At 40.8% G+C, this 143,247-nt stretch overlaps 5 protein-coding genes and 1 long non-coding RNA gene across 10 annotated transcripts in view; 3 read left to right on the forward strand and 3 right to left on the reverse strand.

Moving 5' to 3' along the window:
* Positions 1-7,262: 7,262 nt before the first annotated feature.
* apool (apolipoprotein O-like) lies at positions 7,263-18,802 on the reverse strand. The gene is made up of 11 exons (XM_037262225.1): positions 18,711-18,802; positions 17,903-18,001; positions 17,692-17,811; positions 15,358-15,412; positions 14,395-14,493; positions 13,329-13,420; positions 13,130-13,234; positions 11,830-12,049; positions 11,438-11,695; positions 8,135-8,233; positions 7,263-7,778 (listed from the first exon to the last, which is right to left on the reverse strand). Exons 1-11 carry the CDS (start codon positions 18,720-18,722, stop codon positions 7,693-7,695), a joined length of 1,245 nt encoding a protein of 414 aa, XP_037118120.1. The 5' UTR covers positions 18,723-18,802; the 3' UTR covers positions 7,263-7,692.
* A 525-nt stretch (positions 18,803-19,327) lies between these two features.
* si:ch211-26b3.4 (connector enhancer of kinase suppressor of ras 2) lies at positions 19,328-73,763 on the reverse strand. Of its 3 annotated transcripts, none has more exons than XM_037261793.1 (24): positions 73,390-73,763; positions 61,335-61,498; positions 55,687-55,889; positions 53,452-53,539; positions 50,728-50,769; positions 44,415-44,534; positions 41,212-41,271; positions 41,035-41,103; positions 36,136-36,282; positions 33,668-33,786; positions 33,382-33,593; positions 31,647-31,733; positions 30,678-30,886; positions 29,717-29,754; positions 29,596-29,632; positions 28,670-28,718; positions 28,212-28,384; positions 27,749-27,822; positions 27,556-27,627; positions 25,949-26,019; positions 25,766-25,866; positions 24,304-25,057; positions 23,372-23,634; positions 19,328-22,107 (listed from the first exon to the last, which is right to left on the reverse strand). In XM_037261793.1, exons 1-24 carry the CDS (start codon positions 73,451-73,453, stop codon positions 21,898-21,900), a joined length of 3,426 nt encoding a protein of 1,141 aa, XP_037117688.1. In that variant the 5' UTR covers positions 73,454-73,763; the 3' UTR covers positions 19,328-21,897. The 3 variants fall into 3 exon arrangements, with proteins under 3 accessions (XP_037117688.1, XP_037117690.1, XP_037117689.1); XM_037261795.1 differs by having other exon boundaries at positions 24,304-24,901; positions 73,390-73,760; XM_037261794.1 differs by lacking the exon at positions 31,647-31,733 and having other exon boundaries at positions 73,390-73,762.
* Positions 73,764-75,396: 1,633 nt separating this feature from the next.
* hdx (highly divergent homeobox) lies at positions 75,397-85,791 on the forward strand. 3 transcript variants are annotated; one of them, XM_037262079.1, is made up of 11 exons: positions 75,397-75,538; positions 76,227-76,375; positions 77,294-77,440; positions 77,546-78,679; positions 78,757-78,807; positions 83,399-83,545; positions 83,700-83,901; positions 83,986-84,062; positions 84,635-84,733; positions 85,130-85,252; positions 85,340-85,791. In XM_037262079.1, the coding sequence occupies exons 2-11, from the start codon at positions 76,310-76,312 to the stop codon at positions 85,586-85,588; spliced, it is 2,295 nt and encodes a 764-aa protein (XP_037117974.1). In that variant the 5' UTR covers positions 75,397-75,538; positions 76,227-76,309; the 3' UTR covers positions 85,589-85,791. The 3 variants fall into 3 exon arrangements, 2 of the variants coding, with proteins under 2 accessions (XP_037117974.1, XP_037117975.1); XM_037262080.1 differs by having other exon boundaries at positions 83,986-84,059; XR_005099126.1 differs by lacking the exon at positions 85,340-85,791 and having other exon boundaries at positions 83,986-84,103; positions 84,366-84,733; positions 85,130-85,179.
* Positions 85,792-86,283: 492 nt separating this feature from the next.
* Positions 86,284-100,626, forward strand: rps6kal (ribosomal protein S6 kinase a, like). The gene is made up of 22 exons (XM_037261917.1): positions 86,284-86,590; positions 88,749-88,808; positions 88,882-88,998; positions 89,086-89,167; positions 89,262-89,342; positions 90,232-90,311; positions 90,864-90,970; positions 91,204-91,241; positions 91,509-91,651; positions 91,967-92,037; positions 93,279-93,367; positions 93,598-93,662; positions 94,512-94,614; positions 94,760-94,884; positions 96,027-96,146; positions 96,979-97,068; positions 97,164-97,322; positions 97,400-97,561; positions 97,697-97,773; positions 97,915-98,032; positions 98,253-98,393; positions 99,165-100,626. Exons 1-22 carry the CDS (start codon positions 86,357-86,359, stop codon positions 99,288-99,290), a joined length of 2,388 nt encoding a protein of 795 aa, XP_037117812.1. The 5' UTR covers positions 86,284-86,356; the 3' UTR covers positions 99,291-100,626.
* A 4,809-nt stretch (positions 100,627-105,435) lies between these two features.
* Positions 105,436-107,727, reverse strand: LOC119129185 (POU domain, class 3, transcription factor 4-like). The gene has a single exon (XM_037262268.1). It carries the CDS (start codon positions 107,627-107,629, stop codon positions 106,472-106,474), a length of 1,158 nt encoding a protein of 385 aa, XP_037118163.1. The 5' UTR covers positions 107,630-107,727; the 3' UTR covers positions 105,436-106,471.
* A 25,546-nt stretch (positions 107,728-133,273) lies between these two features.
* Positions 133,274-143,247, forward strand: part of LOC119129225 — a 25,329-nt gene continuing 15,355 nt past the window's right edge. The window contains exon 1 of the long non-coding RNA XR_005099149.1: positions 133,274-133,313. This is a non-coding gene — a long non-coding RNA (uncharacterized LOC119129225). The remainder of the gene's footprint in view (positions 133,314-143,247) is intronic.

Below are 143,247 nucleotides of genomic sequence, written 5' to 3' on the forward strand. Positions count from 1 at the left end.
TACGTGAAACAGTGTCGTATCGGCAATCATTGTTTTTTGCGGATGGTTATCATGATGCTGCTGGTTGGTAATTCTTACACGAAAAGTGTGTTTCATCTCATGTCCACGTTCCTTCTTTTCCCTTTCACTTGTTTTTCACTTAAAGTGCTACTTTGACCTTTTGTCAACATTTGCGGACTTTCTCCTATCTGCAGACAATCGATCTGTGCAAATCAGTGCACTGGCAGACGCTTAACTTTTATGGAATTTAAAGCATCCAAGCATGTGTTTACCCCAGCAAGCACATATTGTAATTGGGCCTTCGTTTCGCTTGGGCTCCAACGGTGAGGCTCAGTGATGAACAGTGTGGTGTGACTCTGTTGCTGTTTGCTCATCAGACATTCCAGTTGCAGATGCCGCCACTGTAACGAGCTGCAGATAAGAGGGCAACAGAGCAGAGAGCACCGAACTCAAACTTAAACCCTCAATGAACATTTATCAAACAGGCAATTATTTTTTCCCTCATACTATTATCATTTTTCAGCTTATCAGAGTTCTGTTTCCACTCTTTGCACTCGTTAAAATTTATTGAGGACTGTTGCTGCAATTCAACTGTAATGTTATTTGCAAACCTAATTTGCTTTTTGTTTGTTTGTATGAGTCTAATATAATCTATCAAGGATCAACAAAGAAATCATGCGCACGACTAAAGAGATATACGCGCATTATTTTTCCAAACACCCTTATTTTGCTAAAACTCGTATGTTTACACTGTATGTTTTGCTGATAAGTGTACTCCGTGTTTACTTTATGTTTGAGGTCCTTCCTTTCTGGTCAGACCCTGAGAAGACAGTGACCACAAACTGGACCCTTCAGGCTATCTCCCTGTGGAAAATGTGGCTCTCGGGGTGAGAGGTGGGAGGTCAGGATTGTAAAAACCACTTCCTCTGAGCGTAAGACAAATCCAAGAGCACAGCGGACAACATGAAAATGTCCAGTCGAACATGAAGTTCTCAGAACATTATTATAGCTACTGTTTGTGTGGTGGAGGAAAGCAGGGGGTGAGGGGATGGCGGGGTGCGTGTACAAGCAGAGAGGACCCTAGAGAGAGGCGAGAGATGGTTTCACTTAACTCATTCAGTGCCAGTCCAGTTACAATAGATGTTGGACATCTATAGGCATCAATGGCAGTGAAAGTGTAAACATGCCGACTTCCTTCAAACAACTAACCCCCATATTTACATTTTTAATGTCATTATAAATTTCAATAATGCAAATGGCATGACCACAAACAATGGGACCCTTATCTTAATATTTTGTTGCGCAACCTGGTAAAGATATCGCTGCGAGTGCTATCGATAACTCTTAATGTGACCTTTTGGCCCACTCCTCATAAGTGAACTTCTATGGCCAGTTCATGCTTGAAGGAACCATCTCATTCCACATTTAGATCAGAGCTCATGGAAGGGCAAGTCAGCATACTGGAATGTTTTTTTCTTAACCATTCTTGGGTGTCTGTAGCTGTGTGTTCGAGGTCTTTATCCTGAGATGCTCAGTCCCAGAACATAACTGAACTACCTCACCATGAATACAACATTTTTCTTTGTAGGCTTAATTTTTGGCTCTGTAAATCACGGTAATGGTGAACTCAGTCCAGCATAATTTAGACCTTCATTTTCAAAACATTACTATCATCATCCAAGACAAAACAAAGTAATGTCGATTGGATAGTGTGCTTTAAATTTCAAAGTGAACTCGACAACGCACACTCAAACATTAGCTAGGAGTATGAATTGATGTTACAGTACTGCAAAAGACAAAGATTTGATATATCTATAAATGAACTACTAATATGTTGCATGTGGTTTGACTGCGGCCATCGATGTAGTTGGCGCATATTGGATAAACATCCAGACTTGATTAAAAAAAAAGAAGCAAAACAGTCTCCTAATCGTCTCCTCAGTTCAAGCCAACAACTCAAAGTGAAACTAAGGTAAATGAAAAATGTTATTACATTGTCTTTAAAAAGGGAAAGAAAGACTACCGTTACATTCACAAAAAGACAAGATGCATTTTGTTAACCGATGGCTGCTCGGTTTTCCAGATGCTTGTTTATCCAAAGGGTGAGAACATAAGATCACAAGATGTCTCATCTGACATCTTTTGTACTCGATTTTTCACATGTGAGAAAGCACAGAGTAACTAAGGGTCACTACGCTGGTTAACCTCAAACTGATTTTAGGAGCTTCAATTCCCCTGAGGAGCCGTAAAGATGCTATTGAGATGTTAACTAATGGCATATGTGGCAACAACAATGTTTCCCAGAGCATAGATGGGCGACTCATGGTGCAGGTTTGTTTCTTGCACAATTTCCATGTTCCCTGGATTTAATCCATTTGTGATACACACATGTAGAAATAATGAAAAAACACAACAACTGTGTGACTCAGGATCCAACTCTGCATCCAGTTAAGTGATGAGCTGTGTTTGGGTCAGTTTCTTGACAACACAAGAGAAGGCAGTTTGTAGCCTTGGTTATAAATAGCAAACACACTCAGAACATTTTTCAACACACTACTCTATGAGCCAATGATTAAATACAATACCAGGAATAGTCCTGTAAAAAATGATTTCTTTTGTTATGTAAGCACTCCACCCACCATCCCACCATGCTACTGAATAATAAAACTAAAATGACTAACTAATAAATAGAAAATGGATGGATGGATGGATGGATGGATGGATGGATGGATGGATGGATGGATGGATGGATGGATGGATGGATGGATGGATGGATGGATGGAACAGGGTCACCAGGGCATTTTTATCTGCTGGGTGCAGAAACAGTTTTTCTTCCGATTTTGCTTGGCAAGGGAAGTCCATTAGTCATTCAAAACCACTGTCCAGTTTACCTACTTGTTCCATTCGTTTTGTCCGCAGTGTATTTTTGTATTCGTTTTGTCAGTGGGAAAGTCTCCTCCTAAATGCAGCTCTATTGCACAAGGTACTTTCATTTCAACAGTAGCAGATTTATTGTGCCGCATTCATAATGCCTGACACAGACTATAGTGTACAAGGCAAAATGCCTTGATGATAAATTATAAACTTACAGTCACACAGTCAGAAACATAGCAGAGAGCCAGATGTCAAAAAAATTAACAGTTTTCCAATCTTTGTGACGGCTCTGCATCAAGGTTAACGCTTCCTTCGTTGCTGATAAGTGACATTTAAGATTGATGTAACTGACAGCCGGGACAGGAGCGGCACGGAATCAGGCTAGTACCAACGCTCATCGTTCCAGTCACTGAGATGAAGATGCTGATTGATGGGGCTAATATTAGCTCTGTGTTTAAGCGTCCAACGGGAGATTATTTGCAGAGGAATTCTTCGAGTATGAGGGAAGAATTATTTTTGGCACTAATCCACGCGGACAGAAACAAAAATCCAAGAAACTGCATACAGTAAAATCTTAGAGGGTGGGGTGCCACTGATTATGTTGTATGTTTCAACTGTTACAACACTGATAAAAATAAAGAAGTGCATTGTGGATGCTATCCATTGTCGCTTTTACATAATACAAATAATCCCTAAAACTTCACAAACTGAAAATTGTTCTTGGTATTGAGGTATACGATCATTTAAAAACTGTGGACATTGCTCTAGTTTTGTAGTAACATCAGATTTAAGTTAGAATCTGAAAATAGTGAAGGGGAGAAACACAAAAGGTTGCATTCCACTGACTACTCTAAAACGTTTCTCTGGAGGTGTTATCAGCTCGGGAAAGGAGCAGGAGAGGAAGTTAACTACATTATGACATGACCATCTGTGCCTATAGGAGACAAGGGTTAATGACCCTAGAGGAGTGGGCCCCAACCTTTTTTTTTCTGCCACATCCCAGGTTGTGCAAGTCTTATACAAGTCCATACAAGGTATTCAACAGCGTTGGGTGGAGGGAGGGGGTTAATGGTACTTGGTAATAAATGCGAGTCCACTGGTTTCTTTTGTTTTGTCACCAATATTGAATAACTATTGAATGCAGTTAGCCACCAAGTATGATGCTTTCGAGGCACCTTTGTAGACAAATCAGGCATCGACTCATTGGAGAGCCGCTCGTCACCTACTGGGCTTCATGCATGGGAATCACCTGAAACCGTAAATCCATATTCAAGAGAGAAAAAAGACACGTTTTTTTGTTTTTGTGTGTAATGTGTAGTTAATAAGTTTGATGCCACTCCTTGTAAGAAGACAGGCACGCTCGGCGGCCACTCATGAAGGTTGCTGGAACAAACCTGATCCTTAAAGAAAATATACCACAGAATAAAGCCGACAACACATCTTGTGTCTTTGCGGTCAGTATAAGAGCTGTATTTCCTTAAAGCTGAAAGATGTCAGATAAACAATTGCAACCATTTAAGCAAACATATAGATGTTGTTAGATTGGGGCTCTTGATAATTAGATAGGTGACGGTTCTGTCGCTGAGACCTTTCCTGCTGGCTTGCCATCTTCTTATCTATAACACTCTTGGCACACTGACTTGTTGAGTTCAGTTAAGGCCATAGAGCCACACGCTATCACATGAGAGAGTCGCCCCCCTTCCGCAATTTCGCAGAAAAGGCTCCACAGCTGTGTCTTGATCTTTGTGGCATCCATTAAATAGTTCAACTGAAAATATGCAGTCTTCTGGTAGTTACGTATTATCAGCATGGAGAGCAGCAAAGATAAAAGAATTGGATGAAGGATTCCCCCAGAATTTAACAATTTATGTATACTAGATTGGAGCGACAAAGTATATACAGTGTCATTGCTTTCTGAACACTACAAGAACACACAAAATGACAATAGCTAGCTCAAGGGTAGGCAACGCTGGTCCGAGAGAGCAACTGTCCTTCTTGTTTTAGGAATGTTACTCTTCAACAAATGATCAGGATCCTTATCAGGAATTTTACACAGCTCGCTGATAAGCTGATCATTTGAATCAGGTATGTTGTAATAGGAGAACTTCGAAAACAGGCAATAGGAGAAGAGTTGCCTAGCTAAGGTGTGGGGGTGGGGTGGGGTGGGGGGTAAAGCAGTCACTGAAATAATTTTACAATTACATAAGTAATGATCAGATTTGACTGAAAATTAACTAATGAAGATCAGACAGCTTTTTTTGTTGCGCATCAACAAACAAATGGAGAAAAATGATGGCAATCAAACAGTTTTTGTAAAACTGTCACTTGTTTTGAGCAAAGCAGTCCAGTTGTCCCAAGTTGGTAGGTTTTACTCTCCAAAATCCAAACTGCATGTTTCAGCTCAGATTCAAGGGACACTGTGTGAGATGTAGCAGCCCTAGGACATAAGGGAGCCTCCTTCAGTGTTTCCTCCTTGCTTGCATCTGTGAACATAATAGTTTAGTAGTATATGCCTTGACAAAAGGCACCGTTTTGGTCTCATGTGTCCAAAGGACATTCTTCTAGAAAGTCTGCAGCCTGTCATCATGGGAGGTGGCACATTCCAGTTTCGCTTTTCCATGATTTGCTTTCAACAGTGATCTACCATGAAATGTCAATAGAAAAGAAAAAACACATTTAATTTAATGGAGCCCAGAGAGAGCTGACACAGAAAATGTCCCCTGACCTTTAAACTTTGCTGACTCAGCCATATTGGGTCAGACAATCTCTTAGGCCTTTGGGGCTGCTAATGCGACAAAGGAACATAATTTAACATGAACTTATGAAAATGGGTGTACCTGTCTTCAAAGAAGGAGAGCTCAATTTTCTATTTTACCATGTCTCTTCAAAGTCCTTGAAAATTTAGCCTATAGAAAAATGACCAAAGATGTTAGTTAAGGTTGACTCTCAGTGCCTGTCCTATTTCATTTTTTTTTTTATGACTTTGTTATAATATTTGAGTTGGTTCTTCTACCTATTATATTTCTAGGAGACACAAATACCACCAGTGTCACCTGGACCATGGAAGTTTATGTCAACACAGCTCTGGCTAGAACTCACCAGTAGGTGGTTACAGATGAACAAGCGCTCCCTTAATTACAAACAAATCTAACTACAGTCTAACTACACTCTTCTTAAGCAGGACACAAAGTTCCTAATTAGTAAATAAAATTAAAACCAAACAAGTCTCATGCACTAAATATCCATGGTATATTAGTTCATTAAAGATAAGGTAATAAATATTGAGCATGCATGCAAAAGCATGGTATAATCAGGAGTCTCTCACTTAGCTAATCAATCTATAAGCTTAATTCATCCATATTTGACGTACTGTAACGTAACATTGTCTGGGGTGCTTAATAAGTATTCATATTGCCTGAAACAGATACTTTAAATTTATTGATTCTTTTTAGAATCAATACATTTCAATCAATAACGCGATCATCATTCCTTGTACCCTTACTAATAAATTCTAAGTTTGACATATTTACCCTATTATATCAACTTGCTAGGAAAATGCCCGTTTATGTTTGAATACATTCTTCACAACCAGGCACTTTTCAAAACTTTTTGGTGTTATCATTTGATATTCACCCCAACTACCTAAGAATGAACTATCCATCACCTTGCTGCCGTACCTTCAGTCCTCGAAGCTCATCAATGTTTCATTGAATTCTGTGGTTCCCAAAGACTGAAAATCATTAGACATGTCTCTTATGCTCTTTCCACATACAAAATGTTCAGGTCTGGTTTGATGAGGGGTCTTCTGTCCTTATTTTTACAGTAAAATAGCTATTTTTTTTCAAACGTCTGGTTTTTAATGCAATATCTACATAGATGTACCCATTTCCAGAAACCATCCCTCCAGTGTTCTAATAGTCCATTGTGTTTGCTTATTGCGTTAGGCTAATGGATGATGAGAAAACCCTTGTGCAATTATGTTAGTTTTCATGGAAAACACAAAATTATCTGGGTGACCCCAAACGGAGCGGTACTGTATTTTGTGATTCTGTTATTAATTCATACATCTACAGCATTTTCTAGACTTAGATATTAAACATAAACTTTGTGTTTTTATTTTTAAGAGGAGTACCTTATGTAAGCCCATGGGCTTCTTTTGCTCAAGGGCACGATTGTTCTGTCCCTCTTGGTATTCTGTAACTATGTTTTATTGTGCAAATAAAAATAAAGATGCAATATCTGTCCATGATTGTGTTTGTTCAGGCACTCAAAGCCTTCCACACCCATTTTGTCTTATATAATTCAAAATGAAGAAATAATGGTTTCTCTTGGCAAACATTATGGTTAAGTAATTGTGATTGAAGCAGATAACACACTTGAACACAACGCCATTAAAAATATATCTTTATTTGGCTTCTTTAATCATAGAGGAAAATTTTGGCAACAACAAAATTGCACAACTTTACATCCATTTTTGTTTTCTATTATCATTATATGGCATACAGCGTCCCAACTGCTCAACATGGTTACCCACGGCATTGTGCATTCAGGACACTGGGGACTGCAACGTATCAGCAAATTGTTAACCATCACATAGTGTGACGATTAGTCAGTCGGTCATCTGTAGGACACATGCACACACAGTTCTTCTTTCACAAAAATACCTAAAAACCAATGTTTTTCTTTTTTTTACTCAAGTAAAATGTTGGGGCAGGAATTAGTCTGTTTTCAGATGGTAAAAGAAATGCATCTTATATTTTATGCTATGTGACAAAAGTGTGTGTCAATCCGGATGAGATGGTGTGATAGCCAGTTTTGTTAGCGAGTGCTGTACAAGTCTTCATCCTCAGGACTGGACTGCCCAAAGTCCAGGAGTGCAGGATCTAGTGGCAACCCAGCGCCTCCTAGTGGCCAGCAAACCAATGCAACGACAGAGAAAAAAAAATACATTCTGGATTCTTTTCATAAGATATTCTCTGGCAGTGGTTAAATTGGTGTTGACAACTCTAATTTTTTTCACACTGACTGCGTAAGAAAGAAAATATACATAAACTCAAGAAGACAAACCAGACAAAAATCTAATATGAAACCAAACAGATTTCACTCACTGACATTTTTTTGCTAGAAGGCTTAAGTGTCAGTTCCATAACTTGCCTTATGAATGAGCATGTCATCGTGTCTTCTTTAGATGTAGAAAGTTGGGATTGCTTCAAGCACTCTCACTCAAGTGAAGTTGTACCACATCTACCTAATGACCTACCTTTGCCATTTTCAGCAGGCTGTTCAGTGGGTATGGGCGCCTGTGATCCTTCCTCAACCAATCCAGTGGCTGCCGATCTTTTTGGCTCCACATCTGGTTCTGGTGGTGACAATACATACACAGGGTCAATACAATGGTCAGTTTGGTTTCCTGTATTGTGTTTGCCGAGTTGAACTACAACTAAAGTTGGTCAATTTATTTAAATAAACTTTTCAAAGTAACAAAACCAATTTGCTCATTCATAGTTACAAAATAGCCAACTCTCCAATATTTTTGTAGAACATAAAGTCTTTGCTGAAAATCACACCAACTCACACCTCTTCAGGTGTTCTTTTAGTCCCGATCCCCCGTGAGTGGCATACCCATCAGGGACGTGTGGTAACCATATAATTGAGACAAGTAAGGAAAAATAATAACAACAAAATGAATATTTACCGTAATTTTCGGACTATAAGTCGCAGTTTTTTTTCATAGTTTGGGTGGGGGGGCGACTTATACTCAGGAGCGATTTATATACATATATATGTTTTTTTTCACTTTTTTGGGCATTTTATGGCTGGTGCGACTTATACTCCGGTGCGACTTATAGTCCGAAAATTACGGTATATTTTTCCACCGAACTTTACATACGAGTAATTTTGCACATTTTTATGGTCGAAATTGCTGAAATTGCATATTTTGGTGAAACGTTTTGTTTTGCTGACAGGACATAAAACCGCAGTAAAAAGGCACAGATTGCAGCAGATAGTACGCTACCACACTGTGTGTGTGTGTGTGTGGGGGGGCGTGCTTGATGCTACAGAGGCGCCAAGTTCGAGTCAAGTGCACTGCTGCAAGCTGTTTATTTTTGCGTTTTACTCAGTTGGACTGCCAAAATGGAAGAGGATTATCTATCAAAGCTTATAAATTTCTCAAAACTGGACTTTCAGTCAAAAAGCGAAGTTATTAACAACGGAAGACCTACGCCAGAGCTAAAAGGTTTGCTTCAAACTATGGGACAGAAGATAACTCGCTCTTTCCAAACGGAATGGTATGTTCGAAAAGACTGGTTGTGTGGCTGTCCTTCGAAAAACCGCCTTTACCGCTTTCCCTGCCTTTTGTTCTCAACTTGTGACAATGTCTGGACAAACACAGGATATTGTGAGCTGAAAAAATGACCACGAAGCCTTGGCAAACATGAGAGATGGACTACTCACATTCAAAGCCAGATTGCTTTAAAAACTTTTGGGTTAGGGTTAGGCTGTTCGTTCAAAGCCAGAACAGCGGAGACTCAATATTAGCATCCACAACAGTAAGGTCCGAGACATTTTGAAAGACCTCATTAATGCAACCTGCTTCCTAGCTAAACAAGAATTGGCATTTTGTGGTAACAACGGGCGGGCAAACTAATTGCGGAAACTATGTAGAACTATTACATGTTTTTGCTGAGAAAGATGAAAGGTTAGCTAGAAATTTGGAGACATCCACTGTGTTTTATGGCTTGTCCAATAAATTACTGAAAAAATGATCTAATTGAAGCAGTTGGTGATTTGAATGATATTAAAAGGGAGCTTAATGCTGCCCCATTTGTTGCTGTAGAGGCTGACGAGACAACGTATGTCACAAACAAAGCACAAATCTCTGGTATTTTGCATTATGTAGCTAAAAGTGAATTGGACTGTAAAGTGAAGGAGGCTTTTTTGGGATTTGATGACGTGACTGATGATAGACGAGCCCCTGCTGTAGCTACGTATGTCTTGGGAGTGTTGCGGGACTAGTAATTTTTTAGCAAGTCCACTTACTGGATGATGTTGTGAACCGGTGCTCACCAAGAGCAACGCCCACAAGAAGGCGCTTACCAAGAGCAACACCCACAAGGAGTTCAAATTCTCGGCTCCAGACAACAAGTTGTCCAACTGATGGCCAACTGCTTCAATCTGATCTGCGTCCTGTATTCCGTATCATGATTGAAAATCTTGACAGTTGGAATAATGACACTCACACACACACAGATTGCAAATTGCAGATTGGCTGCCAAAGTATTGCTTTCATGGTGTGCTGAGTCAGCCGCTCAAAGTCTACATGGCTTATTAATTTCTGTGGGGTTTAATTTGTGTTTTTTACCGTCACCCAAAGTCCTTAAAAGCTTCACACCGTAAACTGGTCTACCTGACCGGGGACCGACTGATTTGCTTTGGCCATAGTTGACAGCCCTGACTGTAATGTATGCACTTTGCAATTGTCTGAGTGCCCGTTTCATTTCTTTTACAAAGTGCTGCTCACAGTTTGATGCTTGGACCTGTTTAACCGAATGTCCAAGTTGGTTGTAATGCGTATAACATTATTATCCAACAAAAAAGATGTAGCTAGTAAAAATACTGAGTTGCTAGTAACGTTGTGAAAACACAAGCCACAGGGGTACGTGAGTAAAAAAAAATCAATGTCAAGGCCTGGTCTAGAAAGAAATGTGAGTGAACTCCAGTGTAAAGCATGTAACTAAGTAGCAAAGGTTACCGTGGGTAGGCGCACAACCTGAATGTTGATTTTTCATCAGGGTTCATTCAAGGATGCAAACAGTCGCAAAGACCTTCACCAGACATTCACCAACAGTTTGTCTTGTCGCAAACAAATTTTGAAGAAGAAAAACAATTTGCAAATCTTTGCAGCCTTTTAGGAACCCGAATGAAATGCCAACACTACATACGTAAATACTCGCGGCACAGTGAGATACGAGCTTAAGACCAAGAATCAATATAGACTTACAGGCATTCAAGTATGAATTAAAAAGACTCAAGGATGACATTATTGATTTAAAGACAAACGCCTCAGACATGAAGTCTTATCTGAGATGTCCCAAAGTGAGCAATCATTTCCACAAAGTAAAGCATGAATGCTTCACTAGGCAGACTTCACAATTGCCTGGCCAGGGGCCGCAGCTGTTTTTCTGGACTGAATGTTTTGATGCGAAAAAAAAAAAAAGTATGCTTTCTATTAAATAACATATTTGAGTTTTTTGTCCCTCCGGATGTTTGTCATCTCTGTATGAATGTGATTTACAATGCAAATCTTGTCGAAGTAAAAGTCGTTCTGCAATAAATTCCATGGGAATTCTTTTTACTATTTTGAGGAAATTCCAACATTCTTGTCTCAATTGTACCAGAAGAAAGTGGCAGGGACTTGCATTGCTCTACCCGTTGGTAGTGGATGTTACGTACAATAATTATTTATGCAGGCAGCTAGCATTAATTGGCCTATTACATGTTCTAATCAATTTCTGTTTTTAGATGAAGGGTATACGCTATTCACACTGACATGAGGGAATACCTGCTGAGGTGTTTAGAGTAGGCAGGTCCTCTCTGGAAGCAGAAACCTCAGCTGGAGCCAATTCAACTTGAGCAGACTCTTTGGTCTCTGATTCTGAACTTAGTGTGGGCTCAGCAGCCAGGGCCTCAGCAGGGATGCCATCAGAATCCAGAGAGATGACCGCTGATGAGGTGATGGCATCTTCAGATACAGCAAGGGCGCCCTCTGGTGCTTCTTTTGAGGCTCTAGGGACCTCGCTTTGAACAGTGTCGAGTGATTCTTTACAAACCCGAGAGGACAGATCACAGAATTAGAACACAGGCGTGAATGACAGTAGATGCCTCATGTGACTGATGTGACATTGAGAAATAAAGACAGAGATACAAGAAGACAGAGATCAATATCTATTGTACCTGAGTCTATCTCTGCAGGCGCCTGCTCGGCTGAAATCTCTGTGCGTGTGACTGACGCCTCTGTGGCTGCGATAGCAATGATGAGTTTATCAGTGTCTTCAGCACACTCCGCTGATCCCACCTCAGAGTCTGAGATGGCAACACTCTGCGCTGAGCCTGGCTCTGAGGCGTGACGAGGCTCGTCAACCACTGCAGCCTCTGGAGGCGGCACAGGAGTTGTCTGTGATGAGCACGTCAAAGGAATGCAATCAAAATGGGAAGCTCATCTGTTCAACTAACCACTAGCCCCGATTCAAAATGGCAGCGATAACTTCATAAAAGCAACAGAATTAAGGTTTTGTTTGACAATGCCAACACAGCTCATTGAACACCACAACTGGTTGTCCTTAAGGATCGGAAACAAAATACTAAATAAAATCATGAAATGAATAAATAAATGCTGAAAATAAAGTTGTCACTAAAGCTTGACTGTCTTTTTGTCTGCTATTTTGTTTTCCCCCTATTGAATATTATAGTAACGTTTAAGTGGCTAAAACCATTGTAGCGTAAACTGCATTCATAAAATAAAGATACATATGAAGAGACCATCAAGCATCATGAAAAGCTTTGACATGGACTCTTCCAGTTCCAGTGAGCTCTCGTCTTTTCACTATTTTGTACAGGATGAGGAATTTCCAGTTGAATTCACCTATTTATACCCAGATTGGAATCAGCCCTTATTGGCTTATAAATGGGCACTGATGAAAATGCATTTTTTATAAATACATTTCTTAAGTATTGCAATGAAAAGTCTAGCAAAGCACATGACTTAATCAAGCATAACATCCTACTATGAAATCAAAATGTGCTGTTCATGAATGCATGTAAATAAATTTAACAACTTAACACTATGGTATAATGTGCATTATTATTGCTTCAGTTTTTAAATTCATGCTCACAATTATAACTATATTTTAACGTTGTATTGTATCGTATTGTTTTGTAAACACGTGTTTGGTCAAACAGCTTCTGCATACTGGTTTGTCCTCGGTCACAGACAAACGGCCATTTTGCAGACGAAGGACGAGGGACATGAAAGTTAAAAAATTTTTTAAAAAAAGGACGAACTGAGGACAGACGGAAGCAATGATCGAAACGCCTAGGAAATAACGAGGACAGACGGACGAATATATCATGAATATGGAGGGGAAAAGACAAAAAAGCCCCCTGGTATACTCTGACAACACTGCAAATTTACACCCATTAATAAGCATGACCATAATGACTCTGTTTGAATGTTTAAGGGGGATAAATAACCAACCTGTGGTTGTAGAGCAGCATCAAGCTCAGGGGCTTTCGATGTGAGCAGTGAAGACACAGCAGCGCGGCTCCATTGGCCTGCAGCATACATCTTCTTGCCTGTCACCTTGGTAACAAAAGAAAATCAGTGTATTATTGCCACATAAACAATACCATATGGGTGTGTTGTTAATGGTTGGTTACAAGGTTAGAATCTTTACCTTAAAGACAGCCACTGCCTGGGCTGGGTAGCACACTGATGCCCCAGCAGTCACAAGACCCAACGGGACTACAATCCTCTTCAAACGAGAGCCTAAAACATAATCATTCCAATGTTTGAAACTTCAACACAGCAGTAGGTTGTATGTTTCAATTCACCACTGCGAAGGTTTGTACAAGCACCAGGTGATACCGGCTTTATTTCAAGGTAGCCACTGACAGCATGTCACCGTTACCAGTCACTGGCGCCCTCTTGTGGCTGTTCTACCATTGGGACATAAATGACATGCATGGCTGATAGACTACGTTTATACTGATATGCTTAGGCGCATTTGAAGCTCATTGCCGTCGCCATTCACGCCTTGTGTGCCTGACAAGAGTGTTCTTCTCTTTTGAATTCCATCCATGTTCATCCTATTATAGGCCTATTAAGGTGTAATTTATATACAGTAAGTATACAGTGGAATACGTTTTTGCAGAAAAGCTGTTTCTAGTTGCGTACACGTTTCATTATGCCAATGGTCTCTGCATGGCAGAGCAGATGAAACAGCTCTGCGCTTCTCACGCTATTTAGTGTAAAACAAGCAAACAAGAAAAAAAAAAAAAAAACATCGCAGACAAAAAATTCAACAAGAAAGAAATTGCAAAGAAAAAAAGCAGCAAAGAAAAAGAAACCACAAAGACAAATGCAAGTAAGCAAGGAAAAAAGGATGGCAAACGAAAAAGCAAGCAAAAAAAGCAATAGGAATTGCAAACAAGAGACACTCAAGAACAAGAAAAAGCAATACAACAATAAAACTAACAAACGAAAAAAGGAAACACAAACAAAAAGGCAAGGAATCATGTGGAGCACTGTTTGTGTAACTGGTAAATGTGTGACTAGTACGGTAGATGCTTTCCATTCTTGGCAGAGCGCTTCCGGTGATCCCAAGTGCAGTGGTGTTCAAATGACAAAAAATAGTAGAAAACAATAGAATCAGCAGATAAGAATAAAGGATCTTGTGAATATCAGCAGATATCCAAAAGGCTCTCCTCATAGGCGTGTGTGCGAGTGTGCGATCATCTTACCTTTGCGTGCCAAGAACATGCCAAGTAGGCCAGCCATGGTGATGGTGCCACACCTGGGTAGGAAACCCGGGGGAGGATCTTTCAAGTAATAGTATACATCTAAGAAAAACAGACAGTGTAAATGAGCTGTCCCTCTTTTTTCCAACAGTAATTTTCACGACACTGACACTTTTGAGTGAGACTGTGACAGCGGTAGGTATTAATTAGACATCGTTTTAACCCATGTTGGTTGGTTTGGTTGATCTTTACTTAGCAATTAACAGAAATCATACACCCAACTTCCATGCTTAGCGGAAAGGTGGCTTATGTGCCAAGCTATAGCTCAACCCAGCTTGGTGCAAATTTGAATCAATCTCTTGTTACAGAAATTGTCTTTTTCCAATATCTGTTCGCAAGAAAACCTTGACACATATTTTGTGTGGGTTTTTAGGGGCTGCTTGTATGTTGCCAAGGCTGTTGCTCATTAATTTGGAACAATGTAATGACATTTTGAGAGGAGCTAAGGTGCTTAAGTCGTTTAAAGGGTGTAAATGACCGTATGACAATATTGTAGATGTCAATTTCAGAGCCAATCAGAATCAAGTATTCACCAAGATCGAGGCATATAATGTGTGCTCACAAAAAACATTGCAGTGACAAAAGACAACCTATATTGGTTTTAGAAATGTATCTTTTTGTTTGTTTTAGGAAATAGAGCTGGGACCATGAGTAGTTTTCCATACGATAGTTTCTATTTTCCATACTTTCCACACCTGGAAAGTTATAAAATCTAATTCCATACATTTTCATACTTAAGTAGGAACCCTGAGAGTCAGTCACGATATTTAGCAATGACAGTGGATTTGGACTAAAAGCAATTTGCGTGTGTTTTGGAATAAAAGAAAAACCTGCGATAAATGTTAATGATGTCACATTGATGTAAGTACAGCTTGTGCAAATTATATGTACCTACAGTGAACTCACCCTCTCCAGCGTGGTATAGATTTACACTTCCTGTTTTTACAGAGACACAGGCTCCCTGTGGGTAAAATGGAAGACAACCATCAAGAAAAGCAACTTCACTGAACAACGTACAAATGCAAGTGTGGCTCTAGAACAGGGGTGGGCAAACTACGGCCCGCGGGCCACATCCGGCCCACGGGACCGTTTAATCCGGCCCGCCAACCCTGAATTAATTGTATTATTAAACTTTTTTTTTTGTCATTTTGCCTGCAATGACTGCGTTTCCCCAGTAGATGGGGAACCGCTCGCCTGCGCATTTACTACCGGAAGCCGTGTCAGAAAGCTCGGTGCACACTCACAAGTGCGTGTACGTACGTACTCAGTAGTACGGACATGGCGCACTCGCGCTCTATTTGTATCAGTCCCGAATTTACAGCGTGGGCTGTGACGACAGCATTCTTGTAATTCGCTCGCTGAGCTTTCAGATACAGTTTTACGCTAAAGCCACCCACAAACCTTCCCCTGGAATCCTTCCATTAAAATGAGTGGCCCGAAGAAAAAAAGTGAGTGCCGAATGTTAAAAGATTGGCCAATTTGGCTCGACGTACGCGACGTGACGTTCAGCCACATCAACCCGTCACAGATCGAGGTAAACGGATCTCTCCTAAGAATTGCCACAACAAATTTTACTCCAGACTATGATGCACTAGCAAAAAAGGGAGACCAACAACACTGTTCCCACTGAAAATGAAGGGGAGGCTCTCAAGTTTGTTGTAAAAAAATGCATTTTGAATATGATTTGTACACATAGCAGGGATTGAAACTAGCGACCATTCTCATTTTCAAACAATGCAGGATGCTCAAGGACATTGATGCACCACCTGTTTGCGACTAATCTTAACCTGTAAAGTTCTTAAGGCTTACTTTAAGGAAGTGTTTCCCGTTTCCTCACCTCTGTTACCAGGTGTTTGTGAGTTAAAACTCTGCTCTGATGTTCAGATACCCCTCACCGTGTTGCCGTTTTGATTACTTTATTTGGATGTATGCTTTCACCGATTCTTCAAGATGATATATTTGGTCAGAATGTTTGCTGTTTGATGTGATCTCATAAGATAAAATTTTTCATTAATCTGACCTGCAGGCACTGAAGTGATGGAGACTGTTATTCATAATAATAGTGTCGTATTTTATGAGAATCACTGATAGCAGTTTTTTAGTGATTTCTTTTTTTTTAATGCTGTTAATAAATGCATTTGTTTTCAAAAAACTTGTTTGGAATATCCATGCTTTACTACCTACTAAAGGCCAAAATCTTTTATGCAATGACCTTTACAGGTCGCTTATATTACTTCACACAAACACTACGTCCATCTGCTCCTGGTTCGGCCCTCCGGTCCAAATTTAGAACCCAGTTCGGCCCGCGAGTCAAAAAGTTTGCCCACCCCTGCTCTAGAAGGTGTTTTTTTTCTCTCCATCTTATACCCTTAGTGTATTATGTCATGTCAATAACACTATTTCTTTTGTGAATTGTGAAGTCTTGTTCTAGCAAAGTCATTTGCAGAATGTGGGATTGTGCTCTGCAACCGTAAACAAGAGCAGCATAAATCAGGGTTTTAAATGTAGCCTAGCCTGATGGCATACCGGCATACATGATGACCATATGTACAATACTTTTTTTTTTCTTCAATGTTTTACCAGGCAAGTCAATTGAGAACATTTTTACTCATTTACAATGGCGACCTGGAGGCAAGGTGTGCGAAGTGTCTTGCCCAAGGACACGATACGTGACTGTGACAGAGCTAGGGTCGAACCGCCAACCCGGTTACTAATCGACCTGCTCTACTGCCTGAGCCACGGCCGCCACACGGTATGTACAATACATAAGGTAAGAGTTTTAAAAACGTGTGTGTGTGTGTTGACTAGCAAAGTAATACTAAATCATTTGTGGCAGCCTTAATTATGGGTTACATTTGGCAATCGGTAAAAAAAATTCGTAAACGTCATAGCTATAAAGGCTGTTAGAAAAAAAGTAATTACTTTTTATTAAAGAAGCATCAAAAATAGTTATAAAGCTATCTCGGATATTGAACTTTACGACTGACTATTGGTATTATTACTAGATATGTTTGGTACCACTTTTTCTCAAACCAATACCAGTATTGAGTAGTACTCAATTCTTTACTCACCGATATCGATACCAAGTATCGATACCACTGGTGCTTTTGATACATAGAATTCCCTTCCCAAAACAATGACAGATTATTACTACTATTGATTCATGAATCAGACAGCGTTGGCTCAAATTGAGCCAAAACATAATAGTTAACTTCATAATTCCAGAAAAGATCTAAGTACCTTCACCACATGGACAAAGGGGAGGAAGCGTTCTCTTGCTCTAGCTAGGCCACTCTCGATCAGCCCTGGCTGATCAGGCTGGACCTGAGCAGACTTTGTTACTGGGGTGTAGATGTTAATCTGGGGATAAGAGGGTATCATGTTATTATGTTTCAACTGTCACATACAAGATAGAGAATGGATTGGCTTCCTTCAACACGGATGGAGGTACCTTGTCTCGAGTAATGAGGCCTTCAGTGGGCATTTCACTAATGGTGTACACTCTAATGGAGGCTATCCCCAGCACCGCCGGGACGGCCACCATAGCCACCTAGGGAAATAAACAATGCAATGCTGAGTCTGACTTTCTATATGGTAAATGTCGTTTGAAGGCCCATTTTTATTCTTTGGCATCCAACTGACTTGGAACTGTTGCTGTTCTACTACTGTATATCAATTTGTGTTTCAATTTACTGTTTTCTCTTTCTTTGTGGTTGCCGCATTGTTATTTACATTACTGCTGCAGCTAAATGCACTACATAAAGCTGTACTGTATTTTATTTGTCTTGTGTGCAGTCAGTTAGTTTGAGCTCAGAAATACACAGCCGTGAACCTCCTGCATTATGTCGTATGCAAAACTCCTAGCTGTTATTCATGCCTTTTTTACTTTAATGCCTTATGTTACTGATGCAAGAAATGCATACAGTGCACGCATGGCACTCACGTTGGCTCAAAGCTGAGTGAATGCAAAACTTTTAAAACAATAAGACATATAACTGTTTGTGTGTTTAAGCAGACAGTATAGCTTTTGATCGTGTCTTAGAGGTGCCAATCCAGTTGAACTTGAAAATTAAGCCACTCTGCCGGTGCAAAGGGCTACAACGATGAATCGTTAGCCTTGCTTTCATTCTGCTAGGCATTCCCAGATACTGAAAACCTGGGTTTAAGTTATATCGGACAACCAACAACACTGTAATGTCAGACATAAGCGCACCGTGTACACATTCAGGTGGAAAACATTATGTTCGCTACATATTCACCTTGGCCGCCATGGCACCTCTCCTCTTTCTTCTTCTTCCGGGACTGCAGCTTTGAGTTTTCCAGCTCACGACTAGCTACTGCCATCTATCAGTAAGAAATATTACTGCATCTCATTGGAATTTCTCGCATGGAGTATGTCTGTCTGTCTGTCTTTAAAATATATCTATATGTACATATATGAGTTTTCTAATGATCCACTAGCCTTCTAAAACAACAACAAAAACAGAGAGAGAGAGAGAGAGAGAGAGAGAGAGAGAGAGAGAGAGAGAGAGAGAGAGAGAGAGAGAGAGAGAGAGAGAGAGAGAGAGAGAGAGAGAGGGAAACAGTTGTAAAATTCTTCTACCATGTGAAAAAAACACTGGGAAAATGGCACGAGTTTTTGGTTTGTTTATTTATTTTTGTTTTACTTTATTAGAGAAATAGATAGATAGATAGATAGATAGATAGATAGATAGATAGATAGATAGATAGATAGATAGATAGATAGATAGATAGATAGATAGATAGATAGATAGATAGATAGATAGATAGATAGATAGATAGATAGATAGATAGATATTTTTATATACATGTTTTTTCCTGAATTTGCATAAGATCGAGGCATAAAGCAAGCTTGTAGTGCAGAGGATTCAGTTTATTGGAGTCAAAGTTTAACAACTTACAATCTGTATTTTTGTAATATATATATATTCATATACGTATATGAAACCAAAAAAGGCTACTTTAGGAAGAATAAATGTACTTGTCTTTCTTTTTTTTTTTAAATATCATCTTTAGTCCGTTTATTGTACAGAATTACAGTAAGCGAATATCATCCTTGAAAAAGAGCAATATGTTCCTTTTTTATGTCGCAGTGCAACTTACATCTTACACACCTGTGCAATGTACCATGAGGTGTACACCCCTGAAAGGACACACAGTGAATCTCCCTTTTCGACCTGGTTCTGTAGGTCTAGTGGTCTACACAAAGATGGGGAGATGATTACACAGTCTGTGGCCGCAAATCGAACTTGTCCTCTGCATGTTTACAGTCAAGTTGCTATTTCACTGAGCAACTGATGGGGAAAAAAGGAGAACCAAAAAACGATGAGTAACGTGTAGACCTCTGCAGACCAAGACTGCATTCCCAATCATCTACAGCTATGTGTATTTAGGAAGTCCAGTTTAGTAAGTCTGACGTTGCCAAGGAGAGAGTCGGGACGGGGAGGCACAGGGAAGTGCTTGCATCATTTAGTTTCTGTGTGATACTCTCAAATGAACCTTTCAAAAAACAGAACTGCATTTCTGTGTCTTCTTTGTTATTTCACAAGCGTGTAACACGATGATACAAACTAAGGCTAGCCTAAAAGAATAACAGTAGAAAGTGAAGCACACCAAAATATAGTGCTTGATGCAACAGGTACTATAAGTCTGAGGGCAGAGTTGACTGGTATTCAAAAACAGAATATGAAATGAGATTTTCTTTGTAACTTGTAACTCACTCTGTGGTGGATAATCTACATTTTTCTCACATTCTTTAGGATATGGACAGAGGCAAATCATACAATGCTGTCCACCCTCACTTTCCAGTTGTTGTATAGCACATGTCTTAACACACATAGAAGAAGAATTTTTCAAATCTCTAAATGAAAAAGTCAAAACTCATTCTTCAATGGTACTCTGTTGTGATCAATCCTGCAATCATGAAGATTCAGGACTATAAAAGAATTGACAGAAATTATTTTCAATATTTTACCCTGTCCAATTAAATCAGTCCTAGGCCTTTTCTCATGCAACGCATAACCCGGAGAATGTCTATGGGTCAGCTTTAATGTTTTGGCATACCCCCCCCCAAAAAAAACGGTAAAAATCGCACAGACTGGTGACAGGGTTTGCTCTGAGTTAACCTGCATCGACAGAAACAGTGTGAAGAGGGGTACAATGCAAAACCTTGGCATAGAATACATCATACTTTACATTATATTCATGACACAAAACATAAATATAGTTACATATTTGTCTTTGTTTAAATATATTAGTCGACTGTACATAAATCTTCAGAAAATGAGATGCCTTTACCTGATATTTTGAACAGCAATGAGAGGCCAATGAGACGGATCCTGTAATGTTGCTGATGAGATGAAAATACATAGAAAGTGCATTCTTTGTAGTGACTGACTCCTTTGTAAATGACTCTTGCTATCACAGTTTAACAAAAAAAGCACACATTCAAATACATCTCAGTGCTCTCTCTAAAAGCAAATCACAGTGGTAGTGGAACGCAAACATTTACATTTGTATACACAGTAGTATACACATATACACAATCATAGAAAGAGAAGAAAAAGACAAATTAAAATGGAAGGAGAATATAACAGAACAGAGATTGGAGTGGTTTTTATATGATATTATAAATTAAAACTGTAAATTTGCTCACAAACAGAGGAGTCTAATCTCCTTGTGCAGATAAACATTTTCACAGTTTCAAATTGTGGATACAGAAAATGGTTCTTGTTTGACTGTCGTGGTTGTTTTCATTGGTTCATTGGCAAAGAGAGATTAACCAGCATTAATGGCAACCTTTCACAGTCTTTAAATAAAGTCACTGAGTTTACTTTTCTTGCACGGCCCTGTCGGATCAACTTGGAATAACAAAGCTATCAGCATGATATGCAGGGAGGAAATAAAAGAGAAACGGTGAAGGGGGAAGATTGGTGGCTCTGGGTGCAAGTTCATTAGTACAAAAGTACAGTGCTGTGGTGAAAAGAATTCTGCTGTATTGCTGCTACATTGATGCCCCTCCACCCTCAAAATAATGAGAATTAGAGCAAAAACAAAATAGAGTAGACAAAGGACATGTACAGTAACATGTCCAAACATATCCATTGTCTTCCATTTTCTTCTTGACAAGCATGTGGACTTTATGCTGAGTTCCACAGACAAAAGAAGATTAATGGTTTCGGTTCAGGCATGCAACGGGCACCCTGTGGGGTCCTTGGAGTTATCAAAAGTACACTCATACACATCTCAGACTGTTCCCTCTATATTTACACGTAACAAAGTGTGTTGCTTTGTGTGTGTGCGCGTGCATGATTGTGTGCGTGAATGTGTGTGAGTGTATGTGTGTGTGTGTGTGTTTGCGTGTGTGTGTGAGACAGAGTGTGAGAGAGCGATAGATAGGTCGAGAGTTCAGTCTTGTCCTCTATGTCACACATGGGTCTCAATAAAGGAGTGTGTGTGGGTCATGATGGGAGCACTCAGCGGGGAGAGATCGTCCTGACCATTGGTGCCGGGGCTGACCTGACAGATGTCGGAATAGAGCTCACTATGCCACTGTTTCCATTCTCTGAAGGTCTGGGAGCACAGGCCTGGGTCTTCCAATAGGGCGCAGATTACCGCCAGCTCAGACTCTTTGGCCTGGAGGAGAAATCACCACAGTTAGGTGGGCAAGGATTTTATGTTTTACTATTAGGATTATACAAACACTTTCAATAATTTTCCACTAAACATTGTGGGGGAGTCAGCTATAGGCCTCGAAAGAACCGATTAAAGTATCAAATGGATCTGCAAAAATGTGTGTCGATTTTTACAATTAATAAGACGGTTTTGTTGGTGGCACGTCAACGCCAGAACAACCTCCAAATTTGAATGTGCCTAACCTGGCACCCTATTTTATTATAGGATGGCTTACCGCCATCATCGCACAATGTCAAGTGACGATAAACACTGCAAATTGACCTGAATATTTTTTTTTTTTTTTAAAAACCTAAATGTTCAGTACAACAAAATACATCTATATAATAAAAGAGGAAAAATGGAAAAGCAATAATCCTTCCTGCAGCCTATATCATAAATACCAAGTTACCAAGTTTTACTATAAACTATGCTTAATTTGCAAAGGTTTTAATAAAGATTTGATGTATAAAGAATAATACCTTTATCTGCAAAAATAGCTGATTATAAACAAAAGGGAGGTCAACCTGTAAGCCAGAATCGACAACTTGGGAGGCGTCATGGTCCTTTATTATGGTGCATACAGTAATTTGGATTGTTTGGCCTTAGCGAGGTCTGCAATCTAATGATAGCCATTGTAGTTTGACAGGTTGCAGTATTACGCAAAAAGGACTTGGAACATCAACCGAGGAAGAAACCATTTAATTTTGGTTTTTATCCAGACAAACATCCATCCAATTTCTAAATCGCCTCTCCTCACGAAGGTTGCGAGAGCGCTGGAGCCTATCCCAGCCTGCTTCGTGGAGTAGGCGAGGGACACCCTGAACTGGTTGTCAGCCAATTGCAGGACACGTATAGACCAACAACTAATCACAATCACACCTAAGGACAATTTGGAGTGCTCAATCAGTCTACCATGCATGTCTTTGGAATGTGGGAGGAAACTGCCGTACCCGGAGGAAACCCACGCAGGCAAGGGGAGAACATGCAAATTCCACACAGAAAGGCCGGAGCCGGAATCGAAGCTACAACCGCTGCACTGTGAGACGACGTGCTAAACAGTGCCAGCTCCAGACAAACATGAGTAGTTTTTTTTCTTTTCTTCCAACACATCTGTTGTAAGATGATTAAATTTTGGTGCAGTTGCAAATTAGGATTTCTCCTCTTTGGTGAGCGTTTACGCGCAACTGATTCTACTTTTTCTGGAAAAAAATTCTCTGCTTGCTACCTTCAAGGTGCTACGTAGTGCTCTGATGCGGTGAAGTCTGTCGTTCAGAAGGGGGTCCCTGACTCTCTGAGTGAAACCTCGTCGAAGCTCCTGTCTGCTACAAGGTCTTGGATCACCTAGCGCTGTAACGTTGGCTTGTTCCAGGGTCCGGTACAGCTGCTCTAGCCCATCCAATGGCTCAGGCTCACGTCCGTCTGACACCCGTCGCTCCCTTCCCTCTGAGACCCTCCTCTCTCTGCTCTCAACTCTCAACTCTGGCAAGTCTGAGGTAGCCAGGGGGAAGCAGAGAACAGATAGCATGTTCAAATTTATTGCAATGTCATATAAGGTTGATACTTGATGCTGTCACTTTGTAAAGAAACATTACACTACGCTCCTGTACAGCTGCTTGGCCTCCCAAAGTTAGCAATACTTTAGAATACTTTTGGTATACACTTTAACATGTAAATAAAGACTTTGGAAAGTAATTTCACACTGGAGACACAGTACTCATGCAGTGAATGCACATAATTATAGCACAATCATGACAGTATTTTAAAACAGTCAAAAGTTTTATTCAATATGTATTTTTAGACTTAATCAGCTGATTAATCGGTAATCGGTTTTATTTTCTTTCAATATCGGCATTGGCCTCAAAAATTCAAATTCATCATCCTTTTATATATATATATATGTATATATGTATGTATGTATGTATGTATATAGATAGATAGATAGATAGATAGATAGATAGATAGATAGATAGATAGATAGATAGATAGATAGATAGATAGATAGATAGATAGATAGTATATATCAATCTTCTTTTTTTTTTTTTTACAAAGAATTTTATATCATTCAGTCAAATTAATATACCGGTACACCTATTCTTGTGGATATACTGTATCATTCGTTGTTGTTGATTTTTTAAAGACAAGGTATACCTTTCTTACCCTCCTCACCCTCGAGAAGATCTGCAGCCTGCCTCTCTGCCTCCTCATCTTCACTTCTCTCCTCCATGTGAGGTGATGAATGTATCATCTTTCCTCCAAATGGGTCCCTATTCCTGGGTAGACTCTGACTGCGCTGCTTATGGGAGCGTCTGTGTGTGTAGCTGTGTGTGTATGGACCCCGCTCCAGAGGGAAAGGCCCATCCCGATCCCTGTCCCTCTCTGCGGCATGATGTCTTCGTACCGGAAGCGTAGCCTGCCTGCGTCTGTCCGGGGACATGCCCTGTCTGCCAAATCCTCCATACTGTCCCATCTCACCGGCCATGCTCCCCATTAGGCCACCATAATCGTTTTCTCCTGGTGCTGTCTGCAGGAAATGCAGCCCTGCGCTGGTTAAAGGGGTCTCAATGAGGTCCTGCCAGGAGCGACGCTCACGATGTGAAGACCGGCAACCTGAGGAGTGGGTACTGGTGCTGCCTGTTCCAGTGCCCATGGCCAATCCCTCTCCACGCTGGTCTTCAGCAGATGAGTGGGAGTGCGTGGACTCGCTGGAAAAATGTCGCCCATGCTTTGGCTCTGGAAAGGGGCTAGAAGAATTGACCTGCAGAGGAAGAGGGGAAGTGGAAGAAACCATCTGTGGAGGGATGGGGGAGGTGGAGGCACTCATCGGTAGTGGATGGGGAGACGGGGTGGAGCGCATGAGGCTCATGGAGCTGACAGAACGGGGTAATTGGTCATAAGTGTGGAGGAGGTTAGACTTTGAGGGCAGTAGGATGTGTGGGACAGGTGGGTGAGGAACGTCAGGAAAAGTGTTTTTTAGACAAGACGTATATAAAGGTGGGCAGTGAGAGGAGGGAACAGAAAAAAAGCAGAGCGTAATGAGACCAAAAAATGAGAGCAAAAAAGCAATGAGATGTCGTTAGATGAGTACCTCCAAAAATGCTGGACATGGCTGTTATGTGGCTTAACTGAGAATGGCAACGATACAATGGGGCGATATTCTGTACTCATGTTCCTTTCTTTTCAATGTGGTTATTTATTATAAGAAGTGACATGTTTAATGTTCTTCCCATTCCATTTTCAATGTTATACATAAGTAATGGTTCGGTAATGATTGAACACATTAACAAGTTCCAGTATCACCGCTGTTAGTACCCCAGCTATAGTGTGTGAAAAGGTTTCTTTGCCCTCTCAGTCCTGACAAAACAAACTTCACACTGTAATGCCTGATAGAAATTTGATTTAAGGTGGAACAATGTCACAGTTGAATGTGGTCTACTTGCTGCATTCTATTGGTGAGACTGTGACTTGGCAACAAAACACACGTCATGGGCTGAGCTGCTTCCCGAACCTGATAATCTTGTATTTTATTAATGTGGAGAGCACTTAAAACTGGGGGGGTGTTTTGAATAAAATATTTAACCAGAATGGGACACAGCAAAGACGTTGTTAAGTTTGTACTCACTGATGGTGTGCGGTGGTAAGTATCGCAGAGAGAGGATGGTCCCTCTTGTTTGAGTGTCATGGAGCCATCAACCTCATCTTGATCACTCTCACTCCAGTAGTCTAAAAGTGAGAAAAGTAGGAATACAAATTTTAATTTTAGAAGAAACAGAATGCAATTTACATCCAAGCCTGTTTGCCTCACCTTCATCTGGACGTGGCATTTTGTCATCCGGTGTGTAGCCAATAGCAGCCAACCCAAGCCGGTTCATCCACCTTTAAGATATTAAAACGTCAAATTATCATTTCAAATAAGAAACTAGCAAAGATTCAAAACAAGAAACTGTGAAATAAAAAAAGGAAAGCGGGGAAATGTAGGGTTATACTGGGTAACTGGAAGGTGATGAATAAAAAAAGATTCCGTTTAAATAATTAAAATCATGTCTTTTAACCGGTCAGATTTTTACAACTGACTTCATCTCCGTGATGACGAGACGAAAGCAGAGAGTAAATTGGAGCGATGGATGCAGAAAGAGAATGCTCAGTCTTTGAAACGATGATTCTCAGATGGCTTTTTATCTACAGCCACATATCCATCCTGTCCTCATCCAGATTCCCTGTCTGTCTCTCAGTTCTGCCTGCCTGTCTGTCTGCCTCCACGGCAGATTCAAGCTTGTAATGTGTCCCTGCAGACTCTGAATAATCAGGCCGCGACTAAGAATGGAAACCTCAACTGAATAACAGGACCAGGAAACTCATCATTTTCCAAGTGCGGTTTTGATGTCAACAAATTCAGTGACCAAAAAAAACCTAAAAACGTTGGCAAGTATATGCAGGGATGTCACTCTTGAGGGGTTGGGAGGTTTTGGGTCTAATGTGAAGCCCCGAGCATGTTGGTGGCGCCTTTGTGTTTATTTTCAATTTCATTTTTCCTTTCTCAGCTCTGTGCTTTATTCTCATTTTAAATCCAATATTGCTTTCAGAGTAAAAAATGCTGAGTAAGTGTATGTTCAAATACATTGGCCACACATGAAAGGAGGCCTCACAAGCGGAGATAGCGCATAGCAACCATCATCACTTATCGGTCTCTATTATGTTTTCAGGCAGTTGTAATATTCATTCTGATTTTCTATGGTCAGGCTACTGTATTTAATATATTTGTTTTCGGTGCATAAAAGCGTGGACAAAGCGTGAGGTGAAGCAGAAAAGATTCTGACTTATTGGGCCGCCTCCGCTGGCTGGTCCAAGTGTACCACATCATTCACTCTTTTGCTCATCAATCAATCGGCTAGGACTGTCTTTTAAAAGTAGATAGATACACATTCAACATCACAGATACTCAAGTGTAGAATGTTAAGGTTGCAACCCCAAGTGGACAAATATAATACCTTCACCTCACATGCATGCAGGATATTATAAAATACATATACATAATATAATTAAGTCACATATTTTGTCCATTGCGGTGACTGTCTGGAACATATCCACTGTGATAAACGAATGATTACTACATATGGAAGATGCATTTTTTTAGATGTAAGCATAGCTGGCTAGAAACTGTACACCATATTGGTAGAAATCAATCCTTCCATTTTCCAAATGCTGCAAGTATTTATAACTAAGTAACTCACACTTGCGCCGGATAACTGCTGATGCAAAGAAAGACACTTTAAGAACCCAGCTGGATTTTATGGGCTCTCCTTGTGTAAAGTTGGTTGACTCAGTTAAAACTTTAGTGAAACACAGGTGTGCACACACACGCACATGCACCACGCATACGCCCCCCCCCCCCCCACACACGCACACACTCACCTATTCATTTCCTCAAGACAATCTGTGGCGAAGAAGAAGCTCTTGATTTTGGGATGGCAGGCTTTGAAGGCACTGCAGTTAGCCAGATAGAAGAATGCTGATTAGTGCTTCTGTGCGTGCGGAGTAGTTTTTGTGTGAACCCGTGTTGTTCAGGCGAGAGCAAATGTGCTTGATTAATAATTTCAGCACTCACAATTTCCGTCTGCACTCTATGGCCCGGTCTATTCTGAACTCAGGGAGGCTGATGAAGCCCTCAGCTTTCTCATCCTGCAGGCGGAGACAGATGGAGAGTTGGTGCATTATTATCATCACCATCAGGGAACATACTGTTACACAAACCCATACACCAATTTCACTCTTGAATTGTTCTTTAAACTAAATGTGTTGTTTGCATTGGCTGGGTCAAGCTTTTTATTGTTCACTTTCCATTAGAAGAAAAGCACTCAGCGTCACCTGCAAAATCAATGGGAGAACCGCTACAACCTTAGGCTTGTTACAAACTTACTATGCTAATGCATTAGTCACATATAGTTACTTTGTTTTCATTTTAAAATTTTCTTTTGCATTTTTTTTTAGACTGTCTTCCTTTCTTTTTGTCAATACATGGGACAAATTAGCGACACGGGTTTGGGGTTCACATTTTGAGATCAACTTACATTCTGATTGGTGTACCAATAGAGGCAAGATTCTTTCAGGATAAACCAATACTTTCGCCATTTTTGTGTAAAGTATCCTTTAGCGTCCTTCTTCTTCCACAGCCAGCCTTCACAGTCACCATGGCCGAGATCCTTACAGGAAATTCTCCTTCGACTGGCACTAGTGAGGGAACCTGAGGTGGTGAGGAGGAACAATTTTACAGTGCTTTTGGAACCCAGTTAGGCCAGTAGAGCCAAATGGCTCAGTCCACATATAACCCTTCCTAATTCCAAAAATGGGGAACTATCACCCTGGTTCACTTCCATCATCAACCTAGCTGTGCACTCAAATACAAAATGTACGAACCAGTTACGTATCAACACAATGGTAAGAATACCAATGTACAAAACATATTACACAAGTAGCATCCTTGTCTTACATAAAAGTCTAAAAAAAAAAAGAAGATATGGATGCCTACCTTTACTTCTCTTTTTGGTTTTCGTTCTCAGTGAGGTGTAATGGAAAGACTGCAAGACAGTGAGAGATGAACATAATTAGAATTCCTAATAGAGGAAACAATGCCAGAAAAAAAATTAATCATTCATATTATTTCTCATAACGCAAAACACAGAGTACAATACTATGAATGTCTTTAAGGAAAATGAGCAGCAACGTTAATATGTACAGTTGATTTAAAAAGTATAAATGTAATACTTCTACCGCCACATTTTCACTGGACTGATTAGGAGCATTGTACTCCATCATATCATTTATTATGAGTATTAACTAAAACAAAAAATTGTAGTAAAAGGGGTCCTATGAAATGTAGTGTCGCTCTAAATGGAATTAATCATAAACCATTCATTCTTAATTATATGTAGATCAGGGGGTCACCAACTCCGGTCCTCCAGAACATTGTGGAAAGGAGCCCTTGAGGACCAGTGTTGGTGACCCATGATGTAGAAATTTAATAAATACATTTAAGGTCTCCTAAAAATTATAATAGAATGTTATGGAGTAACTAATAATGTCAAACTTTTATAGAACAAGCTGGCTGTTTTTTAATGAAAATAAATGAATTAACATAGATTTATAAAGAACTAGGCTGAGTAACTGTATGCTAGAACAAACAGTGACCCTCTGGTGGAAGGCCACTTTATTTTAATTAATTTAGAATCCAATTGTTAGCGTAGTGAATGGTTCAAATCACTCCTATTCTCACGTATGTGGAATTGCAACGTGCTAAGCTTGCTACCATAGCGGATGGGGTTGTTGACCTATCGCTGAAGCCTCTATGGCTTGTTTGAGAACAAGAGTCATTGAATATTGTTTAAAACCAGACTAAAATAATTATAAGAGATAGTATTCATAAAACACAAAAGTAAAGTGATAAAGTCTTATTACTTTCTTCATGGAGGCTGCTCCGGAGCTTCCAGAGTACCTGTAAAAAAAAAAATGATTGAGATTGATAAATACTGTCTTTAATTATATACATGTATCTTATATACAAAAACTAAAAGCTTACCTGTCTGTTGTGTCTGCTCGTAGTGTGTCCGCACCTCGCTAAAAGATAGAGAAGGAGACTTCTTAATGATCTGTTAAAAGCCTCTATGATCGCCCCCCCTCACACAGAGTTATTTTCAGTGACCAATTGTTTTGTGACCTTTCATGTGCTGTAGAAAGCAAATATCTTACAAGCAGCAAAAAATTAGCTTTTCTAAATAAACTGGCTTTTCGTATGATACCACATTGCACTTTCTTCCTTGTAGGAATGGTGAGCAGTGGAGCCCTGCAGGTCCTCTGAAAGATTTTTTTTCTTTTTTTTCCCCAAAACCTGTCACAATAAGGGAGTGTTAAAATACACACCAACTGATGAAGACAGTTTTGTCTCAGGCAGTGCAGAGGAAAGATTTTTTCTCAAAGCCCTTTCGGTGACTTGACATGAGAAATATGTAACGTAGTCTTTAGTCAATCAACTACAAAATAGTAACATATCAAAAGAATATACTACGCACACACACACACACAACACATACATGCTAATTTTGGAGAGCGGAAAGAATCGTGATGTTTATCAGTGTAGTATTTCTAATTGTACATGTGCCTTGCTTGGATTTGAGTTACCAAAACAAGTACACCGCTAAGAATGTTAGAGAGAGAGGACAGTGTGTACTAATATGCTGGAGTCTGGTGTAGCATATTCATAATTGGTCTAGCTGATGCTGAGTCATACATCTCCACAACTAGAACGATGTGCTTGTGTGCGTGTACTAAAATGTGTGTGTTTGCCCAGAATAAATTCCTATTTAGAATCCGATGTGTCTAAGGTGATGGGGATGTTAGGATGAATCACCAGATAGTCCCTGCATACAAATTCATTTGTGTGAGCTTGAATGTGTAGATGCACACCTGCTATGTGAATGCTACGTGCAGACGCACACACACACACACATACACACAAACACGTAAATTAAATGTGTACATACAGGCAAAGGATCTGGCGGCTGGTCTAAGCGGAGAGTAGAGGACAGCATAGATGGGCTGAGGGGAAAGCTAGGGCTGCTGGGATTGCGGCTCTTGCGCCGAGAGCGTCTAGTGGAGTCCCTTCGGCTCTCTCTACCCGGACCCTCGGGCTCCTCCTCAATGACCAGGATTTTGTCATCGCTGAGGTAACGTAGTAGAGAGTTGTCTGAATCTGTACGTGTAGAGGAGGGATGGCAGAAGTTAGATTATTAGACAGGCTCAACAGAATGAATGGGAGAGGGAGAAAAATGAAAGAGGCCTGCAGATAGGATAGAGCTGAGAGAGAACTGCATGTTGGAAAAGGACATGGGACCATTGGCATTTAGAGAGAGTCTTAGATAAAACCAACAACAACAGAAACTGATAAAAGTTTGGCAAAGCTGCATTATCTGGTAGACTGTGCATGACTCCACGGCTGGGGACATCCTGCTTATCTGATACAATAATTATGCAGATTTAGAAGAAACCACCGCTAAAATGTCGACTGTCACAGAAAGTTTGAATCTGATCATTTGTTCATTGTTCATATATTTAAACGTGAAAAGCTAAATCTGACAAAACAATGAGAAATTGAAGAAAGAATTGCACCCGAACCAGTCCATATTATAGTATTTTAATGTTATTCATAGAATTTCTGGCAGTAGAGTCGAGGTGAATACAGATCAATTGTCATGCAAACTGTTAGTCACATTGAAATACCTTCATTTCTTCAGCAGTGGCATGAATGCAATGCCCTTCCATTCATGCTTGTTTGTCACTATGTTGGATACATCATTTTCGGATATGTATCCGTACAAAACCACACACAATGACCAACTTGAGGATGGAATGTTTTGAGCCAAGTAGAAAGCAAAGCAAGCACTAGTCCCAACCTTTTATCACAGTGTGAGGGGCTGCGTTTGCATGTAGTATATGTGTTAGTATGCGTGTACCTCGGCTCCCTCTCTTTCCCGTGCTGGGTTCCTTGGCCTCGGCCATCCAGTTATATTCAGGAGGCATGGACACAGGTCTGAGGTCACCTGGAACAATCCAACCAGCGATGAGAGAGTCGGATAAAGGGGGAACGTGGGTATTCGGGGTGTTGGCAAGCAACAATTGAGCTAGTGTGTGGACAAGGGAGAGGTGGACAAGGTGTGCGCAGGTGAGGGACTTGAATGTCATGCAAGACAAGGGCCACAGGAGCCACATTTTAGATTATCTTTCTGTGTAGATATTCCATGTTCCCCTGTTCTTATGGGGGCTCTCTCCAAGTACTCGTCCCCATAGCGTAAAACCACATATGGTAGGTTAATTGAAGACTTGACTCTCATTTAGCAGTGACTGTGATGACTGAATTTCATGTCTTTTCATAAAAACGTAAATTGTCTTGTGTTAATAAGCTGCCATTGTGCAGCCCTGGTATGTTACTACAAAATAAACAAAGACAAATGTAAAGTACTTTTCAGAATGTAATATTGATACCAATTCCCACTAGCTTACGTATTTTGCTTATGTAAGGTCTTATTACATTTTCCTCACTTGCATTCAGAAGAATTGTGAATTGGATGACAGAGGCACTGACCACTGTACAATTCAACAGTTAAGTCATCATCACAACTGCTGCCTTGATTTGAAACGTCCTTCTTTTTTATACAGCGCATTTAGACTTGGTTGCTGTTGCCAAGAAAACCAATGAGCTCAGCACTTTGGCGATTTGGAGGGCTCAGCATCATTCCAACGATAAGATTCAGCAGTCTGGTACCACTGCAAAAGTCCAGCACAGCAATGGGTACGAAAGCTAATCTGATCATTTAAAATGAAAAGTGTGTGATTGTGATTTTCTGGCATGAGAAACAGAATGAGATATGTATAGTATAGTATTCTGACTAAACAGGTTATTGTAATGCCAGGATATTCACAAACCTCAAAATCATTCAATCAAATTATTATTAATTTTATTTTATATATTTGTAGTGACACTTGTTGCTGTTTCTTTCATTCCCATTTATCAGTTTCCGTATTATTATTTTTTAATTGACTGTTGTATCAATCTCTGTATAGCAGAATCCGAAACAGGTCCCTGCTTTCATTGATAGTCCGGACAGAGTCCAGACACACAACTCCTGTGAATGCATATCAATGCAGCTGTTTGTCGTGTGACCCCGGCCTTTCACATCATGACGGCCTCTTGAGATTGTCTCATGAAGGAAGAGGATGTCTTGAAGGCTGTCTGGGACAGTGGGAGTGGGCCCTAGGTGGCAAGGGGGAGATAACTGTGCTTATGAATTTCTGTTTGATTTTAGGGCATGACAGCTCGGTGTCGGGATGCTTCTCAATTGAGAGCATAAGAAAGTATTGTATCCCCAGTGTGAGAAAGAAGGCAGGAAGGGAACATTATCCTTATGCTTTAGGATAAAATGTTTGTTATTAGGTCCATGCAACACCCTTCCAACCAGTTCATTGACGCAGGCATTTTGTGCAATGCTGCATCATGCTGACGGGCAAAGAGCATCAGAAGTCTTGTTGGCAGAGGTGATAAACAGCCATTAGCGCAAATGATGAACACATAATGACAAAATGTTGATAACAAAAAGGTGAGAACATTTGTGGTAGAGAACATGCTGTTCGACTGAAGAAACACAGGTTTGGAACCAGACAATTAACACAAACATCAAATCTCTTTCTTACCGTGTGTGGGGGTCTTGTCGCGCCTCCGCACGCCCGTATTACGGCTTCTGTCATATTCTGAACCTGGTGGTCCGTCTCCCTCCAAAAGTGAGAAGTACTGACCACTGTCCTGGTCCAGGTAGTAGCTGACAGCTTCTGACCCTTTAGAACCAGACTGGGAGGTCAGACTGTACCGGGTGATGTCGTCACATGAAATCAAACCCAACTCCTCCCTAAAAGCACAACACAATTTTAGTCCTAGCCAGGAGGTGGAGGTCAGCGCAGAGATCTGTTCCCAGACCCTCACCTGGGGCTATAGAGTCCAGAGACAGGGGAAAGGATGTAGACATCCTGAGCATCCATTTTGGACATGCCTAAAGTTCCACCTGGGGTCGGCGAGGTGCTGGTTGGGCTGGTGGGGACCGGCTGAATAGAAATAAATTGTGTTGTAATTTAGTCTCTTCAAGTACAAGTTGTAAAAAGAAAGTGTTAGATATTTTCCAACTTTATAGTGTACAAAAGAGCATTGATTGATACAAAAAACAGAACATAGGAGGGTCATTACAAAGAAGGAACATATTTCCACACACACACAGAAGCTGCCATGTTGCATAGGCTCTGACTGTGCATTCACTATTCTGTCGTTTTGTTACAAGCCTCTTTACTCACCGGGTTCTCCGTGTCTGTTTCTATGACAACCGCTGCTCTCACTGAGGGCAGCGGAAAGCTAGCATGACCGAGTACCTCGGCATGGCTCAAGGACACGTCATTTGTCATTGGGCCCTGCCATGTGAGCAAGGATGCCTTGCTGATGTCATGGTAGCTCACATGTGAATTTTAAAATATACATGACAAGGGTTACATACATGTGACTATAGTGCTCTTTCAGAGCGTCTATTATCATTTGAAAACCTTCCATTCCGTCATCTGCAGGCATTGTTTCTGTACTTTCATTTTGAGTCTTCCTCTGTTTATAGTCAAACAGCTTTTAAAAAAAAAAAAAGAGAACTGGTTGGAATAAAAAAAAAACACGGGATGCGATGAAGCAGAAACAAGGAAATAGGTCAAAAAGAGGGGGTGGTGATGAAGAGGAGAGAGAGCTGTGCTGTGAGAGTGCAAATAGTAATTTAGTGATTACAGTCCAGCATTAGGAAAAGAAAAGTGGTGCCGGAGGTGCACAATGAGCAGGATGGAACTTCACTTTAATATCATCATGCATTTTATTCAAGCTGTAACTGAGGCATTAAAAGCATCTATTGCATCCATGTACAGACTGTGGAGTATAAAACACTGCAGCGTCGAGAGCAAAATAGGCACAGCAAAAGGGTACGCTAACATTACAATTGAGTTGCATAAAGGAGCGTGCAAACACATTTATCAACATAAATGTGAACTTTTCATTTTATTCCATTCTATTATTCCGCCAAAACCGGGTTATGAATCATTAGACATTGACATAGACTTAACTTTATTCATCCCTTGGGATTGCTCCTTCAGGAAAATCTAGGTCCAGCAGCATTCATACCGCAGAGTGGGTATATAAAAGACACACAGATAAAGCTGTCGAGGGTTGAAGTGTGTATCTGTCATTTTGCCCAGTGGCACGGAAAAAAGAAAAAAAACTTTGACGACGATGTCAAAGAAGCCATATGTTTTTACCTATTCAGCCTTCTTATTAACAATACATAACTCACAAATCTATGTGTCCCAAAATAGCAGGCATTTACAAACAGTAATTATTTATACACCTACACATATTACAGATTTATGAAAAAGCTCCGACAATGAGTGGCACACGAGACCAATATGACAAATGTGCTCAGTGTTGGCAAAAAAACATTGCCGAGTGGATGTTAACACTGCTCTTCCTCTAGCTCTTCATACACAACACAGGCAAAGGCAAAAGCACAAAAAGAGGGAGACAGACGCAGAAATGGAAAAGACAGCCACAGAGGGATTTGGGCCTTGAATCACATGATCATGCTGGGACAAATTGTTTCTTTTTTGTATTTAGTCATAATCCATCGGAATATTTGACACATTTGGGATGAACTACTATAAAGCTGCACAATCCTTCCTATAAAACAAGGCTTATGTGTTTGATATGAAGCATATACTTTTTGTACAGTGTCTACCCAAACACTTTAAAATGTAAAATGAGAGCAAAAGGTGTCATTACAGAAAACATTGCTCTGCACGGACAACCAAAATGTGTGAAGACGCGGTAAGATTTTCTGGAGTCAGTGAATTATCTCCAGAAACTGCTGAGTAGGAGATCTTGTTTCAGATCCTGTCGTTCATCATGAATAAATTAAGAGCTTAAGTCTTTGTAATGGTGGACAAATCTTAGCAATATCTGTGGGGAAAAGAAAGCAGTGTCTGGATGTGCCATCCATCCATCCATCCATCCATCCATCCATCCATCCATCCATCCATCCATCCATCCATCCATCCATCCATCCATCCATCCATCCATCCATTTTGATTTTGATCATGTTCAGGGTCACAGATAAGATGGAGCATTTCCCAGCTGTTTGAAGACGGAGAACCTGTATTGGTCGCCGTCAATCACGGGAAACGGATTCACACAGCAATTGACACCTACAGTCACTGAGCAAGAATTAATTCCTTGCTGGCTACATCAAAGTCAGCAGTGTGAACCGCTACACAACCAGCAAACCGGTCATAAATCATTTGAAAGGTTAACATGAAGTGTAAAAATAAGGAAGCAGAATGAATTCAACCATGTGCGATAACAGTGCTGGTGGTGTGTACCTGCAAGCCTAGTGGTTTCCATCGCACGTTCCTCAGCAGTGCTGGAGTGGAACTCAAGGTATTCTGTGGCCTCTTCTTCAGTGTTAGGATAACTCCACATGGGTCTTCTCTTAAAGCATTGACCAGGTTCTTCAACTGCCAGCCCACCTGGGGGAGCACAAAACACAAGGATAGGAGTAAGTCATTCAAATGTGCGCAAGTTGCAAGGTTGCCTCATTTCGTCACCTTCAAGTCTCAAGCAAGTCCCAAATTGCTACAGAAAAAAGTCAAGTCGAGTGACTAGAAAAGTTTTAAGCAAGTGGAGTCAAGTCATTCCTTGGTTCAAGCAAGTCGTAAGTCAGGTGATATGCCCAGTCACAACTTATATTAGCGTGATAAAAAAAATTCACTGATCATAACAGAAAAAAGTGCTTCATCTGTTAAAATTAAATCAATTTACATGACTAAAAATTAAATGAAGAACCACCTGAGTAGAACAGGAATTAATCTAATTAAATTGTTCTGAATATAATTAAATTATTTCTTTTTAGTTCTAGTGGACAAAAAGTGTTTGACGAGGTTGAGGTCAAAGTTGTCAAGATCGTCCACCCCAAATATTGTCCTTCAGTAAATTTATTGATCTATGGGGACTCAGTAAAATATTCAAAAGATTGGAAGCATAGAATTGCCTAAAATGAAGGGGTCTTGTCCACACTAAGACTGATTGCTGGATTGATTAAGATTTGTACCTTAAGAATTCATCACAAATTGATTACAGGCTTGTTGCTAGCCTGACCACAGATCTGGTTTATGAGTCGCTAAAATCGTGAAGCAATTTATAAATATGATGAAAAACACAAGCTTTATCCTTGGACTTGGAGATTGTGTATTTTTGGTACAGTATAATGTGATCATTAAATGGCTGACTCCTTTGTGCCTGTAGTGGCATTTCTGCTTACTTCATTGGAATACTTTTCCCAAACTTTGCATGTACAAAATGTGTGTTGTAATGCGATTCAGCAAAACACAAATCAAACAAGAACTGTATTTAAAAATATACATTCTACCAAACATAACTATGATCACCTTTGATCGACAGTATCAGAGACTCTATTAACATAAAGTATATATCAAAGCATTGTCATTTGTTGTGATGCATAAACAAACTGTGCTGTAGAGAGCTGTTCCAGAACGGCTATTCATGTAGCTAAATGAGGAGCTAATGAAGATTTTGACAAAAAGTTCATCCAGCATTGATCACAAGCACATTTTGATTCATTTAACTGCCCGGCAACTGCCCAGCGACGGCATCACACACCTGGCTCACCAACTGCCTACCTGATCTAACATATCCTTATCACATTATGCCAACGTGATCACATTTCATATTAAGTGGTGAAAAATATCGCCACCAGCTGACCTTTGCGAGGAGCTTTTCCGCATCAAACATATTTTGCTTGTGGCTTGGAGTTCGGCACGATGGTGAGTTGGATATGAATTCTTTTTTATATGTTAAAATACATTTCCCAGTCTATTGCATAACAAAGGGTGGGCAACGATTATCTATAAAAAAGTATGGATGGACCTCCACACATGCAGGGTATGCATTCAGTCATAAGCACAGAATTTTAATTAAATTTGTTGAATTTATTTCATACAGACTCTTTCCAAGTGTAGTGTATTAGATGGAGTATTGGGCAGGTCCCACTGGCAATGACATGTATATCAACTACGTTAAGATATGCTCATGCATGCTCTGTTTATCAAACAGAGTTCTGTGACAAGTCCAAGGAAAACTCCATGCTCCGTGATTTAGAGCAGCCTCCAACGTCAATGAGTCACCCCTCTGGTGGCTTGCACACAAATTCCCAGGTTAAAAGTTGGGTGTGTTAGAAAGGTGCGCAGAAAAAAAAATACTTATGTGCGAACGGGAGCATATGACCAAGAAAGCGCATCAGGATCACAGAAATATCCAGTCCATGTTTTGCCTGCGACCGTTTGCTTCAGCAGTTTATGGTGCGTATGCTTGATGCAGTGGAAACTGCTCTGAGACTGAAAGAGAAGTTCAGTTTTAGCTAACAAAAAATAAAAGGAGTGAAATATGTACTGCTATCTGTACATTTTATTGACTAAATATACGCTAGAATACATGAATCTTTTGTTCAGAATGACTGGTGCTTTCACACAGTCGGCTTGCTGCTTTGTAGAGTGGGTTTGTTCCACTGCGCAAAACTGGACGATCATTAGATAAATGCTGCGGTTTATCCTACACTGCATCGGACGCTCAGTGTCTCTGGGGGTCTATGGGCCAGTGGGCTGACCCGGGATGCTTGATTTCTTCATGATGATTGGATGATCTGTCTGAGGTGGAGCTGAGCTTCCACTCATTTGAATGACCAGTGGCTTTAGTATATGTACCAATGCCATTGCACAGACACTGACAACAAAATAGCATGAAAGATTACAATCCCCAACTAATAGTAAAAATGGACACTTTGCTTGCTCGTTGGTCTGAAATGCTTTAACAATTTTAACAATTGTTAAAGTCACGAGTGTTAACATAAAGAAAAAGGGTCCTATTTTTTTTCCAAGCGCAAGTCTAGGGCAAAGCGGAGTTTAATCCATGCATGAGTGAAGTTTTATTCCTTTTTGGTATTTTGCTAGATGTAGCACTGTAAGAATTGGACGTAACTGTGCCTTTGTGCGCCCTTGTGGGATGGAAATAGTGTTTTTCCGTTCAATCCTCCCGGGATCACTCATTTGCATCAAAATGAGGATGGTTGGTGGCGCAGTATGGATGGGTACACCGTGCTTGAAATTGCAGAAACAAAAATTAGACTCGCTGGGGACCATCCGTGACATTGGGAGGTAAACTGCAACATCTCCCCTTTTGGAGGACATAGGTGGCCGTGCATGTGACATTGTCCGTCGGTTATAATAATAATAATAATAATAATAATAATAATAATAATAATAGGGCGGCTCGTTGGTGGCGCACTGGTTAGCACGTCCGCCTCACAGTTAGGAGGGTGCCGGTTCGATTCCACTTCCGATCCTCCCTGTGTGGAGTTTGCATGTTCTCCCCGTGCCGGTGTGGGTTTTCTCCGAGCACTCTGGTTTCCTCCCACATCCCAAAAACATGCTTGGTAGGCCAATTGAGCACTCCAAATTACCCTTAGGTGTGTGGATGGTTGTTTGTCTCTGTGTGCCCTGCGATTGGCTGGCAACCAATTCAGGGTGTCCCCCGCCTACTGCACGATGACTGCTGGGATAGGCTCCAGCTTGCCTGCGACCCCCGTGGGGACAAGCAGTATAGAAAATGGATGGATGGATGGATGGATGGATGGATGGATGGATGGATGGATGGATGGATAATAATAATAATAATAATAATAACACATTTCCTGTTTGTAGTTGCTTACTGGATTAAAAAACAGAAGGAAATAACAAATGGTCGTCCTGAATTTTACACAGTATTGTATTTTTGTTCAATCTGTCTAAAACCTTTTGATAAGTAACTTCGCAAACATGATTAGTCCAAATTTCTGCTCATGTGCTTCATTCGCTCACATCTCCTGGGGGCTAAACCTCACCTGTCTATAAATCTTAGTGACACCCCTGCTGGTCAGCATGTATACACAGCAACCACATAGACACTCCAAAAATACACAAAGCATGTTAACCAGACAGTTAGAAAATGTTCACTTTGCAAATTTGCACAGAACAGATGGATAACAAGGAGAGACTCACCAGGATAACAGCATCACATAAATTGCTGCTGGGGTGTTTTTTCTAATCCCAGGAGTCTTCATTATTTTCCCAAATGCGATTACCAACACATAATTATGTTGCCTCTTCAAACAATCATTTTGGTTTTGGAGCAACTTCTAAACCTGACCTGATAAACAAAACCACCAGTCTTTTCTTGAAGCAGGTTTCACACAACAACGATCCTGAATGTATGGGCTATTCGACACAAAACAGCCCAATCATGAAATGGAATGTGTGCATCATTAAAACTCACCTTCGTACACATAAAGAACATTGTGTCAAAATAATCAGTGGTCGTGTTTTCTTAATTGCTCTCTGTTCCTCTCATAACTGTCCTGTCACTTTCCTCCCCCTCTTTGTCCTTTCCACCTTCTTTCTTCGAGTTCCTCTTTACCTCCTCCTCTCTATACGTCCGAGCTTCGCCTCACACCAGTATGCCCTGACTGCCTCATCACGTTCTTCCCCTGACCTGCTCCTCTTCCATGTGCTTATCTCCACCCCCCGGGGTGAGGGATCAGAGAGATGAGGGTCTCCCAGAGGGAGTAACGAGCGGTTGGAACTAAGCGCCCGGCAGGGAGCGGTCCGCACCATCACCTGGGGGAAAGTCAGGTGGAGTTGTAGTTTGTAGCTCCCTCACAAGAATTATGGAAAACACCAGAAGCTAAAGGAAAGCATCACAGAGGAGCGTGCCAGCAAGACGGCACAACACAGTGACTAGATTTTTTTTTAAAAAATCCATCCTCTCTAGAAATATCAACAAAATCATTAAACAGATCTATTGTAGAAGAGTTGACAACATATTACAATGAGTCACAGGCTTTCACAGAGTAACAACCATTTAAAATGGATGCAGATTTTGTACTTCTACGTTCAGTTGTGAAAGAGCAACATGAGTCCCCAATGGAAACACATTCCAAAGACGACTTAAAATCAGACTGGTGTGAATAAACGTCTTAAAGAATGTATCCAAAAGTCTCATGTTGTAAAACTAATTTAGCCTCCATTGCTAAAAAATGAGTGCACCAAGTGCCATGGTAACTTTGGAGAACAAAAACTTGTTGAGTATGAATTCACCGGGAGAAACATGAACAGTAGGTCATCTTCATTTTCTTGAGCGTTTCAAGGACGTGGATTAAATCTGACACTTACCACTGTCTGATGGTTTACTTGGATGACTTCATCACCAGCGTGAATCTTTTTGCACTGATCTGCTGGAGACTGCAAAAGAAGAAATTATAGGCAAGGGAATCTAATTTAGGTTGAACAGTCCTAATAGATCAAATGAGAATATACGTAATGATGTGTTTGAGTGTCTATCAAACTTGCATTCTCTGTTGTCCCAGTTATTACATGAAGTCCATCATATGTAGATTTGATGTACATCCCCTGAAAGACAAGATAGACCGAGGGTCATTGTCAATGCAAGACGCACTACAGTAATTTCTTGTCGATAGAACTTCATTTGCTTTTGTTTGTCTTTTTCCATAATGGTTTCACTCCCTCATGACAACACTGTTCTGTCTTTGGACTTTGTCCCAACTGGATTTGATTTGCATTTGTTTCACGCTTCCTGTCACCTATTTTGGGATCTCCTTTAAATTGTCATCCATTTATCTCGGACTTGCTTGAAAAGAAAAAAGAAACATTCAAATCTCAAAGTTTGACCCAGTCCCAATGCCAATAATATAAGTCCTTCTGACTCATTACCATTTTTCTTGAAGGACTGCTTCACTGCCTCGACTATAAATATCTGTCCAACAAGCCTTCAAAGTAATAAATTACATCCATTAAAAAGTATTTTTCCCTGAGCCATTAGTGAACAAACTGTCTTTGCTGTGTTGTCCTTCCAAAGGTTCTGTTCAGTATATCGGGTCTACAAAATTTTATTTCAACAAAGTTGAGACCTTATTGGAAAATGTAAATAAGAACAGAAATCATCGGTGTTGTGTTCTCCAGGCCAAAACACAAAGATAAAACAGCCGGACTATGATGGATCCGAAGCCAGCATCTGTGATGGGGTGGTGTGTTAGTGTCCAAGGCATGGGAGACTTGTACATCTGTAAAAGCACCATTGAAGCTTAAAGTCACACACAGGTTTTGGAGCAATATATGCTGCCATCCACGTAACGTTTTTTTAAGTGGTGACGATGCTAAACCATAATCTGCACGTGTTACAACAGGGTGGAATAATGGACTGGCATGCCAACAGTCCAGATATATTTCCCATTGAAAATGTGTGGCATATTATGAAACACAAAATATGAAAACTGAGACACAGAGCGGTCAGGTTACTCAATTTATACATCAAACAAGAATGGTAAGCTTTTCCACTGAAAATGTTTCACCAATTAGTCTCCTCAGAAAGAAAGAAAGAGAGAATAAATAAATAAATAAATAAATGGCACTCGTATACATCCATTCATCCATCTTCCATACCGCTTGTCCTCACGGGGGTCAGTACTGTGTATTTTATATTTTATGTTATGCAGTTTGCTTGCCAAAGCTGGTTTCGGAAGACATACTATGTTGTACATGTATTCTTCAACCGGAGGCACATTACATCATGGTGATAGGCCCGGGTGCAAAAAAAAAAAAAAAAATGTGCCCAGACCCGTGCTCTAAATTCAAGCACACGCCAATCAAGAGAACTCCTATTGTCACCACATATTTTTGCAGGGCCTCTAATTTCAATACTGTGATATTTTTATTGAATATCACCAAAATATATTCCGGTGGAAGCTGTAATCACACATTACAAACTCATCTCACGGGTTGTGTGCTCAGCAAAGTAATTTACGAGACTGTTTTCTTGTTTTTTGGCTCTGGGGAATGGCCTTCAGTACACCAACGTTTTGCATTGACTTCATAGAGTCCTCGCTGTCTGGACAGAATAGTCTTTAAAAAAAGGTCCACAGGTGGGCACAGTCGAATTGGTCAAATTCATCCTTTGAGACTGCAGTGGCGGGGAAGTCTTTTGACTGCCCGAAGAAGCAGAACGCGACAGTCGGCTCAATGCCGCTTCAGTGACGGAGTTGTTTAAGTTATCGCTCGACTCCAGCAGGACATCCTTTTCCCCTGACTTTGATTAGAAAACACAAGCCGACCTAAGCCATTTTAGTGTTAACCTCATCTTGCTTCTTTTTGCCCTTTCTTTTTTTGCGCACTACATGTTAGCTCATCGAGACACGTGATTGGACAATTTATCATTTCGTCTTCCCATACCAGCCACTCAGTGTGACTGATCTGTCCTGAGCTATTCAGTTAAAAAAAAAAAAAAAAAATCAAGTATGTGGGAATTATGAACAGTTGTTTTCCATCGGCCCCTAACACCATCTGGACCCCGGTGTGCTGCACCGGTTGCACCGTCAATATTTACACCACTGTCTTCAGCTCGCTACTCAGTAGTCGAGTAGTTTCATTTGCTTCCTTCAGTGCTAATCGGTGCTTCATTAGGACTACATGCTGCCATCTACAATCGTTTCGATTGAAATAAAAAGGGTATTCGACTCTTAGGGGCAGTGGAAGCAGCTAAGTTGTTGGAACTTTATCAGAGTCGACAAAATGCAACATTCTCTCTTTTTTACAATGCTGACATGACATACAAATAATACCTACAAAGATCGAGCTGTTTATCTGCCTTGTTTTCTGAGGCCTGACTACATATCCTTTGTCATTATCGACAGTGTTTCCCATCTACCATGTGGTCTTTATTGTCATTTCAAAAAGAGAGCCCGTGAGAGCATCATAAACCACAAATACATGGTTTCTGATTATCTAAGTTTATCCCACACCAGGCATATTCCTTTAAAGGAGAAGTTAAGCCCCAAATTTTGTTTGCAATATTTTGTGTGTGCCCCCACTAGTCTTCCGATTAATATTGCGTTTGTGGAGTACGAGTTAATCAGTGTAATCCAGTCATTTTCATCCATCTCAGGGGGAGCCATTTTGCCACTTGCTATCAACTGAAGATGATATTACAGTTGCTGGGTCACAACCAATCACGGCTCAGCATCTGAAAACTGGTTAGCCGCGATTGGTTGTGCCCTGAGACTTGGCAATTGTGACTTCATTTTTTCTTGACAGAAAGTGGCAAAATTCATATTCCACAACCAAAACATAAATCATAACACTGTGTTTCGACTAGTTGGGCTGCACAGAATATATTATTGATTATTAAGAAAATTTGGTGGTTGCTTTCCCTTTTAGTTACTGTTGTTCAACTCAACAATCACCTTTGAATAATAAATTCATCTCAAAACTGTTATCAGACTTTTGGAAGATGTTGACTGTTTAACAATTTTCATACCGTATTTATATCTGAAATGTACACCTTTTTACATGAGCCAATATACACGTACTGGATGCGAAAATAAATGAAAATATGGTTGGTATCCACTTAGCGGCTCCCCGTTTACAATTATCATGAAAGAACAAATGTGAGGTGAAATGTCAATGACGATGGATAGACGTGTCTTTGATGGGCTCGAAGCCATAATCATCCATGTGTGTGTGTGTGTGTTTTTCTTTACCAAGCCTTCACTGGGCATGATGCTTGTCAGGTGGACAGCCTCCAGATGGGCTGACTGAGAGACCAGAGAGTCCGATGACAGAGAGATGATGTGGTCGCATATCCCCGCTAAAGTCTTACACTGGAGGTCGTGGGAGAGAGGGAGGAGAGAATGACAGAGGGTTGAAGTTATTGAGATTGCTTTATATCGAAGATGGATACAATTGTGACCTTGCTGGAACACGTAAAAGCAAACTCAATTGTTAAGATTGTTGCACATCACCATCGCTTTCACCACTTTGACATAAAGTACTTCTTGTCTGTCCACAGGCATACCAGAATGATTCTTGTCACACGCTGAGTAACACATCAGTCGTACCAGCCAACCCAAGTTACACAATGACAATTTCTGATATGCAATCAAATTAATACTGATTATAATTATTGCCAGGCTGGTGGTTTACATAAAAAATCCACCCCAACAATACATTCTTAAACACAGTGACCACAGTGTATCCCTCAAAAAAATTTACACTCGCTTACTCACCTTTGACTAGCAATTGGTCAGCTATTTCACTTTAATTTAGGTGTTTATTGACACAGATACAAGTCTAATGAGTTACAAGTGAAAAAAATCACATAAAAGAAAACTACAAATTATAAAGAGGCAATCAAGGAGTAAATATTACCATTTTTGGAGTAGCCTGTAAATTCATATAATGAGCCCATTATGTGTATGAAAAAAAAAACGTGCGGCTTTACCTTGCCCGTGTTTCAAACAAACACTGACTTTTTTTCATTTATTAGTGTGTTAGGTCATGCATCGCTAGTGAAATTATCAGCAGCATTTCTGCCTTCTAATATTGGATCATTGACTGCAATGGCTTTACACATGCGGTTATCATTCCTTATAAGCTTAGTTACAAAATTGCACACATGCAAACACACATGCCAGGAACCAACAGAGAGAAAAAAAATCTCACAATATTACTGTTATTCACATCAAGTGGTGTGGCATGATGCCTTATGGTGCACACACTGATAAACCGTCCATAAAATAATCTGATCTCAATCTTAATGGGCAATTACAGGATTATAGGTCTGGAAAGGAAGAGAGACGGTTTTAAACACACGCACACACACAGATACACACATGCACAGGCGCTCAACCACTCATACACGTTTGATATCTGATAATCTGAATCGTTCAGTGTAACAGAAAAAAAAAGGTGGAGACAATTTATTGTCATGCTCTGGCTAACTTTGGCTATATCCGAGTGAGTCGCACCCTATTTTGCATGGGTCATATGTAAAATGTTCTGAAAGTTTTCTCTACACTATCTGAGGTAGGAATGTTCAGAGGGAACTTTAAATCTCGATTTGGGAATAAAGCAAAAAAGTGTAAGAACGCAAACTTATCATTATAGAGCCAAAAATAGCCTCCATCTCCAAGCTGCAATGAGGTCACGGCTCTACTTGTCCTCCTGTCTGATCATCGGACTAACAGTTCTGACCTGGGATTAACACGGAACAAGACACAAAAAGGCAAGTCACCAGAGTAGAGATGCTACTTCTCTTCTACTGACACACCCAGCCTTGATCTGACATGCCTCTGGACAATCAGAGCACAGATTAGGGAGAAATTCACTTATGTAGTTGGCTGGCGTGAGATTTAAGAGCAGTAAAACAGAAAGCCAGACATAGTACACTGCCAAATGGATTAGAATCTGGCTTCATGCTTCAAACCTCCTCCTCTCATTCTCTTCCCCCTTTCCTACTTGCATCAAGCATACAGCGCCACCAGTGTATACAGGACTAGTATTTGCTTTGCTGCAACAACTTATGAACAAAAAAAGGATTGGCAGAGCTAGAAGAGAGAAGCAGGGAGGACAATAGGTAAGAAGTGCAGGTCCAGTGCAGAAATGAAGGGGAGTTAGAGGGGGGAAACTCACAACTAGGACGGCGTTATGTAATAGTGCTCATCCTTATGCATGAACGCACATAAAAACACATACACTTATACACACTTCACGCTCCATCAGGCACACAGACCCGTGCACTACGCTCTCGCTCACACACAAAAACATAGACACACACATGCCCCCCCATGCACACACAATATCGCTGTCCATCTGATTGCTGCAGGCTGTAGTCTAGAGCAGAGCAAAGTAGCAGGGTGTTTTGCATTATTGAGCAGAAGCTGACAAACGTACAAGTCCCACGACACTAGAGCTGACCAGAGTGAACCACATGCCGGAAGCTCACTATCGCATACTGAATCACCTCCATTTGTAGCTCATACACTTTACATTGAAGATTTGATTGTTTTGACACTAAAAACTCAAAATATGGTTGATCAATTTGGAAATCAACAAATATTGTACAAATATGTTTTATAAAAATGGAAATTACATGACATTTTCAGACTCAAATTCAAAAGCTGGGAGACATCCAGCATATCCAGGTGAAGTGTTACTGAGTATGCAATGTTGACCACGAGTTGCCCGTCGCTACTCACAAGGGCAAGTGAACAAAAGGAGCAGCAAATAAAGATGGGTAGGCTGAAAGGACAATGAGGTCCGGGCACACAACACGCACACACACATACTGTGTGAGTTTTTGTAAAATATGGCAAAAATGCAGCAATCTTTGCTAAACATCCTCATTCATCAATACAGATGTGAGTTGAAAGATTGTGTACTTGTTAATTTATTCTTATTTCGTTTTAAGACCAGCGAGAATGCTAAAATGCATTGATAGTATGGTACATGTTACTGCTGTGATTCTACATGGTTAATTTCCCTGGTCAGTGACCCAATAGCCAGCCACAAGATAAAAAAATGGGCTGATTGTGTCAAAAAGACCAAGACAAATCACTTACTCTATTTTGACCCCCAATGGGACGACAAGCCAAAAGTCACACCAAGAACTGGGAATCTTAAATTGCTGCTAAGACATTGCCTGTAAATTAATTCTGAAGTTATACTGATAACAGTTTGACACTGAAATGGTTGAATTCAATATCCTTTAAGGGGAAAATGTTTTGAATTTGACCTTTATGTTCCACAGCACTTGCATATTTAACATTTAGGATTTGTAAGATATTTTGCTCAGCTTCTTCTATAAACCTTTACTGGAGAAGATATTCCAGAGAAAACATTATTTTTTATTGCTCAGCTGATTTGATTTTGAAGGAAATATTGCATTTGGTTGGTCTAAGTGAATGTGGTTTTATGTTGAAAAGTACATTATCAACAGAGTTGAGCTGTCTGTACTTTGGGAGTGAGTATTTGACCAAGAGCACCGGAAAGTTTTGTTTTGTTTTTTTGTTACTAGTTTTCATATAGTTAACACAAGATCAGGGATGCCTTCACAAATGCCTTGACTCTATTCAACAAGGTATTGGAAACATTTTTGAGAAATTGTGATATCAGATATAACGCATTGCGGATCACGGAAAGCTGCTCAGTTGGAATGCCATCTTGTGATTGAAGGCACTTTAAGAACAATTAGCTCATTGCCATGATTACAAAAACAGTTTGATAATTTGAATGTTGTGAAGTGGCCTATTATCTAGGGTTGCTAACTTTGTTGTTTTTGTTCTTTTACCGTGAGGTCACATGTGCCACTGTTAAAATGGTCAACACAGAACATTGTTCCAAAACTCTATTAGTATGCCGCTATTTTAAATACTGCCTGAATGGAAAGTTTTGAACGGACAATAGTGACACCAGGAGCTCTATATTTGTAATCGTAATCTTGATTGATTTCTATTCCTATTTACCGTAATTTTCGGACTATAAATCGCAGCTTTTTTCATAGTTTGGGTGGGGGGGCGACTTATAATAAGGAGCGACTTAGATGTGTGTTTTTTTCAAACATTTTCAAAAAAAAAAAAAAAAAGTGAAACCGCAATAAACGAACCGCGATGTCGCAAGGGATTACTGTAATTTGAATTTCAAGTGACATCAGCAGTGCGACGTGACGTGGCGTGGCGTGGCGCGGCGGTTGTTTACAAAAAGGACAAAGATTGATCACGGGATGACGAAGAGGACTAAGGGCCCCACGTACTACCGGCATCATTAGCGGCTTTGTTTCTATGACACGGAGGACGAAGAGTTTGAAGGATTTAAGGATTTGGAGTGACACAGAAGGTTTGAAAAACTATTATGGCTTTTACGCACGCCCGGTCCTACTCTACGGAGCTCTCTTTCACCTCCGTGGATAGAAGTCGGGGGCCGGCGCTCGGCCGGGTGGCTGTCCGGGGACGGTGGATGGGGCTCGGTCATGGCTTTTACGCACGCCCGGTCCTATTCTATGGATCTCTCTTCCACCTCCGTGGTTGGAAGTCCACGCCGCCACAGTTTGTTTTGTTAAATAAAGAGCTGTTTACCAAACCGACGTCTTTCCTTGTACTTTGTTAACGCTACAATATACGTAGTTACATATATACTAGATCTGTGGAATAACGACGAGGCTGACGTGAGGGCGCACGCGCGGCGTTGTTGACAAAGGACGAGGAATTTGATCGATGGATTTAATGATTTAGAGTGCACAGATGGTTTGATAATATTATTGCTTATATAATAGTTATTTGATATCTAATTTATATATCGTTATATGGGCCTGTGGAATATTTTGAAGTGCAAGCGCCGTCAGCGGCGCGCACCCATTGTTGACAAAGGACGATCGATGGATTTAATGAATTGGAGTGACACAGATGGTTTTATAAACGTGTTATTTATGTCATAGTTTTTTTTAATAACTCTGAATGTTACATCAGGCCCGTTCTCAGCTCTTCGTTTGTGTTTATGTCACGTTAGCGTACCTATCGTTTAGCCTGTTGTTGCTCCTTCATGTCTGTTCTTGGTGTTGGATTTTGTCGAATAAATTTCCCCCCAAAATGCGACTTATGCTCCGGAGCGACTTATATATGTTTTTTTTCACGTTATTGTACATTTTATGGCTAATGCGACCTATATTCCGGAGCGACTTTTAGTCCGAGAATTACGGTAGTATTTCTATCCCGTGTGTGTTTGTTTCCTTACAGGTTTATGTCATGTGACCAGCTTAGTGGAACGTGTCACTTCACCTCCACTTTATTTAATTACTAGTAATAAGTATCAGCAAGCAAGCAAACAGCGTCTAAAAACACCTAATATTTTCATGCTTGCTCCAAATTCACACATAAAACCTCCCACACACAACCGAGAGTCACATGTAGCCTTTAGTCTGACACAAGTGGATGTGTGTGCGTGTGCGTGCGTGTGTGTGTGTCTCTAACATCTCTGTTACAACTTTGTTACAAAAGAGTTACAATAAATTACATGGGTTCATAAGCAAAAATTATGCGAGGTAATACATTGAACCACATCAGAAACATCCACCCGATACAATTCTACCCATCCATTATCCATACCACTTGTCCCCACAGGGGTCGCAGGCGTGCAGGAGCCTATCCCAGCTGTCATCGGGCAGTAGGCGGGGGACACCTGAACCGGTTGCCAGCTGATCGCAGAGCACACAGAGATGAACAACCATCCGCACTCACACCTACGAGCAATTTGGAGTGCTCAATTGGCCCACCGCGCATGTTTTGGGAATGTGGGAAGAAACCGGAATTCCCAGAGAAAACGCATGCAGGCACAGGGGAGAACATGCAAGCTCCACACAGGGAAGGCCGGAGGTGGAATCGAATCCACAACTGTGATGCGGCGGTGCTAACCAGTGGGCCACCGTGCCGCACAATATAATTTAATAATCACATTTTTAAGTATAAGTCTATCCATAATTGACAGCCTTTTACTTGGTTTCCTCAACCTGACCTTGAATGATATTGTGTATGAAAGTGTCCAAATCCAACTGTCAGCCCACATCAGACAGTGCACAAGTTTGGTACACAACACACACGTGCCTACAGACAAACATACATTCATCAAACACAACAATAGGTACAGTGCATAACATTATCCAAGATAAGAGTTTACAAAAAAAGACCTGCCCTTAAAAAGAGAACAACTTTTGTATGCATAGAGCATTAGTCATGATTATTATTACAGTAGGTCAGTATACAGGAGTTTTGAACTGCAATGCATGCTCCTGTTTCTAATATTACGGCTGCCTTCTTTAAACTACCTGAAATAGGGACCTATGAAGAAGACCCCAAAGTTTGCAAGTACTGTATGAAGAATGTGTTTGCTGTTTCTATATTTGTATCATTAACAGGTTTATCATGCTATATTCAATGCAAGCATAGCTGATTTTATATTTATTTGCTTAGAGGGCTCACACTTCAAATGATCAGATTTCCATAGACAGATGGAGAAGAAACTTACCACATGAAGAATCTTATTCTCTGTCTCATACACAGTGCAGTCCTGTGAAAAGAGCAGAACAAATATTGCTGTCAACTTCTGCTCTGAGAGTCTCCTTTTGTAAAAAATACATTTGGGAGTAATGAGAGGGCCGATTGGTAGGACGATGCTATTTCACTAAAAGTCAGCATTTCTATTAAAAAGAAGCAATGATTATGCATATGAGTTAATAAGACAGGGAGCAGTTTACTGAGATTTTAGAAACCTATCAACACGTGAACCTGACAGATTGTTATTTAACGATTGTGACTTGGTAATCTATTTATTGGAAAGCAGCCAACTGAGCCCACCAGATGCACACAGTAATAGACAATACATCTGCTTGATCCATTAGTACAGGCTGTTTTACCCTCATTGTGTGTCTTGCTGCATTCTGGCAACCATGAGTCCATTTGGACCATTGTGGTGTATCCGTACTCTGGCCCTTGTTAGACCGTTTGGGTGTTATCTGTAAGGCTCCAGGACTAACTGTGGGCACTGACTCCAAACTGGATCTTAAAGTAAATACAGACCATGGAAAGGGTCCAATAGAGCAGTTACAGTCAATACGATTGCTCCAGTAGCAATCACTCACAGAAAAGGGGCAAAAGTATAAATGTAGGTAATCTACATGGAGGCACTACAGAGAGCAGAGGGAGGACAGGAAATGAAAGTATGAGAAACGAGTTGTTCATTGTCCATAAAGGCATTTAAGTGAAGCTGAGGATTGTGGTTGACAGTCAATCAATGAAACTGCTGGGAGCAGTTGAGATAGAGCACTCTTATCCCATCAGCTGCAAACAGCCCTTGGCAGATGTTCCACTCATAGTCAAATCTACAAAAACGGGATCTAGTGTAGACCTGAGCTAGGTCAATTGGTGTTTAGTTTTGTTGGGCCATTTTTGGAGGGAAGTGAATCCCAAGCTCTATTGAGCCAAGCAAGGCACATATTTTACGTTAAAGAAAGATCTCATAGCATACCACCATAGAAGAATGTCACAAAAAGTGGACACTCCTGTCAATTACCGTTTTTTTCCGTGTATAATACGCCCCCATGTATAATACGCACCCTAACAATGGCATGTTGATGCTGGAAAAAAGCCTGTACCCATGTATAATACGCACCCAATTTTTATTTTATTTTTTTATTATTTTTTTTTAATTTATTATTATTTTTTTTTTTTTAAAGTCCCAATGATCGTCACACACGCAGGGAGGCAATGGGTCCCATTTTTATAGTCTTTGGTATGGTCTTAACTAGGCTGGATGTATTTTTTTTGTTGGCGTTGATTTCTCCGACTGCCCGTAAAGGCACCACCGCGATCAGATGAAAAGAGAGGAAAGTGACGTGCGGACATGTGAAAAAGGCGGCTCTGTATGGGAGAGACGTTGAAGAGGAATAAAAACACCCTTGGAAACCAAAACTTGCCCCTCGTCGTGACTCGGAGCCGCAACAAATGTTTCGGATTTGTGTAGGGTACATTGTGACAGCAAACGAGCAGGTGATCGAGCAAGCGTCTGATACGAGAGCATTGCGTTCGTATGGAGCGTGTTTGAAGTGAACAGCAGAGACGAAAGGAACAAGGCAAAGTGTTGTGAAATAAAATATTACCTGTAATACGCATTTTGTTATTTGCTGATTGTATTAAACTATCACATTCATTGTCAGTCAAGAAGAGAAGAGGACTATTATCCCTTCTTTGACGAAATGACCAGAGCACAGTACAAACACACTATTGTTCTTTCGGTATTTATTCAACCCACATTCTTTCACAACATGACAAGAAGAGAACAATACATAAATCAATACTCGTACCAGTACCATGATTTTCTTAAAAAAAAAAAAAAAAATTAAATTAAAAAAAAAAAATTAAAAAAGAATTGTACCCATGTATAATGCGCACCCCAGATTTTAGGACAATAAATTAGTTAAATTTTGCGTATTATACACGGAAAAAAACGGTATACACTTTGTGCCATCCAATAGATCCGGTATTTGTTTGTTCTCTATACATGTCATTGGCATAGGTAGATAAAGAAAGATACATTTTCTGTTAGTTCAATATAAATTCAAGGGCCAATTCCGTTCAATTCTCACGATTGACACTGGTTGAGAAACACTGCTTTAGATGGCAAAAAAAAAAGATTTAGTTAGCTAAATTTGGGAAATTTATGCGTATACCTGTGCTGGCTGATCAGTACAATGTTGTCGCAACAGTGTTAGTAATCAAAACATTATCTTTGCGCTTAAATATAGAATTAAAAAAATACATAAATAGTGATTTGATTAACAAATATTGCACATAAGGTAAATACAAATTGTACACAAATATATTTAAAAACAATATTCAATACAACTGAATTGCTAATAAAAAATGTTCTGTAGTGGAGTGAAAAAAACGAATTCACTGTAACATCATGCACCTGAACACTGAATTCAGTAGGAGCCTACACTTTGAGAATTGCTGTTTCGGTATAAGAGCAAGACACTGATACCCCAAATTGTACACCGGGCATTTACTACGTAGTCCCCTCTCCAGTGTACGCCACTTGCAGTGTGTGTTTCAAGTAATTTTGTGTATAAATAAATACAAGATGTAAATAGATAAAGATTTTTCTCGTAGATCGCCCCCGCCAACAGTAATTTGTAGCAGTAATTTGACCCTGAGCGCGCATGTGTGAGGTGGTGGTGGGGGGGGGTGTTACCTGCTGTACAATGGTAGTTAATTCCAGGCAGAGCTGCACAATGTTGTTCTTCAGTAATGAATACTCTGTCACACTGGCAAACGGAGACCTGAAATGAAGGACAAGAACAGTGTGGTGTAACATTCTGAAGGAAGTAGACCCAGTAACACAAGTTAAACACATTTTTGTCATATTACGTATTCCCTCAATTTCTTAAGGTCTGCAGTAGTGCTGTGCAGATCAATCCAAGTATCGATAGAATCAATACAAATCATGCTGTGTGTGTGTGTGTGTGTGTGTGTGTGTGTGTGTGTGTGTGTGTGTGTGTGTGTGTGTGTGTGTGTGTGTGTGTGTGTGTGTGCGCGTGCGTGCGTGCGTGTGTGTGTGCGTGTGTGTGTACTGTACGTGTATATTGGACCCTTTTGACTCTGTTACTGCCAAACACCATTTCACTGTAATGCCTAATTATTTCTTATGCAGCTTCTCATTCAGCTCGTCTTTATATATAGATTGCGCAGGTGTTTTAGCTTATGCGTGTATGCTTATTTGAGTTACCGTATTTTCCGCCCTAAAAGGCGCACCGGGTTATAAGGCGCACCTTCAATGAACGGCCCATTTTAAAACTTTGTCCATATATAAGGCGCACCGGATTATAAGGCGCATAAAATAGAAGCTATACTGCATCAAACTGAGGTTGACTAGGGTTGCGGTATGCATCCACTAGCCAATAACCAACGAGCCCTCTGTAAACAATCGCGTTTCTCAAACGATCTCCTATAAAATGATCAGAACTGACTAAAGTTCGATCTAACGCATTGGTACTACTTACCTATGTTTCCCTTCCATATCGATCCGTAGATTTACTCGAAACATTAACAGAGCAGCCTATTTTCACATGAAATAGCCTGGTACGTATAGCAGCTATCGCAATAGCATTACCCATCCGCAAAGTCTCACGAGCCTCAGTTCGCAATCTCCCATGAGCCTCAGCAAAGTGTAAACAATCGCGTTTCTCAAACGATCTCCTATAAAATGATCGGAACTGACTAAAGTTCGATCTAACGCATTGGTACTACTTACCTATGTTTCCCTTCCATATCGATCCGTAGATTTACTCGAAACATTAACAGAGCAGCCTATTTTCACATGAAATAGCCTGGTACGTATAGCAGCTATCGCAATAGCATTACCCATCCGCAAAGTCTCACGAGCCTCAGTTCGCAATCTCCCATGAGCCTCAGCAAAGTGTAAACAATCGCGTTTCTCAAACGATCTCCTATAAAATGATCGGAACTGACTAAAGTTCGATCTAACGCATTGGTACTACTTACCTATGTTTCCCTTCCATATCGATCCGTAGATTTACTCGAAACATTAACAGAGCAGCCTATTTTGACATGAAATAGCCTGGTACGTATAGCAGCTATCGCAATAGCATTAGCCATCCGCAAAGTCTCACCAGCCTCAGCTCGCAATCTCCCATGAGCCTCAGCAAAGTGTAAACAATCGCGTTTCTCAAACGATCTCCTATAAAATGATCAGAACTGACTAAAGTTCGATCTAACGCATTGGTACTACTTACCTATGTTTCCCTTCCATATCGATCCGTAGATTTACTCGAAACATTAACAGAGCAGCCTATTTTGACATGAAATAGCCTGGTACGTATAGCAGCTATCGCAATAGCATTAGCCATCCGCAAAGTCTCACGAGCCTCAGTTCGCAATCTCCCATGAGCCTCAGCAAAGTGTAAACAATTGCGTTTCTCAAACGATCTCCTATAAAATGATCGGAACTGACTAAAGTTCGATCTAACGCATTGGTACTACTTACCTATGTTTCCCTTCCATATCGATCCGTAGATTTACTCGAAACATTAACAGAGCAGCCTATTTTGACATGAAATAGCCTCGCGGGTACAACAGCTATTCGGTGACGCCCCCTGACTACAGTTGCCGTAATGCTGGGAAGCGATGCGACCTTGTAATTTACTAGTCGTACTAAAACGTACTGAAACATTTTGGCAGAGCACTGTGTACAACCAGTATGGATCAACAAATTCATCAGTTGATCCATATATTAGGCGCACTGGCCTATAAGGCGCACTGTCGGCTTTTGAGAAAATTTTAGGTTTTTAGGTGCGCCTTTTAGGGCGGAAAATACGGTAATTTAACAAATGTCACTTTTTTCCTGGGCAAAAAAGATGAACATAAGATAAAATCACTGTCCAAATTAAATTGTGTATGTAGTTCCTACCTGTCAAGCCAGGCTAGCAGGTTTTTTGCCGCACCAATCAAATCCACCACTGAGGTGAGGAAATCATTGGGTAGCCTTCGGGAAGCTCTTCCATCATAGTGTCCTCCCCTTCGCCTTCCCAGGATGAAGTTCTGAAGGTTCTTGGCTGAAGCATTCAACTTATGTGACAGAGTCCGGAGGTTTTCTGTCTCTAGGCCGTAGTTCTGGAAGAAAAACAAGATTCCTTTTTTAACTGCCAGGTAGAGAAAACGGGGCATTTTCTTATGCCAGTGTGTAACTGACCCTAAAGCCCGCCACAACATGGTTAAACCGGACTGAATTATCGGCAACTAGTTTACATACGTGGCCAAATATCAGTCACTAATTTTGCTGGGACTTATTTTGCGGCACTGGGAATTTGAATCACAGATGAAAGGCACCATAACATTGTAGACGTGAAAATGCCATGTAAGCTTTAAAAACCAATATGCAATATTTCAGGTATGAGTGAGATTCAACCACAGCACATTGGCAACCTGTAAAGTTTGTTTTGCAACTGTATTTAACCATATTTATAATGAATTATAATGTACCTGTGGATGAATACATGAGTAAAGTCAATGAATGAAAGCAACAGCCTCAAAAGTATCAACACTCTTTATTTCTAATTTCTTTCGCAGTTTCTTTCTTTGCATTATTATAGCATACAGCCGCCGGGCCAATCCACGGTCAGGGCAAATTTGCTTCTCCCTTAACGATCATACTGAGGTTAAAAAAAATAACTGCAACCGTGAGGCAAACATTCAAACCAATAATTCACTGTGTTGCACTTTAACTACAATAATCTAATATATTGAGAAATATCTCTCTCTCGCAGTGCCAATGTAAATAGGAAAATTATGTCTATTTATCTATTGTGTATATTCAACCATTCTACCGTGTAGTGCATCTTTTATGAAAAAACTCTCTGGACTACAGCGTTACACAGATCATTACTGCTCAACCCTGTGACCCTTCAAAAGAAACACTCAGACCCACTGAGCTACATTGTGCATAGCCAACCACGGCACCTCTGGAAATATCTTGCCGGAAAGAGGCTTATTTCTGCTGACACGACGACTGCATGCGCACACGTACACAGATCTAGACTCTATTCCTCTCTGCCTCAAGTTCTATTTAGTACAGTCACGACAGCAGCGACTACAATGGCGAGAGGAGTGAGAGACCAAATTAGAGAAGCTAGAGAGACAAAAAAACAAGATGAACAGAGAGCAATGCATCTTGGCGAAACTGGGTCATGCATAAATTACAGTATGTTCTTTCTGATCTAATGTATGGGAATGTGAACCTGAAACTCGTATTTGCACATGCTACAATTAGGTTCCCCCAGTGATTCAGTATGGCACTTGTGCCTGCCTTCTGGGTACAAATGACAAGGGGAGGGAAATAATAATCTGATCACGGTTTATGGGGTACGAATTTGTGTGTTTGCATCTGTGTGTGTACTAAAAGGAATCATTTAAGCTTGCATATGAGGCTGTGTGTCAATCAATACAGTACAAGGACAATGCCATTAGAGCAGGCCTCCACTACCTTCATGTCGATCCGGTTGCCATAGCAGCGGTGTGAGGTAAAAGCTCTTCTATGCTGAAATTACAATCGTTCCCAGACACAAATAATCACAATCAAACTTCATTTATGATGTGAAAATCGGGCCTCGCAACTTTTTGTCTTTCTCCGAAACATCTAATGGTACGTTACGCAGCGTTCTCAAAAGTTATACATATTGATGCAGCATTTCCGTATTTCCAAAAAATTAACAATAGCCACTAAATGTTGGTCAAATCATCTAAATAGTAGTGAGCAAAATAAACGGTCGATAAATAAAAATAATTAAAATTAATAAATAAAAAGTTAAGATCACTAGCAAACCAAACAACCATTCACATGCACATTCATACTTGCAGGAAATTTTGTGTTTTCATGTAGGAGGAAACAGGAGTACACGAAACGAAAAAAAAAAACAGGCAAGCACAACGGAAACATACAAGAAGGACCTGAGTCGAAATGTGAACCCAAGATTCAAATGAAAGTCAGGCAATATGCGCCACAGTGCTACAGATAACTAAACTATTGTATGCAAATTCGTTAGGAAAAGGGAACTGTAGGAATTCATTATTGTCTATGAACAAAACCGGTCTTTGAGGACTGCTGAATCACAGTTTATGAAAATAAGGTGCCTTCAAGTAAAAAACAAAAAAAGCTACAGTGAAAGATAATGTGGACCGATAAACAGAAATGTTGCTAAAAGCAAAGACTTGAAGGACACCACAAAGGTAGAGAATGGAATCAGCTGGGAGAGTGTCATAACCAAGTGCATTCTAAAAGTAAATTCATGGCATTTTATAACATTTCCAAAAATAATGTTTATAATGGCATTGTGACAGTTTACAATTTTTGTCATGTATCTGATTAGGAGTTGTGTGGTTCTATGTGGCCCCTCAGTAGCACTAATATAAAATTGGGGTCCCTCCATCATTTAAGTTGCCCTACCCTGGCTGTTTGCTACCGAGACATGAGGCTGTACTGAGACATTAGACGTTTTGAGAATGAATTAGTTTGTCCTGTCCCAGGACATATGATGAATGTCACCATGTGCCACTTATTTCCGTGTTGTAAGATTTAAATGGCAAAAGGGGCTGCTTTACAGTCACAGGCATGTACACATGCGTGTGCACACACACGCGCATACGCACACAGGCAAACAACGTCGGCTAATCCAGCAGTGTGTGCTTGAGAGATAAGGTGCATCATGTGTATTTTTTTCCACATACTCTCTCTATTTCACTTCCCCTCTCACACCTCCTGTCTTTTCTTCCTCATTCTCTCTCTTGGAGGGTAGCACCTAATTCCCCCTAATTCTCTAATCCGGAGCAGGGCCACCACACAGGCTGGCTGTCAAGATATACAAAAACAGGCCTAAAATGAGTTAACCATTTCATAGCGAATACACAAACAAAAAAAAACAGGATGAGGAAAATAATCCCATCCCGTATGTGGGTGTTGGGATGGGAACTAATACCAATGCAATAACCTTAGTTGGGTTTGATTTTGAACTTGGCCCGCATGACGATATGACCTCTACCTGTTTTTTTAATATTTTGGCTTCCTATATCCGAGTTTTTATTGCCTTTACATAGTACATAGCTACTAACATCACCGCAACACCATCAGAAAATCAAATTGTTGTTTTTAGAACCGTGAGTTAAATGTGCCATAACTGTATGATATGGCACAAGTCTCTACCGTTTGATAGCCGCGAGCGACGAGTGCCCAGCTGCCAAGAGCAAGTACTCCAACTTCACTTTCTTTTTCTTCTTTTTCAATGTGGACATAGGCTAGTTCGTAATTCACGCTCCGGGTTTAAGGTTTAAATATCATAATTCTTTTTCCTATGCATTTGAACGGACATCAAGTTTTGGTGCTATTCTTACACAAATAGCGAGTGTCAGCTGTACAGTAAATAATCAAGTCCATCTTTTGGTCACATTGGTGGTCGGTGATCGGCTCCAAAATCTAAAAATTTAGCATCAACTGGATGTTGGTCATTTGTGCTGCTGTGTGCATATACACAACTGACTGGATTCACTGCAAATCAGAGCAGCTCCTCTCAATCCCAGTGCAATGTCAGTCTCGCATGGAGATACCTCTGTGTGGAAAAGAACACAGCAATTCTTGTGTGACCAACGTAAACAGGTACCCTCATTATATACAGAATGATCTGATGATAACCGCTGGCAACTTAGGTAGTGTATGACCTCATCTCTACCACCAATTGTTTGTGTGGCCCTACTCGCAGTTGTGTCAGCCAGTGGGATGACTTTAAAATTACAATAATCATATCATCCACCCATCCATTTTCCTAAGCGCTTTATCCTCACGCGGGTCATGGGTCCGCTGGAGCCAATCCCAGCAGTCTTTAGACGGTAGACGGGGTACACCCTGAACTGGTTGCGAGCCAATCGCAGGGCACACAGAGACAAACAACCATTCAGGCACACGCTCACACCGAAGTACAACTTAGATTGCTCAATTCACCTACCATGCATGTCTTTGGAAAAATTAGGAGGAAACCGGAGTACCCGGAAGAAACCCACACAGGCACGGGGAGAACATGCAAACTCCACACAGGAAGGCCAGCGCCTCTGAATTGTGAGGTGGACGTGCTAACCAGTCAACTATCGTACTGCTCATTTAAATACAAAAATAAAAACACAAAACTATTATTATTATCATTGCAGGTGCTGCTGTTGTCATAATTATGCATGAAATACAATGACATCCACCACACTACCTTCAGCCTGTGCCCTGATCAAATTTACCAAAATCACATTACATCATCTGTTTACCAACTGTGCCAGACCTAGATGTGGTCTGAGCAGGCGGAGAGTTCAGATGACTTTCTGCAACCATTATATGATGCGCTGGGCGCATGTCAAAGGACACACCCTTGTTACGCCAGAACATTCAGCTTGGCGCGGAACAACGCAACGAGGGTTGCACCTCTATTAGTTTTACTTTTGTGAATGACTTGGGAGACAAATACAAGCACTCAACACTCGCCTCTTCTGTTTGTGTCCAGTAGTGAGGGCTTTAGATTGTTTCCTACTTAAAGAGTCCACGACTTGGCCAAACTCAGTGTTGACCAGACACATCCAGGATGGATTTGCGTCATAAATATTGAACAGATTTAACCTGATATGTAATTGTTGGTCCAATCATTTTCAGAAAAATCACTCTACATACACCCAAGCATTCAGTTAAGAGGGGCCTTAAGCAACATCCCATATAGGCATTTGTGTACCCAGACTTCAGAAGGTGGTGAGGCTAAACAACTCTACAATAAGAAGTTAAGAAAAGTTAAAAATGTGCCCGGAAAAGTGAGTTGTATGCAACATAAATTGCAACCTCCCTCTGCAAGTACAGGACAGAAGCTTCTTTTCCATTACAGATTCCAGAACGGCCCAACACGACAACACAACGGCTTCACTTGGTCCGGCCTGGGCTTTGTTGCATTTCCATCAACTGGGGCAACATCATACTGTGAAAGCCTCCATTGTACAGGGCACACTTGTGGTGTGCGGAGTTCTGCCATAAAATTTCAGTAGTGGGGAGTTTGGGCCACTGGTTTTGCTGTAATTCAAAATACGAACATGGAAAAAAAAAAATTAAAGAAAATTCAATACCCGTTTAAGCTAGCGGGATACAAGCAGCCGGCCATGAAGTATAAAATACAGTACCGTAATTTTCGGACTATAAGTCGCACCGGAGTATAAGTCGCACCAGCCATAAAATGCCCAAAAAAGTGAAAAAAAAACCATATATGTATATAAGTCGCTCCTGAGTATAAGTCGCCCCCCCACCCAAACTATGAAAAAAACCGCGACTTATAGTCCGAAAATTACGGTATATACAGTACGCAAGACCTGCCAGCCAATCAAACGAGGTCATGGCCCCAGTCAGCCTGCATTTTAGAAACACCCTGGGGGAGGTTCAGAAAATCGCTTTCATCGTAACCGCATGAACCCCCAAAAACTGTCATGGAAAAGTGACAACTCAGGGCCTTTTCGATATGGAAAAGCAGTTTCAAGGTGAGGAGAGTAACTGACCAGGGCGCAGAGGAGATCAACTGCTTCTAGGATGAGCTCCTGATGTCCTATCCTCGTAACCCCCAACTCCTCCAGCTCCTGATGAGTTATGTGCAGAAGCTGTTCCCCGCCCATTTGCTCCCGCTCGAAACTCTTCACATACTGCTGGAGACAGTCATCCAGACCTAAGAGAAAATAGGACAATAAACACATGCATCAAAATTGCATCTCAGTTGACAAACTATTATGACATTTTTGAGTGACTGTAAAAAACAAAGAAATCAATAAAGACTCAGTGAGAACATCCAATGTTCCTTTTATTAATAACACCAACGGTTGAAATACATAATCTAACGTTTTGCTGGTATTGCTTGCTGGGATTGGACGTTCCTTTGATACCTATAATTTTTGTGCAATGGTTATTTTGTGATTTTGCAAGGCTGGCACATTTCCCAATTAAGATTGTGTCAAACACACAGTTCACCCCAAGAGACGCAAGCAACTGCCATGCAGCATATAGATGTGGCGGTCTGGGATATTATTGATCAGTTAAGAGCTTCAGGCTTTGGATAAAAAAAAAGGCAGCAAAAAGCTCTCCACAGACCTAATGAACAAGCCCATTAGAAAATGAGAACGCATGAAGCAAAATAGGCATGAGAGCACCCAACCCAGCACAACATTGCGCTAAAGTCTGCCTGTGAATGTTTGTTTCAAACACATCACACATACAGAACAAGGACGATTGCTGTTGATAAAGCTGAGTGAAGCCGTAAGGAAAACACTGAGGCCCGAGGGAAGCGAGGATAACAGAGAGACAGTGTGGTAGCACCTTAACACGGTCAACACACACACGCACACTAATCGCAACGAAAGAGTGAGCGAAATCTTGCACTCAGTATGTCATGGGACACAGAAGGGAGAACATCAGCCCAGTGTTATTCCGAGAGACTCACAATCTTGTTACATACGGCAAAGTGAGCAAGTTTAAGTCTAACACATTTCTATGGACTGTTACTCCCCAAGTGGAAAAAAATTATTGACAGTGGCTCGTTTTGTTTGCTTCAGATGTGACAATTACACTCTCGATATTATCTCATGCAAGATCATGAAAATTTATTTTGCACATAAAAGCAGCATAGCTCATTCAAAATGCAGAAACAGCATTTTACGACCTTCATCCGATTGTGATTGCAATATAACAAATGTCAATAAAAAAATGTAATAATGTCTGATGACATTGCTCATTCATCTTGCCAATATTATATGCATGTTATCCCAAAGATTCATCTTTCCAAGCTACAAACTGATTATATTTTTGATGACGGGGCATCCTTTGAAAAAAAAGAAGAGGCAGCAGATCTATGTATATGCTATAGGTTAGATATACAGGAACTGAAAACCAACGTGATTGTAGCTGTTTTATCATAATGAGGCAACATTTTGTTTGTTTGTTTGTTTGTTTGTTTGTTTGTTTGTTTGTTTGTTTGTTTGTTTGTTTGTTTGTTTGTTTTCCTCAAAATGTTCACATTTCCCAAACATTTTTGGTAATTTTATTCTCATAAATATTAGGGGGAAAACTTTAAAATTTCATGTGCACTCTGGTATGTTTTCATATAACAGTAACACAAAATAAAAACAGGAAGAACAATTTTCATCGACGTTTCAACATTTTGAACTGACAGTTAAAATCAATTGACCCTCTAAAATGCCAATACTCAAAAATGATACTAAAAATTAGAATACATAGAAATGCCAATCATACATCCGATGACTTACGTACATTGCTGCTAAAAATAAAATGTGCAAATCCGCATTCCTGCAGTTTAAAATTGCCTTCCCTTTAAGATATTTCCTAGTAGAATACATTCACATAAATCATGGCCAGTCTTGACAGAGATATCTGCAAGTTGAGTGCATGAGCAGATTTCTTCATGCAGCCGGCAGCAATAGGAGCAGATACAGCCACGCTGAAATGATGGAGGCAGAGCAAACCCTGCAGCAAGTAACGAGGAATATGAATTCATGACTCCAAACATTACCATATGAGAGAGACACATTTGCTCCTCTCATTTGTACCTTAGCTTCCGAGGCAAGGAGGCATTTATGAATTGTGGCCAATGTGCCATATTATGAAGTCCGTTCTGGGTAAATAGAGCTAGTATTTATTTGGGAAACCATCCTTTCATTGTATAGTTACAATTCAGGTTGTTCGTCACCGCTCTTTTGTATTTGTAAACATCTGTTTTCCATACACCAGTACCTAAACAACAATTTGAATTATAATCATTGAATGCTAATCAATCAATACACGATTTGCAAGGTTCGTTTCATTCATCATGCAGTAAGCGGTTCACTGCATTTTTAACTGCAGGACTAACAAATAGTGACCCCCCTTCCCTAAAGTTGGTCATGCAGTATAATACAAGTCAAACAAAAATTAGCCCCAGTACGGCTAAAATAAACGCAAAGTTATTTTTCATGACATAATGTCAGAAATGTCATTCTGTGCAATCTAGTTATCAACTTGTGGTGCTTTTCCCTTGAAGCTATTTGTCGGAAATAAAACGTTTTCTCTGCACACTGCAAGCATCCACACAGAAGACTGGAGTCATGAGGAGAGAAGAGTGTTTCTTTGTTCATCGTAATGCAAAGTGTGGTTGGTGTGGAATTTATTTAAATTTTTACTAGATGGTTATCCAAAAGAATTCGCTGCAGTCTTTTAACTTGATTCATATTGTCAATATCATATACAGTATGCAGCTTCTTCATTTACATTCCATGTAAGTCCCTCTAATATTTTCGAAGTTTATCGGCAAAAGATAAGGGTTGCCAAGCAACCAACAGCAAGAGAAACCTCATCAAATTGATTTCGTTGTTGAATATAGCTCGGGATGAAAAAGCTTCATCGCTGTGTCTTTCCCGCTTGTCCATTGACATTAACGTAAATCAGACAGTAAAATCTGTTTTTAGCATTTCCATCGAGACCATGCGTGGGTCAGAGGGGAACTCGTGCAAAGAGCACTGACATGCGATGCAGAATTCTGTCTTAATGCCTCGGCTCCTATCTTTGAGTTTCCAGTTGGAAAAAGTCCAAGTAAAAAAGAAGACTCAAAACTCACTAAAATATTCCTACTGTGAAATATTCATCACATCATGACAGAATAGTCTTAAGAAGGTGGCATTTTACCTCTCCTGTATGTAAGCTTTTAAGTGCACCCCAGCCTCCACTACGAAACACAGCTTGCTCAATGTGGAGGCAATCTGGACTGATGGCACTTCTACGGGAAATATTCATCTTTACACAAGCTTACATGCCAGGAGTGAATATTGCTGCTATTGAATACAATTTCTAACAGAGATTAGAGCTGTTTCAGCAAAAAGTAAGAGCAATGAACAAACAGTGCAACTCGTATGTATTTTAAACATTTGGTATAATGCTTTCAAAATAATTTACTGGCCTATCATTGGGGAAATAAACACGATATTATATTTGTTAAAGACGAGGTCAACCCTAAAATGTTCTTTTCAATAATATGTTGTATGTGCCGCCACTAGTCTAAACACGGCATTCTGATTAAGATTGCGTTTGTGGAATATGAGTTAAGCAGCAACATCCACCTGTTTTGATCCATCTCAGGGGGCAGCCATTTTGCCACCTGCTGAGATGGATAAAAATAGGTGCCTATTTAATTCATATTGCACAAATGAAACAGTAATCAAGTGTGTAATCATGTTTCGACGAGTTGAGCTGCACAGAACATATTATTGCAAAGACATTTTTGGGCTTGACTTCCCTTTTAAGTGAAACGTGATATTGTTCCACAGAAATTGCACATTTTGTCTGGAAAAAGATCTTTTTGCCATGATCAGTGTTAGGATATCATATTATCCGAACATTCACCGTGTCAAAATAACCTCGCGTAATGTTTATGACAACAATTTTCATCAAGATGTCAGAGTTGGCTCCAACAAAATGTTCATGCTGATAGTATTTTTATGACTTCACAAAATTTGAACACGCTCCAAATACAACAATAACCACAAACAAAACACATCAAGAGGCAGTGTTCTCTTTTTTTATTATTTGCGAGTGAATGGCAAATAAATACAAATTGGTCTACCAGGCTACAGTACAGAAGCAAATAGAGGGAAATAGGAAATGTCACAAGCAGATTATTTGCCTATACATGATTAGAAAAAAATATATGTTTGCCACTGGTTCAGCTGTTCTATTATTGCTGAGTTTCAGATTGCTGCAAGTAAGAAATATAAAACGTGGAGCCAACGATGTCTGACCTCAAAGCAATACAGTGAAAAGTAGGCAGAAAATGTTGCTGACGACATGCATTGTTTTACGTTAGATGCACATTAGTGCGGGTATGCGGAAAGCTAGTAGTTAAGGTACTATGTCTGTATAGGCTATATTTATCTACGATACTTTTTTTTGCATCTCCCATCAATTTCCATGCAAACTACATTCTTGGTATCTGGTCATTTAAGTTTAGTTCAACTTTTATTTGAAGGTTTTTATTTTATTTTTTTTCATTTATGACAATTGATAATGATTTCTGTCATCTCAATCTCTCGCTCGGTGAATTTGAGCTCTTTCATTTCCCAGTTGGAGTTGCTGGAAGTTGGATTCCTTTCTCACATACCTGAAACGGTCTAAGCAGCCCTCTCCTGTATTGCTTAGTTCACCTGAATTTGGTTACTGTGTTACTTAACACCTGACCAAACGAACCACAAAGGAGGAGAAAATGTCTTTTTTCCCCCTCGCTCTTTTGAGTTCACAACAAAAATGTAATCACCCTTATGAAACTGTTGCTGATGGAACAACAGGTGCAAAAAGACACACACGCATCCATGCATGCACACGGACACTCACACAGGATCCTTTGTCTGAGTGTCCGGCTAGAGCTAGTACTTTGATAAGATGCCCACTGCATCTCTCATTCTATGCACAGCTCAGCCATAAATGTGCGTTTCTCCATCATGGCCTCATTTCTTCCCCCCATCTGAGGGAAGCGTTTTGTCCGTTTTGCAGCACGCTTTCCTATTTCTAAATTTCCTGCTCCACTCTCGCCACTGTGAGTCATTACACATGAAGGACACTCGTGTGCATGTGTTTGTGCGTGCGTGCGTGCATATGTGTGTGTGTTAAAATTGCAGCATACATATGTGTCTCGCTCTGTGCACATACATGTGATCCAGGCATGTGTAGCGGGCATCTATGTGTAGCGGGCATCTGTGTGTGGGTTCTGCCTCCCCATCTTATGACATGTGTTGTGACTCCGACACATCAGATCTGGTTTCCATGGTTACCAATGCCCCACTTTAAGCTCCAGCTCCCAAGCATGTGTGTATTTGTATGTGCGTGTGCGTCCATAAATGTGTACATGGCGTTCACCTACAGTAAACAGACAAAACCTCATTTTGTTATTTAAACCAACAGAATATGTTTTGTAATTATTTTGGAGCTACAGTCTGGACTCCTTTAAAGTTTGTAAACAATGTGGCGTTATTTTGGGGCCGTGGCTTAGCTGGAGCCAAAAATATCTAGCGTGCTTGTATGAAAAAGCAGGTTTGCATATTTAGCTGGCGATGATCAATTTCAACATTTCATGACTGGCAGAGGTTGGGATGTGATGTAGTTTCAAGTTTTTGTTTTTTTATGGTTTTGGTAACCGAAACCATGAAAAAACATTTTTCTACATATAGGTAGCAGTGTTTAAGGCTGGCTTCCCTTCTTTTGCTTCCAGCTAACACTGTGACGTCACCATGATGTAGGCCATAAAGAGGTCTATAGCCAAACAGAATTTTGGGGGCGTAAACACTGCCTACTGAAAGTTGGCGACTACTGAGTTGAAGCCTCTTCACACAGTTACCAAGGCGATGTAAAGGAACGCTCCGCGTCCGACAAATATAAAACATCCATCCATCCATCCATCCATCCATCCATCCATCCATCCATCCATCCATCCATCCATCCAAAGTCAAAACATTTGTGTAGAGGAAGTAGCAAACCGCAGTTGGGAATGAAGAACAAATAAAGGTGTAGAGCGGCCGCAGGTCATTCTTTGTGGATATGGCCCACAGTGTTCAACTTGCAAGGATGAATGGGCATGACGGTAGTTTTGAGTAATTGACTTTTGGTAGTTACTTTTGGGAATAAATACGTTTTGAAATCAATGATTAATGTATTTTATTAATCACTATGAATCAAAATAGGGCGGCTCGGTGGTGCACTGGCTAGCTCGTCCGCCTCACAGTACGGAGGGTGCGGGTTCGATTCCACCTCCGGCCCTCCCTGTGTGGGGTTTGCATGTTCTCCCCGTGTCCGCGTGGGTTTTCTCCGGGCACTCCGGTTTCCTCCCACATCCCCAAAAACATGCTTGGTAGGCTGATTGAGCGCTCCAAATTGCCCCTAGGTGTGAGTGCGTGTGCGGATGGTTGTTCGTCTCTGTGTGCCCTGCGATTGGCTGGCAACCGGTTCAGGGTGTCCCCCGCCTACTGCCCGATGACAGCTGGGATAGGCTCCGGCAAGCCCGCGACCCCCGTGGGGATACAGCGGTACAGAAAATGGATGGATGGATGAATCAAAATAAGTGGGATTATTGTTTGCAATCACCCACCCCTACCAATATTGCACGAGGACCTGCGTATGTCACATTTTTAACAAGGCTATCACTGCTCATGTAAAACAAACACCTATATTTGTAAAAGTTTTCATAATAGTACAGTATTTCGTTTTTATTATTTAATTTCTGTCTCCTCATGGCAGCACCCTACAGATATTCAGACTTGTGTTTTTAATTATTGGGTTCGAGCCATTTCATATAGGAAGGATTTACACACGTCACAGACGTGCTTCTGCCTAATGTACAAATTGGGCGGCTGATATGCTGACACAGTGCTAGAGTTAAAGGCATTTAAATTGAGAATACACAGCCAGACAGAACCACAGCCAGGGAAAGTCTTGAGCGCCGAACATAAGAGGGCCTGGTTGTCTTTCACCCATTTGCTAGCAAATTCAAACAGAAAAAGAACATCTGGGAGATTCTTTCTGTACAAGAATCAGTCCATAATTCTACTTGGTCGGCAGTAGAAATAGATTCTCTGTCAAAAGGTTCATCGGCCCCAGATTGGTCTCATTCAAATTGACCCAACTTCCTTTTAACCCAAATTAGGTTGGTTTTAACCCAGCATTTTAAAGGTTTTGTATGCTTTCTTTGACTTTGAATTGGAAAACAACTGCACTGCACGGGCCATCATTGTAAATATATTTGTTGGCATACTTCCTTGAATAGATCAAATCTGATTAACCCGATACACTACTGCACTTCTTGCAGATGGTCTGCTCGTTCAATTATTATACTATCATACTGTTTTTGGAGCAAACATAATTAGAAGAAGAATGTGCTGTCTTTTGTCATGGACTAAATAAAATACTCTTATTATTTAGTTTAGCTAGTTTGTTTGTTTGTTTGTTTGTTTGTTTGTTTGTTTGTTTGTTTGCTTGCTTGCTTTCGTAGGAATAAAACATGACTGCATTTTAGACATCCAAGTACATCTGTACACCTGCGTATGTATATAGATATGCGGATTTGTTCAGTCTTCATGTGACAGTTTAAAACTGATCATTCATGGAGTATTCACAACTTTTTAAACAGGCATGTTTTTTTCTGCCTCAAGTGATGGGGACTGGACACTATATTCTGACTTGTTTGTGTATGACACACTTTGACTTTGCAGAATATAAAGCAATACTATAAAAAGGCTCTAAAGGGCTAAACTCCATCAGTGCATGCATTTTCTGAACCACTTTAATAATAAATAATAATAATAAAAATTTCAGTTGCCACAGAAGTATGACACTGGCCGGCCAAGCCATGGATTTTTGCAGTCTGGAGGACATGTGTGGTGGCTGTCATCATATTCCATTCATAAATATAAAAACAGCGTGCATAAAACCGTCTGAATCATTGTAGAAATCACTTCATTGATAGCATGGGATGGTCACACACAGACACGTGCAATCACACATCTGTCATTTCTTTGAGCAACTTTACATCATCCACCCATTTAAGTCTGCTTGTGGGTCCTTATAAATGTACTTATTGCGCTCCAACCTTCTGCATACACAGAGAAAAACAGTTTCTTCGCATTAATTGGTGGCAAAGCAAGCTGTGTGCACGTCCACAACGGCACAACACGCCTTTTTTTCAACTGTGCCAACTGAAGTTATCAAAACATTGTCTAGGCCACCTCCATACAGTTCGACAGCTTGGTGTGCTAGACTTGTACCTGGCACTAAAAAAAATAGAACCCTGAACCTTTATGAGACTGTCAATACCGTACTTTCCCAACAGCCTATTTTAGTGATTGTTTGTTTGTTTGGGGTCATTTTCCTCTTCTGCAATGCATGCTCGATAGGATTGATTTATTTTCAAAACCCTTTCACTTCTTTCTGCTGATGAATTCCTTTGAGATTTGGAGTCTTGCGTCATTATCTTGCTATATGACGAATGATCTCCCTATCCATTTGGTTGTATCTTTCTTTAAACTGACAAAACGAAAACAAAAGGTGCTATCTTGCCGACCTGTAATTAAGTGCTCAACTGTTCAAGTACTTTTCTAAACCATGTTTTCACAATTTTTTATTTTTTAAAATGATGTTCTGTATACTTAAGAAAATGTGCAATGCCAAATTCTTATTAAAAATAGCATTTTAGAATTTTAAAGAACAATCAGCAGTTTCAGTACATTGAGTGTTTTTGGAAGACAGTCTGCCACATTCCGTGTCTGTCAAATACAAATACGCACGTAGAGGAAACTCCTCCAGTGTGGGTGTTCAAAATAAATGCTGATGACTCATCTTTCTATGAGCCTTGTTGTTCTGCTTGAAGTCTTTCACCAGCACACAAAGTCTAGTCTCCTGCTCAAATAGATTAACCTTGCAGAATAAAAGATTCCTAAAAATGCACCTCGGGAATCTCCCAGGAATATGTATGTTGTTGTCTGATATTGATTTAAATCAACTAAGTAATGAATGTATCATTTATGGAAAAAAATAAAATAATAGACAACAATGCATTAAGAACATTTGGCTGTGGTTAAGGGTAAATTATTTTGTGATTTGGTCCATAAAGTCACTCATTTTGCCTTATTATGACTACAATATTGGCACTTGCAATTAACCATTTGTTAAAAATGCCATTAATAATGGAATGCTGAAAACAATACATCAATCCTGCCTAAGGAGAAGGACCTTTCCAAAATAAATCACAATTTACCTTTAAATGGATGCTGTACAGTGAAACCTCTACTTACTACAAACATTTCCCCCCCCCCATCACTCAAGTGCACACTGCTATAGCAAGTCGTCACATCTTTCACTTAAAAATTCATTTTACATTTTGCATTCACAATTATGGGAAAAATTACTTCTACTTACAAACTTTTCTACCTATGAACACGATCACAGAACTAATTAAGTTTGTAAGTAAAGGTTTCACTGTATTCCTATTCATTACGTAGGAATTGTGAATGTATGTGTAACCTGTAAATTATTTTGATAGTAAAGAGATAGTAAAGCGTTGTTAAACCGTTCTCTGACTTGAGAGTTTGAATTGAACAAGGTCAAATATTCCAAAAATATTGGTGATTAAAAAAGTCCTTCAGATTACCAGCCTCGAAAGAGAAAAGTGAAATTTCAGTCATCTAAGAATGAAAAGAAACAACTCATTACAAATTTAATTGCTTCACTGATTCAAAGAACAAAACATGCGTCTAAAGATTTGAGCTGTCACTGGATATGGCAGAGACCTTGCTTAAGCACTTATAAAATTGGCCTCAATGGCATACGCTTAAAAAATGCTGGGTTTAAAAACAACCCAATTTGGGTTAAAAATTGGACCGACCCAGGATATTGGGTCAATTGCATGTTGCTTTGCAAAAAAACAAAAAAAAAACAGATCCAATTTGTTGATTTGTTTTGTACAAAAAAAATGTTTTGTGCAATTTGACCCAACTTCCTCGGGTCAGCAATTTTTAACCAGAATTTTTAATCCAAATTGGGTTGTTTTTAACCCAGCATTTTTAAGTGGGTATGCAGTATAAGAGAGCTGATGGGCAATGAAACAAAAGGTCAACATAGGATTCTGAGCCTGAGAATTCACTTCATGGGACATGTTTTGGATGACAATCAATCTCTGAGACCATTCGCTTTAGGGAGGCGATATGGGGGGGCGGGGGGAGGTGAATCAGAACGGATAACATATCAAAGCAGTACTCGACAAAATGAAAACATTTGAGACACACTTGAAACTATGTCTAAGAAAAGGAAAGTTAGCTCTCTGTTCAATACTGAGATCCACTGTTCTTGAGCAAGGCACCATAAACTCATCTTCGTTGGGCACAAAGCCCTGCTGTAGCCATCCTTCATGGGCAACCCTTCTCATAGTAAAACATCCATCCATCTATGGATCCATCATAGTATAACATCCATCCATCCATTTTCTGAACCGGTTTTCCTCACGAGGGTCGCAGGCAGGCCAATCCCAGCTGACTTTGAGCAGTAGGCGTAGGACACCCTGAACTTGTTGTATAACATGAATTTCCAATTAATATCAATTCCTTGCCATAATCAGCCTTGTTCTTCATTCTTCCATTAAATCTTTTATCGTCTAAAATGATTTACACAATCAAATGTGATCAAATCATAATTGTACCCTCCAAGTCAATGATGCAAAGCAAAACAAACTGATAATTTTGATCTTATTAAACAGAAAGCTGAAACAGCTGAAACAGGACAACTATTCACACTTAGATAATTTATTCATTTTACCTAACATACATTTGAGAACATGGCAAGACGTCTTACAACCCAGAGAGGTCGCACACAATGACAGCGAGAACATCCACACAGAAAGACCCATCACAACATCGATTCAAACCTTCTTTCTGTGAGGTAACAGTGAAGCCTCTTTGCAAGCATTGAAGGTACTATTTCAAAATGTGAAAAATACAAATTAAAACAGTGTCTCAGTTCTCATTCCGGCTTTCCTCCCGACCATTCATCAATGTAGAGGATGAAGCCAGCTGATGAGGTCACTTACAAATTCAAGGATCTTAGGCATCCATGTTTCCTTGCTGCCTTGTCCTCTGGGGGTTCTTCGTAACTACCTTAGCATATAATCGTACAGAACTGTGATCGACCATTAAAAATACTGGTAATAATGTTATACTACTGCACAAATACAATAAATAAACCATTAAGCTGGTTGATCACACACACGATTGCGGACATTCCCATTTCCTCCCTTCTCTATCTCTACTGTCTGTCAATAGAGCTGCCACAGTTTGTGTCACACTGCTCCCTAGCTGATCAGTGTGTGAGTATCCATACACCCCCCACCCCCCTTTCCCACCAGCTTGAACATCGCTCATGCAGGCAGACATATTCATATCCAGTAATTAATGGCATCTTGAAGGGCTCACCCAATTAGGAAATATCATGTCTTTGTGAATCTTAACTGAACAGGCTGACATTCAGGTTTGCTTTGGTATGTGCGTGCCTGTGTGTGTGTGCACTTGTGTGATGGTGGTGATGCAGCTAACAGCATTAATTGCACGCACGAGTACATACAACACACACTCACATAGACGCAAACACACACACACTGAGTGATGATATGAGCTCTAAGTGTGTGTGAGTGAAAGGAGCAGATGACAGATCCACCACATTCATTGATGGGACCACTGCATGGTGCTTACTCCAACCGCATCATCAGCAGCAGCCTGTAGGTTTGACTTGCAAGGCTCACAGCTATGACACAAATAAATGCTGAGTGTCCTCACATTTTGTTTTAGGAAACCACTGCAGCAGATCCAACACATCTGGTTTTGCATTGAAACCATTCACTCATTCAGGAAGGAGAAGCTCCATGCATGCAGTGTGTGGCCGCTGCTGCTCACTTCACCACCACCACCACCACCACCCCATAATCCTCAGTCAGATCACATACAAGCCCGGACTTTGACGTGATGCAGGATGCAGAGAGGGATCCTAACTTACCTTTCATCCAGTCCAGCACTTGCTTTGGTGTCCATTTACTTATAGGTTCCATAACCAAAGCCATGATGTCACAGCCTCTGTGTGTTAAACAGCAAAGGAGTGAAAGCAGGCTTCATAAAACGACTTGTCTGTCACATCTGGAGTGACATGGTGCCGGATCACTCGGAGTGTAAAAAGACGGTTGTCGGTTTTATTCCCTCCATCAGAGCATGGCTGCCTGCAGAAACGGTGAACGGGATGCGGTGGTGCAATCTACGCGCACGCACAGACTCACGCGCGCACACGCGCTCCCTGCCGCTTTACCCTCCCCTCTCCCTCGCCTTCTCGTGCCTTCCCGCCAGCAGCTCGCGCGATGTGAGAAGGGGATTCGATGGGAGGGAGGGACCCCTCCCCTCTCCCCCAGCCTACCTCGCTGCAGCATCATAAGGGCCACCTCTCACAATACAGACCGGGGAATGGTGCAACGCACATCATACAGAGGAGGACCTCGTTCCGCGACCCCTCCTCCCTCCAGCCACACTTTTTAGAAACACAAAGTCAAAGAACGTTTAGGGGATGTTTTAAAATTATTCTAAATGGGGAATATTGAACATTACAATAAAAGGCATCAAGTGTGTGTTAACAGGGTGAGGGAACTGTTTGTGCTTTCTTGTTATGTCTGCTTCAACAAAAAAAAAGTGTTATGTGGATGACTCAGATCAAGATACTCTATCTATGCAAAGGGGAAATCCGCAACAGTCGTCTGCATCTGTACATCAAGACTAAGCGATCAACTGTGAGGGACAGCGCCCCCTATTGTGCACCTGAGACATGGGTGACGTAATGGAATAACGCGTCACCGTCCAACACAGACGCACACACGCACACGTTCAAAGGGGCCTAAAAGTCAGATTCATCATCAATCAAAATATGCAGAGATGTCTTCTTCACACATTCTTACACAATATTTTCCTATCAGTGGGGTACTTTTAGTTGTCTTTATGCGAGGAGTGGTTCCACATTTGCTCCAAATATATCTGACCTGCAATCACTCCCCTCTCAATACGTGGCTTGAGATCATTTTTTCCAGTAAAACGACGCTATATGAATACATTTGACTTGCTAAAGCAAAGACATAATGTAATAATATCTTAGTGAAATCAAATATGCAATGTTTTTAGATTGACAAGTTTTTACTTTTCTGCAGAAATGTCTAATACATTTAAGATGTAAAATAAAGCTTTCGACGCATGCATATCCATTCCCTGGACGTGGGTGTGTGGTTAGGGTTTATGAAAAGTAATAAATAAATGATCAATTTAAATGGTTGCATTTTGATGTTGCGATTCTCTTTGGAAGAGACAAGGATAGGACAGGGTCAGGAATGAACATATCAGAGGGACAGCTCAGGTGGGACGGTTTGGAGACAAACTCAGAGGGCGAGAATGAGATGGCTTGGACATGCAGAGGAGGAATCCGGGGTACATCGGGAGAAGGATGCTGAGGATGGAGCCACCAGGCAGAAGGAGAAGAGGGAGGCCAAAGAGCAAGTTTAAGGATGTGGTGAGGGATGACATGCAGGATGTTGGTGTGCCAGAGCAAGATACAGGGGACAGAGTGAGATGGAAACGATTGATCTGCTGTGGCGACCCCTAACGGGAACAGCCAAAAGAAGTGAAATAAATCTCCCCAAAAATGGCCACTCCTCTGGAAAAGGCTAAATATGTCTAATGTTTTATGAAAACAAACTCAGATATGTGATAAAAGTACAAGTTGTTAAAAGCATTGCCAAATACATGAGCCGTTACGACAAACAATAATGCATTAATGATTTGAACCTGCACCAAACTTGGACCTACACTGTCTTCAAAATAATATGTTAATATGGACATTGAAAGAAAAGATAAGCGCCTGTGTCGCTGATCCTCGTCCTCCTTCCAAGGCTCCTTTCTCCACAAAGTCAACGAGGGGCGGGGCATCGCTGCTCAGTTTTCAGCCCTCTCCGGATGTCAACGATGATCTCGCGTTCCCATTGGCCCCCTTACGTCGATACGTCACAATCATGATTAGAATTGATGATCGGACGGTCTGATTTCATTGTCTAGCAACGGGGTCCGTGGGAAAGAAATCTGCTTGAATTTAGGAGCTTCGTCTGAATTCGACACAGCAAGTATGCACATAATTTTACTTTTCGCTTAGTTGTCCCGCCAGGTTTTTGTTGCTATTTGCTCGAAGCCAGGGTCAGTCAAATGGCAGCGGTGAGGCACAGGAAATCTCGGCTTTGAAGGAAAAGTTGAGCTGCAGCTGTCCTTTTGGGAAAGCTTTGCTAATGCTAGCTCGCGTCTGCTGGTACAGACATGGCCGCTCGGGCCTTCAGGCTACGTTTAATGATCCCGTGCCTGCGTGCCGGTTACTGGATTTGTTTTCTATGTGCCCGTACGTGGCAAACTATAGATACACGCTCCCTGGGTGGGAGGTTTGTTTCTTAATCCTCGCGCAAGTGCCAAGTGGCGTTGCTAATTATCTCTGTTACGTTTCCCTATTCGCAGATCGCCTGGCAAAATAAAGCCGCTGGATGCTTATTGGTCGTGCAACAGTCCATGTGGCTTTTGGTGCGTGTGTTCGTTTAACCGCCTGAGATGGGTTTACTTAAGTTCTGTTGTTGTGCAGTACCTTTCTGCTGATACTCTGGAAAGCATCAGTCATAACCGCATGGGGACAACTACTTGATTTTGTTCTGTTGGGAGTAAGGGATGGACGGGGACTACTTTTTTTTTTAGGGGGGGGGGGGGTAATTTAGCGATGAAACTAGTAACTTTTCAAGTTCTCTGCTTTGGTCCCATCCCATTTCTCAACAGTGCGTCGGGTGCACTGAGAGGAGAAGATGTGGAGAGACGAGATGGTGACAACGTAAAGCCTCGGATGTTTTGCTGTGATCGGCATGGCAGCTCCTTTCCACTCCAACAGCAGCATGGATTCATGGCCACACAGACGTGGCCTCCAGGCTGTAAGTATTAATGCTTTTGCTGCTTTCATGCAATAATAATCACTAATAATAATGTTCTTAACACAAACCCCTTTTACAGAGGTTACTGGCACCTACCTATGAGAAACCAACGTTCACTTGGCTAAATTAGCATTTCATACTTTATTGTGGAAAAGGGGAGTTTTTTGCGTATCAGCCCAAAGTTTCTTTGCCAGGTTTCTGATTTTTTTGGCCTTGTATTTACCACAGGAAGGAACATAATAAATTACTCTGTTTACCGTTGATGACTGAGTAGTTTTATGTTATGAAATGAGTACCAGATCAGGCAAAAAAAATAAAGAGATCAAAGTGGAGTGCATTTACTATGCAGTATTTATTACGCAGTTTACCGTAAAAAAAAAAAAAAATCATTAACGGCATATACAATTTTGAACAAAGAAAAAAGTGAAAGAGCTGTCTGATGACCACACTGGCAGTCTCTCTCTTGACAAAGAGGAGCTGTGTCATGTCACATCCCCTGCAATGTAAACTGTTTACTTTAATGTAAAATCGGGAGATTAGCGGGTGAAACGACTGAGCGGGAGTTATGCGGGGGATAGGGTTGAAATTTGGGAGTCTTCCGCCTGTATTGGGGGTGTTGGCAAATATGGCCCATGTTAGAATGGCAGGTATAAAAATGTCTTGTTGGCTATAAAATGGAGTCCACAAAAAAGTGAAAGTGAATTACCCATTAAGTGTACCAGTGGACAGCATTGTGTTCGATTAGTTAGCATGTCCGCTTCACAGTGCAGAGGTTGTGGGTTCGAATCTAGGCTCCAGCCTTCCTGTGCGGAGCTTCAATGTTCTCCCTGTGCATGTGTGGGTTTTACTATGTACTCGGGTTTCCTAGATGGATGGACTGGTTGCTTTGCGACATCACTGTCTGTGATGGCTTCCTAGATGAACCTGCGGTCGGTATTCACAGTGGAACAGCAGATGATCCTGGAGCGTTACTATGATAATGGAATGACCAATCAAAGCAAGGCTTGCTTCCAGCTAATACTGCAATGTGCTCAGGAGGCCAAACTAGACTTCAGTGTTGTCCGGGTAAGGATATTGAGATGGCAACCAGTTTTCTTTGAGTGCCTTCATGTAACTTAGTTTCTGCAATGGTGTTTCATATGACTGATTGAATTGTACTTCTCCCTATAGACATGGGTCGGTAACAAAAGAAGGAAACTTGCCTCCAAGGGAGACCAAAATGGAGGCTTGTCTCATTCCTTACCGAGTCATGGACTTGCTGGGGGACTGTTGTCCAATCATCCGCTGGCTCATGGAGCTATGTCCAATCATGGTCTCTCTGCAGCAACATTGCTCCCAGCAGAACTTGCTGCCGTGCGGAATATACATAATCGCGCACACCTTCTCCCCACATCCTCCGCCTCTGCTTCTTCTCCCTCTTCTCTGAGCAGTGGGAACAACAATAATAATGACGTCCTTCACACAAGTCTCTACTCCCAGAACTCCAACCCTCGCTCTCGGCCAAAACCCACAGGCCCCATACAGTCAGAGACTGAGCTCTCAGCACTCCCTCCTTGCTCTTTAGTCAGCCAGGCTATGCAGAGCAGAACCAACAGCAACTCCTCATCTCTTCACTCCAAGCTTGTGTCACTCTCTCAGAATTTGCCTTCCCTCACGTCTTCTTCTGCATCTCTGGTCTATACTGCTGGAAGGGACATGAAATCAAGTGTGCCCGTCAGGGACATAGGATTGACTGCAGGGGTAGGAAGCCTACCTCCCAACCGGACCCAAACATTTGGTACTGCACAGACTCAGACATGGTCCTCTTCCCCTCAGCCCCAGGCTCTGCTTCAGCCCAGATCTGAGACTAATCCGCAACCACCACCACCACCCCTTGCTCCACACAAGACCCGTCTGGCCCTTCCTCTCCAAAACTCAAGTCCTACCTCAGAGCACACACCCTGCATCCAGCAGGTGTTCACTTATGCGGACAAGGGTGAGGGCAGCAGAATTAAGGCTGGACTAGGTTGTACTTTAAGTGCCCAGGAGATGCAGAGGCCAGTTTTACGCACTTTGGATACCAGTCATAACATCTCCATTGCCATGGAAACCGCAGATGAAGAAGATGAGTGGCAGAGGGAAGAAGAACTGGCCAATATGGCTGCTCAGAATAACATGCATCAGGAGCAGACGATGTCTTTGCTAAAAGGGAGCCCTGCTTTGACCATTGCCCACTCCCAAAATCTGCTGCTCAAGAGCAACTCAACTCATCAAGGCAGCTACTCCTTCACACAAACCTCGCTGTCTGGGGATGACAGCTCTCAGGTAGGAAAGGTTCTACGACGTCGTCAAGCTGTGTGACTTGAAAGCCTGACTCTGATTGGGTTTGTCTTTGTTTCTAGACTTCAGTCAGTGCCGCCACTTGGGTTGTCAGCAACTCCAGAAAAAGAACAGTGAGTTCTATTGTGCCAAATTCAGTGCAAAGAGTGCAACATGCACTCAATGGACACTTAATTAGGTATAGCATAGTTCCTCAAATAGTGACCACATATTGTGTGTATGTGTGCATGTATGTATATATACACGCACACACACACACATACACACAAACACAGTCGTGTTCAGAATAATAGAAATGTGATGTGACTCAAAAGATGAATCCATGTTTTTAGTATTTTTCTGTCTGAGTTTGTTTCCTGAATTTTTTATCTATATTATATTGAATACAATTTCTATTGTTATTGACCCGGTGTCTATTGCGATATACGTATATCGAAATTGAATTATTGTCTGGCCCTAGTTCCAAACCAGCAAAATTCACATTTTGGAGTGGCCTGCCGTTCCCTGGACCTAAATCCAATTGAAAACTTGAGGCAACATTAAAAAAACAAAAACAGTTTGTTAAGCAAAACCAAGAAATGTGATTGAATTGTGGAATGTCGTTAAAGAATCTTGGAGTAGAAGAACAGCCTAAAGGTGTCACAAGTTGGTTGACTTTCAGATGTGACGAAATCTTAATGCTGGCATATCATGGTTATAAATCCTTTTTTATTTTTACATTTTACTCATTCAGTCTATAAAGTGGAACAACGAAGCTTTTCTCTGAATTCCTAGTCACCATAGCATTATAGGCCCCTCTTTTACCCCTTTTCTGAGGAGCGGCTCAGAGCAAGTCATTTTGGTGCGGTCTTAAATGCAAATGAGATACTTAACACCTTGCTCCCTCCAGCCCGCAAATGTGCACCTCCCTTTCCGGTCAGACATATTTGTAATTTTCTTTTTAGCGGAAGTAGCATTTACTTGCACCACAAACCTTTTGATTGATTAAAAGATGTCAACAGCAGAAGACTTGTTTATACAACTATACATAACACGTAACAAAATAAATCCCCTCACAATATTTATGAACACGTCTTGTAAACAAGCACTGCAGTCAAGAAGTAAACTAATGTCAGCGCTAGCGTTAGCAAGAAGCTAACAAATGCATTTAACACATTATTGTGTTTCCCAAGAATAAAACAGCACCTTCGATGCAATTTATCTGATACAACTACTCAAAATACAGCCACAAGAAGTGAAAACAGAGCGCTTAGCACTAAAATCAGCAGAAAGACTGATGATAATGCTATGAAAACGAGGGCATAACAGACACTCAATAACCCATCCATCCATCCATTTTCTGAACCGCTTAATCCCCACGGGGGTCGCGGGTGTGCTGGAGCCTATCCCAGCCGTCATCGGGCAGTAGGCGGGGGACACCCTGAACCGGTTGCCAGCCAATCGCAGGGCACACAGAGACAAACAACCATTTGCACTCGCACTCACACCTAGGGACAATTTGGAGTCTCCAATCGGCCTACCAAGCATGTTTTTGGGATGTGGGAGGAAACCGGAGTGCCCGGAGAAAACCCACGCGGGCCCGGGGAGAACATGCAAACTCCACAGAGGGAGGGCCGGAGGTGGAAACCGAACCCGCACCCTCCTAACTGTGAGGCGGACGTGCTACCCAGTGCGCCAACCGAGCCGCCACACTCAATAATATGAAAGTGAAATATAGTTTATTTTTGTGTCATCTCAAGCGTACCGTATTACTGTATCCGTCGTTTCCATTGATTGAAGGAATAGAACTGTCAATGAAACAAAGTCAAAATCATTTTGTCCTCTATACTGACGAGATTTCTTAAACACTCATTCTTGAAGTGCTTTGTTCAGACAGGCAGGACTTTGCCCACAGATGTGGGAACTTCATCCTGAAAAATGAAACTTAACCAGGCACTTCTTTGAGGTTCTGATGCAAGGGGATGGTGTAATGAGTTGTGTGAATTAATGCATCCAATAATGAAACATTTTGATCTCTCTACTTGGGCCTCCTTGAGTTGTTTGGACTACAAAAGTCTCTCCCAGTAATAAAGATGGCGAATTTGCGAAAACCTTTGGCCACACCCATTACCTTGTTTGGTAGTGCCGCCCCAAAAACTGTGACGTAATGGATAAACGTAATAGAAAATCGATACAACTGAACGGAGTAAAACATATATCCCTAACATATTATGAAAGCATCTCTGCAGCACCTGGATTAGATTAAATATTTTACAATCCTGTAGACTCCAAGTGCACAATAAAATGTATTTAAAAACTAAAAAAGTGGATTTTCCATGATATGTCAATTGTCTATTATTCTGAACACGACTGCATATACTGTATACCATGAAGGGTGGGTTAGGGTTTTATGCTGAGGAGTCAGATACCAATTATCCATGAGTGAGATCACCCGATAGAGATATCAATCATGTGAATTATCTGTACATTTAAAAAAAAAATTAAAGCTGCTCACTAATGGTCATTTTTTAATATTGATTCATCTCTTTTTTTTTTGGTCATTGATGAATCAACCTGAAAAAAAAAACATTCTATTCAAATTTTTCATCCCTGTATTATACAAAAACAATACATTATCTCAAATTGACTTTGCAGAAAATGCACAAAAATATATTACCATTCAATTAGTGGTTTGGTCTTTAATGTGCAGAGTTAAGGAAAGGGGAGACAATGCAAGACTTTGCACTAGCTGGTCTCTAATTGACTGCAAGCTTTGAAACACATTAAACTGCGAGGTGCTCATTTTCTATAATCGGCAATGGCTCTTCGATCGGAGCACCACTAGACTATAATTGTGTGATATTACTCAGAAACTGGGTTGTAGAATTTAGGTCCAAACCTACAGTGTTCAATACATTTCTTAAACCATTGTACAATAGATCAGTGAGTCCCAACTCGGGTGTCATGGCAAGATTATCAGGGGTTTGGAGCAAAATGATCCAATTTCACGTTGTCTTTTTGACAGATTTAAAAGCACTCTCATTAAGGCTATCAAATAACGCCCACCCAATCCCTGCTGTAATTGATACCTTCCTTTATCTGCATTTGAGTAGCAACTTCGGTCACTATTTGTAGGAGTACAGTAATCTATGAGCTGTCTAATACAAAAAATGTCCTTAACAAAAACAATAATGCTCAAGTTTGATTGTCAGTTTAAGAGATACGTATGTATTGCCTGAAAAATGTGTTGTGGTTGCAATAAGGTTGAATTGTACCGAACTGTTAGTTTTAGTACTGTGGTTTAACAACTCACTTATGTAGTAAGAGGCTGAGACGGCATCTTAGGTTCGATTATCGCTTGACTTTGCTCACGACCTATTCCTCAACTACATTGCAGCAGCACCACCTAGTTGTCACAGTAGTAACAATACACCACAAGTATGTTAATAATAATTGGAAGATCTAAGCTGTTGCTGACAAGTCCTTCTACATTCTTAACCTCATTAACAATACCAAGCAAACTGAGCATTATTTTTTGTAAAGACAGATTTTTTTTACATGTACAACTCTGCTGTTCAGGTTTGATTCACATGACCAGTAATCTCTATCTATGTGAAAGGAAACAATACTGTTGAGAATAGTGTAATTGTTTTTCAACATTTTACATGAAGGGAGAAGTATTTACTGTACCTACTCTGATCAAGAAACAAGTGAATGAACAAGTATTCAGCACTGCTTCTCGGTAATACTTGTCAACAGTAACCACACTTTTTGCACAGAGATGCGGTAAATTCTTTTTTCTTTGTTTGCAATGGAGTTAAAACTTCACTGATCAACAGTGACTTTTAATCAGGGATGGCTTAATGTGTCCTAGAAAGCATTTTTCACACGGGTTTAAAAAACTTGCCCTGCGATTGGCTGGCAACCAGTTCAGGGTGTCCCCCGCCCACTGCCCAATGACTGCTGGGATAGGCTCCAGCACACCCACGACCCCTGTGGGGACAAGCAATATAGAAAATGGATGGATAGATGGATGGATGGGTTTAAAAAACGCTTACTTTTTTTTTTTCTTTTTTAGCACATCAGGATATTGAGATATTATTTGCATGGTTTTAAGTTTGATCTATAAAAGCTTGCACAATATGAATTTTACTATGCAGTAAATTTGTAGCTAATGACAGGGAAAATAATCCACATTTTACTCACAAATTAAATTTATCAGGGCTACACTTAATAAATATTACTAATAAATATATTACTATTTTACATAATATTATTGTTGGTACTATGAAAACCTGATGTGGTGGACAAAAAACGAAGGTATTTTCTGAAGTAGCACATGTTGAAAAGTTTTCTTGCATAACTGATTAAATGTTTGGAAAATATTTGTTGACCAGTGTTTAATTTTTGTCTATGTTTCAATTTCATCCTTGCTGAAACATGTTTCCCCTGTACATGTTGAGTTTCTCGCTTTCCTTTCACTGCTCATGTATGGAAAATGCTTTTTTTTTTTTTACATTGTTTGTGTCAGTTCTCATCAAGTTACAAAAGAAAACTTTTTGGTGTGCTTCAAAAAGATGTAGCATTATACTAACCTCCTCTTTTTTATTGAACTACCCTGATGTAAAGCATGGTGGTTCAATGGCTGATCTCCTCAGGATGTTTTCTGGGCTCTTGTCTAGTAACAGAATGTGCTCAGCATCTTTGTGCACATTGTGTGTTCAGTTGCAGGATCGCACCCAATTCAGTGATGGGGATATCATTCAACTGAAACGCTTCTGGGAAAGGGGCATGACCAGCCTGGGCTCAGTGTGCAAGGAAAAGATCACTGCCGCAGCAAACCAGCTCAATGTAGACACTGAAATCGTTAAGGTAAAAACAATTCTGGTTAAACCCAAATGTAAGGTGTCTTTCTTTTCCTGGTGTCTAGTACTTGAGACAATTGCAATTTGAGATAAATACATACGTACTGCAAATACATCTTTGTCACATACCACCGTATCTTTGCTTTGTCCCTGGCTGGCAGACATGGATCAGCAACAGACGAAGGAAATTCCGTCTCATGGGTATTGAAATACCACCGCCTAAAGGTGGGCCTGCTGTATTCACAAACACGAACTCCCCCAGAGGTGACTCTCCGGTGGCGTTTAGCCCTGAAGAAGATTGCCTCGGAACACCTGACCTCAGAGATGACTTGAATGATGGGGTATCTCTCTGCCTCTCTGAAGGTGGGGACTCGGATGCAACACTCGCATGGTTTATCTCTCTTTGAATTGTGGAACTCAGTCTTAATGCAAAGCTCTCACCTCCAGATAGCACCATTGACTCACACCAGAGAGATGAAAACGGAACAAATGTGACTGGTGCTGCGCTGCTGGCTAATAATGTGGTACTCCAATTCTTGCTCCATAGCGACTCTTTATCAATTCTGTAATTTTTACACTATCTTGGTTCGATCTTCATATGCAGACTTGGTGTGCTTCTTGAGTCAGTTTTATGTTTTATCGTAAGCACGCTGATGACAATATATTCACTTTTGAATAACTACATTCATTTTCATCTTGCCAGAGTACAAGTTAAGGCAAGAGAGATTGGTCTGTTAAAGTTATGCAATTTTCAGAAAGTATTAGGCCCGTTACTTGTTAGTTAATAAATACCGGCAGATACACACAAGGGCAAAATTGTTGGTCAGTTTCAAGTTATTTCACTGACCACTGTGGGGGTTTTCTTCCGTTAACAATTTTGTTTATATAGGGCCAAGGGTCATTTTATGTTTTATGTGGGAAGTTATTGTTGACTTATGTTTTGTGCTTTAATGTTCTTGTGTGGCATTTTTGTTGAAACGATGAAGAACTAAATTCCGTCATTATTCATAGGTGCGAAAACTTTTATAATATTGTTGATGCATAGTAAATCATTATAGCACAATGTGCTGATGACATACGTACATTTGTTTAATAGAAAGTTGAAGTGACTGATGGGGATGAAGAGGAAGACTGCGACGAGGGGGAAATGATGCCCTTAGATTTAGAGCAGATGCAAAGCCTACTTGAATTCAAGGTGAGGACACACATTGCATGCATGTGCCTTGTTATTCTCTGGCTCGCAGTTTAAGTATATTTGGCCCGTAAAGACAAATCGTGCATTGACTTTGTGTACTATACTAAAACTGCAAATTGTCTTCACTTGAAAATAAAGATGTTTCTCGCAATTTGTATTATCTTTTTAAAAATGTGAACAGTTCTTACTACTCTCTTTGAACAGTTCTTACTATTCAGTTTGTTGTGCTTATACTGTACATAACAGGAGACATTCATACATTGATTAGGGTTGACAGTCTTAATGGCCCTCCGAAGGAAACTGACGACAATGCGGCCCGCGACAAAAATGAAAGTGCCTCGTGTTGGTAACTGGTGTAACTTCAGCTGAAATAGTGTTGTTTTTTAAACTTTTCAGCATGAGGAAGTGCAGTTCTTGGAGAATGAGCTAGAGAACCAAAAACAAAAATACCTGGACCTTGCAAGCTTCACCAAGAGGCTGCTTTGTGCTGTGAGAAGTAAAGATGTGGAGAAACAGCAGGTACATTCAATAGTAGTAGGTTTAATTGCAATACCAACCTGAAAGTGTCAAGTGTTTTCTTTATGGTTTTACTGATTGTTTGTTCAGGAACTCATCGCCAGTCTACCTCAGCTTTCGGACCAGGTGTGGGACATGACCAAGGACAGAGGAACATTGCCTGATGTTGTGTCTGAAGAAAAGTCCTCCAACCATTGTATTACCATGACAAGTGGTGTTGAACACACGCAGGACCTGGCAAATAAAGGCTCCCCATTGAGGAACATTAAAGACAATAAAGTTACAGAGCCCTCTGCATCAGAGGAGAAAATGCAAGGAGTGCAAGAAAATGGGCAATGAGAACTTCTACACAAACAATTATTTGTAGATGCTACACGGAAATTTATTTTAAACTGGAGTTGCTAGCCATTCATCATTACAAACACATCCTCGGTGTCCAGTGCCTGTGGATTGAAGCTTGGCTCATTCAATTCATTTTTTATTGCACATCATTTCCCTTTCTCTGGCCAAGTCACAAAAAAAATAAAAGAACTTCCACCTGACGTGATTGTTTCTTACAAATATACAGTAGAGTTGTACTATATATCGTATTTTGTTCATGTCAGTGTAGCACAAAAGAGCGTTGACATCTCAATCGTGACATTCACTGGTGAAATTACAAGCATTGAGGGGGGAACATTTTTTTCAGGGATAAATTGTCTCTGTGGCCAAGAGCTTGCTGTGACCGGTCCGAAAGAGACGTATCCTTTTGCCTTGACTGTTATCTGGGAGAAAAACAGCTCGAGTGAAAGTGGATGAGCTTTAAGCTTCTTATTTTTTTCCACCAGGACATGAGATGGTCAGCATTTTCAACATTCAGCGTTAACTCCCAGGGATCAGAATCATCATGGATTGTTGTCAACAGAAAGCAGATGGGATACGTTTTGCGTCGATCATTAAGCCTTGCTTGCGAATCCTGTCATGTCGATCCGGTGCTTTGCGGTGGATTGGGGAAATCCTTAACTGAGTTGCGTCACAAGTACGTCAAGAAACTCATTCACTGACCAGTTACCACAGTAGCCGCCATATTCGCGGCTATGGCGGGGTAACGGTGTCGTTGCGGAGCGCATGGTCCCATCATTGACATCATCTACCCACGCAGTGACACCAAAGTCTCACCCTGATAGTGGTCCACGGTCAGCCACGCATCCCGCCCACCCCCGTGAACGACCGAGCTCAGTAGCCGGGATTTTACAGTGGGGGCAACATGTACTTTGGAGCGTGAGTCTAGGTGGACTACGATGCCTTAGATTTGGAGAGGAATCCTGGCACAACATGGAGATAAACAACGGAAGTAGTGAGGTGGGTTTATTTATTTTTACTTGCTCAAGATTGTTTCGGCTTTGTGGCCGAGTTGAGGTAGCTTGCCCTGGTTAAAGGTTACGTTCAATTCGTGTCACGATCTGCAGCGCATCGCGATGCATGCTAACACACTAGCTAATGCTAACAGCTGGGAATATGTTTATTTTTGTTGCACCGCCGTCTGGCGTTCTGTGTTGCAAAAATGTCCCGTCTGCCCCCCCCCCCCCCGTCCCCAAAAAACCAAGCATTTCGAGACAATGTCAGACTCGTAGTACAATGACGCGCAGTTTTCTTGTACCGTTTGTTGTCATACTTCTCAAGAGGAGTTTGCTGCTGTGCTAGCTTACCGCATGTAGCATTAGCATGTAGTTCGTGTGCGAAGTGACAGTTCCCTATCAGGTAACTTTCTCTTCTCTCTTATTGTATCCAATAAAAAAAAAAAATTGTGTTTTTACATATTTGCAAGTTAATATCTTTGAAGTTACCGCTCAGGGTTGCTCCCAGCACGAGTAAAAAGAGTGATGCTGTTGCATATAAACTTCCCGGTGTAAATTTACAAAATATTTTACACCATACTTTTACGCATGTTGTTGTTTTTTTCTTAACATTATTTACTAAGTATGCGTTATTAAAACCATATGTCGCGTTCTTTCAACCCGTTTCAAGCTGCGTTTCTAAACTGGGAACCAGTATAACATAAAAAAACGTGGGTGATTCTCAATTGTTGTCACCCTGGGACCCACAGCATCCTCCTGTTACAAAGACGCGACAGATTTGATAGGAGTTAGAGATTTAAATAATAAAAAAAAAGGCTCTGAAAACACATGTACAATATGTCAAACCTAAACGCATTTTCAGAACTCCACTGTTTTTGTTTACAGAATAGCTAGTCACTAGAGCACTGTCTTGATGCATATTGACAACAAAAAATGTGTGTAATCACTGCTTGTCAGTTGTGCATACCTTTTACAAACGGCACTGATGCAATGTATTGTAAATGAGGCACACTGACAGCTGACTAAAGCAATGAAGTAAACATGTAGATTAGCCACTTTAACTAATCCACTTTGCATCAGTTTTGGATGGTGGAAGACATTCAAACGTGTTCAAAAAGACTTGGTATTTTCAAAATGATCAATTCCATGTTTGAAAATGGCAGGAAAAAGGCCTGCCATGCTGCAAGTGTAGGCTGCATTCTTGTTACAAGCTGTGATGAGCCACATCAGATGTGGGAGTGAAGATGCATGTGTGAATGATGTCCTGGCTTTAGCTGTAGCCAGCATGTCACACTTCAGGCTCCACAGATGCACCGAGACTTGCATTTTAATATTGCAGCGTTATAGATTGCTTCAGAGTTCTTTCATCTCGTGTATTTTAAAGGTTAAAGCTAGTACAACATTCTGTAGTTCAATCCAATTGGAAAGTGATTTGTTGGCCTCCGTTCTGTGGATGTCAGTGAGTGTACGTCAGTGGCTCCACCCACTGAGTGGTCTTGCGTAGTGGTATGACTCATCCTCTCTCTTCAGAGGCTTGATGGAATTCAACACACACAAACACATTAGACTGAATACATCATGCAGTAAGCTTCATTTCATAAGTGAAACCTGCAAAATCTCTGCAGCACTTGTCTCTTGACAATAATTTCATTTACATGTACACGTTTATAAATTTGTGTACACATTTGATTGGCTTTTAAGTTATTTACATTGCATTATGTTTTACATATTTGTCTGAGAAAAACAAAGCGCAGTTCTCTGGTGTCAGTCATTAATAATAAATGCGTTGTTATTACCATGTATCAGAGCGACATCATTAGAAAGAGGCCACATAGGAAATGCCAGGCATCACAAGAGCCATGCTGTGTCCTCTCTGGTCAGGAATTATAGACTGGTAATTACAAGAGAGCTATGCTGCTGTATAGGATGTGCACTTTTCGAGCACGGATTCCATACTGTTTGTCAACAAACAGAACTTCATGTTGGTGAAAAAGCTCTGTTATTGCATGTGACTCATCGTTTTCATCTGTTGATTTGCTCATCATTCACGTGGGTGTGTTGGAGCCGCAGTTCTGTTCAGTTGAAAGCACGGATTCACAAGCTTTCCTCGAGTTTAGCTTTTTTTCGGACTCCTATGATCTAATTTGTTTTTGCGGCTGCAGGTCAATGGACATCAGATCATGGATGAGCCCATGGAGGAGGGAGAGTGTTACACGCACTGTGTAAGTAAGGTCTCAATGTATGTAGACTGGCATATGTGAAACTGGTTTCGCTCACTTGTTCCTGTGTGTGCAGGATGAAGGGACATACAAGGAGATTCCTATCACTCACCACGTAAAAGAGGGCTGTGAGAAAGCAGATCCATCACAGTTTGAGCTCCTCAAGGTCCTGGGTCAGGGCTCTTTTGGCAAGGTGAGAACACATCAAGTCAAATCTCTAGCTCACTCGCGCTCTCTCTATTGCTCTGTTCATCATCCTAAATTGTTCTTCCCAAACCAGGTATTTTTGGTGAGAAAAATTGTGGGTCCAGATGCTAGTCAATTATATGCAATGAAAGTTCTAAAAAAGGCATCATTGAAAGGTAATGTGACTTTTTACAAAGCCCATAGCACAAAAATGTGTGTTCTGTTGTTGTCAGTGTTAAGTTTAATCCGTGACTGCACTCCTGTGTACAGTCAGGGACAGAGTTCGCACCAAGATGGAGAGAGACATCTTAGTGGAGGTCAATCATCCCTTCATAGTGAAATTGCACTACGGTAAGAAAATGGAAAACCTGTTCATGGGCTAACATTTCAGTCTCAAGATGTGCAAATCTGACATTTTCTGATATTTTATTTTGTGTAGTTTCGTTTTCTTTCCAAAAGCTCTGGTAAATGTAATGGGCAGTTAAAATGAGGAATTTTGGAAGGTTGTGATATTCAAGTAAAAATAGAAACATTTTGTTTCGTTGAAGTATGTTATTGAACATTCAATACTTGCATTGAAGAACAATAACACGATGTTGTGTTAAATATTATTCATTCCTCTAACACTACCTATTCAAAAAAAAAAAGAAATGCATCCCCATCCGAAAAGACCAACCCAAGCCCCATTCAAAATTGTAAGTGAAAAGAGAACCTCTTCTTCTTCAAAATATAAAAAATTAAATAATCATATGTAATAAAAATTAAATAAAATCTATTTTCTAGGAATCATCTCTGCATGTAATGCAATGTACAGTGCATGTAGGGAGAGTGGTTTCAATAGCCCTGCAGTAAGCAGTGTACAATGTGCATTTGATTGAGGAATAGTTTTTGAATGAAATCTGTCAGTTTTTGTCAAGATTATGCTAAAATGTCTTGGTGTTGGATTATGTCAAATAAAGTTCCCCCAAAAATGCAATTTATATCCCTGTGCGACTTAAATGCTTTTTGGTTTTTTTTCCCTCTTTATTATGCATTTTATGGCTGGTGTGACTTATACTCCGAAGTGATTTATAGTCCGGAAAATACGCTACTTTTGGGACTTAGAAATTAGGTTTTAATTGTCTATAACCTTATCACCATGTTTACGTTGATGTAAGTGCACACGTGTTTGCTGTGCGTATGTGCAAAGTAATAGTTCAATAGTGTGCTTGTGATTTAGAGTGTTTCCTTGCCTCTGCAGCCTTTCAGACGGAAGGGAAACTGTATTTAATACTGGACTTTCTCAGGGGAGGAGATGTATTCACTCGCTTATCCAAAGAGGTAAGCACACGTATGTCCTGTTGCTCTACGTCTTATTTTACTTTAAGCTCTACTATCTGATGTTTTTATTTCTATTTGAAGAGCAACATAGAAAAATACAAATATTCTTCAAACTCTAAGGAATTGCTAAGATTGCTAGTGTGAAATGGGCGTACGTTTAATGTTCATCAACTGCCAAGTCATGTCTCCTTGGTTCGTCTTCACATTTAATCATTGTATGAGTGGCATTCCTGGTGAAACACGCAAATGCTTTCAGCTTTTCAAATATGAATTGCTTGTCAGCTCATGGCCCTGATCAACTCTTTTCAAGGGGTTTCACTATGGGAACTTAAGTGACGTACGGTTGTTCTCCTGACAGAGCTTTTGTAAAAGCATCACTCAGAAACAAAGCTAGAGCTGCCGGCAATGTAAAAGAATGCAGTTACCTTCTTCAAATGTTCAGTCTGTGACAATAATACTCCTCGCCTTGTTGGTACTCACTCATATGTATCTGTTTGCCACACAATTGTCCTCATCTGAGTTCTGAAAGTAAATCTGTCTAGTTCTTAACAGGTTATGTTTACAGAGGAAGATGTGAAATTCTACCTTGCAGAGCTGGCCCTGGCCCTTGACCACCTGCACAACTTGGGCATAGTTTACAGAGATCTCAAGCCAGAGAAGTACGAGACCTCACTGAACTTTCACACACTAGCACTTACCATAGCCTTTAATTTCATAAAGATTCACAGAGTGTTTTTGTTGCATTAGAACCTCATAACCTCAAGCCCCAAAATTCAAGAGTAAGATTTGCACAAAATCCTCAGCTGGGGATTTTCAGTCATGAACACTTTTCACTGTGTTAAAATAATGTTTTGTATCTTTCCATCATGGGAAAATGTGCTCTTTCCCCCAGTATCTTACTTGATGAAGCTGGACATGTAAAGTTAACAGGTATGTTTTTCACTGTGTAGCCGTGTAACAAAGCATCCTCTGCGAATTTAGGAAGTAGGATGTCGCAAAATAAGAATAGTTTGAAAACATTCTTGTTTACAGAAATGTTCAAAATGTCATTTAGTGCACTGTTTTTTCACTTTTACCTTACAAAATATTTTTTAATGCTCTTAAAAGGAAATAGTCACAACCTGTACACATTTATGTGGGGGCTGTCATGATTGAGTTTTTTTTCGATGAGACATAATCGAATGTCATTGTGTACAGACTTTGGCCTGAGCAAAGAGTCAGTGGATGCTGACAAGAAGGCGTATTCTTTCTGTGGTACGGTGGAGTATATGGCCCCTGAGGTGGTCAACAGGAGAGGACACACACAGAGTGCCGACTGGTGGTCACTGGGTGTACTAATGGTACGGGGGCTCCCTCAATACGCAAACATGAGCTCATGATCTTTAACTAGACTTGTCAATTCCTAACCAGGGCCCCAGAACATGTAGTCATTAATTGCCAAAGCATCAAATATTGAACATTAGTGTGAAAGCACACAACAGAAGATAATCTCAAATAGCAAATGACTCAAAATGCCCTTTTTCAAAACAAAAAAAAGAACAATAAAATCACAGTTCTGCCTTTAAAACAAAGATGTTTTGCAGAGTTAACTTGTTTTGACTCATTGAGTTATTGTACACTTATTTTATTGCTTTTGCTTTCTCTTATGTTTGCAGTTTGAGATGCTGACGGGGACGTTACCGTTTCAAGGGAAAGACCGCAATGAAACCATGAACATGATTCTCAAGTGAGTTACACACTAATGCAACTGCTCGAATAGAACTCTAACAATGAACAATGATAAGATGATGTCAGTTCTATTTAGTGTTCCCAACACAAGTGTTGCATAACTTTTCTACCAGATATTAATTCACAATAAATGGAAAAGAATTGATCCTGAACGTCAAGTGGCCACAAATTCTCATTTTCTGAACACCCCCAATTTTAATGCAGCGGTATCTTGACCAAGCTTTGATAGCATTACAGTTGCAGTCAACAGTAATCATTGCCTCACACATTGCAGGCATTTTTGTATTTTGCTCTGAATTAGCCCTCTGTATGGGTCCAAAAATACAGAAAACTGCTTCCGACAAATTGCGATGACTGACTTAGCATTTTCTAGTGCCGCTTTTGAAAGACAGGTGCTCACCGCCACGAGGAATTATGCCAATATTCTGCAAGCAAAAAATGAGAGGGAGCGGCAAGAACCTTTTCCACTCATTTAAAACAAAATCATCATGACATTGTTTATAAAGCAATGCAATTTTTGAGGTTCTAAATGGAATCATCTGATTTGAAGCCAGTCATGGAATCTTGCGATATCACTTAAGATAAAACTCCTATTAATTTAGGATTACTTTGTCTCTGGGTCATTCAGCGCACCAGCCTCTCCCAGGGCACTTGTTTGGGCGTGTTATCCCAAGTTTCAAATGCAGTGTTACCCAAGATGGGCATATTGCATGCATGAGTGACTAATTGATTCAAACAACAGCAGTTATTTGTTTACCCCAAATGATCAGAGAGATTTTATTTTTGTTATTTTCTAATTCCATCAATTTAAATTTCATTTGTGCTGCCCTTCCAGATTTTCAATGGTAAAAATCATCAGAACTGCCCTAAAGTGCAAAATCCTCTTTTACATATGGCGGTCTCCAACACCTTTATACCTGTTGACGACGTTACGAGCAGTCCATTATAGTGGATAGGCAATGTCGCTTCCATTATTTGAAATCTTTAGTAAAAGATTTGTCTTATTAAGTGGGCAATTAGTGGCCCTGGCCACAATCAGAGTGGCCCCTAGATCATTGTGCCAGTGCCGGACCAGTTTTAAGTTGTCATAATGCCGTTCACCACAAGAGGGGAGACATCACACATGGTAGCGCTTCACCCGACCCTAAGGGAAAATTAGGTGACAAAAGGTCAACCGTTTTCGTTGGACAGTGGTGTAGTGGTGGCATATTTACCTTTTTCTTTTTTCCCCCCCTTTAGAGCAAAGTTAGGAATGCCTCAGTTCCTTAGTATAGAAGCCCAGAGTTTGCTGAGGATGCTGTTTAAACGTAACCCAACAAACAGATTAGGTAAGTAATCTTGCAATTTAGTGGTCAACCTATAAAACTACCACACCTGACTATTTTTTGCGCTCAAGGAGAAAGTCTTCTTTTCAAACATGAACTTAACTGCTGGCATTTACTTCAGTTATGTGCAGAATATTGCACAAAGAACAACTTGTGAAAGTATTGATACTGTTTAAGGAGTACCGCTACATCGTGCCCGCTTTACTGAAGGCTTATATGATCTTTGTCTTAAGGGGCCGGACCTGACGGTGTGGAGGAGATCAAACGGCATGCTTTTTTCTCCACCATCGACTGGAATGTGGGCACACATGCACACACACACACACACACAATCATTTTTCATTTCCCACCTACTCGCACTAATACACATGTAACTGCAGCTTCTGTTGAAGATTCACACTTCACAAACATTCAGTTTTGTCATTCATTTTGGCCGTGCCAGCACTGTATGTGTGCATCTGGGCATTTGGCCAGTTCTGGCTGTGTGTGATCTAATAGCTCTGCATGAGTGTTCATTAGCCAGCAGGCTGCTGGTGGCTGGACACCATTGTAGAGGAATGGGAGCAAGTTCAATAACGAGGGATATTGGCCTTTCTTTCATGTGTCAGATGTGTCAGAAAGGTTCCAGGACTGGTGTAGCAAAATATATATTTTAAACCAAAATGGCAAGATTTCCCCTTTAATATGGACCAGACGATAAACCAGCACATCTACAAAACAGGATTGTATGATGCATAAAACCAGTATTTTTCAATAAGGGGCAGGGGTATGCAAAAAAAATTTAAACATCTAATAATTTATTTCCAGGATGATAATTTAATAAGCATGTCAATTAAAGGGTACACTTCCACACGTATGAACACGTAAGGGCGTTGATTTAAAACAACAGTATGTTTGGAAATTCACTCTGAAGCCCCTGCTCCGGCAGTATATTTTTGGTGCATTCCGAATAACCAAACCGCCGCTTTGAACAAGGCTCTGAATTTCTGAACCGGAGCACGTCCGGAACATATTTCCTAACACACCCTATTTCTTATGACACCTGTCTTGTAATTTTTCTAATTCACGTATGCCCACACATTACAAACAGTCTATGGGAAGGGTTTGATCCCTAATATCTAAAATGGACAAATGTGGCCCCCATCAGAAACTGTTCAGGAGAGAGCTACAGCCCCCGTTCAAGCCGGCGGCAGGTAAACCAGATGACACGTTCTGTTTCGACCCAGAGTTCACTGCAAAGACACCTAAAGGTAAATATACAAATACACTCTCACTCAGTCTAAGCTTGTTAGGTTGAAAACTATCCTGCTTTGTGTTTATACTTGTCACTACATAATTTATTGTGTTAGAATTCGTAGTCTTTTTTTTTTTTTTTATGCAACTTGTTTCTTTTAGACTCCCCAGGTATCCCTCCCAGTGCAAACGCCCACCAGCTCTTCAAAGGCTTCAGTTTTGTTGCTCCAACGCCGATGGATGAAAACAAGAGTTCCCCACTCCTTAGTATACTCCCGATAGTTCAGGTAAACTCAATCCCACTTGTATAGCTGCGTAAAAGGGTCTCGAGGTTTGAGAACACCACAAAGGCGTGGGACACCCTGAACTGGTTGCCAGCCAAATCACAGGGCACACAGACGAACAACCATTCGCACTCCCACTCACACCTATGGCCAATTTTGCAGTGCTCAATCGGCCTACCAAGCATGTTTTTGGAATGTGGGAGGAAACCAGAGTACCTTGAGAAAACCCACATAGGCACAGGGAGAACATGCAAGTTCCACACAGGGTGGTGGAATCGAACACGCAACCTCTGAACTGTGAGACGAACTTGCTAACCAGTGCTCCACCATGCCACTCCATAAAAAAACATAAGTAACAATAATTGAAATTAGATACAGGTCATGTATACATAATACAAAACCAAATAAGGTGTATTATAAAGCATGATAAATCCATTCAGCTTTGATGAATGAGTTTTGGATTTAAATACTCGACAGTGAATGTACACCAATACAATAAATTTAACATTTGATCAAACTGTGTTTCTTATCAAAATGAATAGCACTTGTACTGTTTGTAGTTACAAAATTAAAATATTGTGTTGCGGTAGACATGTTTTGCATTTTTTTCACAATTTCTAAGTTCCCAGATGTCGTAATAACAAGTTTGTGGCATGATTTCAATGATCGAGAATGATCTATTTTGGTTTTATTTTTTATTTGTGAAGTTTTTAAGAGGTGTACAATGCAACATTGCTCCATTTTTTTTTTTTTACACATGCTGCAAAGGAAGGTAAACCGATGTGAATGGATATACAAATGCGCGGGCACAATGCATTTCCAGTTTCGATTTGTTTTTCTTTAGTTATATATTCCTCAATGCCTCGCTGTCAGTTGTGTGCCTGGTGTTGACAAAGTTACTGTTGCAGTGAAAAGTACAGATTTTTGTTTACTTTTTCTTTTTTTCTTTTTTATGAAAACATATTTTGTGGTGAATAAAAAATACTTTTGGACCAGAGACAAGCCAAAGAAAGACACAAAACTTTGAGTGGGCAGGCACTCCAGACATGTTTAGATACAAGACACTAAAAAGTATTTTCCTTTGATCACAGTTAGATAACACATATACACCAACCAATGAGATGTAAATACCTCTTTTCTTTCAGATGCATGCGGGGTCCAAGTTTTTGGATCTATACGAGCTGCAGGAGGACATCGGAGTTGGCTCCTACTCCATTTGTAAACGCTGTGTACACCGAGTCTCTGCCATGGACTATGCTGTGAAGGTGACCATTCACTGACATTTGAACTACTGCCAAAATATATTTTGCAGCCAGACATCAACTTTAGTCATATAAGATGTTAAGATGCATATTTATCTTTTTCCATGTTTTGTGCTCCTACAGTAAGTAGTTGGGAGATTCACTGCCATGGCTAAACACAATTGAATGTGATATTTTCATGAATACTCATTTCATTAATGATTCATTAATACTTTCCCCATAAAATTGCAATTGTTCTTCAAAGTTCATGTGAACATCTCTACTTATGTCAACTTCAAACGCCCGCAGCAAATATTACAACAGTCGGTCGGCTTCAATATATTGAATTCTATTAGCAAAACATCTTCCTTGCCACTCTACAGCTTGACAAAACATACTAGTTACTGTCCATAAAATGCAAAATATTGCAGCGATCCTTTTAATAATTTCAAAACGCGATATTTACTAGTCCCACTCGCCTACAAACAATACCCAATGTTATTGTGGCATTCACCCAGCGAATCTTCTCCAGTGGTTCAATGCAGGCACAGAGCACAAAATTCAATGCGAGTGTTGCAACGCGCTTCGTGCATGAAATGAAAAGGAGCACATGTACAACGTGCCGCAAAAGGTACATTCGTTAGAACATTTTGCCATTTTCACCCTCAAGTATCCTCGGTTAAACCGGCCCTTAAAGTTCAGTTTTGGTTTATGCTGCCCTCTGTTGTTTTTGTAAATCTGATGAACAAGGCCAGCTTTCCAGCAGAGGGCAGCACAACTGTTCAAATTATCTCACCAGGCACCCGTGAAACAATAATAGAAATGCAAACTATTTGATTGTTTTTCTATGTCACAGATTATAGACAAAAGTAAGAGGGACCCCTCCGAGGAGATTGAAATCCTGATGAGATACGGCCAACACCCTAACATCATTACTCTCAAGGATGTCAGTACAATATTTGTTGTATTAGTATTTCATCATACACAAGTCATACTTAGCCATACATGGTGACAGGGACTTGCTACGTGTGATTGTGTCAGGTGTACGATGAGGGCAGGTATGTTTACCTGGTGACGGAGCTGATGAAGGGGGGAGAACTGCTTGACAAAATCCTCAGGCAGAAGTTTTTCTCTGAGCGAGAGGCCAGTGCCGTGCTTTACACCATCACTAAGACTGTTGACTACCTCCACTGTCAAGGGGTGAGGAAACACACACACACACATCAAGCTGTGACAAGCTCACCAATCATCTAATCTTTTCAACTCATCTTTGTCAGGTAGTGCACCGAGACCTGAAGCCCAGCAACATTCTGTATATGGACGACTCTGGGAATCCAGACTCAATCAGGATCTGTGACTTTGGTTTTGCAAAGCAGCTTCGAGGGGGCAACGGCCTACTCCTCACACCTTGCTATACCGCCAACTTTGTGGCTCCAGAGGTGAGCCAGATAGAGGAGAACTACCACTTGAGCTGTTCAGAATGTAGTCTAATGGGATGCAGTGGATGAGGAAGTCAGTAATTTACATCTGAAATACTTCAGTCTCTGATTGTCTTTACATGCGTTTGTGTTTAGGTACTAATGCGGCAAGGTTATGATGCAGCCTGTGATATATGGAGTCTTGGAGTTCTGTTATATACAATGTTGGCTGGGTAAGGCCGAAACAGGATACATAGTGTTCTCCATTTGAAGACACTCATACAGAACCCATCCTGGGGTTTATGAACACAATAGTCGTGATTCTAAATATAGCTTTTATTAAGTTCTTAATGCTTTATTAATCCTTTTGTCAGGTACACACCGTTTGCAAATGGGCCAAATGACACACCAGAGGAGATTCTGCTTCGAATAGGCTCTGGAAAGTTTTCTTTGACAGGCGGTAACTGGGATACTGTGTCAGACACCTCAAAGGTAACATGGTCTCTCTGACATCTACTACATTGGTAAATATGTCACTTTGTGTCATTTATGGGTCAAGTTAAAATAATAATCTGACTTGTAGTTTTAGTGTTTAAAGTACGACAAGTTACTACTGTAAGGGATTCAGTGTGTTTCTATTATTAGTATTATTTGTGCTAACATTTTCTAAAGGCTGATTGTTTAAGCAGCTGGGTGTGCTTACGTGTTGCAGGACCTCCTGTCTCACATGCTCCATGTGGATCCCCACCAGCGATACACAGCAGAGCAAGTTCTAAAGCATTCCTGGATTTCCTGCAGAGATGCACTTCCACACTTCCAGCTTACACGCCATGATGCACCACACCTCGTCAAGGTGAGGGCAACATCCTCTCACTGATCTAGGCCAAGCCTCCTCAGGGATGAGAATTTTCCACGGCTCCGCGGATTTCTGTGTTTTTTTCCGTCGAAAGTATTATTTTCGTGAATCGTGTAAATCCGTTGGACAATTATTTTTTTATATATGGGGGGAAACGGCCGGCCAGCTGGCCGGGCAACGTTAGGCTCGGCGACTCGCGAGCATTCCCCCGCCCGCCGCGACGGCATATATATGGCTTTGGCATTTTTCTACGCAACAGTAGCAGTGTTTGCTCCTGGCTACCGTCAGTTTCTTTTGCCTCCAGCTAACATTGTGACATCATTGTGAAGTAGGCTGTGAAGGTCTCTATAACCATGACATTAGAGATGTTGTGTGCCATAATGACCATTTATAACTCAGTAATTCGGCTCCTTAAATTAAACCCACATCTCTGCCAACCATTTTTGTGGAATGTTCATCTATTTGTTGGTAAGCAGTCTTCTCTCTCATTCATGATAATAAACTAACAGGGCAGGTACCGTTCTTATCAGGGGCTGAACAGTTTTATCAGTGCCATAGTGACTCAAGTGGTGAAAATAAAAATGATTTATCTGCAACTCTATACAGATCCTCACCTAAATGAACCCACTGCTCCTGCATATTTCTGTGGAAGTGTGTGTTTTTTATTCATAATCTATCCAGCTGCATTGAGCAGTTGGATACGTGTTTTCCAAAATATAGAGAAGTGTTTGTGAGTAGTAGCTAATGTCTAATGTCCTTTCCTTACAGGGAGCCATGGCTGCCACTTATTCAGCGCTGAGCCAGAAGACAAGCCAGCCCGTGCTAGAACCTGTGGCCGCATCCAGTTTAGCCCAGCGACGCAGCATGAAGAAACTCACCTCAACAGACATGTAGAACCACATCACATAAACATACAGGGAGCCTATGCTACCATTTTGACCTCACTCATACGGACTGAAGAAGTGGCCAGTTAAAGCTACCGTCTCCCTTTTTAACGTATTTATTTGACAAAACACACGCACGGCTCCGTGCATATGCCCACTTGATGAGGCTCCTATGCGAAGACATGGGCTCAAAAGCAAGACTAGAAACTTGTATCTGTTACTGCTGGGGAGACAGACTTGTATTTATTTCCACAGCTTTCATATGCACTTGCCCTCCTCGCCTTTCATTCTTTCTTCTCCAGGAAGAAACGCACCAGCTGATGTTTTCCTTCACTGTGATTGGCTGATACAATGCTGCTTCGCTAAACTGTGCCCCGACCCCCTCCCACTGCTCTTCATCTATGTTCTGCCATACTATCTGCCTCGGTTCTTTCTCCTTCCTTGATTGCATTTGCTCTCTTCTTTTCTCCACAATATGGAGTAAAAGGTCCATGCGCGAGAGTGCTGGCAAGATGATGTTGACTGAGAGATGACCACAAATTGTTTGCTGACTGGAAGCTTACCACAAGCAAAATGCTTCTTTTTGACATATTGCTAAATCGTACAGATCAAAATCATGTTCTAGGACTTTTGGCAGTATAAATGCATGTGTGGAAAGATGCTGTATTTTGTTAACCTTTAATTCATGTTTGTGATGCTTACAATGTATCTAAAGAGGTTACAAAATGGCTGCAGGTGGACAAAGTATCTTGAACTGAATGTGAAACAGTGTGGTGACAACAGAAGTTCTTAGTTGCACATATACATATTAACTTGCTAATTTATTTGGGTACACCTGGATTAAACTAATACAGTGGCCTCTGCTCATAAGGTTATGACTGCATCTGTTTCAGAGAGGTAATGTTTTCTTTAAATGCGCAATGATCTATATTTTTTTATAAATGGATAAAATATCAGCACCAAATTTCGGCAAGTAAACCTCTACCTTTGAAAATGAGACTGAAAAACGGATCAAAATAGTCCTTATAAATATTTATTGACATTTGTTTGATCTGTTTGTACCTAGTACATTTGCAATTGATTGCATCCATTGTATCTTAATATGTGCAGTGAAGATTCTGAAGATGAAGAGCACGTGTGGGAGCTGTATTGGGAATTCTCTGGGGGAATGGAATGCACCTGTTAAACCAGAGAGGCTGAATCAAAAAACATAAATTCCATAGATATCTCTTTTAAAGACATTGTGGAAATTGTATGATATTGTATTTATTTCATTTGATTTTTAAGATTCTATTTTTCTTTCAAGTTCTGTATATATTGACATTAAAGATCATTATTGACATTCATTCACTCTGACCATGCCTTTTTGTATTTTAGATGGAATTATGACAAACTTTTTAAAGACCAATCCGTAGTCATTTTGAAATCAGTTTATGCTTTTATTTCCTCGTAAAATTTATAAATTAAGGGTTAATTAAAGCAACAGCAATTCAAACTTAAAAACAAACAAAAATTATAATAGCTAATAAAAAATCGGATGTGCTTAAGAGTAAAAACATTTTTAAATCACAGTCAAATCTACATTCAGAGACAAAGTCGCTGCCTTTACGTAAAGAGGTTTAAATCTCTTTTTAGACCATCCTTGAACAAAGACTTTATGTTCTCCGAGTACTGGTGTCAGTTTTTTTTGTGGGTACTAATTTCGCCCAGGTCTGTAAAACATTACATTAGGCTCATTGGAGATTCAAAATTCATCCCACGAAAGTGCCCAACCTCTTTCCAAATCCAGGTGCGATTGACTCCTGAGGATGAGCAGTATAGAAAATGGACGAATAAAGTACAGCGAAACGTCTGCCTTTTGATGTTGTGTCCTCAACCGGTGCAAGGAGCTAAAGACGCCACTGGGTGGTAACACTGATCAGTGTATGACTTTTGTGGCACATTCTACTACGAGGTCCCAGGAGGGACATAATTCACAAGATTATTTTCTCACGCGCACTACTGAAATGCTCGCATACATTCTGAGTGTATATGCCATTCCCTCAGATTACTAATCCATAACTATATAACAATCTACTATAGTCTGTTACCCCAGTTTGTTAATCCATACCCTCAGTTTACTCAGTTCGTTCAAATTACTGAAAGAGCGTTTTAATGGTGTGTCCAAATATCCACCAGTTTAAAAAAAACGTACAAAAATATGTTGATTAGCGGGTACAAGGACTAAAAATGCCGAATGGCTACACAAAAACTGACTTTATTCTCAGAATTCTGACTTTAAAGTCGGAATTCTGACTTTATTCTCAGAATTCTGACTTTTTTCTCAGAATTCTGAGAATAAAGTCAGCATTCTGAGAATAAAGTCAGAATTCTGACTTTAAAGTCAGAATCCTGTCACCTCTCGTTTTTTTTTTTCTTCACTGGCCCTAATCCTCTTCCGTAGTGTTCTGTTGTAGATTTATGTTGCATTATTAGTTTAATGGATAAAGTGAGAAAGGGGTAGGACTCTAAAAAGCTATCCTTCCTCCTACTCCTTTTCGAGCATTCTTTATTGATTTTATTTTCAGTTTGTTGGTTTATTATTTGTTTGTTTGTTTGTTGTACGGACTTATATATGGCACTTTAAAGTGTTTTTTTTTTTTTTAATCTTTATGTTTTAAATATGTTCGAAATAAAGATATCAATCAATCAATCAGTCAATCAATCAATACATTTTCAGTAGTGTGGAAGTGTTACAGTTGTAATAGTAATTTAGCTGTTTTCTGCCTTGTGTATGTGTGAGCGTCTCTGTCGTGTGATAATCCTAAATTATGTCCCCGACAGCCGCTCACATTCTATTCTGGATCCAGTGTGTTATGTAAACTTTTTCCACTCTTTCCACTTTTTTTTCACTTTTTCTTGATCTTCTTTTGTCTGACAAAGCTTTTGTGTGTTTGTGTGACAGCAGAAGATTGGGAATCTTGGCTGAAAAGCAGATGGATATGAGGAAATGCTACCATCTTTACACACACACACACACACACACACACGCACTTGCCTATGGACCAGCTGTTGTCCTCTGTCTTTGTGGCTGTCTGAGTTGACTCCATGTCCCCCCTCTCTCTCCTGGATAATGCATCTGCAGCCTGGGAGCTGAGAGGTAAACACTGAGGCTAATTGCTTTGACATGCTGCTCTTTGTTTTGGCCTCCTGGTGCTAATCAAGCAGTCTGCTAATAAGTCTGCCTGGCAAGGAAACATAACTGTGTCCAGACTGGGAGGAAGTATAAAGGGACAGGGTGTGTGTGAGTTGGTCTCCATGATCTTGTGTTGCAGCCCACATTTGTATACGTCAGCTGCATTTCCCACGGTGCCGCCATGACTCGGTAGCGCCCCATTCAGGTGTGAATCTATTTATCCTCATTAACAAGAATCTCCCCCAAGTCAGCCAATTAGCACGCTGCTCCAAATGAAGCCATTAGCTGTCACATGAGGTAGAGGCAATACTTGTCATTGGTCCGCTGTGTGTGCGTGTGTGCGTCTGCATTCACTCTTGCTGCTAATAAAAGCAAGAGAATTAATGGAGCGGGCGTGTGTGATAATGAGTTAATGTGGAACAAGCAGGACAAGCAGTGATCAGTCTCAAATGAAGATATCACACACTGTGATTTACTCTCCCAGAGCTATAAACAGGCCATCCTACCCTTACTTATCTGTGTCTTGTGTGTATTCATTAGACATGCTGTTAGGGTAAGTGGGATGGCAAAAACACCCCTCTAAGTGCGGAGATACTGCTTGACTGTAGGTTTTGAAATAAGACCTCGTAATTGCCACTGCTGCGGTGTGACTGGAAAGCAACGTTAAAATTTGGAAGCTGACTAGATTCAAAACTAACAACAATAGAGACGTACCGTATTTTGAAAAAACATTGATCTATTTCAAATCAAGGTTACTGGGGACTCAATAATGTCATTGGAGCTTTTTAAATCAATTAACTAATCAATGAGGATGTTTGGATACATGTGGTGTGGAGGAACACTCCCTTACCTTAAATTTATATTTAAAATATCTTTTGATATTAACTTTTAGAGGGACTTCAATGTTGTTCTGAATGAAAAGACAAATTCACACATCCATAACTTTCTGCTATATTGTCAAGCACATTTTCAGCCATTTCTTACTGCTTTGTGTATTCACCTCTGTCCATTTGTCCCCCGCCCTTTATCATGTGGCTGCTGTTGCTTTGTACACAAAAGAGTGACCACATTGCCGACAAACAGCTCATTAGTTGAACAGCGTGGTTCAATAATTTGGATTACACACAGCCGAGGTATCATGTGCCCAAATTCAAGTGTCAAAGCATTTGTTCAGACTTCAAAGTGAAAGAACAAAAATACCAAAAAGGCTGGTTTAGCGCCACTGTTTTCTAAAATCATTGCAACGACGAGAGAGAATAAAAAGAGACTTCCTTGCGAAGAGCTGGCATTGATCCAAGAAGGTACAGAAGAGGAAATAATTAAAAGGGGGGAAAATACCTCTTCGTTTTATTTTACTAGCAGCAGAGCTTTCCCCTCAAATTGTCTAAATATATGAGGTGATTATGATTTTTAAAGAGATACGGGGACCAATTTGATGCCATTTAAAACTGATTTCTGATGCGTGTTGCACATTCTTGCACTCTTGCTTCTTCTTGGTGTTCTCTAATTAAGCATATAACAATGCTTGTCTGCCTCACAGACCACAAGAGAACACCCTGTAGGGATGATCTGTCTAAATGGGTCAATAATTCATGTGCAACAAGTGTGGGAACAACCCAAAGCATCACTTAAAATATTTCATTCCATAGAAACAGAAAAAACAGCATATACACACACGTGTGTGTGTGTGTGCGCATGCGTGTGTGTGTGTGTGTGTGTGTGTGTGCGTCTGTGATGAGCAGTGAGTCTTTCAATCTCATCATGAAGCCACCACATCTCTCTGACTCAGGATCTGATTCAGAGCCTCAGTAACCTTGCAAGAGTCATCAAATCTCAAACATTTTAGAGGACACAATTCCAATATACTGTATATATTTTGCTGACATTCACCTGTTTCTTTTTCACCCCTTGACGTGTTTCGAGAGTCAATCATTTCTGCACCAGTGAGTTATTCAAGTATTAGTTAATCTTTAAAAATGTGCTTCCTCTCAGACTCCACATGTTCTAGGGCCACTAAAGTAGTAAAGCGCTTCAATTTGTGTGCTAATCTGAACTCTACATTTTTGTTCATTTGCTAGCTCTCCTCCATCAGACGCATTCAACGCCCATCATTTGCAACTAAAACGGTTGGATGGCTATATATTTTGTTTTACTTCCTTCCATATTGTCGTAGGCGTCCCCTTTTACCTCCATCCTCACTCCTTCTTCATCCTCTCTTTCTGTCTCTCCCAACCCCCTCCCAGGGCCGCAGACTGAGGAGATGCATAAATTCAAGACACATTAGTATTCCAGTCAGGCTCTCTGTTTTCAAGGCAAGGCCCTAACACCCTCCCCCCACACCCCCTCCTTCACTCGCCCTCTCCAGCTCTATTTTTGAATCATTTAAACAGTGCTGCATTTAGTTATTTCAAAACCACCGCTCATTTATTTTCAAGCTTCACAATTTTTTTTTCAGGAATCAAGTTCTAGTTTGCTTTTGCATCGCCAATTATACGGAACTGTAGTCTTTGAAATGAGATTCATGCTTCTCTGTGTGTGCGTGCTTGTGCGTGTGTCAACGCGTGTGCACGCGCGGGCTGTCAGGCCCATTGGCCCAGGCGATACATCACGCATGTCTGATCAAGGAGGGCATAGGGCCCCGACAATAACATTTCAGAGGAACTGCATACAGCGTCTCGTTTTTTTTTCAGTGATCAGCCTACAGCCAAGACTATCGAGCCACTCGGTAGGATATTTACAGCTGTTGGGGACACCAAAACCTATGGGGGGGGGGGGGCATTTCGGACATGGCAATCAAAAGGAGACGCTGCTTTTGAAGGGGAGTATGTATCAAACACACATTACACTAGAATCATTTATTTAATTAGTTAGTCTAGATTGGGTTATAGTCTAATGTTTGAGGTGTTTAAATAGAACTTTAACGTAATAATATGTTAATAATAATAATAATATTGCTGAACTTTAATTATTACAGTGAACAATTGTAACAAGAAACTGTTTATTACAACATACATAGTTTATTTCAAAACATAATACAAGCTTTATACTGAAAATAAATAATTACTTGAGCTGTCATCGAAATTTGGAATAAACCCGCCGAAACAGTTCAATCTTATACTGAAAATATTTTTTTTTTACATTGGTAATTAAGTGCAGGAATAACTAAGAGCATTTGTTTAAATTAATGACTTCAAAATGGTAATATATAAAACTGTACAATATTCGAAAAAATACTTGTGAAATAAACCAAAAAACAGGAGTATTTAATATTATAAAATTTGGATAGTGAACGTACAATAGAATTATAGGCAGGTGAATAGCGTCAAACCCATTTTTTCTATTCACGGCTCCTCTTCAGAGTCTACACAGTTTAAATGGTCGAAGATGGATGAAATAAAACAAAATACGTTTATAAATAACTGCTCTTGTGAGTGGCCGTGTAAACTACAGGCCACAACGGAAGGATTAAAATATAAATTTTCAAGTGCTATTGTGTTGGTAGAACATACCACTGGAATGAGGGCCTATAGGCAAATATATTTATAAACAAATGTATTTGCTTATAAGCAAAAAAATAATAACAGCAATTACAGATGTTGTACGAGTGTGTTACAAAATAATAACACGGGAGGATTGAGTGAGCTGAGTGGACAATAAAATTACACGTGGTGCCCAAACACTGAAATATCAAATCAGCTCAGAAAACAAGAATCATTTGTGTTCCGAAAACCCCCCCAAAAGAGGGGGGAAATTATAACAGCAGTCCCATTTGTTGGATTATGGTGAGAAAAAACTAAAGGCGCTGGTAGATTATAGGCACATATTTGTATTTATATCCAAACATTTTGACCGGCTCCACAGAGTGCGGTGAAATGATGGAATAATGACCTCGTGGCGCTTCGAAAGAGGCGAAGGCTGAGCGCGTATCTCCGGCGCTGGATCTCGTGAGTCTGGAGCAGTCTGTACCGGTGGGACTCGTACCGCGAGAGTCCAGCCCTCCCGGAGCGGTGCGGCGGTCAGAGGTCGTGGCACGACGACGCGTCCCCCGCGCTCCCGCCGTGGGAATAAGGAGCTTCGTGGGGCGGCGGCGGCTCCCCGGGCGGCGTCATGCGCTTCTCTTTCTGCCTCCGGTTGCAGAACCACACGCGGACAACTTCCTTCTCCAGCTGCAGCGTGTCCGCCAGCGACGTGATTTCCTGCGCGGATGGTTTGGGACACTTGAGAAAGTGCGTCTCCAGGACCCCCTTAACGCTGACCTCAATGGACGTCCTCTTCTTCCTCTTCCTCCCCTGAGCTGCGATCTTGTCTATACTGCTGGAGCTGCCCGTGGACGAATCTGCCTCCTCCAACCACTTGTTTAGCAGCGGCTTGAGTTTGCACATGTTTTTAAAGCTCAGCTGTAGAGCCTCGAACCTGCAGATGGTCGTTTGGGAAAAGACGTTACCGTAGAGTGTGCCCAGCGCCAGTCCCACGTCGGCCTGCGTGAAGCCCAGCTTGATCCTCCGCTGCTTGAATTGCTTGGCAAAGTGTTCCAGCTCGTCCGACGTCGGCGTCTCCTCATCGGAGTGGTCGTGGCAGTGGTGGCCACCCAGGTCGCTGTGCTCGGGGCTGAGCGTATCCCTGAGGCCCGGGTGCATGGCTTGGCCCTGCGGGTTGGGCGGAGGGGTGAGCCCGCCGTGCTCCAGCATGCCGTTGACGGTGAAGCCCGTCTGGGAGTAGATATTGATCTGCTGCCCGCTGCTGATGGAGGAGTTGTGGGACACCGGAGTCCCCCACGCCGCCGGGTGGTTCCCATGATTGTTGTGGTGTGGGGAATGATGAGCGACGTGCGGCGAACGGTGATGAATGATGCCGAGCTGCAAGTCTTCTCTGCCCGGTTTGACGTCCTGCTGCTCCATCGAGGCCGACCACGGGCTGCTATCCGACAGATTGCTCGCCCACTGGTGCCCGAGGGGGTGCCCGTTGCTCTGGACGTTCTGCAGGTAGTCACTGTGCAGGAGTTTCTGGTGGCCTCTGAAGGGGCTAGCAGGCTGCATGGCCTGACTGTCCGGGTGGATCATGGGACTGGATCCGAGCAAGGTGTAGGGGCTGGAGGCAGCTGTGGCCATGCTGGCTGGCTGGCTGCTGAACCCCACTGGCGATACTAAAGTGAGCTTCAGCTCAGCCTCTGACATCTCCCTCTCTCTGGAGTGAGGCGTTGACTGACGGCAACAACCGCCACTCACCGGCCGAGAACGCCGCAGCCGCGACACCTCTCCACCAATGACAACGCCCCCCCCCCCCCCCCCCCCCACACACACACACACACGCGCGCGCACACGCACCATGACCACCTCCGGGCGCGGAACCGCAGAGAGGGTTAAGGGTGATCGAACCGGAAGTGAGTCCAAGTGCTGGTCCATTGAGTCTGTATGTGGAACAATGTGCGCGTGGAGCGCAGTTCCTCTTTATTAATCGAAGTTTCCAACTGCTTTACGCGCAGGTTTAATGACGCTCCTGTCACCCCTGAGCGCGTGCGAAGGAGGTTTAAGCTCCAGTGGCATTTGTCAGACGTGCCAACACTTAATTTAGAAGGATACAATCAAACCTGGTCCGCTTCTAGGAGATAATCATTAACTTTCTGTAAACACTTGCTCAGGACTGTTCCTGCACGTCAAGATCTTGCACTTTTGCGCGTGGAACACTCCACACAACACAACACAACACAACACAACACAACACACGCACACACACACGAATGTAACTAATAAAGCACATTAGTAAAAAATCTGTCAAAAATGCAAAAATTAGCCCTGAAAAACTCACTTCTGTTGCTACTATATGGAAGCCATCGATTTCTCACATTGCGCATGTTCTGATGCAAGTACATTTATTCTCGACTCGTAACATTCTCGTTACAATTCAGCAAGATATTTCTGCTCATATCTAACTACTGCTCACTATAATTTCCTGTTGAAGAATGTGTGCCAGCATCCTTATTGCTTTCCAATTCCATTAAATATATTGTGGGGCTCCCAGGTTAAGCTTGATTTAAATTTGCATACATTTTCATACATTTAGGAGAAATAAAAAGCAGGCTCGAGCCGGCAGAAAGTCATTAGGTAGCGTCGAGCCGTGGAGGAGCCAAGCAGGAGGCCGGAGCAGGTGATCGAACGGCGCGGCGCGGAGGATGTGTTGGCAGGACCGCTGGACATCAACCGACCTCGGTGACCGGAAACTGGCATGCACCAAAGACTGATGATGACCGAGTAAGATGCGTTAGAACTGAAGTGAAATAACATTAGGTTGCTACTACTAATTATTATTATTATAATGTTTAAGAATTGATTTTGCGTGTATGTGTGTGCATGCGTGCGCGCGCGCGCGCGTGTTTGCTCCGGTGGTATTGTTCGGTGGAAGATGTGAGAAATTTACTCCGTGTAAGTTTTTTTTTCTCCCGAAAATGCATGCAGTTGGAGTTTAGTTTAACTCGTGCTATTAAAAGAAAAGCTACGAATGTGAATTTAGAAAAAAAAAAAGCAATTATCCTGTTATATAATTGCATGCATTATTTTACCTATACAATAGCCTACTTCGGGATATATTGCAAAGCAAAAAGAAACGTTTTATTTCGACGGTTTTTAATAAATCGTATAGCACCTGCCTCCATGGTTTTAAAGCACGTATTTTGGTGCGCTTAAAGTGGACAAGAGTGCTGCTTTGAGAGAGGGGGCTGTATTGCTCTCGATAGTCTAAGTTTCTAAGTGTAACAGATGCTTCTCTAGAAACGCTCCGCGTGCTGATTCCTTTTATTCCCATCAACATTTTTCTGCCGTCGAGCTCGTTTCCATAGTGAGGCGAATAAAAGGCAAATCCCCGCTCCGCGCCTCCAATAAAGAGCCCATTCACAGATAACCCGACACAGCCCTGCTACACTGACTGCCTCTCTCCTACCGAGGTGCACATTACTGCTCAATAAGACAAGCTAATGACTCATAATTTCTCTCATTTGCTCTTTCGGAATTAATAGTTTGTTTAGAGTTTGCTGTTTGTTTGTTTTGTGGTTTTAAGCGACGTTTGTGGTAACTTTTACCGCTGCATGAATAAAACAAACAGGGACGTAACAACAATTCTCGAAATGAATGCCACATTAGATATTTGTGTTTTCAAAACAGAACTATGGGCTGCATTAGTAGGAGTGTTGTTGAAATCGGACTGGCCGTTTTCTGTGGAGTGAAATCACCATGGTGTTGATTTTTTTTTTTTTGCACGAAATCTTCCACAAAGGGTTTATGTATTTTCTCTGTCACAGCGTCATGACACCTACAAGAATACACTTCCAGCATAATTGGTGATATTAAAATCTTTTAAATGTTCTAAATTAATATGGTGCACCACAGGACGGAATTGTGTGTATTTATTTATGTATTGCGGTACAATTTTCTATTTACTTCTATCAGATTAAAAAGGTTCAGACTGCTATTGAGACAGCACTGGGCCTCAGGCTTCACCCTGTCACTGAGTGTCATGACCTCTGTAAACTTTCCCCACGCATGAGCACTGACCCCCTCGATTCTTTGAGTCAAACCCATATATGTGTTAATGTGTTGAACGAGAAATATCTCAATGCACTCAGTTTAGCCCAGCAGCTCTGGACAAGATGAAAAGATTGTATCTGCTAATTATGGGAATTATTAATTTTTATGTTAATGAACACTGGAAGGCAATAACAAAATATGTGTGCAAGTATGTGTTTTATTAAAGTGGCAGAGGCTAATATACATTAAATAATAATACTTTATACAGACAGATCACAAAAGACTAATAATCAAAACCCCCCATCAGCGCATGATGTCGAGAACAGTGAAATTTTGTTTAAAGAGTTCAGCCCTAAATACAAACTATTCTCATCTGCATGACGCTGCTGATACAGTGTTTGTTTTCATAACGAATTTAGAACATAAATGTTTATCATTTCTTTATTTTCTTCCCGACAAGAATAATTGAAGTGCATGTTTATAGTTTTTCTTGTGTTTGATCATGTCTGCATAAAATGTATAGCTTTTCAGCAGATTTTTGTTTTTGTTTCCCGAATTAAAATTTGAAATTGGGTTTATGTCGATCAATAGTACGTTTAATAATTTGAATCCTGACTTTTCTTTTTTAGATTAAGACTGTTTTAAAAAACGATTATTGCATAGCAATGAAATTGTTGTCAAAGGTGCACCACAAGCTGTATTTTTAACTCAGTGATTTAGTAACATTCTCACACCAAATGACTCAGCAAGTGTTAACTCCAACTGACTGGTTATTGGCTGTTCCATTCTGTTGTTACACATTTAAAAGGTTGAACATAAAAACAGAGGCAAGGTTAGGATTGTGGATCTTAGAGATATTTAAATTAACGTGAGGGATGCAGGTGTAAACAAAGTGACATTTTGTAGCATTGTTGTGACAGTAAACACAACCAATCATTAGATAATGTTGTTTTGAATAATTGAAGTTCTCACAAAATGTAATTATGTTTTTCCCAAACAATTGCAAAAAGAAGCTTCAAAGAGAGCGTCAAGGCCTTCAAACTGCATTTGTATTTTCCATTAGTATTCCAATATGATGCAAAGTCGAGCATAACATTATTTGACTTTGTGGTTAATTAGAAATTGAATTGAGTGAAAACAATAGACTGCCCTAGGTCAGGGACTCTTTTTTTTTTATTATTCTCACTGAAACTGTCTTTCCGTTGCTTAGAAAAGAGTATGTCACAATAATATTCTCCATCTATGAGAATTTTAATCATAAAATTATAAGATTATTCTGCATATGTTTGTGTGTGCGTGTGTGTGCGTGTGTGTTTGCTACATGTGCTGTTTGCAAAGTGGCTGTACGTTTATTGTTACTGTGTGAGTGAAGGAGCCTCTGTTGGTTAAAATCTACATAACATTACCATCTGTTAAAATCCAAATCACTTCACTCACACGTAGAGCAATGAAGAAAAATAGAGAGTCTATATAATCATATAACGTCTGCTCTTCAGCAGCTCTTCAACTCCTCTTCCATATAGCTACTCCTCTCTTTGCCTGCATTGAAAGCTGAAAAGAACACTGGTCTGGGCTGGGACCAATGAAGGTGTGTGCAAGTGTATTTGATGTGGACAAATTTTAATAAATTGCTTTCCAAATAAGAAATTTTTTTTTTGACAAAAACATATTTGGTCAACTTTATTCGGTAATAAAACACCAAACAAACCAGGTAGCTTGCTGCCATGGCTAAACAACTAACACCCATACCTACCTACCTACCCCCATCCCATCCCCAAACAAATCAACCCCCCTCCTCAAATGCACACATACACACACAGGTCCCTCTGAAGGAGCAGGCGGAGTCGACAGTTGCACATCTGCATTTCAAACACAGACTCTCTGGGATTCATTATTAATTAGCCCACTGAGCCCTGGAGGCCTGAACACACACATGCACGCACACACACACGCACGCACACACGCACACACACGAGCACGCGTAAGTGTGGCATTGCACCGTTCCATCATCTGATCTATTCTTGATTCCCGAGCTAGTGAATGATAAAGGGTGATGAATTAATGGACTGGATGGGTATCCTGCCCAAGTGCCAATGCATTGTATTGAAAGTTGTCTGTATATACAATGCATATGTGGTAAAAGACTGCATGTGAATGCAGCTCAACCCATGTGAGATGAAAAAAAGTATTGTTTCTCCATTTGACACCAATAAAGTCAACTACACACCTCCATGGCCTTTGTTTGCTTGAGTCACTGCAACCTTACTGTTGTGCTTTCTCTAACAATTGCTTAATCGTGTGTTTTTGTGGGTACCGGTGGTAGAGGCAGATCAGAAGGACATCCAGTGATTATGCATGAGCAACGTCTCCTGGGCCCACACGCACGCACACGCACGAGTCAAACACACAGCAGCAAAAACACTGTCCACAACACATCCTACTGCTGCACAAAGTTTGGGCCTCACACTTTACTAAAATAAACACAGCAATGTATCCTATTGTGCGGCTCTGCATTAGCATGCAAGGGGGCAGACGCAGAGCTCATCGAAGAGTATCAGATTGCACAGGATTCTCAGACATGATGGTGCGTTGACTGCTAATATTTAGAGTGCAGCATCTCAAGCCTGAAAGGAGCCTCTTTTGCTCTTGAAGTGAGTTAGGTCATTAATTTGTGATGTACTAAAACGTGTCATAAACTGATCCCAGGTAAAATTCCACCTATCCTTTACGGCTCAGATGATGTTACAACGGTGACTTGCAAGATGGCCTCTTTGCGCTCTCACTACAACATAACACTTCTCACATGGTTGGCTAGCTCCAGGCTATAATCTGGAATGTGATAGGGTGACAAAGTCTGTATTTAATTGCATAATTGAGCAGGAACGAAGCATCAGCACCTTTTCCTCCAGGCCTCCCGGAGGCGGAGTCTGCTGTTCAGATGTCCTCGTCCGTCTCTGGTCAAACTGCAGAGAAGCAACACATACCGGCTGCGACATCTCCTGCAAGCATCGGCGCCTCTTGAACCAATCAGATGTGATTCAGTGCCAGTGGTGGACCTCCGCTGAGCACATGCGCTTCCTGATGTTGCAGGGCATGCTGGGTAGCGGTGGGATTTGCACCGGGGGAACAGACCACTTCTCTCCAGCACAACGCGCTCTTTGTTAGATGAAGAGGCCGAGCGAAGAAGCCGCAGAAATGTTGTTACAAGTTTCGAAAGGGAATTCTCGTTCCCTGTCCGAGATGTTTCCTCAGTCCACTCTTTCGTTCAAAGGAAGGCACACATGATTTTTGGTTTCATAGCAATTCTACCTGGGGTCTCAAAAGGGAAGAACAACAAATATCGGAAACATTTAATACAGAAGAATATGTTTATTCAGATACGTGGTTTTCGGATGAATGGACCCCCTCTGATGTGCTGTGCTGCCAGTGTGTGCAGCTCTTTGCGATTGCGGTCATGCACGTTGTGATGTGTGGGTTTTCATGTTTGGGTTGGACGCATGAGACGGGTGAAGAGACCTTATACCCCCTGTAGGCAGGAACTCTGGGTGGAGAGGGAAAGACGTCCAACACTCTCATTTCTCATTACGTATCACATTTGTATTTATGTGCTAGCCCGGGTGTGTCTAGGTCTAGGACGTGACAAACTCAACAGCAGCAATTATAGTGGGCTGCTTGCAAAACATGATTCGAATGTTCTGTCTGCATTCAAGGAAACCATTTTTTTCTCCACAACTTGTGTTTGACTTGGTAATCTTTAATAACAATTTCTTAATTATAAGCCTGATCAGGCCCAGGGGCAGTCAAAGGCCCATCAGAATGGCAGAAAAAATATGTGTGCTGATTTGTTTTCAATGTTTAAAAATGAGTTGAGCGTCCCGGTTAGAGTTGGGGGGTGGGGGGTGGACGACTGTATATTTGATGCTTAGCCCCGACCGAGGCCTATGAGTAGGTAAAGGTGACCCTGGGTTTGGTCTCCAAAGAGTGATAGAGAAAAGTAAGTCTGACCAGGCATGGGTATAAGACCAAGTAATAGTAATAGATAGTTATAATTTATTTTTGTGGAGCCCCAAAATGAAAAAAAAGAGCACACTACACAGCAAATCTCTTCAAATATTTTAGAGGAAACATTTTCTTCATACCTCCCTACTACTAGGACTGAACCAACACGTTGATTATTCAGTGAGTCAACTTTACGACTCAACATTGACATTTGAAAATTGAAGTGGACCAATGACGAATCATATTTTTTTTATATTTTCAGATCATTTTCATATCAAATTCATCATATACTAATAAGATTTATTTATTTATTCATTTACTTTTTTGTCATTATTATTATTACTTTTACATTCTTTTTTTTAATAGGCCTACTTTAAAAGTTTGAGTTTCTTACATTTACTGTCTTATCACAATAAATGTTGTGGAAAAGCTGGTTGTAAAGGAAGAGCCCATTAGTTTTGGTGCAATTGAAAATACCGTGTTGCTAAAAATACGTATGAGAAGCTTACACTCATTTTTGCCGCTTGAGCTACGATGTGTTCCCCGTACCTCCAGAATGCAAATGATACAGTCCAGTCTTTCTTTTCACAAACTTTTGCATCATTGACCACATACTCCATTTGTCTGTTAAGGAAATTTGGACAAAAAAAATAAAGAAATATCCACATTTTTACCACATTGGGTGACTTTTTTTTTTTTTTTATTAAATCATGATTGGTTTCTCTCTACTTACCTATTTGTGGTTGAACCAGTTAAATGACTCGTCAACTTGATTACGTCACATGGTCTAATTGTTAAACATCAGTTTTTGGCATTTCATCTTAAAAAACACCAATTTACAGAGGACCTTTGTCTTCTGTGATTACCAGACTATAAGGGAGCAATGAAATGTCTGGCCAACAAGACAATATAGTCTTTTGACATCTGCACAGGTCTGAGAATATCAGAATAAAATGGAGCTTAGCTTCACTAACTTCAGCCATTTTTATCAATGCTACCATTAAAATACTCCAATAAAATACTCCTTTTTTTCTCATCGACCTAGGCTTGTTGTTTGTGTTAGTTGTGTTGTGTTTCAATGGCAGCAATTTCTGCACTAGAATTTCAGAAGTGATCCGAATGATTGTTGAATTTGTCACTTGCCACAACACTTCAGGCACAGGACAGGAGCTTCAAAGCTTCTATATGATCAGGGCCATAAATATTGGGGCATCAACACCATTTTCGAATGAAAAAGCAGGACTCACATTTTGCGTGACACAAGACAACGAGTGAAATTGCTGTACACGGCAATGTAAAGGTGCAAGGTTTACTTTTTTTTCCCACCGACGTTCAACAGTAACAGAACTTTCCACATCTAAACACACAAACTAATGGATGTTGTCACGCACTATAACGGCTTACCAAGTAAGGTCACCATTGTAGTTATTATTGGCATTAATGCTTACTATATTTGTTTAATGTTAGGAACTTTAAAATAAAGTATTTTTTTGGTTCAACTTTTAACTTATTGAAAGAGAATTTGAAAAATGAGCCAGTAACAAAAGTGAAACACTTGTTCATGTGTTTCCAGTTTATGTTAACATTTGCAATTCAGAGCGAGATAATTTTCTTACAGCCTGCTTAATAAAAAGAAAAAAAATTGAAAATTTTATATTCATAATTATTGTACATTAGAAATCTTACAAAAATCTTGTCTCATCTCGTAGACTCAATCTTGTAAGGCATTATGTTTCATGGGATTTGTGTTCCGTCCCATCTCTATTGATCAACCATTATTAGTTTGTCTCATTACTTTTGGTCCCTTGAAAATTGGGGCTCACATTTTCAGATTGTTGTAATTCCTGCATCTGATTTGTACAAATCCATTGTGCTGGGACGTGCGGTTAGGGCAGGCAGAGGAGCCAGAGCCTGTGTATATCCTGTTTGCATACATGGGCGAGAAGGGAACACAGGCATTCTATTTTCAGTGCCTCCAGCGACACATTAATTTAGTGGTGTCTAAACTACGGCCCGCGGGGCGTTAGTTTTTAAGTGGCCCGCAAGAAATTTTATAAATAGAATAGAATTTGGCCTGCACTTCAACTTTTGCCTGAGTGCATTGCACTTTTTAATCTGAGGCTGCTGTTCCGAGGAGGACCTACCAAACTTTTTTTTTTTTTTTTTTTTTTTTTAATGAATAAATCAATAAAGATTAATTTAAGGAAAGAGCTGTGTTGTCTTTAATTATATTCAACCATATAAAATATTTGACCACTTTCATTTGATTTTTCTAACTTGAATACACTAAAGTTCAGGCTGAATACCTAATATCTAGGAAGTGGCCCACTCCCTCCTATATGTTTATGTATGTGGCACTCATTGGAAAAACTTTTGCATTAACTGCTGACGATGGCAGTTGGCATGTGTCCTCACATCAGACACAGTGCTGTTTGTCTTTATAGTGTCAATATGAATAATTTAGCACATACATAAGTACTGTGCATGCTGACATTCCGAATCAGAATCAGCTTTATTGGCCAAGTTTGTGCATGCCAAACAAGGAATTTGACTCCGGTTGATGTCAGCCTCTGTACAACATTTAAGCGACTAACAACATTCAGGTGACTAACAACATTTAAGTAGCAAGAGCAGGATGTTATTGCCCAGTGATGTCTCTGAGACTCTATGAGTGGTGTGAGTTCATCAGAGCTACAGCCTGGGGGAAGAAGCTGTGTCTGCTGGTTTTGACGTACAGCGCTCTGTAACGGCGTCTGGAGGGGAGTAGTGCGAACAGACTGTGACCTGGGTGAGAAGGGTCTGTAGAAATGTTACTTTCATGTTTCCTGGTCCTGGACAGGTACAAGTCTTGGATAGATGGGAGGCTGGTCCCACTGTCTGATTAGTATATTTAATGGATGTTTGTGACATGTTTAGTCATTCTGATGGCTCCAAAAAACGACTGTAGCATTGGTGAGCTACCACATTGGTGCACTTTGTAGATGTGTGATGATCTATACATAAGAAATATTCTGAGAGAAAAAATGTAAAGAACATAAAAAACAGACTCTCACATATGCATTTGTAGTGGATATTTTGGTGTGAGATTAAAACACACACGCGCACACGCACACACTCGCACACGTCTCTTGCATTGCAATTAGTTTAGTATGCCAAATCCTGCTGTCTTCCTCTCACTCTTTCCCCCTGAAAGAAGGTCTTATTTTGGTGATGTCAGCTGTCTCAAGGGCAACCAGAACAAGGATTCTTTTCACTCTTTTGCATCCTCTCCCATCCTTCACCTCATCCTGACTGGTGTCTCATGCAAACGAGCCTACCTTGCCTACCTTAACTCACTGTTATGCTTTGACATTCTCTCACCTTAGGAGCATCTCGTCTCATTTATGGAGCTTGTAGATAGGGTGTGATGTAAATAACAGAGTTCTCAAACACTGACAAACAAGGACGTGTATGGACAAAGCAGATGCATGTGTGTCTGTATACCTGGCATAAGAGCAGAAGAGGGATGTATGGAGGCAGCAGCAGCTGGTGAAGACAAAGTGTCAAGAGATCTGAGAGAGAGAGAGACAGAGAGAGAGTGAGAGAGTGAGAGAGAGAGAGAGAGAGAGAGAGAGAGAGAGAGAGAGAGAGAGAGAGAGAGAGAGAGCGAGAGCGAGAGAGAGAGAGAGAGAGAGAGAAAGAGAGAAAGACAACAGAGGATGCCTCCTTGGCCCACTGTGTGGAAGGGGGACACTGGAGCATAACAAACAGGATCCACCTTTCTGCTTGGCTAATTTTCCCTATTAAAAGAGCCCAGCAGGAGCCTCAGCAGTCCACTAGCTGGAACAGAGGTTATTTTAGTGCCTGTCTGTCAGTGGTGTGTGTACGTGTGTGTGTGGGCGTGCGTGTGTGTGTGTGTGTGCGTGTGTGTGTGTGTGTGTGTGTGTGTGTATGCGTGCACATATGCATCTATTTGGGCATGTTAGCCTGAGGTTTGGGCAAGCATGAAGATCTTCCATAGGAGCGGATTCAATTCACTGATATTAATTTCCTCCTCTCAGTCATGCATTAAACAAAAAAAAATCTAGCATGGCTTTTTACTGTATGTGTTTTGTTTTTTTGGGTGCAGCTATAATGTGTTTGGTGCCGATATTGATGTATATATGCGCCCATATCTGCGCCGTCATCTCTTTATGAAGTGAAAGTCATCAGGCCTCTTCTCTGTCTCAGTCAGATCCTAAACTAATCCCCACCTCTGCCACTCTGACAAGAAAATCCCCTATTTTAATGCATGCACACACACTCTGTCCCCGACGTGCACACGAACCTTCCCTCGAACTCCCACCCATGGTCACACCCACATTATCTTTTCTTACATATTTGCTGTGTACCGGTGCACAGCATCTTCTTTCCTCTTGAACATCCGTTAGTATGTTTACATGCAGTCAATACTCGGGTTGGGGTAAAAATGACAGTTTCTGAAACATTTGCAATAACCCGTTTACCATCTCCAAGTTCCACCATGATTGTTTACATCTGTTTGTTTCATTTGCACATCAGGCGTACGGACGTGTACACACATAAATATACAGAAAATGACGTGAAAATGCGACAGAAAATAACTTAAAAACGCCACAGAGAAATGAATGTTTTTAAGTGTGGCTCAAGGAAATTGCACATACAAGTACTTTCTGTACTACATGTGCAGTTAGAAGGAAGTAACCCGATCGGCCGGGATATTCAGGTTAGGAGAGAGATAACCCAGGGGCGTTATTCAAAATGTTAAAAACCTGATTAAGGGTGTCTGCGCATGTTTAAATAAACTTTAAAAACCTGAATACTGCCAATATTTGTTTTTTTAAAGGATTATTGACTGCATGTAAATGTACTGTGCAGTGACAGTTCCAGGAAAGGATGGTGAATTTTTTCTTTTCTTTTTAAAACAGTAAATCATTCACTTACCACACATATTGGATTCACCGCTAGTCCCATTTAGCAGGGTAATGTGCCGACTAAACAGTGGCAAGTTCAAACCTTTTTGCAAAGGCTAATTAAAATGTGCACTCTGAGCTGCTGTGTTTCACCTCAGTTAGCTCTATTGTACAGTAGCTTCAGGGTCTTTATAGCTAATATTTACACTACATTCTCTGACACATTAACCAATCAAATTGGGCTCACCTGCCCAATTGAAAGACTAATATCTAGAAACAATAACAAATAGAAATAATAAATTAATTCAAATGAATCAATGTATGCTCATGAAAATAAAGTACAAATGATCATCTGCCACTGTGGGGACCACCCGCTTCCACCCCCCAAACACACGGCTGTGCTGCCCTTGAGCAAGGGACAGATACCAGACAGAACTGCGCCCCAAGTGCTTAAGTAACCCTCTGCTGTGTCCATTACTGAGATGGGTCGAATACAGAAGTGGGTTCAGTTCCCATTAAGCGACAGTGTGAATGGCTATCCTTCTCTATTTGTACCCTGTGACTGACTGGTGACCAATGGTTACCTCACCATTCATGTAGAATGTTACCTGTTTCTTTTTGTCTATCACCTTTGTGAGTAGTGCTCTATGCTTCTGGAGGTGGTAATTTACATTTATTTGCTTGTCATCAGCGGTGGTGAGGCTGGAGACGATGGTGTTGGTAGTGGACAAGTGTCACCGTTGTTGCTGTCACCTACTGTTGCTGGCATCGATATGGCTTTTGTCGTGCCCATTGTTCTTTCTTCCCTCCCTCCTTGTCTATTTCAACGGATACCTTGTGCCTCTACTTCAGGGGTGTCCAAACATTTTGCAAGGAGGGCCAGATTTGATAAAGTGAAGGGGCCCGAGGCCAATAGATTTTTCAGACATTTTTTAACTACAAAAATTTCATGCAAATACACACTGTTATGAAACAAATTTCATTGTCCCAATTGTCTTTATTTTTCAAATGACAAAATAACCAAATATAAGCCACTCAGGCAGATGTGATCAACTCGAAAAACAGAAATTCTGCCTTTCATCATATCTGAAGAGTCAGATAACACTGAACAAACTGTATGAAATACCTTAAATTTACATGAGTTTAAAATTATTTTTGCCTCATGAACATTTTAAACAGGAGTTATAAGTAATGCAAAGTTGTCTGTTATTATTAAAACTTAAAACAAGTGAATTTTGCTCTTGTCATTTACAATATCTTTCAGAAAGTAATAGTTTGTGTCACGTCTACAGATTCATAATATCAACAGTATTAACATGGCCACTTCTTAATATTTAATATTAAGTAATATTTACTTTTGATTTACTTTTGACTCACAGCCCCGCGTGAAGAATCACTGTGGTGATGCCAGTTCAGCTTGCAGCTGCTTCACTTTATCAGCGCGGTCACTCCCTGTTAGCTTGCCATATGTGTTAGCATGTTTAGTCTGATAGTGTCTCTTTAGGTTGAAATCCTTAAACAAGGCAATCTCTTTAGAAATTAGACAAACACAATTGCCTTGATTTTCAGTGAAGAAGTATTGTAATTCCCATTTCTCTTGAAAGCGACGGCCCTCAACGTCAACTTTCCTCGTTTTCTTTGCAGTCGCCATGGCAGAAATGAGCGGAGAGGGGTGGTGCAGCCAACTTTTGGTAATCGGAGGATTTACAGTTTCAAGTTTCATGATTTTTTTTTTATTCAGTTTGACAGTGTAGGCAGGCCATAGATAAAACATTATAAGACCGAAGCTACGGGCCGTCTGAAATCTGACCAGGGGCTGGATTTGGCCCGCGGGCCGGACTTTGGACATGCCTGCTCTACTTGATCACTTCATCCAAAAGCGATGATCGCCACACAGAGTTGGGGTTCTGTTTGAGATACCTTCCTGAGGCCCAGTGTGCACATGAAGCTAATCAAGCTGCTTTAGTTTAAAATGTTCCCTTCCTGACCAAGTGACAGGCTATCTTGCATTTTTATAACGGTCCCTGTTGGGGTCAGGTGCAATGCTTTTTTTTGGCCGTACTACAATAAAATATAGTTGTGTATTTGTACTTCTGATGTCATTTTATTTTCAAAAGTGAGTTCCCCAGACAGCAACAAGTATTATCCCCAAAAAGTATTTAACTTATTGTGGTAGAGGGGGTTTTGTGTCCCAATGATTTTAGGAACTTGGTTTTGGCAGGATCACTCGTGGCAAACAGATCCTAGGTGACTCGAACCTCGTATACCTCTAAATCTTTCCTTCGGAAATACTGTATGGAATGAGCTGCCGTGCATATGGTCCATTGCCCACCTCTGCTCAGTAGGAATACTATTAATACACCACTCAAATTACCCCCACAAAAAACTGCTCAAATGATGCTTGAAGGAAGAATTTTAAAAATGATTTACCTTGATTTGATCTCCATAGTGAATGACAAAGATGCATTTCAGGTATGCACATGCACAGCTTCTTTCTACCAGCCAGGAGAGAGAGAATGGCGCGGGTGACCTTGACATGTGTGTGCAAACACAAGTACACAAAAGCAACACACGCACACTCCCCGCAGGGAGAAACTGACAAATGGCAGTGCAGCAGCTCTGTTAGGTGGCAAATGTGTGTTTAAACAATGCACAGTGACGCTTACACACACATAACACTTAGGGACTGGGTGCTGATATGAGATTGATTTGCTTCAATCCCTACTCACTCTTCAAAACCCGTGTGCGCTCACACATAAGGACACACGCACACGCGCGCGCGCACACACGCACACTTAGTGGAATATGAGTGATGTGATTCAGGACACCTCTCGGCAGCCACTCTGCTTTCCATCCTAACGCCTGAGCAGAATACTAATCACTGGATAACATTATAGCCAGGGAGGGAGAGATGAGAGGGCAGGCGATGGTCACTGCTCTGCAATAAGAAGACACATCACAGAATATCTGATAATCTATTAAATAACAGAACAATTACAGTAGGGGTTCAAGGCAGTGTTTCTTTCGCCTTCTTATAAAAAGCCCAAATTCTGAGTGAAGAGTCGCTAAGATGATTAAAATTAAGACGCGACACAAGAGAAGGATTTGTACAAAACCTCGTGATGTAGTCAGAAACATATTTAGAAATCTTAATGAACTAAATCCACTTTCTCGCATGAAAATATAGTGTTTTCAGCCCAGCCCACAGTCTTCAAGTGTTTGGTGGGTTCGGTCATGCCCAAAATACAGTAGTTTTTTTACTGCAGATACGATACCCGATAACTTCCTGCTTCTACAAACAGATACAATATGATAACCGCTAACTACACACGTTCGCCCTAGTCCTCTGAAATTTCAACTTGAGGAGCAGTTCAGGTGAAAACCTGCTTTCTACTAACAAATCCCGCATCCTTCTAATGTTGTGAGGAGGATTATTACATACTAGAAGTAGCCAGTGACAACGTAAATCATGTTTACATTCTTTCTGAACTAGTCTGTCGCTTCAGACACCATGGCAATGACTGTATGCAGACAACTAAGCCCAGCTGGATAGTGTGTCAATGTTTTTTTTCTTTAGTTACTTCACTGCTCGCCTGTCACACTGTTACAGGTTATATAAAAGGCAACCAATAAAAGTAATATAAAATGGTAGTTGTGTTTTCAATATTATCCACCTGCAGAAACACATTCTCAATGTCCTCTGTGACTATGACCAACACAGGCAATGCAAATGTGTTGGGGTACAACCAAAACCCACACGACTGTAGTGTCTTTATACCTCAAAGGTGCTTGACTGTAAACATGAACCGAATGTGTTATGAAAGCCCTGATTATAATATCACCCGTGTGTTGTGTATTACAACTACATGCCTGGTGTAGTAACAAACAAATCAGTGTTGAAATTCCTTGACATGTGATTAATATATAGAAGAAACTCAAAATTACGTCAATATAAATAGATGCTAGAAATGCTGGTGAGATGGTGTGGGAGTCCCAGTTAACAATGGCGGCTTAGTCTGCATGTCCTCAACCAGCCAAGGCTTCTTCTCGTGGTTATTTATCTCTTTGTTGCCACCATTTACCTGCCGCTTCTGATAGATTAATGTTGTTGTGTTTTACGGTGGCCCTGAATGCATGCCTACTAGGAGAGGTAGCTAAGTACTAGAGCGGGAAATCAGACTCATACGTTTTTCAATTTCGCCCTTGTGTTTGTTATTTACTGTTGTGTTTTGCACTTTAGGTCCACAATACCAAATGGCTTGCACAGAAACAGTTACAAGACAGTCCAGTTCAAATGTCAATAATCTATAATGCATTTGGTTTCTTTTTCATCGACAATTCAGAAATACACTTGTGCTTTTTGGGCACTGGCCAAGGTGGCGTAATCCAATAATTAACCTGTCAGTGTAAACGAGCTTAATCTCAGCCAGCAACAGACATGAAAAAATACTTTTGTGAATAGTTTATACTGCGTATTAATCAAACACTTGTGCAAAAAACAAAAACAACAAAAAAGCAATCTTGGAAATCAGGAGCATTCACTTTTAAAATCCGAGGCAGTAAATAGCAGAACCAGGTCTTTTTTGAGAAGCCACATACTACAAATGCACAAGTCAGGGATATTTTTGGCTAACAGACAAATCACTGCTGGTGCAACATAAAAAGTTGTCAATGCTAAACTATAACATGCTTTTTCTTGACTTATGACACCCTCCTTTTGCAAGGGAACCTCCACATGCCAGAAAGCTTTTCTAGTTGCAATGTCTCTTCTTTGCAGCAGGACTGAAACCATGACCTTCTGTTTCCAATGTTACGGATGAGCCACTGCTACCCTAAACAATTAATAATGCCAAGTAATGCCCTCAATGTTAATTTCAGGGCATTACTTTTATTTATTAGTTTGTTCGTTTGGTCGTTCGTTCATTCGCTCATTTGTTAGCTCGTTCATTCACCTGTTCGCTAGTTTGTTGGCTCCTTCCTTCCTTCCTTCCTTTCTTTCTTTCTTTCTTTCTTTCTTTCTTTCTTTCTTTCTTTCTTTCTTTGTTCCTCCCTTCCTTCCTTCCTCCCTTCCTTCCTTCCTTCCTTCCTTCCTTCCTACCTTCCTTTCTTCCTTTCTTCCTTTCTTCCTCCCTTCCTTCCTCCCTTCTTTCCTTCCTTCCTTCCTTCCTTCCTTCCTTTGTATTCATTCACAAAGGCTTGTTAATGTTTAACGGCGGGTGTAGCAATATTTGATATGTTGCATTGAATTCACATTGTATGAACTATACAGTATGAAGGGTTATTATGGGAGGAACATGGAAAATTATTATTTATTTACATAGTCTAAAAAAAGGGCAGTGTTAGCATGTGACGTGAGCAATATATGAATTGTTGCTGCAATAAATACAAAAATAAAAATACCAATAGATGGATAGCCCCCCTGTACCAGAAGGTGTGTCTTTCACGGAAATATGAATGGAATAAATATACCTAAAATATTGAAAAATCCAATATATTAATAGAATTGTATTATTTATTCCTTTTGTTGCTTAGTTTCTAGACGGTCAAGTTCACCTCAGTTTCCCTAATTGTCAGCTGTGCACTGACAAGAAAATCCAAACTCAATCTCTCAGTGCTCCTTGCCCCCCCTCCCCCCACCTTCCTTCTCTTGCACCACGCTGAAGCAATTATGTCCAGTGAGTCTTCTACAGGCAGGGTGAGGGTGATTGATGATGCTGTCAGCACAGGGAACATGTTTTAACGTCAGAATAATCTTCCTGCTAATATATTACATCCACTGGATAGGGTTCAATCATTACTAATAGCGCTGCTAAGTTGGTGAGAGGGAAGACGGTGTTCCGAGCACGTGCCGAGTGTGTGTATATGTGTGTGTTTATGCACATTAATCAGAGCAGTGGTAGTTGCATCAGGAATCGAATAAGGCCAACCAATGTACGCAAATACCGGCACAAGGTGGAGGAGCAGCCAGTGACTGACTGTGAGTGTTTACTTCTTACATAATTACTTGAACATATGCCATATCGAGTGAATCAAGTGAGACGCTGTTATTGTGAACGTGAGAGTCTTACCACAACTCCATATCATAATGTTTTTATGAAATGAAAGAAGTGGAAAGAATGGAGCACAAAGACAAGCGACGCTTCAGAGAGGCAAGCTTGCGATGTCTAATCCGCACTGTCTAATCTCTCAAATTAGTGTGACGCCGATTGAGAGGATTGAGCTGGTGTGTGGAGAGAAATGGGCCCCAGCAGGCCCAGTGTCTGGATTTTGTTTTTGCTTTGCTTATTTGTATACATTACAGCTCCATCTGTGCCCTTCGCCTCCAAACAAATCCTTCTTCAAATTTGAGCTGTGTTCTTTACACTATTTTCAGTCCTACCTCTGCCCACACTGCAGCTGTCAATTCGACACTTGCTTTCTCTCTTATCTGCTTAGTGTGCTGCTGATCACGCAGACCATCCCCCACTTTGTGTCTCCAACGTGGTTGTATGCTGGATGCACATGCGCATATATAAATTGGATCACGAGCTAAATAAATCTCTCATGAGAGATAAAAAAAAAAAAAGAATGACAGGCAGCCTGCTTGGTGGGATTTTGTACAAAATATAAAATATACCACAAGTCATTTCTAATGAAAATACCGGATATTAACCTGCAAAATATCTTGTTTTTAATGACAAAATATGTCAGTCAACTCAACCTTTTCTTAACAAAGTTTATCCTTGTTGGGCCCACCTTGTGCTTTTGGACAAAATTGCCATGTTTAAAAGCAATACTCAATATAGTCTGATGTTTTAGAAAGTATGCCAAATTGTTTCAAGGAGGAAATTAACAGACATCATGGGAAACCTGACCTTACCAAGCTTTAGTTGGCATCTACGCCAAAGACGAATACATTCAAACTAATGGAAAAGAGTCAGTGGTATGAATGTTTTGACAATGATGAAAATGTTTTTCAGGAAATCTTGTCTGTGTTTGTGCATGCATGTGGAGTTTGACACTGGCACAGCAATATTAGAAACTAAGTCAATGATTCCAAACTTTTGTGTCGTGAGAGATGATCAGAGAAATTATCTAACTTCACTTCACTGATCAATTTTTTGCAATTTACTACAAATAATCTATCTTTGTTCAACTATCTGTGCCAGTGACGTATAGTGACAGGAAAACAAAGTGCTCAGTGTTCTTTCAATAGATTGGAGAAGGTACATAATTAACCTGTGAATCCACTTTAAATTGTTTTCCGATGCGAAATATGTCGTAGCTCGATAAAGATTGGGAAAGGATTGTTTGTCTACACGTGCCTTTCGATTGGCTAGCGACCAGTTCGGGTGTACCCGGCCAATCGCCCAAAGACTGCTGGGATAGGCTCCAGCACACCGGTGAACCTCTTGAGGATAAACAGTTCGGAAGATGGATAACATATATCAAAAACCTGACCCCATAAACCATATTATTTCTACAAAATTAGTCAAAACTATCCTGTTTTCAGAGTTGCATGTTTGTTGAGGTGGGAATACAGATAATGCACTGATTAAGCGATAAAAGCTATAAAATATTCATTGCTGTACAGTATATCCAGCAACTTGAGCCTTGCCCACTAAACCAGTCTTTCCCAATAAGAATGAGCTTTTATTAAGTAAAAATAAACAACTAGAAGTGATTACATTGATCCAAGCACACAGTTTTAACAAGTGCTTCTTTGATTCGTTTTTTTGTTGTAATAAATGCATGTCTGTTGTGTTTTTTATCATTTATTTATAGCCTATGTGTGTATGGCGGAAAAAACATAAATTTCAAGTTTGACTATTGACCTGACAAATAAGTGGCTAAGCAGCCCAAAACAATTCCATTGAAATATTATGGTTTATATCAATTTTTTTTTTTTGTTTTCAGTGTGACATGGAGCTTAGACGGACAGGTAGAGTGATAATGAAAAGTGCTACATTTAAAGCCACTGCTATAACCATTTGAGATGTTGGGAAAATGTTGGCAAAGTATGTAAACGTATTCCTAGAAATAAATCAAAAGAAAGGAAGAAGAAAAATGAAATAGAATTGGAATGAGTCTAGAGATATTTGCAATATTCTGCTGGTGTCAGCTGGCTCTGGGCCAGTGTGTGTGTGTTTGTGTGTGCGTGCGTACGCGCTGCGTTTACGCATGTGTGCACATATGTGCATGGCGCAAACAAAAGCGCCCTCACAAACACCCATAAACAGATTAGCTCGTCAGCTGAAAAACAAAGGGTTAAGAGTGAATGCAGATTTCACAGAGAAGTGGAAGGAGCTGTGGTTATGTGTCTCCATTTGTGTGTGTGTGCGTGTGTGTGCGTGCGTGTGAGAGAGAGAGAGAGAGAGAGAGAGAGAGAGAGAGAGAGAGAGAGAGAGAGAGAGAGGGGGCGAGCAGAGGCCAGCACGGTGGTTGAGCATGGTGATCCCGCTCCATAATATTGTGTGGAGAATCTCCTTGCTGGGCTCAGCTGCCAATCCTCTCCACTGTAACACTTCCATTCTCCTCCTCAGCTGGTGAAACAATGGCGCCATCCTTCCTGTGCTCCTTTACACAAAGACGGCGCCTCTGAGATAGACGCTAAGCGTGAACTGAGACACAACGGCAGGACAATAGAGCGAGAGTGCTTTTATGTGGCATTGTGTTTGGTGTTTGTGGAGACAAAGAATAAAGAAATTTCGGAGGGATGAGTGACTTATTCCTCATTGCTATCTCTTCAAGAAGATGCTCATTGCATAGAAATAGGACTTGGGCAGAACTTGGTTGAATATGTCCTCACGACTGCGTATTGCTTAGTCACATGGACACAAACTTTGATAGTTTGGCATCATTTAGTGTGCTGATAAAAGTCTACAATATATCTCAGGAACTGCATGTATAAAAAACACTCCAGCAGTTTTCTTGATGTTCTCCCTCACTTGTGGTAACCAATGAAGAGCCGCTCGGCCCCAGAGGAGCCAGCCAATCACGACAGCCGAAACAAGCTTTTTATCTACAGGGGCTTATTAAGCTAATTGAATTAGTATGTTGTGGTTTCTGAACCCAAATACGATTAGCCTGTTATTACTGTGTTATCAGGGTCCCTTGTTACAGTAACAGCAGGTTACTTTTGGCTGTCTCATTGGCTCCTTTTGCCCATTAACACTCAGCCTGTGTGGCACTCAAGGACTTCTAAATAGCTGCTTAAAAGAAATCTCGAACACTCACTTTTGTCCCCTCCCCTCTAATAATATTAGGCCAAATTATCAACCTGAAATGAATGAGGTTCACTCATAGCCACATCATTAAGATTGACACTGTCAGAGATTCAAAATTCTGTGCAGGCTCATATAGCTAGAAGGATAATCACAATTTTCATTTTGCACTCATTGAAAAGTGAATGGAAATGAAAGCATGACAATAGCAACCACGCATGTTGCTTATACTGCATCAACTTACATTAAGTGACCATATGAAGTAATAAATGTATTAAAATCACTGTAGCTACGCTAAATGGTTCTTGTGCAGGGTGCAATAAAATCTCAAGACTATCAAGGTGTTGTAGAGTAAAATGTGTTTCCCCGTGTTAGAAAGCCGGCACTGGCCATGAGTCATCCAATGTGACAGCACTGTAAAATAAATATAAAAAATAACAAAATAAAAAAGTACGGCTAAGTACAAAACATCTGAAGTGGCTTTCTGCGAGCCCTTATCCAAATCATATTGCACCCCTGTAGAAGTGGCTGAAACTGCAAATCTCTGTGATTATTGAGGAAATTGTTATATTGACTGTTACATTAAAAACAATTGCAAAAATATTCATTTTTTCCCCCAATTTAATTTAGTAACGTATCATTTTTCCTTTTTACTGAAAGGCTACTAATCAATTCATCCTACTTTTGTGTTCATGGTTTAAATTTATGTTTATTTTGGACCAAAAGACAACATTTTGAAGAAGAAAACCTCAATGTTTGGTCTCAATGACCCATGTGAAGTGTTGAACACTGTTTGCTTTGTGCACAGAGGCTCTCCTCAGCAGCTGAGCCTGCAGTGACAGAGGCAGGCTTCAGTGGGAAGGGAGGAGACGGCCAGATTGGGTGGAGGGAGACTCAGGGGTGACTTGTGAGAGGAGATGGGGTGGAGGGATGCGTGAGAGAGCTAAAAGACCAAGTTGGGGGTGTCAGCTGGTTCCCCCCTTCCTGTCAAAGCCTGTGAATAACACTCTGTGCCACCTCCACACCACACTGTCCTCACCTCCAATTAGCATGCTAATGAACTCGCGCACGTGTGTGTGTGTCACCTGAGGGCTCCATTCCACTTTAGAAGAAAACAGAAACAGGTTGGTATTCTGGGAAATGGCTGCTGCTCTGGTAATTGAGTGTGTGTCTGCATTTGAGCGTGCGTATTGTGGACTGTGACCCTGCGTTTACTTGCTGGTGTTCCCAGCTAAATAGGAATGTTTTCTCCGTCTCATTAGATCTGTCATGGTGACCTTTGTGCCCCATGATTGCCGAGCATTAGACGTGAGCATGGATCAGGAACGTGATTAACGAATCAACCTCGAAAGATGCAGCGCTTAATGAGAGGATAGGAAAAAAGAATGCACCCATACAAATACAATAGTTGATTGAGACTTCAGCAGTCCCCTTTAGATCGCTGGGTCTGCGACCACTGCACACTGTGGAAACAAAACAATGCAGATGAAATGTGCCACGGATCACAGAGGAAGGACTCAAGTGCACAATGACAAAGGAGATGCAGCGGTAAGACAGAACAATGATTCTATTTTGCTCTTTTCCAGGCAGTCTCTCCCCACTAGACTGCAGAGGCTATTGGCCAGGTTTGAAGTGTCACTCCACCAGGGGTGTGTGATAGTTGATTCACAGGATGTTAATGTCTCAGCTTCATGGACATCATTAGCGGAGAGATCAACTCAACATGCCTAAAAGAGGAAATGAATTCCATTACATCCACATACATTACATACATTAATAATTCTCAAGAGTTCTTTGAAAGAATCCTCTACTACTACTACTAATAATAATTGTTATTATATGATTATAGTAGTAGTAGTAGTATTAACAGATTATGTCAATAACTATATTAAGTCAAGATTCAAGAATTTTTATTGGCCATGTTTGAGCATGCCAAACAAGGAATTTGACTTCGGTACATCTCAGCCTCTGTTCAACATTTAGGTGACAAACAACACTCAGGACATGTGCGAAAATTGACAAATATTCTCAAACATCCCCTGATATTAAATAAAATATTACTATTACTATTATTATTAATAATAATAAAAATAATAATTTTTATTATTATTGTTATTATTCACATGATGATGATGATTATTATTATTAATATTTTATTACTACAGGTGTGCGTGGTTGTGTGTGTGACGTATGTGAGCATCTAATGTAGTAGTGCAAACATGTTTATAGACCACCCCTCTCAAAAATAGTAAGCTAAAAATAGCACCCTGATAATTAAAATGAATCTTATGCACACTGGGAGGCTGAATGGCAAGATTCAAAGCCCAAACTTCAGAACTGTGAGGCAGATGTGCTTACCACTAATTCACCATGCTGCCATCTGTTGGTTTAGTGAAGATTCAAGATTCAAAATTCAAGAGTTTTTTATTCGCCATGTTTGAGCGTGCCAAACAAGGAATTTGACTTCGGTAAATCACAGCCTCTGTTCAACATTTAGGTGACTAACAACACTCCGGACATGTGAAAAATGGCAAATATTCTCAAACATCTCCTGATCTTAAACTCCCAAGAGGGCAAGGAAAAACTCAAAACTCCAGCTAGGGGAAATGAGAAACCTTGAGAAGAGACCACAGATGGGAGGGTCCCTCTTCCAGGATGACCAGGCTGCAATGAATGCAGAGAGGACACATAGTACAAACAGTGTAGACAATTCAAAAAAGGTGTGGAGAGCAGGATGTTATTGCACAGCAATGACTCTGAGACTCTAAGAGTGGTGTGAGTTCATCAGAGCAACAGCCTGGGGGAAGAAGCTGTCTCTGTGTCTGCTGGTTTTGGCGTTCAGAGCTCTATAACGCCGTCCGGAGGGGAGTAGTTCAAACAGACTGCAACCTGGGTGAGAAGGGTCTGTAGAGATGTTCCTTGCACGTTTCCTGGTCCTGGACAGGTACAAGTCTTGGATAGATGGGAGGTTGATTCCAATTATCTTTTCTGCAGTCCTGATTGTCCGTTGCAGTCTGTGCTTGTCTTGTTTGGAGGCCGATCCAAACCAGACAGTGATGGAGGTGCAGAGGACAGACTGGATGATGGCAGTGTAGAAGGTCTTCAGCAGCTCCCGCGGCAGGTTGAACTTCTTGAGCTGTCTCAGGAAGTACAGCCTCTGCTAGGCCTTCTTCCAGAGTCTATGTGGCCGGTCCATTTCAGGTCCCGAGAGATTGTGGTTCCCAGGAACTTGAAGGTGTCTGTGGAGAGAATAGTATTACTGCGGATAGTGAGGGGTAAAAGTGGTGAAGGGTCTCGCCTGAAATCCACTGTCATCTCCACGGTCTTGAGCGGGTTCAGCTCCAGGTGATTTTGGCTGCACCAGTGGACGAGCCGCTCCACCTCCTGTCTGTACGCAGTCTCATCACCGTCCTGGATCAGTCTGATGAGAGTGGTGTCGTCTGCATACTTCAGGAGCTTCACAGGAGAGTCACCTGAGGAGAAATCGTTGGTGTAGAGCAGGGGTGTCAAACTCAATTGCACAGGGGGCCAAAATTCAAAACACACTTTAGGTCGCGGGCCGAACAGAACAAACATTTATTGAACACACTAAAACTAACTTTTAACATAAATATAAATACAAAAGGACAGGAATGTTATTCTGGAATAAATAAACTTAAACTTTAAATAACTTAAAATATCTTGATCTCCATAAAAATATATCCAGTCAAAATTATACAAGTTAGAAATTGGAACATGCTGCAAAAAAAACGCCTGAAAAAATAAATTAAAATGGTGACAGTGCTTGTACTTCAAGTAAACATTAAAATAATAAATCGTTTGATTTTCTTTGCTTTTATGTCATTTTAAATAAAAAACCTAAATTTTAAATATCCCAAATGATTTTACTCTCCATAAAAATATCTCCTGTCAAAATTATACAAGATAGAAATATGAACATGCTGCAAAACAAAACCTGGAAATATAAAAACAACTTGTGCTTTTCAGCAATAACAAATAATGAATCAAATCAAATTTCGTTGCTGAGCTCAAAAACTCTGTTGAGAACTTTCCCCCGACTTAGCCAACGCACCTCTGTATGATAAGGAATGTCGGCAAACTCTGAATCTATACTCCGCATAAAGGACTGAAATTGCCGGTGATTTAAACCTCTACTTCGGATAAAGTTTACGGTTTGCGTTACAGTGCTCATTACATGGTCCATCTTCAGGACTTTGCCACACAGTGCTTCCTGGTGTATGATGCAGTGGTATGTTGTTAACTCACCAGTACAGTTCTCCTCCTGCATCTTTTTTCGCATCCTTCCTACTAGTCCACTTTTCTCACCGCACATAGCCGGTGCTCCATCAGTTGTAAGACCAATAAGTTTGTCCCAGGGCAGTTTCATGTCGGTTACACTTTGACATACGTTTTCAAAAATGTCTTTTCCGGTCGTTGTCCCGTGCATCGGTTTAATGTCCAATATTTCCTCAGTAACACGCAAATCGGAGTCCACCCCACGGATGAAGATGGCTAGCTCTGCAGTGTCAGTCATGTCAGTACTTTCATCCACAGCCACATTAGCGCCACAAATGAGACAAACGGGCTTACCGGCAATGTCAGTAAACATATACTCAACCTCCCATCGGTTTTTAAAGGCTCTGTTTTCAGAATCAACTTTTCTCTTCGGCATCATGAGGGGCTAGCTTCACAATTACTTGCAGCAACAAGCACTTGACCTGATTGCCGCGGAAAAACGCTCGGCAAGGCAGCGAAAGCACTGCATTATGGGATCTGTAGTTTATTGTGTTATCATCACTTCATATCGTCGGGCCATTAGTAACAATAATATAAAATGATCTCGCGGGCCGGATATAATTGCATGCCGGGCCGGATGTGGCCCGCGGGCCTTGAGTTTGACACATATGGTGTAGACAGAGAAGAGCCGTGGGGAGAGGACGCACCCCTGAGCGGCTCCAGTACTGGTGGTCCGGGTGTCAGATGTGATGCCCCCCAGCCTCACACGCTGTCTCCCGTTGATCAGGAAGCTGATGATCCACTGACAGGTGGAGGCAGGCACCGTGAGCTGGATGAGCTTCTGTTGGAGGATGTCAGGAGCGATGGTGTTGAACGCCGAGCTGAAGTCCACAAACAGGATCCTGGGGTGTCCAGGTGGTGCAGGATGTAGTGCAGTCCCATGTTGACCGCATCATCCACCGACCTGTTTGCCCGGTAGGCAAACTGGAGGGGGTCAAGCAGGGGGCCCGTGACATCCTTCAGGTGGTTCAGCACTAACCTCTCGAAAGATTTCATGACCACAGATGTCAGTGCGACAGGTCTATAGTCATTCAAACCTGTGATGGCGGGCTTCTTGGCCACTGGAACGATGGTGGAGCTCTTGAAGCACGAGGGCACATCACACAGCTCCAGGGAACGGTTGAAGATCCTTGCAAAGGTGGGTGCCAGCTGCTAAGCACAATCTCTGCTCAGTCAAAATCTCTATGATTTCTCTGAACATCTCATTACTTTGAAAGTAACCTTGTAGTCAACCTTGCAGTCATCTTATCACTATATTTTTGATGCACACATGGTGTGTGATACTGGATATCAAGTGGTTTGGTTCACATTTTGCACCTGTATTATATAGCAACACTAAACTTTGTACAGACAGATTTGAATTTAATGTTCTCATTTCACCAGCGCTCATAGCTGCTTCTGGTGTATTCTTCTCATTAATGTGAAACATTCTTCTCAAATCACTCACCTAACACTGAGCGATAGCATTTCTGAACTTATTATATCTCCACGGGCAATAGCATATCTTGTCTCAGTTTCGTCCCTTTGAGTGCATGTGGACGAAGAATGCCCGCAAAAAAATGTGTGTGTGAGTGTGTGTGTGCGTGTATGCACACACTCACAGTCACAGGCAGCAAAACAGTAACCTTTACAATAATCAGCTCTGTCTGGTGGGCCTCTTTAATTAACCTTGTAGGAAATTAATCCCAGTGTTAAATGGACAAGAAAAAGATGTTTGATTACCACCGGGAGCCAACTGGGACTTCTGCCTCTGTCTAATTGACCAAGAAGAGAGAACAAGAGGAAAAGTAACCAGATTGTGAGACATAGGGCGAGAGAGAGAGCAAAGTATCTCAAATACTGCGGTGTTATTAGTGTCTGTGTGAATGTCAGTTCGTTCCTGGAGCACTGATAAGGTTTCACCAGGAAGAGCAATGAGGGAGAGAGGAAGCTGAAGGGCAAACAATATGCCCATTCAATGTTGGAAAGTGGGCTTTGTCTGTGTGTCCATGCGTGTGTGTGTGCGTGTGTGTGTGTGTACATATTTATACATATTTGTCGATATGTATATGCATATTATTTGTTATTTTTATTTTTATTGACATTGCAACAGTGGAACCTTTAAATTCAACGGTCATTAAAGCATATAATTTGTAATTTGTCCCAAAATTTCAAGAACAACATATGCAAATGTTGACGCAAGACTCTATAACTCCCACAATTGTGAGTGGTTGCTGGTCTATTTGTGTTCTGACTGACTGCCGACCAGTCTGGAGTGTACACCGTCTCTCGCCAAAAGTCAGTTTTAATGATTGCACTTGTAAAACTCCTCATCAGGAACAAAAGGTCAATACGAGTCACTCATTGATTTTGCCAGTAACTAGAGTCACGTGCTTTCACTGACTGTTATTTTATTAAAAAAAAAAAAGTCCCATTTACTTTGGTGATTACACCTTTTGAATGTTGAAGATGAAAACCTGGATCGTTTGGTCGTGGAAAAAATATCACTACCTGATATGAATATTTTTAATCAAGCATCTGCTTGTCTTGAGCCCACGGAATGTGAGGTGACCAAAAGCCACTGAACTGGCCAATAGTGGAAAAAAATACAGCGACTCCTTCCCGCGTACTCGGCGAGTGATCCTCAATCCCTTCACTGCACTTGTTTGATTCCGTGACACTTTCAACATTGGACCTTTTCATCTACAGGACAGGTACGTCCATCCATCCATCCATCCATCCGTCCATCCATCCATCCATCCATCCATCCATCCATCCATCCATCCATCCATCCATCCATCCATCCATCCATCCATCCATCCATCCATCCATGTTTCTACTGTGGCCAACCCCGAATCAAGGTGAGCTTGTCGAGAATCAAGGTGAGCTTGTCGAGAATCTGGCACTTCTTCTCAGTCAGGCACATGTGATGTGGGAATGGCAATTACACTATTTAAATTTTGTCCTTACATATCACCCTGAGCATCAAAATTAAATCCTTGTCCCAGACTCCATAGTCCTGCTGCTAAGGAGATCATCATACCTGTAGTCCAGGTTGTTTGTGTACTTTAAATTGATTGAGACAAGGGTGGTTGATGCCTTGTAGATGTTCAAGTTTTTGAAGGGTCTCAGAATGAAAAGCTATTTATTCTAGAAGTGTTACGTCCTGCGGAGTTATGGTGGGATATATAAATAGCGGCACATATATGACAATTTAGTTTGATTTCCTGCAGGAACTGCAAATATAAGTGGCCGTACCACTTTGCCCAGATGTGCTGTAAATCCTTCAGATCATCCATGAGATTGGTGGGTCGGAAAATACATTGTACTCTTGGGGAAATAACTGAGCACCAAACAACAAACGCCGGGGCTCATTTGAGAACCACACTAAAATTTTGACTCACCCCTGACTCTAATCCCACATTATTTTGAAGCATATAAGAACTTTAGTGAGTACAAATACAGTTTTCTCACCTAACCATAAAAATATGTGAGTTTTTATTTGGAGTGCACCCACTCTTATATTAAATTCACAGGAATACTTTACTCATGCAGTTATGTGGGTTTCATTGACTTGAGTATTGATAATCATTTTGTTCATTTGATTTGAAGCAGTTTGTGGTTAAGGTCACCTAAAATTTCACATTCCGTAATCCTGCACTGGTACCTTTGCCTTCGAGGCTGAGCAGATGCTTCCTCGCTCTTCTTCTAAGATCTCACTGCACTGACCTCAGCTCCCCATGACTCATCCCCGCTGTGCACTGGCTCTATGTGTAGTGAGACTATGTGTGTGTTGGCTTTGTTCATCGGTGTGTGTCGACCTCCCGAATCGCTCCTGGTGACTGTATCAATAAACCACAAGACAGCGAAGGCAACCAGTGAGGCCTTGGACTTTTGGCTGCCTACTTGCTCTTTTGTGAGTCCATGTAGCCCATACACACATACACACGTATATATATATATATAGATAGATAGATAGATAGATAGATAGAGAGAGAGAGAGAGAGAGAGAGAGAGAGAGAGAGAGAGAGAGAGAGAGAGAGAGAGAGAGAGAGAGAGAGAGAGAGAGAAATTGTCAGTTTTGAAACACCCGCATCCTTGTTCACCATAAATTGAAAATAAATTCATATATCTGCACGTTTGTCCACCAAATAATCATGACCTAAATTTGATGACTTCTTCTTTGGCCTATATCACCCTTAAATAAAGTTTGTGCCAATTGAAATTTATGCTATTAGAAGAATATTTATGACTGTATCAGTCATGTTATTTGCTTATTGTTATTTACTTACTATGTATTTGTTGACTATGTCAAAATGATTGTTAAAAAAGAAGATGTTAAAACAAGAAAAATCGCACTAGGACTGTACATAACCTTTCTATAGTACAGGATTAAATGCTTAAATGTTTTGGGACCTCGAAAGTGAGCAAAAAAAAAAATGGCCAGCGCAAATCTCGAGTATTTCAATTAGAGTTGTATATATTTTTTGCAAAGCCACTTTTATGTTGTCATGTTTTAGGTCATTCAAACCAATGAGTTCTTTGTCAGCGGCTCCCATTGCCTTCCCGTCGTTACGAGCCTGTTAGTGTTAACTCATCAGGGGGGTCAAACACTATGAAAACACACATTATGACACAGCCAAAAGATCACTTTACACAATTTGAATAAATACAAGGCAATTTGTCACTGTCATGTCAGAATTGCCCCTTTCTATTGCCTGCCCTCATCCTCTCCCTCCCTCATCCTCCTCACCATCCACAGCCCCTCCTCCACACCCAGCTTCCTCAGGCACCCCAGCAGGAAGCAGTAATGATGATTGTATTAACCCCTTGTGGAGAGCACTGACCTCTGCTTCTGTTCAACTGGAGGAATTAGACCAGGAAAGCATGTTTAAGTCCATCGGCACTTTTTTGGGTGTAATTTGGAAAGAATGACTTTGAGCCAAAGCCCCCCGAAAGTTATGAGTGAGGTGTTATCAACGGAATAAATCACAGTTTGACAGTAAGGTACACTCGTTTTGAGCTTTGACCCATGCGCTACAATTCAATTAAGGAAATCTGCTGTTGCTGATAAGTGATAACAGAAAGCTTTTATTTTGGAAATATGCACAGCTAAGTATTGGACCTCAAGCATTTTTGTCACAGTTATATTTTAGTTGTTGTTTTAATGGCTTAGTAAGGTACCCTTTGAACAAAGTGTTCTCTTAAGAATTGAAACAAAAGTTGTATTTTCTTTTAACCTGTATTATGGAATACTTCTGCATACATTTTATTAATCCTTCACCAATGCTGACAATGACACACCAAAAAATAATGATTGTTGTTGTTGCTGTTGTTTTTTTAAGTAACGGTACAGGCCTATATTTATTTTTACTCACACTATAGAATGAGGAGATTCTTTCTTGCATGCCATAAAGGAGATATACGTATGTATGATACTTTTATACAACAAAAAACATTAGGTTAGGTTAAGTAAAGTACACTTTATATAGCTTAAGATAAACAGGACTGAGATAAAGTAAGATAAGTTAGTTTGCATTAGGTTACATTAGGTGAGGTTACCAGTAGAAACTGTACCTTTGCTACCTGAACAGCATTACAGACCAGAACCTTCCAGTTCAACGAAGAAAAGAAACCCTAACAATGAAAGTCATTTTGTTTCTCTTATTTGTGACAGAAATAATTCATTATTCTTTTATTAATTTTATAGTACTGGTCTTCAGAATGTGCCTGAATGATCATTTTATTCATTATATTTGTTTCTTTATGACATTCTCACAGATGTCTGCCAGTCAGTGTGTATTTGGATTATTACAAGTCCTCTTGTACTCTGGATGTTTTGACATCCCTCAATCTCTCCACACCTTTCACTAAACTTTCTTAACCCCTTAAATCCTGTTCAGCCAAGGTTTCCCTCTGAATGCAGATGCATGGAAAACCATGAACATTCCTGTGTGGGTAAATCGCTCCTGCTGGACACAGATGTCCTCTTTGGCATTTTAGAACCATAAAGGCGCTGCTTTTAATTTATTTTCTCCTCTTCCTCTCACCATCTCCTTTGCGCCGAGGCCCTCAGGAGACTCAGTGATAACCATGGCTGACGGGAGGAGGAAAGGAGCGGAGGAAAGAGGGATGGGTGTGGGTACAGAAGCGGTGGGGAGAGGGGGGGCGTTGTGATGTCCCGACTCAGGGATATTTAATCCTCACAGTGAGGGGTGAGCGTCTCTTTCGCTCTGTTTGGATTTTACCAGATCAAAGCAGCAGTTCAGATCCTGGCCAGATCACTCACTCGCTCCTCCTGAGTGGACACGCGCATGCAAGCAAACACACACACACACACTCACACTCACACACACACACACACACACACACACACACACACACACACACACACACACACACACACACACACACACACACACCTGCAGTACAAACTTTAGAAACCCTTTTTATGGGTCTAAATATCAACTTTATAATTCACCATGATTACCACATGGTATATTTGTCCTTGTTATATTTGTGTTAATTATTTAGAAAACAAAGTTTTTGCTGACATGCTCAAAAGCTTCATCATACGGGCAGTCACACATCAAGCGTATAACTGTTTTTCGAGTGGAAAATGAACACAAAATGGTGAGTTAAGTTGAAAACAAATATGGCAGGGAGATATGTTCAACATTAGACCTTGAGTCCTTCAATTTAGTGTTGATAGCTTAAGGAGTTTTGATAAGAAATTTTAGATATCCACAAGAGTATGGATCCAGGCAGCTAGATAGATTGGTGGAACAAACTTGGGTTTTACACAGTATATGCAATATTGTGCAAAAATTATCTGCAAAAAGCAAATAAGGTAGGCTATATTTTGCCAATTTGCTCTCATGCAGGCAGCAAGGAGCAATGTTTAGCACATCTGCCTCATAGTTCAGAGACGCAGGTTTCAATTCCGGCTCTGTCCTTCCTGTGCGTGCCTGTGTGGGTTTCCACTGGGTACTGCGGTTTCCTCCCACACACCATTGCTTGTTTGTCTATGTGGACCCTGTAATTGGCTGACAACCAGTTCAGGGTGTACCTCAGCTACTGCCTGAAGTCAGCTGGGATAGGCTACAGCAAGCGCGTGACCCTCGTGAGGAGAACCTGTTCGGATGATGGATGGATGGATGGATGGATGGATGGATGGATGGATGGATGGATGGATGGATGGATGGATGGATGGGAAGAAATACGTAACATTGGATTAAAACGATATGTAATTAATAAGTAAAGTGTGGTGCTCAAGAACCTCACAAAACTCTGAATCAGGTTTGTGTGTAAAAGAAAATATACAAAGCTTCACCAGCTATGCAAACATACTCTTTCATTCAGATGGAATGGAAATAAGACTTTAGTAATCATCTTAAATATAGAAAAAGTGAAAAATAGAAGAACACGTGAGAATGAAAATAGAATTTGAAAAATGGCGGGAATGTATTTGTTCAGAGAATGGCAGAAGTTCAACATACTGTCTCAAATACAGATAGTAAATGCAGCCACCTTTTATTCGTGATATTAAACATTTTATTTCTTTGTGTGTGTGTGTCAGCAATTATTTGTAACATATTTATTGTGAGAACTGTGATTTTTAGTTATTGGGAGTACAATGGAAATGTTGCTAAAAGATATTGTGCGGGTCGGATGCAAAAACATTTCTGTTTCATCACCCGAGAGAAATGTGGTAACTATAGGAGCTGTATAGCACGGTGATAACAAAAGTGATGAATCCAATGTTTTTTTTTCGATTTCTATTTTAATTTCATGCCAATCTCTCGAAACACACAGACAGTAATGCACCATTACACACAGACACACACGCACGCACACACGCACACACACACACACACACACACACACACACACGTATACACATGTATACACACACGCACACACGTATACACACACGCACACACACGCACACACACACACGCACAGCCCACAGCTCCCCTGCCATTCGCCTTCTGAGGCTTGCAGGTCTCTGATAGGAGAACTCTGGAATGGAAAACAGATAAGAGTAAATAAGCAAATAAATAGAATAAAATGTAATTTCTGCTGATTCAGAGCACACAGGGGAGGAGTGGGAGAACATTGCGCACTGCCTGATGGCAACAAATAAAAGGAAGCAAGGTAAACACTTGAGTGAAATCATGCAATTCTCATTTATTCGGCTGCAGTGCAGTGCTGATAGAGAGTAGCATATCACACGTAGCCACAGTTTTCCTCCCTATGATCTGTGACCATCTCAAGTGACTGAATTGTGTCATTTCATTTCCATCACAATCATTTCATGTGGCAAATTCTCACCTTCCTTAAACCTTTTCACGGCCCTCGTGGGTCTCACGTCGAAGGGATCCGCGCGAATCCCAAATGGTCTTGCATTGCCAGTCCCTCTTTTCTAACAGAGCCACCGGCTTTGATGCAGTCACAGCAATATGCCACTCCAGCAGCCTTTCTTCTCAGATGTTACTTAATTACACTATCATAGTCTCTTAATTACCTTATCAATGCTGAATAATCCCATGGTCAGTGTTTGAACGTATCAAAGCACAGCAGCTCTTTTTCATGTACTGTTTGGCCTTTTGTGGTTGGTGAAAGGGAATTAATCGGTTGTTTTTGCAGCAACAAAGAAAGAAAGATGGTGCTAAAATGCAAAATCAAAGCCAACAATCCCAATTTGGATCAGCAGCAAATTACTTCGCTCCATAGACACTGCTTCCTGTGTATGAATGAATTTTGTCATTAGGATTCATACAATACACAAAATTATGTGCGGGGCAACTGTTTCTGGATTTATTTATTTATTTATTTAACAAGTTCCAGCTTTGTTACAGCTACAGCTCTTGTATATAAAGTTTATTAAGTCATCAAGTGCGTTGAGGAATATTGTGATGTACTGTATATTGGTAAATTAAGCCATTTTAGTGATGATACTGTTGGATTTTGGTCCACAATTTAGAGAGCGCTATCTGCGCCTCACGGCAAAAGCCATTGCCAATCACCTGTTATCCAATTCACTCACTGCGTGCTCGTTTAATTTCTTCAGATTTAGGAAAATGCAAAGACACTGAAGCAGAAATTAGACTTACACAGGTTGGTTGAGTTCAATCATAATTCTTGTTAAGAAAGCTCTGTTTTCAGGAAAGTACAATACAGCGTTGGGCCCTTCAAGAGCAGAAAGTCTCCATTCAGAAAAGGCAACGTTCAAGGTTCTTTGGTCAGCTTATATTCAGTTGGTGTGGGGCGCGTTTGATGGGTGATGAGTCGTTGGGGTGGGGCGAGTTCGCAGTAGAGTTTGATTCCATGGGAGTGGGTGCTGGTTATGGAAGATTCGGTGTGTGTGTCTTTCGGCCTTGGTGATCATCTTTGGCCGAGTCCTTGGCTGTCTCCTTCTGGCACCAGCTGGTTTTTTATCTCCGAGTGACCTTCCTGTAAACATTCTTCTCCATCCTTGCACATATGCTGTCGTACCTCATTCTTTCACTTATCGAAAAGCTGGCGTCCCGCATTAGGCGACATATGACGTTTAGTCAAAACACAAGATATAATCAAGTACTGAACGGTCAAGACGACTCTGGCCGTGTCCATGATGTAGAGAACAAACATCAGGCATGCATTACACAGTTCCTTAAGGGTCATTAAGCTATTTAAGCAACATATCAAAAGACATTTATGTTGCAGTGCACAGAAATACATATTGAATCATGAAGTTGTAGCAACCTCTGTTATTATCTTATATCAAAGAATGTCTAGTTATGTCTGCTTTATTGGTTGATTCCATGAATATACTTGTCTGCTTGTATACTTTATCCAAAGAGATGTGAGCGTATCTGGTATTGTGGCTAGGCGGGTTTTGTGTCTTTTGCCCCTATTCCTTCAATACACAATTTCAGACAATCCAAGTAACTGATCATTTCTGTTTGCACACATACTACCAGTTCCATCTTAAAAACGAAAATAATGCAACAGATTGTAGTCACCAGGCTACAAAAGTGTGTGCGAGACCGAGCCGCTGATTCTGGAAGTGATGTTAGGATTCCTGCTAGTCCAATCAGAGGATAATAAACCAGTGTTAAACCTGAGGAGGGCACCACACTGACTAGTTTGCCCTTAATTCAAAATTCACATTTAAAATCCCAAAAATCTAAAACGTCAAAATAATTACCAGGACATTAACATTGTCAACATTGGCATTAGTAGACACCCGTCTATACAGTTCATCAGGGGCTACAAGTTAAATTGGGGATGTGTACCATTTTAAGTCTTAAAATCTTTCAACTCAGGAGAACTCTGAGGTTTGCAGACTTGGGTCAATTAGCGGAGCCCAGGTTTCAGTCAAACATGGCGAAGCAGCATCTAGCTGTTTTGCAATATGCAATAAAACGTTGCCAACAGAAGTGAGTCAGCTTCAAATATCAATGGTTTTTAATCCAGGTTCCAAATGATGCTGAACCAGTGACAATTCAAATGAGCACAATGTTTATTTTAAAAAATCACATGTTTACCTTTAGTAGTGGATTCATTTGAGAATACTGTTGAAATTTCAGAACTATTCTTGAATGACCACTGTGTTATGTCTGAAATTTTCATTTTAAGACATCTCCACTTTCTTTATTGTACATAGTACACCTATCGACCTACTGGGGATCTGAATTAAAAAAAAAAAATAGCAATAGCACGTGTGTTTTAATGCGGAGATGGTAATTAAGAAATAATTGGAGGGACTTGAGACATGTTGCTGAAGCGTGGAAGATTCATGCCCAAGTGTTAATTCCCTGTGCACAGATGTTAATGTACACAGCACGTTGGCTTCCTGTGTGCTTACCCAGCCTTCATGTGTTCAACTCTACCAAACACCCAC

Source organism: Syngnathus acus, chromosome 10 (genome assembly GCF_901709675.1).
Source record: "Syngnathus acus chromosome 10, fSynAcu1.2, whole genome shotgun sequence".
Taxonomy (NCBI): Eukaryota; Metazoa; Chordata; class Actinopteri; order Syngnathiformes; family Syngnathidae; genus Syngnathus; species Syngnathus acus.

Coding starts and splice junctions, on each gene's coding strand:
- apool (XM_037262225.1), bottom strand. Junction 14,494..15,357: donor TCTATACCACGCTGGAGAGG/GTGAGTTCACTG, acceptor TGTTTTTCTTAG/ATGTATACTATTACTTGAAA. Junction 8,234..11,437: donor TACTCTAAACACCTCAGCAG/GTATTCCCTCAT, acceptor TGTCACCACCAG/AACCAGATGTGGAGCCAAAA.
- si:ch211-26b3.4 (XM_037261793.1), bottom strand. CDS start 73,453: ATGGCTTTGGTTATGGAACCTATAAGTAAATGGACACCAAAGCAAGTG. Junction 31,734..33,381: donor CGACAAGACCCCCACACACG/GTAAGAAAGAGA, acceptor GGATTGTTCCAG/GTGACCTCAGACCTGTGTCC. Junction 26,020..27,555: donor TGTCTTGAGGAAATGAATAG/GTGAGTGTGTGC, acceptor AATATCTTAAAG/GTGGATGAACCGGCTTGGGT.
- hdx (XM_037262079.1), top strand. CDS start 76,310: ATGGCAGCTCCTTTCCACTCCAACAGCAGCATGGATTCATGGCCACAC. Junction 78,808..83,398: donor GCAACTCCAGAAAAAGAACA/GTGAGTTCTATT, acceptor TTGTGTGTTCAG/TTGCAGGATCGCACCCAATT. Junction 83,902..83,985: donor ATCTCTCTGCCTCTCTGAAG/GTGGGGACTCGG, acceptor TCTCACCTCCAG/ATAGCACCATTGACTCACAC.
- rps6kal (XM_037261917.1), top strand. CDS start 86,357: ATGGTCCCATCATTGACATCATCTACCCACGCAGTGACACCAAAGTCT. Junction 88,809..88,881: donor GAGAGTGTTACACGCACTGT/GTAAGTAAGGTC, acceptor CTGTGTGTGCAG/GATGAAGGGACATACAAGGA. Junction 89,343..90,231: donor CATAGTGAAATTGCACTACG/GTAAGAAAATGG, acceptor TTGCCTCTGCAG/CCTTTCAGACGGAAGGGAAA.
- LOC119129185 (XM_037262268.1), bottom strand. CDS start 107,629: ATGTCAGAGGCTGAGCTGAAGCTCACTTTAGTATCGCCAGTGGGGTTC.